Raw genomic sequence first — 122147 nt, forward strand, 5'->3', positions numbered from 1 at the left:
ACAAACCTGGCGTGATGGTGGAAGCTAAAATGACCCCACATTGTATAATATTCAAAATGTCCTCATAAAGGGGTTCGGGGTAATCGTGTGTGATGAGTGGACACACCTGTGTCCAGTTCAAACCTGGTTGGGGCCCTCTGGCGGGAGGATGCTTACCAGACCGTAACAGTGCCATTGTTTACACTGCAAATGTAAATCTAAAGCAACACCAAATTAATTAGATATTCTACAGAAAATATGTGTATCACATGCGCCACCTAGTGTAAAAAAAAAACTTCATTTATTCATAAATACAACAATACTGATTTAAGTAATAAGTAAAACTATGTGAACTATCAAGTACCGTAAATTCCGGACTATAAGCCGCTACTTTTTTCCCAAACGTTCAACCCTGCGGCTTATTCAGTGATGCGGCATATTTATGTAATTTTTCTAACGGCCGCCAGCGGCGCTCGAGTACAAAAGGTAAGATTTAGACCGGTGGAATATATGCACCAAGGAAGACTGCAACTTCTTGGCTTGACTAGCGGCGAGAAATCTTTCACTAAAACTGGCCGCATGCGAAAGGCAACTTTTTCGCAAATCTGCCAGTGGATCCTGACAGCGTGGGGCAGCATCAAAAAATCCACCATCACCAACGGACGGAGAGGAGGGCACAGAATCAGGAGTGGATGGGAGCGTGGGACGACGTCTATGTGACAACGTTTCTTTCCGACACTGAGGAAGACGACTTTGATGGCTTCAGTTCTAAGGAGGAAAATGAGGATTATTAAAGCTTGGAAAACTCTCTCGGTGTACCGTCTTTCTTTGTAAATATGTGTAACCATGTATAATGGTATTTTTGTAATGTATTTATTTTAGAGACTTATTCTGATCTGTTTTGTACGGGCGAATCAAAAAGAAGGGACGAAAACCATGGGGGCTGACGGGAAGTGGAGTAAACGTGAGACGTGTTTGTGGACGCGGTGGATATATATATTTTCCCACCCTTACCTTTGGAAATATACACTTTTTTCCTTGTATTACTTTCAACGGGACCCAGACTCGGGTATCATTTTGCGCTCATTTTGCCGGCTGTGTACTTTAATGAAGGACATTCAGTTTCAATCGTGGGACTTAAAGTCGGGTTTGGGTTTATTTTGTGTTTGTGTTACATTTTTTAATGTGGGCGCACACAGCTTATATACAGGTGCGGATTGTGTAAGTACAAAATCGGTTTTCCTCTTAAAATGTGGTGGGTGCGGCTTATAATCAGGTGCGCTCTATAGTCCGGAATTTACGGTAAATAAGCCTTTTTAGAAACACTTGTTGGTGGAGGTATTTGACATAACATGAGCCTAACCTAGTGGGAGCTGACATGATTTTATGACTTCTTGCTGCTACGGTTTCTTGATGTGTTCACTCCTGCAGAAATCATGAATCATGGGTGCCACCGCATGTCTCAAACTCCTTTAAAGGGACCATGTGTATTACGTAGCTTCCTGTTAGTGGTGAAAAACTTCATTTATTAAAGAAAAAACAAAATTGTGAGATTAGGTTACTTTAAGTTGTGGTTGTTTGCATTTTTTCTTGTTTTTTTAGCACTCGTTAGTAACACTACATAACACAGTGACATTGTGTGGTCAAATACTACACAATGTCCCTTTAGCTTGTATTTTTATGCATTGTTGTTGTAAGTGTGTATTGCATGTACATTTCATTAATACTTAGAGGATAAATACATCAAAGATCAATTTAATCTGGGCTGTTGGTGAATTACTTAAAAATCTGCTTCCAGTAAAGTGGAAACAATTCTCAATTTTATGTTGAGTTGTATAATTTTGGGCATTTCATGAAAACCATTATAAAAGTACCAGGTTTGACTTATCATTTTAATTTTTACTTTTAAAATCAGTGTAGTGTCTACAATAACTTACCGTATTTGTAAGGTATACCGCTGGGTCCTGGGGCAGATGATGACCGGGATTTTTTCACAACGTCCTGGAACCTACCGTAGGTACACCTAAAAGGCCCCATTTTTTTCAAAGCTGACCATGCGCCTTATTAAACGGTGTGCCTTATATATGGATCAATATTGAGTCGCAACAGGTCTCACAACTACGGTTAGCAGCCACTGATTCGATTTCCCCCCTTAAAAGAAGTAATGCGCAATGCATGCTGAGATACATATACCGCTGTTTCGTTTCCTAACCAATGTGCCAATGTGGCAAACAGGAAGCACAGCGCGGTGTGGACTTTTAAAGTGGTCAGCTACTGTGGCAACACTAAACACGTGAAAAAAGCTCGATATACTAAGAGCAATGAGCTGCAGCCAAAACATAAACATGTTACTGTTCCTGAATGAAAACCTGTTAATCTTTTGTCACTATGGCAGTAGATCGAAACGTGCTTTTTTCATATTGCAGAGAGCCAAAAGATGGAAATGTAGGACAATTGTCACTTTATTTGCATTAATGACTTTGTTTTCAACATTTTGTGCAATGTAAGCTACTTTAGTTGTCTTGTTGACGTTTTAATACAGCAGTTGTATTTTTGCTAGATTGCTTTTTTAGTCTGACTCTCTTGACTTGACATTTACTGAATTATTCAATAATCACACAATTTCCAAGAAAAAAAATCCTAGAATCAGTATCGACCGATACTACCCAGTATTTATTTGGATTGGACCAATACCTACATTCCCAACAATTACTGAGGCTTGGTTTTCCCTAGTGACCTCTGCAACCTCGTGTTTGCTGTCATTACTGATGGACAATGCTCCCAAATGCAAAATTAAATATGAAATGTCACTGCTGTAATGCACCTCTCATCCCACCCATCTTTGAATATCTCTTCTAGAAACAAAATAGCACTCAAAGTACAATTGCAAATTCCCCTGTGATATGGTATGGAAAAAAAGCTGACTTTTTATTCCATGGCCTTGGGGTGTCAAACTAACTGTCTAGTGACAGGACCTGCAGGACCGTTTCATTGGTTGGAAAAAGTGTAAAAGATTAATGATCTGAGTGGAAATGTAGAGACTGTCAGGACCTTCCTATTTTATTGCAGAATGCACCAAATTAGGCCATTAAATGTGGAATGTGTAAAAGTGGAGGTTTTTGTTCGGACGCTATCATTCTATTGGTGCATACTTAAGCATCATGTGATGAAATGGCAAAGCATTAAGACTCAGCTAAAGCATTAAAACATTATGTCATTTGCAGTGCTGGGTAGTATCAAGTTACATTAACCCCGTTACATTTTCTTGAGTAATTTCTGGGACCTTTTGTACTTTTAGGAGTATTTTCAAATCACTATACTTGTTAATTTTAGTTGAGTAGATTTGTTAAGAAGAAACTGTACTCTTACTCCACTACATTATTCTACATTGAACCCATTACTTAAAACCCCTCCACATAAGTCAGTCTGTTTGTCTCTGCTAAGGCACATTTCTTTTGTCAGAGACCCCGTTACCTTTAGATTTGATAAGTGACCCCAAAAAAACACCAGGTGGCAGTGGCACTTGTGAGCAGGCTTAGGAACATTTTGATTCACTGTACTGTACTGTATGCGCGGTGTATATTGATGTAGCCATATATATATATATATATATATATATATATATATATATATATATATATATATATATATATAATCTTTTTTTGTCTCTGTTTTTCTTCTCATTATTTTTTTTCACCAATTACTGTTTTACTTTTACTGAAGTAATTATTTGTATGACCACTTTTTACCACAACTTGAGTCACACAATTTTGAAGTACAATTTTTGGCCACTCTCCCCACTACTGGTCATTTGCAGTTAGGTCTTTCTAAATAAACTCACTTCATACACATGACAAAATAATTTACATCATTTTGAAATAAATCAACACATGTGCTTTCTTAAATGATTCCATTTATACAGGCACTATTGAAAATAGAATTTCACATTTCAGTATGGTTATAAAAACATTGAGCGCCCTAATAAAATATGACCGCATCATCCCTGGAAGTGCTAGTAGTAAAGTTCAGGTTTCCAAAAGCTTTGTCCAGAAAGTTTATGACTGTCGTTGTGGATTATGTCAGCTGCATATTTGACCTATTTTGCTGCTCAATGACCACTGCTTGTCTCAAGCGGTCAAATATTACATGTTGCTTTTCAATTTAAGCATAGTCCATTTGAATAGTGATTCATTTATTACTGATTGATTTATTGCCATATTAATTCTTGATGATGAATCCTGCTCGGCTATATATGGCCTATGCATATTTCTATTGTTTTCTAAGATATTGCATTTTGAAGACAGCAAAAGTGTTTCCTGCAAAGTTTTGGTAGTTTTAATGAGGAACGCCTAGGCAGGTGTATGCAGTAATAGTACAAAAAAGGGCAATCAGCCAAAGAGGAGCTAATTGTTTAAAAAAAAAAAAAAACACAGAAAGCCCCCACCAATGGCAGCCGAAGCCTCGGTGGATAAATACCAGGCAGTGAAAAGCAGGGCTAACCGGGAACCAACAACAAAAATCGGAACCGGCTATGACGACAAAGGCGAAGCCCGTCGGACATAATTACACCAATAGCAACACTGCAAAAACCATGAATAAAAAGAAACAATCGCTTACCTCCAAGCAGAAATGAGCTGTCAGCGATCGCTGTTCACCACAATCGCTGTCTGTTTTGGAGCTGGCCTCACATGCTGCGCTAATAGGATTCGCCATTTTGTGAATTTTTTTTGGTGTTACTACTATGTCACAGCTCTATAGCAAACAAGCAAGATGGGCCAACTTTAAGACTATATTTTACAACATATTTACATGATTCTTGGGAGAACCACAACAAGTTCTGTGCCTAATCTAAAAAAGATATCCGTTTGGGAATACGTTTAAGTCATTGTGTGTTTTGTTTCATGTCTGCTACTCTTTAACAGCTGAATTCCTGGCAAGGGGACATTCTGGGAATAGAACTACAACGACAGCCCTAAAGGTAGACTTTAGTTTACTTCCCTCTTGTTAACTGATAATGGATGGCAGCAGGGACTCAAAAACCCAGAGCAAATCTCAACTTATAAAACTGTTGACTTTCAAATCTCAACCTTCTTGAACTTGTTATTATTCTGACTTATTGAATGAATATCGATCAATTTTACAATTATACACATTTCTTGAAATTAATTTAATGAGCATGTTTCTTGCAGAAACCCATTGACCTGAAATTCCCAGGAATTTGGAGGGGGGCCACTGTCTCATCACACTACATGTAGCTGGCTGAGCCTACTGCCATCTTTTAGAATTTGTTCACAAGTAGGCCTTTGCAGGCTACCCGAATTATACAGCTCACCTCAAGGGCGTTGGTATGGTCTTGGCATTGGTAATGCACTTTTTCAAAGGTACAGTAGTCCCAAATTCTTAAACGTGCCACATTTGAGGAAATAGTACATGTTGTTTGCAAAAATTGTATATAATTTAGCAGTATATTCCAATTGCTTTCCGAGATAATATATTTTAAAGACAGCAGGTCTGTCCTTTGTCATCCTGACCTGTGACATCATCAGAGGAACACCAACACTCGAGCAAGCCAGTCACCATTTTGTTTTATGCATTAATTAGTCCATGAGGTAACGAGTGTTTTAAACGGGGTTTTGTATTCGTTTTAGATAAAGGGAGAGCAGCCAAAAAATGGGCAAACTGCTAAAAAAAAAACACACGAAGACCCGCCATTGGAAGGCAACCTGGACAGCTGCAACCTCATTGAATAAACGCCAGGCTAGCCGTTAATAAACCCGCAGTGGGCGACAGGCTAACCATAAGCCAACAACGAAAGCGGCAACTGCTATGGTAATAAACGCAAAGCTGGTCATGTAAAAAAAAACAAGGCACACAGCAAAACTGGCACTAATGATAGGCTATCTGACCAAACAAAACACAGTGGGCAGCTAATCTGCACTACCCAGGATTAATCAAAACAGGAAAGCCCACAGCAGCACTGACGCTAACGCAGCGCTAGCTGGACAAAATTATACCAAATGTGACAAACGCAGCGAAAAACACCAAGAAAATGCCACAATCCCCGACCTTTAGGTAGAAATGAGCCGTATGCAATCCCTGTTCACTACAATCGCTGTCTGCTTTGGAAGTCGCCGTTTTGAAAGTGTCGCTTCATTTTAGGAAAGTGTCGCTTCATTTTAGGAAACAAGTCAGATGGGTCAACTTTAAGACTAAATCTCGCAAGTGGATTATTTCGGATCATATTTGCTTGATTGGGGCAAGGATTACTCGTTGTTCTGTACCTAATTGAAAAAGAATCTGTTTCAGAATACCTTTGAAGAGATTACACAATATTGGTGGAGACAAATTAATAATTGTTCGATATTAGTGGGGACACGTCCCTTCCCTCCATGCCAAAACTACACCTTTGGCACGCCTGGAGTGTATCCACGTTTGTCACATTTTTGCCCTTCTTAGGGGCCGGTCACACAGCCGTTTGCGGCTGAATCACGGCTAAAATTTTGCGGGGTTTTTTTGCCCGTGGTTGCCCCCGATGGAAAATGCGCAAAATTGGCCAACCCGCTGTTCATCGGTGGTATGCCCGCAAAACAGACGCCGGCGACTGTTCCGCTTCCTCATTGCGTCATTTCTGCGTTATTTTCTCATGTGGACCACGGGTATAAAAGCTCCTTAGCCGGTGTTGTGCCCAAATCCAACTCCTACGCAACACCACCACCCGCCAACCCCCTCGCGTGAACGCGCATTCTGCTGCGATCGCTTTTGTTGGAAGCGTGCATTGACGTTGGTGACTTTTTCATCCGCGTTAACAAACGCATTTTGTAGAATACGATCGCACTTTATTGTTTAAATAAACGCGTTATATAGACTAGGATCTCCCAATTGTTATAATTAGCTCGCTTTATTGTTTTAATAAGCGTTTTATATAGAATACGATCGCTTTTGTTGGAAGCGCAGCAGAATGCGCGTTCACGCGAGGGGGGGAGGATTTGCCGTTCGATTACGTTCACAACAAAAACAAAGACTGAATGGTTTAAGTTGTATTACATTCCCAACAAATGCAAGACGAAGTGGTTTTGGTTATATGTTCACCATTACATTCCCTAAAAGTGAGATAAAACGAGGTAAAAGTGGTTGTAGTAGCGAGGGGATGGAAATCTCGGCAGGGATGCATTTCTCGGATAACACCGGGCTGTAGAAATCATAACCGTTCAAGACACAGTCCCGTGAAGATCAAGATTTCAAGCTATGGCATCATTTTTATTTTATTATCTTGAAAAGAAATGTCAAGAAATAAAAATGGATTAAGACGAGGTCACTACGGTGACGGGGATCCATGTCCACCCCTTGACGTCTCGAGCACAACTGACGTGTGCTCGGCAAATCGCGCTGTATATACGCGGAGAAAGGCGTTTGACCGTCACACGCGTAACACGCTAATTTCACGTAATAACACCGCGATACAGGCGCAGAGCATGCCATTACCATGCTCCACCCATGATTACCCGCTGAAATTTCCCGTCCTACCCATGTGTAACCACGCCCTGGCCGCGGCCAGAGCACGTCGTTCCGCGTCAATTCCGCGTCATTACCTCGTGTTGACCACTTGTGCGGCACGCGGTTTAACACGTGCTCAAACTTTTGAGCAGCTCAAAACTTTTTCGCGCGGCCAACCGCGTGTGAATTTCCGACCGCGAGTAAAGCACTGCTGTATCTCGTCTATATGGCGGTCTCAAAACGTCCAAAAGCGCCCAACAGCGTCTGCTTCACGGCCAGAAATTTCTGGTCGTGGTTCAGTCTCGATACGCTCGTGAAAAGCTGTGTACCCGCGCTTTGAAGAATTAAGCAGCGCAAAACTTTTTCGCGCTGCCACCCGCGCGCGAATTTCCGACCGCGTGTTAAGCACTGCTGTATCTCGTCTGTATGGCAATCTCAAAGCGTCCAATAGCGTCCGCCTCACAGGCAGAGATTTCTGACCGTGATTCAGCCGCAAATGTCTGTGTGACCGGCCCCTAAGCTTTGATTTAAGAGACACGCCACTCATAAGGTTAGAGCACAACTTGTTAAAATAAACAAACTAAACTGAACTAATTTCTTCTCACATTATAATGCTTTAACTTCCACTCATCCAATCTTGACTCAAAAATCCTGATTCAACACTAATTATTTACCAACTGAGTTTCTTAGTTTAAGTATTTCAGAAAAACAAGCAACAAGTTTCAAGAGTCACACACCATTTTACTGTGGTAACAAAACATTCTTAGCCTTTTTGCCTGTTTTTCATTACTAACACCTTGCTGTTTCTTTTTATGGACCTGTTTTACACCATGTGCTTGCGAGTGAAGGCTGCTGAATGATGGAAAATAACACATAATCACAAAATATTTGGAGATTTCACACAGCGACGGAATTTAAACATTTGACGTGGAGTGATTGCCAGCTCTGTTGAATTAACTACACATGGTGCACCAGTGAATGTTTTTATGATTGTATTTTATTCAGAGGTTCTAAGTGTCATTTTGAAAGAAATGTTATGTTGGGTTGAGACACCAGTAAGTTTGCATTTATCTACAGTATGTGAATGAACTAGTAAACCATACCTGAGCTGCACACTCAAACACACAAATGTGATAATCATGATCAATATTCCGATCATCCTGACATTCTTCTAGTCTAGAGGAATGATTTTTAGGAACCAATACCATTTTGAAAAACTCATGAAAAAACAGTGACGGCTAAATAATAATTTTAAAAGCTAAAAAAAGTCTACATTCATTTTTCTGTTATAGTTAGATAAATTACACTTTCAAGTCTAGAGATTTTGACTACAGTAGATTTATATTTTCGCAGAATTTGTAGTAGGAGAGTTACAGTTCCCAGCTTAAATGAGTGAACCCCTTTAAATGTTTGTAATATATTTTTTAAATGAAAATAGGCTGCCTTCATATTTCTTGATAATCGCAAGCATATTTTGCTTCTCCCTTTGGGATCACTGAAAGTCTTGGGTCCATAGCTAATACAGTAAATGCATTACATGTAGGTTTTAGATTAGGCGATGGTGTAATAATAAGTCTGTGGTTTGCAATAATCAGTGGTCTGAGCAGCCATTTGAGACTCTTTGTGATTAAGGGCTATACAAAAAAACATGACTTGACTACAAAAATACAATATTGTATTGCACCAACTCGCAACGTTTCATATTTTTGTAGTTTTATGGGCAAATGAAAGAAATTGTACTGGATTTTATAGTGGGAAAATGTGAAAACATGTTTAGCTAGAGACGCTGTAACCTGAGGCTCTACAGTAATCAAATTTATTAAAGCTTGAGAAATACTGCAACCCACAACAAAATCAAATAAATTCATCTCAATTTCTATTATTTCTTTTGCCTCCATTACTTAGTCTGGGTGTAGACAGTGCGGGAAAAATTTGGAATGAACCGGTTGATGTTTTTTTTTTTTCAGGGTTTAAAATGTTTTTTTATTAGATTACAGGAAAAAACACCTTTTGTGTGTTCAAAATAAGAAATTGTTTCCTTTCGATTTACTCTCATTGGAGAGGGTATATTAAGGGGCAGTATCCCAGGTAAAGTCCTGATTCTGAAAAGATATGTTGTCCTGTCTAACCTGTTCAAGTGTACTAATATACGACGAACACTGTATATCAAAGAATTTGGCACCTTTTATATATAAGAATACAACTCAGGGAAGTTTGTAATCAGAGCATTTCTCTATATCTCTATTTCTTGACTACATCAGGTTCTCTCTCTCTCTCTCTCTCTCTCTCTCTCTCTCTCTCTCTCTCTCTCTCTCTCTCTCTCTCTCTCTATCTATCTATCTATCTATCTATCTATCTATCTCTCTCTTTCTCTCTCACTCTCTCTCTCGCTTTCTCTCTCTATCTCTCTCTATCTCTCTCCCTCTCTCTCTTGCTCTTAAACTCACACAACACAAAAGCTATGGTTGAAAAGGACAAGGCAAAGACAGTCAAACCATGTGATAAAAATTGCTAATGGGAGTTTTTATAAATTTGAGAGGGATAAGGGCCACAACCACAGGGAGTGACACCATCCCCGAGAGCCCTTCCAAAATCGAATGGTTTATTACAGGGGCAGACCAATCCCTCAATTCTGCCACTCCCCAGCAAAGACTAACCAATTAACAAGCTCCTGATCTTTTTTAAGCAACATAATTTACCTTATTTATGAAGGCAATGAATTGCAAGTCCTGGATTCTCTGTTATCAATTACAAACGGAGCACAAACAGGTAGGCCACAAATTGATGATACTGTGTGTATCTGTTACATAAAACACAGAACGACTCAAACCATTTTCATTCCTGAGACCTAGTGGTAAGAATGAAGTTCAAATGTTCACTCTTTTTCTGCTTATTGACTTTTTTCAGCAACAACTTACAGACGATTAGTTATGGTTTCCTCTGTGAAAACAGTAGTCAATCAGCTGCCGGAAACCTACTCCTCAATGTCTAAAACAGAGCGAAGATTTTGCTTTGAAAGAGACCTACGTGCCCCCTTAGTTTTCAAGATTCAATTGCTTTTCCATGTGTGAAGAGAAAGTCCTCGACTGAACACAGAAAGGCAAGCCCCATGAACGCATCAGTGCCATCCTGCAGATGGCAGATTCACCTGACAACTCAAGCACTCATCTTAAACTCAAGTTGGAGTCAATTCAGTCAACTGAAGCGTGAAACATTGGCCCAAGAATATTTTCCTGGAGGGCTTTGACAAATCCAAGACAATTTTACTCAACTTCACTTTTGCTCTAAACAAGGTAGAAAAAAACAGCAGAGGTAGGATCTTAAGCATGAGCCCGACCTAATTTTCGGGCCGGTTTGGACCGAATCTGTAAATTAATATATTAAGTTTGGGCTTCTCTCTCGCTGCTATTTAATTAATTATCCACCCGTCAGTGTTCTTCTTTGGCACTCTGCCTCTCTCTCATCTGCGATACCCCTCGACCATAGGGTCCCCCCCTCACACTACTCCAGGCACCCAACCCCCAAAAGGCAGAGTGAAGTGGCCTCCAGCAAACAACAACCTTTGGTACGTTTTGGTACAGAGGAGAAGAAAGGCAGCAGTATAGCACCTGCAAAACAGTCCAACAGAAGAGAAAAAGAAATCAAGAAGTTGAGAAGGGAAATCAAGGCTCTCAACTTGCAGTACAAACATGCCAGTCCCAGAGAGAAGGAGGGCATAAAAGACTTGACCACTGGACTTCGAGGACAATTGTGCAGACTAAGAAGGGCAGAAAGGTCTCGGAGACTGAGAAAGGAAAAGGATGTCAAACGTGCTCAGTTCACTAAGAACCCGTGCAAGTTCACCCAAACCTTGTTAGGGGAAGCAAGATCTGGGAGACTGACCAGCCCTAAAGAAACGGTAGAAAGTTTCCTAAAAGAACGTCACAGCGACACCATTTGAGGCCAAGCCTTGGACATCCACCCAAGGATTGGAAGCAGCAAAACCCCGGAAGAGAAGCTCAACACTAAGGAGCCATCATGGAGAGAGTTCCAGGACGTTGTGAAAAAAGCCCGGTCATCATCTGCCCTAGGACCCAGCGGTATACCGTACAAAGTGTACAAGAGATGTCCATTACTTCTACGGAGGCTGTGGAAGCTACTGCGGAGAATTTGGATAAAGGGCATGATCCCAACATCCTGGAAGAGAGCGGATGGGTGCTTTGTGCCCAAGGAGAAAGACTCATCTGACATAAGCCAATTCCGAACCATTTTTCTACTAAGTGTTGAATGTAAGATATTTTTCTCAGTCCTGGCACAGAGGCTGACAACGTACATGGTCAAAAACAAATATATCGATACATCAATCCAGAAAGGTTGCCATACAGGGTCCTCTGGATGTCTGGAGCACAAAGGCATCATCAGCCAGTTGATCCGCGAGGCCAAGGAAAGTAAAGGAGACTTAACAGTCGTCTGGCTACACTTGGCCGATGCATATGGGTCAATTCCCCATGATATCATCAACACTGCGATAGAGCATTACCATATCCCACAGCACATAAGGGGAATGATCACCTCCTACTTCAGTGGATACAAGTTTTGGTTCCAAACCACCCAGTTTACCACCCAGTGGCAAGACTTGGAGAAGGGGATCGTCACGGGGTGCACCATCTCCCCAAACCTGTTTGTTATGGGCATGAATTTACTCATCACTGCCGCGGTGAAGGAGACCAGAGGGCCGATGACGAGGTCTGGCATATGTCAACCTCCGTTGAGATGCTTTATGGACGACCTCACTAGTACAACACTAACCCATGTGCAAGCAAGATGGATCCTGAAGGAATCTGACGAGGTAGCAACCTGGGCTCCGATGAAATACAAGCATGGTGATCAGGAGCGAGAAGGTCACAAGCAGGTTTCAAGTTCGAGTCCAAGGAGAAAACATACAATCAATCAAAGATAACCCAATAAAATGCCTCGGAAAGTGCTACGATTCATCTCTGGGAGAGAGGGGCAGCGTTCTCAGGACAGTGGAGCAGGCTAATGAGTGGCTGCAAAGGATTGAGCAATCAGGAATACCAGGCAAGTTCAAGACTTGGTTGTTCCAGTACGGTCTGCTACCAAGACTGCTGCGGCTGCTAACGATATATGAAATCTCTATGACGGCGGTCAAAGGAATTGAGAGGAGGGCAAATAAATATCTCCGCAGGTGGCTTGGGATTCCACCAAGCGTCATATCATTGGGGCTTTACATCAGGTCGGGGCAGCTGCAGTTTCCCCTGTCTTTGGTAGTGGAAGAGTTCAAGGTGGCCAAGTGTAGGGCTGTCATGATGCTCAAAGATTCTAGCAACGAGACGGTTAGGGGCGCGGGCGTAATTACAAGATCGGGGCGTAAATGGGCAGCAGACAGCCAAGTACATCAGGCAGAAGGCAGGCTGAGGTTGAAAGATCTCCTCGGAAATGCATGCATAGGGCGTCAGGGACTAGGGTCTACTCATTTCCAGCAATGGTCAAAAGCTGATCCAAGGCAGAGGAGGGACATGGTGCAGGCCGAGGTCCGTCAACTGGAGGAGGAAGCAGGTGGTCCAGGGCGGTGGAGCATGGAGTCCAAGGAGCCTGGATGAAGTGGGACCTACCAAATCGAAGGATCACCTGGCCAGAACTCTGGAGGTTGGAACCGTTCCGGATCTCTTTCTTGCTCCGGTCAGTGTACGATACTCTTCCAACACCAACCAACCTCTACAGGTAAGGGTTAAGGGAGGACCCAATGTGCAGGCTGTGTGGTGGGTGAGGGACACTGGCGCATATTCTGGCAGGATGCCAGATTGCTCTTAGCCAGGGCAGATACCGCTAGCGCCATGACAAGATCCTCGGTGAACTGGCTTACATCTTGGAGCAGGAAAGGCGGAAGAAGCACCAACCTCAACCCAGTCCAATACATTCCATCCAGTTCGTCAGGGAAGGGGAGAAACCAGCATCCTCCAAGAAGACCAAAAAGAGCCTCCTGCAAACAGCACCAGCGTGGGAGATGAAGGTAGACCTGGGAAGGAAATAACACTTTCCCCAGGTATTCAAAACTTCCTTGAGGCCAGACATCGTGATTTGGTCAGAAGAGGCTCAACAAATCATCCTGATTGAGCCATCTCTACCATGGGAAGAAGGACGCAGCGAAGCCCATGAAAGGAAAAACGCCAAATATCAAGAGCTGGTCCAACAGTGCAGGGACAAGGGATGGCAGACCTGGCTATTCACAGTGGAGGTCGGGTGCAGGGGCTTCCCAGCACAGTCTGTATGGGACACATTAACAGCTCTGGGAATAAGTGGAAGGGAGAGGAAGAGAAAGAGAGGGAGAAACTCTTGCTGGCTCTGGAGTAGGAGAGAGGAGTTTAGCTGGGGACCAGGAGAAGATGGGCAGTGACTGGCCATCACTGCCGGCCCGCCAACTCAAGGGCGTTGTGGTTAAGGGTCGAAACGCCCAGTGACGGTTGGACACCACCTGACGACATCTTCTCCTGGTTGAAGGCTACAGTCACTGTTTGAGTAACTGGAGAAGTTGCGCTGATTAGTGTATGTAATAGTTCCGTGCTAGATTCCTAAGGATATACTGCTGTTGCTGGTTGATATAACCTTTGTAAGAGTTTTTAGATGTCAACTTTTGTTAGACAAGTTTAAATTTGTTATTCTAAATTACTAATATGAAATTTGGGGTTTGCTTCAGGCTCAGTCCTGCAATTAGAGTCAATTGTTCGGGCTTCAAAACCCATGGGCTTGGGTCGAGCTGGACTTTTTAGGCCCGATCTTACCACTGAAAGAGAGACAAAAGTTGAAGGCCAAGTGCATGAAATTTGCCGACTTGAGCATATCACCATCTCAGACTGAGCCCAGAGGATGGAAAGGACTTTTTCGTGTATTATTGTTTCCCATGTTCTTCCACCCACAGTAATATTTTCCAGATCAAAGTTTTTACTTGAACGACGGCTCCTAAATTGACAGAAAAGAAAACAAGTCACTGCAAAAGCACAAAAAGGAATTGGATTTTCCACTGCGTATGAGGTAATGTATTTGGCATTCATTTTGGAACAAGTTTCGAGACTTTAAGTTCACATTTTTACCATAAACATACCATTTCAGGAGACCAATTACTGAAAAATTTACACTTTCTAAAGTGATATCTCTTAAGCACTGTAGAGTCGCGTGATTATTTTATTAACATCTTTGATTTTGAAAATTCTTTTTATCACAAGTTCCTCTGCGTGGAGGAGTCTGGCCACGGAAAATTTACTGGCATATACTTAATGTGGCTTACATGAAGCTGTGAGGAATTTCCTGGACCACATTAGACAACGAGACAAGCTTAATAACTCCACACTTTTGAACAAACACATGTGTACGTTCAGTATCCTCACATGCGCTTGGCGGCTGTCAAGAGCTTGCGTTGATCTCATCATTTGGCTGAGTGTCTGCAGGCTTTTTGCACTTTAAGGTCAGACTGCAATGGAACGCCAGATCTGCATCATTTGTCTCTGTTTAGTTTGGAGAGGTAACTGCAAGACGTTTATGGATATGTAACTCAAATCTTTAACTCCTTCAAACTTGGCGTTGTAGGCCTGATTTTGAGTGATGTAAGCCTTCAATTGGGTTTTCTTGCCCAAAGAATAAACAATAAACAAGCACAGATCCCCTAACCGCCAAGAATGTCAGGGGCACCATTTCATGTGATGTGTAAGGTACAGCCAGGCGACTGCCATCGCTCTCCAGGTTAATTTCTTTTTTCGGTAGGGGTTTACTCCCTCACATGGAATAGATAGTATTAGTTTCCATGTTTACCAGAACCGGGAGAAGCTTCCTGGTCTTGCTCAGATACAGCACTTCCATTGTCTGGTTGCATTTTTTCTTGGGTGTAAAGCATCATCCCGCTCTTCAGGGATGAGCCGGACCTCAACATTGACGGACAGCAGCGTGTGACAATACTAATAGTAGATCACAATAAGTATATTTAATTTACCTTTGATACAATTGCGATGCCTTTTCTTATCAAATCAAGTTATCACCAGGAAGATATTCAGTGGATGAAATCCACGCCTCTCCCTGCTACAGCTGTATACTGCATTAGACTCGCAAAGAATTCAAAGACCAGATAAAAACAACTCTGGCGTCTTACTGTTTGTGGTTATTTTTCAGTTACAATATGAAAACACTTTGGTCAAAAAATGGAACCAGCCGAATACTTAAATTAGTCTGACCCTTTTTTCTGGGTTCTTTTATGCAAGATGGACCTTTATTTTGGTCTACTCTAAACACCTTACACATTTTTCTTTGTGGTTATTTCAGCAAAACATCTTTGCCCCAATCTTGGGATATTTTTTTCTTAAGAATAGTTTTACAGATGTTTGACACCTTTCCTTTAAATTATGTTTTTTTAAATTGCCATCACTTTACAAATTCTAATTGTATCATAGATAGGTTTATTCTGTTTTAAAAATTGGACATCTGCAGAAGAAAATGCATCGGATTCCAGAGTTGTTGATTATTTTGAGTGTTATTCTTAATAGTCTTTTGTTGTTTGGACTGTTATGCACTGTTTATATGATTGCCACTATTGGCCAACAATTTTTTGATCTTACATACCCTTTAGGGGGGACCCGTCTTTTGTAATGGAGATTTTTTTTAAAAAGAAAGGGCTCAGGGCAGGACCTTTAGAACAGCTTGGGATTTTATTTAGTATTTTTGTAGAGTCCTCTACTGTTCTCATTGCAAGTTCAAGATTCATTGATATATTTTCTCCCTATTTTGGAGTGTTTACTAAACCATAAACTATACAGCATTGCTGAGAAATCTTATTCACTATGGATATAGAAAACATTAGTATGCGCCCAGCCTTTTTCAAGAGTTGTATTGAGTGCAGTTATTTGCTATAATTCTAACAGGGGTGTGACTGTGTTTTTATTGTATTTTAAAATGGCCAAAAACTCCAATAAATTAATCCAGCTGGATATGTCTCCTTTAAAACTCCACTTAAAGTAAAAATCCTGGTTTTCATCCATTCCCTTTTCAATACTGCCAACTAACCATCAGAAGCAAGATGTCGCATAGTCAATCATAAATAGGTTGACACTGTACTGTCACATATCCAGAAAATGATTTCCTTTCTACATTACCACCTAATGAAAAATTAAAATCTAACAGTCGTATGAGGCTGCAGTATTCACGCGAGAGACATGCAGACACTAATCTCAGGATCAACCATGAGTCATGTTGCGGAAACGAGTTGCAACCACCAACCACCAGATCCCTCAGATCAAGACTTAAGCACAAACCATTCATATAGTTAATCATAATCAATGAGTTTGGCGTGTTTTTTATCACAGGGATTTAATATTAATTGCATTTCATCCCTCTGGATTAAGACTTTGCCAGTGAAGAAGACGTCACAGGAAACCACAGTTGAAACCGAGGATTGTATTCACTGCTGAATAGCTTCTGTGCCTTTTACAGATGTGTTCAACTAATTGCCTTTTCAACACACATGTTTTCATTAAAAAAGATCATAGACCTTTGCACTTGTATGCTGTGACTAGGAAACTTAAAATGACTTCGTAAAACTAGGAGAGATCGGATCAATGTAAATGTTCATATTAGCGATACTAAGCAAGTACTTGGATGAGATCGATTGATTGATCACTACTTCACACCTTCTTCAATTTCCTCAAAGCGCCACTTCTAAATGTAGATAGTGCAGCCACTCTCTCTCACCCAGGGCCCTCAGCCTCTCTCAAACTTTATGCCCGAGATAATACTGACAGTCACAGTCATAGCACCTCTTCCTACCTGACCTACTGCTAAGTCCTCCCTGCCAGCCAGAAATGAGGGCCAAATCCATGCTGCACACCAGAAACTAAAAATGAAAGAGGCAAACAGGAACACCGTGTGGAGTGGACTTTTTTTAACTATGGAAAAGGAAAATTCTTGGTTTAATTTGTGTGGTAAAGTGGCCTAAACTGTGGTAACACCCCAATGGACATAAACACATGAAAGAGAGCAACAAGCTGCAACCAAATCTATAAACATTTGATTTTTGTCGAACAAAAATGCCACTATGAGAACAGAGTCAATGAGAAACAAATGACAATTTATTTACATTTTTGACTTTATTCTCAATATATTTTGCAATTTCTCTAGTTACCATTTTATAGAATATTTGTATATTTCTTACATTGCTGCTTTAAGGATTTGACTCTCCTGGCTTCTGCCTTGAAACAGTCTGTCCCGTAACTGTCCAGTATCGACCCCATCTGTCCGATATCTACTCTTGCAATTGGTATCGATCTCGTCGGCCTATGGCTTCCTGTCATTCCACGCCAGACCGCCGCCTTACGTCTTCCGCCCAACGATCGCCGAATCACTAGCGTTTTGGGTTAAACTGCCCCATTTCCCGTAAAATAAAGCTTATGTGAGAAACGTCACGCATCTGGGTCCTCCTATTGTTCCGGTTCTTGACACACCACTACTGACACACTTTATTTTTGTACTCATCATGATGCAACAATCACTTTTTTCCTATAAACTTGGCAGTTAGATATATTTTGTAATCGTTGAGCTCTTGGTTTATGTACATGAAAGGAAATGCATATCAATGAACAGTCCTTACAGAGGAATATTTCCCATGCTGATGGATCCAGTTCTATGGTTTGGCATTAAAGCTCATAAGGTAGCCATTTGATTGGCATCAACTCAAAACGTTTATTGTGTAACTCCCTAGTTTGATGCCTAATCATATGCACTCTCTCCTTCAATATCACATACGAGCATCCAAACTCCATTACCGCACCTCTTGTAGACAGGAAGACAAGTGTGTAATAAGTTCCTCAATTGACACAACTACGAGAACAGAATGACCTTTATCCTCAATGATGATTCAAAAATACCCCATCTGTCCAAAAAAGCAAAGGGAAAAACGGCAATTAAGATTTTAATCTGAAGTGTGAACCACAGTTACCTAATACTCAAATGGCATAACTTCCATGTAGTACAGAGCCAATGTTTGGTATTTTACCAATATTTTGCCAGCCGGCGGAACAACTCCTTTTCAAGACCAAGTGCTCCAGACAGACATGACTGGATTATATTACTTCGGTCTGTCTACTCACTATGCCCGAATGAGGTAAATCCTGGGTGGTATTGTTAGTAGTTATGTCACCACCTAATTTCAGTGTATTTTTAAGCAGTGTAATGTCCAAGGATAACTCTTGATTTCAACATTGACATTGTTCAGACCAGGAGTGACAAGCTTAGTCATACATTTTTAACACGAACAAAGACATGTCATATGCATGTGTACATTTTAATTTGATTTTCTGGTAATTTATAACACAAAGTGAACATTATACACAACGCACGTAGACATGGTACTCCAGGATAAAAATGCCATAAAATACATACAAGATAAAAAAATATGGAGAGAAACAGGCAAATATTTACTAGGTAGTGCTAGTAGACTGGCCTAAGTTGTAAGTATATGTTTATAGTTTAGTAAACACTCAAAATAAAGAGAGATGACATCAATGAATTTTAAGCATGCAATGAGAGCAAGGGAAGACCGTCCAATACGCTCAAAACGTAAAAATCCTACCTTTTCTAGGTCCTCCCCGGAGCCCTCTGTTTTAATTAAATCTCCAAGATTACAAAAAGCAGATGAACCCAAAATGGCATGAAAATCAAAGATCAGCAACATGATTGGCAAATAGTGGCAATGACCACACTGAGAAATAATAGTCAAAACAACAATACGATCTTAAACAACCTTCTTTGGAGGTGTTCAATAGACAAAATAGAACCACATTCTCCATTGTAAGCAAGCAGAATTAATACAAATATCAGAATAAACCTGTTTCAGATTCTTTTTCCTGAGCACTCTCAGGAAGTATAGTGACTGCTGGGCTGTCCCTGCCACAGCTCTGGTGTTGGCACACCAGGGGAGGTCATCATGGAGTTTGAAAGAGTGGACTGTCCCTACAGTTTCCATTGATGATGAGGGAATCTGAGTCTGTGAAGTTTAGTATGATTTTGGATTGTGTGGAGTACAGTATGAGTTCATTTTAAAAAATCAAGACGTGTTTCCAGATCCTCTCTGTACGCTGCCACACCGCATTATAGACAAGGTCGAACGAGGTAGTGTCATAGGCAAACTTTACAATTGTCTTTGTAATGTGGATCGGTGAACAGTATGAGTTGTAGAGGTTGAACAGTAGAGGGCTCTGCACACATCTTTGGGGGAGCTGGTGCTCAGTGTTGTGAGGGAAGGAGATGTGGTGGAGAAGTTTCACACAATAGAAAGAAAGTCTATTATCCAGCTGCAGATGGAGGAGGAGAGCCCCACTTGGGTGAGTTTCTCCACCAGGATCCACAGGACCATCCTGACGTAGCTCATCCCTCGCTTCAGGTGGTTGAGCGTAGTATTAAATGCAGTATTTATGGCCTCATCATGAGCTTGCAGTGACATAGCTCCCCTTTACTCCAGGTGGCTCGGTGCAGAATGAAGTGCGATGTTTATAGGATCATGAGGGTCCTGTGTAGGGAGTCGGAAGTCTACTTCTATCATTGCAAAAGGTTGATAAAATACCAGAAAAACAAGAAGAAAGAATGCTTGTTATCACAAGCATTTGAACACTTTCTAATGAACAATGCAATATTTTAGGACTGTGAATGATTTGAATTAAAGAATTAAGCATAATTCAATCATGAGAAAAGCAAAAACAAAACAAAACAAGTCAAAAACAAAAACACTGTAACATTTCCGAAAAGGAAGAGGAAGACGCATATGCTTTTTTTAATCCTACCCCTTCGACTTACTTAGGAATTTTGTCTCAGCTAGATCTTCTGTGTATTTACATATAAAAAATGCCTCACACATATACTGTACATATTTATAAAGGTTCACATTACAGGACAATAGGGAAATAAAACATATAATACTACTACTACTAATAATAATAAATACAAATGATAAAAACAACGGGAGGCACGGCAGCGCAGCGGTTAGCGCGTGGCACAGTTCTGAGGTAATCAAACCTCCTGTGTGGAGTTTGCGTGGTCTCCCCGTGCTTGCGTGGGTTTACCCCGGGTGCTCCAGTTTCTTCCCACATTCCTAAAACATGCATGTTAGGTTAATTGGCCGTTCCAAATTGTCCCTAGGTGTGATTGAGCGAGCGAATTGTCTGTCTCTGTGTGCCCTGCGACTGGCTGGCAACCAGTTCAGGGTGTCCCCTGCCCACTGCCCGAAGATAGCTGTGATGGGCTCCAGCACTCCCTACTGAGGATAAGTGGTGCAGATAATGGATGGATGGATGCTTGGATAAATACAACTAATATATTTATAAAAGTAAACCAAAAATCATCTTCTTTTATCTTTCAACCTATACAAAAAGTAGAACAAAAAATATCACAAAAAAGAAGGTAACAAAAGATAGAAAGAAAGGGGGACTGGGTAGAAGACAAGATTGTTTGCCCCCCCTCCCCTTCACTATTCAGTATTTTATTTTATGTGGATGCACATATCATCATGCTCATATCATCCTCATCATCATCATAATTGCTGTCTCCATACGTTTTCAGTGTACTATATAATTAGAGTTCAAATCCAGCTCCAGACTTCCTGTGCGGAGTTTGTATGTTCTCCCCATGCTTGCGTGGGTTTCCTCCAGGCACTCCGGTTTCCTCCCACATTCCAAAAACATGCATGTCAGGTGAATTGGCCGGTCCAAATTGTCCCTAGGTGTGATTGAGCGAGTGAGTTGTCTGTCCCCGTGTGCCCTGCGATTGGCCGGCAACCAGTTCAGGGTGTCCCCTGCCCACTGCCCGATGATTGCTGGGATGGGCTCCAGCACCCCCGCGACCCTACTGAGGATAAGCGGTGTAGCTAATGAGATGAGATGAGATGATTAAAAACAATAATTCTCATTGATTTAGGGAATAATACATATGTTTTAAATATGTTCTAATAAATGTTTTCTCATGATTACTGATGCGGGGCACCTGAGTCTGCTCTGTTGGCGCCAACAGCCACGGACCCTGATGGGCTGTTGTACTCTTTTTAAACCCCGCCTTCCTGACAACACTCGACAGATGGTTTGCGAACCTACGCTACATGCTAGGCAAGCTTTTGTGACTCCCTGACTCTATCCTGCCCTGTTTTCCGTCTGATTCCTGTTGCCGACCTCTTTTCTGGACCCGTTTATGTTTTTGCTCCTACGCCCCAGCCTTCGACCAGTTTTTTCTCGCTCTCAACACTACCTTCGCTCGACACGGAAGTGCCACTTCCGCGTTCCCAGCTATCTGCTACCCGTGACCGACGATCATCGGTTCCTGGGTGCAAGTCCTTTCCTCCTTGTAAACAAAGCTGAGTAAAATGAACGCAATTGGGTCCCGTCTCCGTTCCTGGTCTGAGACATGTTTTTAATAGATTTTGTATTACGTGCCAAGACCTTTAATAGCATAATCGATGTGGCCAAACATTAATGGCACAACAAGCCAAAACATTCTGGGCGTATTTCGGAGTTTGTGTTATGTTATTTTAATTCATTTTCTGGTGTTGGTGCCTATTTTTTTAGGAATTTTATTGTATATTTTAGATAAAGACACATGTTTGGTACCTGAAGGGATGGGCAAGTTGAATAATTGCTAATTAATTGCTGTGTATACACCCTCATTTTGTTAAATTTTGTATGATACATGTTCATCCTCAACACCCCCCACCTTCTAACTATTTGACAATGAGCATGAGGGGGGCCACCTTACACTTTTTTTTCTTTTTGCAGCCAAGGGGCTGATTGAAAAGCCACAAGTGCAAGTAATTTTATAGCTTTCCAGGCCTCTGGTCCCTGATGACATCATTTTTGAAAAATGGCCCTCAGAGAAAAGTTAAACGACATCAGAGGATTTCACATTTGGTCTCAGGTCAAACTGTTCTTACTGATTTGTGGAAAGTACATGTTCTTACCTAGAACTCAAATGTACGCTATAGTAAGATGTGAGTTTTCCTCCCTGATAGAATAAAAACAAAGTTATCTTAAACATTTACTTTGCTCGATACATTTTCAACGATTTTAAGAGTTTTATGTCCTTTCCGATAAACTCAAACATGACTATGCCGCCTATGACCATGCTTACTTTCTAATTAAATCCTGCTCTTATACATCATCGTCTTGTTAGAGGCCCAAATATGGGCGTAACCAGCCGTTTTTTTCGGGGGTGCTCATGCGCCCCCAAATTCAACCCAAGAACTTTTAAAAGTTATCGCATTTTCAAAACTCTTGTTCTTAATAATGGAGGGAATAGGCTTAAATATAAGGAAAATGCTGGATTTTAAAAACAAAATAAAAACAAAACAAAAATCTGACAACGCTGCGTCAAAAATACTCCACTGCTTTGAAATGGTTCAGTCCATTTGATTTCTAGCGCCGCTCTTTTTTTTCGTAACTTTGGTGATATTTTTGTAGTATTTCTAAAGTAGTATTTTTGTAGTATTTCCATAGTATAAGTTTTGTCGTGTATCTGTAGTATTTTTGTAGTATTATTCCGGTTGTATTGTAGTTAAATAATAGTTCTGAAGAATAAGTATTTTGTTGTTTTACATTTTGGTCCGGCTTTAAATATGTTGAGTGCATTAAGAACTAAAATTGATTTGTATTTTATCTTTTATTTTTTCTTAGATAAATGATATTTTTTGGTTTATATTTGGTGTCTTTTTCGTGGATTGCTTCCTTGTAAATGTAATGTTGTATTTCATCCCTTGTATGTTGTTGCACTGAAAAAAATCAAACATTGTCATTTACATTTTGTTTTTCAAGGATTTTGTGTGACTTGACTTCAAAGTTGCTTGGTTTAATGTTTTTAATACATAGGTTATTGCAGTGTCTGAAACTCAAAACAAAAAGTTACCGGACACCAGGGCAGACAACAATTTTTCACAACTTGAAACACAATAAGAAAACATTGTTGCAAAGTATTAAGGATTGATCATCAGAATATATGACAGAACAACACTTTAAAATTAAGTTTATTATAGATCTACTTATGACATTCATTGCATGTATATGACATCGCTGTTTTCCATCTGCCATCTGATATACCTGTATTTACTCATCTTTATTCGTGTGATGTTTGCGTTGCGTCCTCTGCTTCAAGCCACGTGAGCTCCTCTTTCCATGATGCTTTTGATGTACGTTTACGTTTTGTAGCGTCATCAATTTTATTAGCTTCTTTTGAATCTTTCTTCTGGAGCTGAGGTTTTGGCCTGATTCCGGGTAAGGATATGTCAGAGTGTGGAGTTTCCTCATGCGTGAGAAGATAAGCAGGACATTGTGGTTCAGCCTTTAAGCAGAATTATTCCTCAACACGGCTCCCTTCTATCTATCTATCTATGTCTCTCTCTCTCTCTCTCTCTCTCTCTCTCTCTCTCTCTCTCTCTCTCTCTCTCTCTATGTATCTATCTACATGGCGATCAACAATTAGCGAAACGAAAAATGATGCGTGCGTGATGACGTCACACAATGGAAAATGTCTTACCGCAATACCACTAGTAAGAGCGCTATTAAATTGACAAATCTTAACAATTCCTAACCACGTATCAATTTTCTTGTGTTCTCTGTGCGTCTACTTTGGAAAATCATATGCAAATGTGCGACCTTATAAGGCTAGGGAAAGTCCGGAAGCACAAAGTTCCTAAATATCCATAATGAACAAATATTTTGAAATTGGAACGTTAACATTTTATTAGTAAAAAAAAAATATATATATATATATTTTCTTTTCTTTTTTCCTTGAAAAAGTTGTCAGCCACCCGGGCAGAGACGTTTTGTAAGTTGTACGCCCGACGTAAGAGATGCACGCCCCGGGCGTCCAGGCAGACGTTATTTCAGACACTGGTTAAAGAAACGTAAACAACCTGAGGAGCCACTTGAGCCAAGGCGGCTCTTTTTAGTGAGCCGAGCCAAAAGAGCCGTTTCTCTAAAGAGCCGGAATTCTCGTTACTAGAGAGCATTTGTCAGGCCAATCTGTTTTAAAGAGTAAAGGGCAAGCTACATTTAAGTGTGGCTTGGATTATATTTCAAGAACAGTTCGAGAAAAAACAGAGCATGCTCTGTGGCTATGCCTCACAGCGTGCCCCGTCACTACTAACAGTGATGGATGGAAGTCAAAATCCCGGCACTACCCGTGATTGTGATTTCCTGGACAAAAGCCACCCGATCGCGGGTGGAACAACTCAAAGCATCCGTGAGACGGACGGCAAAGATGGCTGACTAATGGCAATGCAATGATAATGCTAACCAGAAGACTATTTCTCCCAAGTATTTAGTTGCCTGTTTGAAAACATGTCACTCGAGATCCAGTCACAAGACGTGTTTGAGTAGCTTTTATTGTTTTGGATTTAGGTTTCATTCTTTTGTCTTGAGCTAATAGTGTGAGGTTGCATTTACATTCATTGTGTAGACGCTGATCTCAGCTTGCAATTACTCTGCTTTCCTGTGCCTGATTCACGAACAAAACGACTCTTGGAAGCAAACGTTGGGAGCCGGCTTCCCGCCAATCAAGAAACTTTTTTTCTCTCGTGACTGGTCAATATGCATTTTTTAGGGATTCTGTGTGGTTGACTTTAATTTTTTATTTTTTATTTTTATTTTTATTTTTATTTTTATTTTTTACTTCCCAATTCTTTCTTTTCTCTTTTTTTCCTTTTATTTTTTTCATTTTTGGTTTCTTTTTTCCCCTAGCCTTTTACTTCAATTTTTAGCTTTTCTTTATTCTTGTTGTTTTTAGTTGATTTTTTCCCTTTTTCTTCTTCTTTTGTTTTTCTACCTTTTTTAAAATTATTTTTCCTCAGTTGTTCTTTTTCTTGTTTTTTTCTTGCCTTTTTCTTCATTTTTTCCTATTTCATTTTATTTTTTCCCTACCTTTTTATTAGTTTTTTCCCACTTTTTCCTTCTTTTTGTTGCTTTTTTTCTTCTTTTTTCTCTTCTATCCCTTTTTCTTTTTTACTTGTTTTTTTATCTTTCTTTTTGTCTTATTTCGTATGTCTCTTTTTTTCTTTTTTTCTTCTCTTGTTTCTGTTTTCTAATAGATGTTCACATTTTTCTCGTTTTTTATTCTTTAAGCTCTTTTTCCCTCTTTTTTGTCTTTTTTTCTAGGTTTTCCTTTTTTCTTTTTCATTTTCTCTTTCTGCTTCTTTAGTTTCTTTTTTTTCTCTTTTCTTTAAAAGAAATTCTTGCAATTTTTTCACCCCTTTATCTTTTATTTTTTTTCTTCTTAATTTTCCCCTAGCTTTATACTTTTCGCTTCAGCTTTTTTCTTTTTCATTCTCCTTTTTGGTTTCTTTTCCATCCAGCTTTATACTAATTTTTTCTTCCATTTTTTTCCCTCATTTGTATTTCTTTTTTTCCCGTCTTTTCTTTATTTTAATTTTTGTCTATTTCGTCTTTTTTGCATTTTTTGCCATTTCACGTCATTTCATGCATCATGTTACATAATAGCTGGTAATATAGGGAAAAATCAACTAAACAAATCTGAAAACCTGTTGCTGAGCTGAGCCGAAAGAGACGGTTCTCTGAAAAGAGAGCTAATGCCTAATATTCGAGAAAAAGAATCCTATAGCAGAGGTTGTACAGTGTATGGATCGTATTTACCTTCAGACAATGTCCCAGAAAGCTTCTATTTAACCACTTAAAAGGACGCCTGACCTCGGTACTTGAGTGTATCGGGCAACAAAAGTGAAATCAAACAATTCTAATTGCCATTATTTTGTTCACAATAATCTCAAATTCTAATCCCAAAGTGCTTGAAAAACTGAAATACAATCCCTGCAAGAGGGAAAAAAAACAGAATACCCCCATAACTGTATTACACAAAGCCTGAATCATTGAATTGCCTAATATATCATGTTACGATAGCAAACCTTCAGGAAGAATTTAGATGTCGAGCCAAAGTATGATTTATGAATTGATTTAGGTTCATCAAAGTATTTATTGCCTTATAGCGTTTCAAATTCACATCTGTTTAATGTCTCAAAAGTGGAAGTGAAACATACATGATGAAAATATGATGCTTGGATGAAGAATGAGGATTCGTGTTGCATCAGATTCGTATTACTCATCAAGTCGTTCAGGGTATCGTGCAAGGATTAAGACAACACCCATGTTCTTGGCCTTCCCGTCACCTTTGCATTTCCGAGTTATTTATGTCGATGGTATTTCCATTTCTGCTCTGATGCTTTGCCATTGCCGTGCCTTAGATACATCGGCGAGTATAGTGTTGCGTCTGTTGCTGTCTAGGCATTTGTGTATTAACGTCAGGTTGACACACTTTATCACGAATAGGATGAGTAACAGCTGTTAAAAACACTAAAACAACAAGCACTTGAGCTTTTCAAGGTGGTTATACAATAGGAGAGTGCTAGGGCAGCACCGAGAGGAACATATTTATATTTTAGGTTGTAAAGCCTCAGTGAGTATTAAACAGCGACCCCTAGTGGTGTAAAAAATATTTCATTAAAAAAAATACTATTGATTGAAATAAGAATCAAAATCATGGGTTCTAGCTAGGTCTTCAAACTTTTTCAAGCTGTTGGAATTAAATATCAAAATATACCGTTTACCAAAATTTTCAAATTAGTTATCAGATTCCATTAACTAAACACAACCTACATTCACCCAACAATTTATGCGCGCTCGTTTGTTGAGGTAAAAATGATCGGGAAAGCCGAAATTTCACACGGGGCAGATTTATTTTCCCTAACAATTTAACTAAGTGTACTCCATCGAAAACGGACGAATTAGCGACGTTGGCGTCTGTGGGAAGCCTTCTTCTGAAGTCCTTTAGCTTTCTCCTATTGGCCATCTTTTCCCCGCATAATGGTATGCCAGCTCCTCCCATGGGCCTGCCAAGGAAGCTTAACGTGGGCTTCACAATCTCATAGACGAGCGTCTTGATGTCTGGAACATTCTGTGTCAGCACACTCACACGTCCTGTTATCAACAGAACTAGACAAAACATTGTGTATTTAGAACAGCCTGCCCTGACCTGACCTTGTACATTGAACTAAAGCCCACTTTGAAAATCTTAATTGCATTATGAGTCAATTGTATAAAATCCTTTATAGTCAAATGTACAAAATCCTTCAAAGCGTCAAGCTACTTAGTTACTAATAAGCACAAAGGGCAACCAGTTTTATCTATATTTCAGAAATAGAAACTTAGTTAGATGGCTTGCTGAATAGCTAAAAGGTAACTTGATAGGTTGCTAGAAAGGTAGACACATTAAAAAGTAAAATGGAGCTATTCAGCTGCCTGAAAAGGAAAAACTAAATAGCTGGACAGAAAGCTAAAAAAAAAAAAAAAAAAAAAAAAAAAAAAAGGTCGAAATCTAGGGTGATAAATAGGTAAAAAGTTATAGTATGCCAAAAAAAGCTAGATAAATAGCTTGCAGAAAATCTAAAAAGGCAGGATGATAGTTAGCAACAAAGTTAAAGAGTTAGTCAGATAGCCATCTTAAAAAAACTGCACATTTTTTGCTCATTCGCCTTATAGAACCCATTAAATAGAATTTAGTTTTTTGTGTTTCCTGTACAATAAATAAAAACAAGATGAAATAATGAGTTAGTTTAATAAATAAATAGATTCTCATTCCACTCTATTAATTATTTTCTCAAAAATAATCATCAAAACTTATTTTGTCCATGAAGCCCATCAACTAGAATTTAACTTTTAATTTCTAAAGTACCAATCTATCATAATAATACTATGTTGTTACTATGCTTTTAGCAGGTTAATTGGTTAAATAGACACAGTTAACCAATAATAAATCATTGACTAGAAAATCACAAGTGAAAAAGTACTGTTGAGCTATTTTCAGAATCGGTCCGTGGTCACCTCAACTGTCCTTAGGGTGCACCACATTGTAGACCTCTGTTCCAGCTTTTAAAACTGTTGTGTTTTTTAAAGACTCAAAGGTTTAGAAGTTGGTTGTGCTTTGCCCTGGACCCGAACGCAGGAAGCAGAAAAAGTCAAGGTGTACAAAAACAGATGATATTTAATCAGAAAATCCTCAACAAAGTAAGAAACAAATGCTCAAAAATACCAATAAAACGGTCTGAACCAGAAAACAAAAAACAAACCTCAGAAAGCAGGTGAAGAGTCCGAGCTGCGCATGGGTGACACTCCAGTCGGGATGAATGGGGCCATTGCAGGACATCTGAGCGGATCCCCTGAATGGACGAAGTAGGCGTTTGGAACACCACCAGGGTCAGCCGTGGAACGAAGAGCTTCCTTGACCTGTTCCTCCACTTGCCAGAAAGCCATGGCAATTACACCGGCTGGCAGGGTGTCTGTTTCAGGGTTGATTGGAGCCGAGGCTGGTGAGAATTGCCGAGATAATGCGCCCAGCTTGGTATATCTAGACCCCATGGCCATGTTAGGGTCTGGCGCGCCTTCGTCCACCAGAGGATGCCTAATCAGTTGGTAATCACCCTAAACCTGTTCCTAACTAGCCTGATCCTTCATAAGGACATTTTGAACAGCACACATGGTCAGGTAATTTGGATTATGTTTCTGGTGGACCTGACTGCAGGAAGCAGAAAGCAGGAAGTGAGAAGGTGCTCAAAAACGGATAGAATTTAACAACGAAATCATCAACAAAGTGAAAGGTAATTGAAAAAGGTAATTGTGATCTTGACAGTGGAAAATGAATGTGGAAAAATAATTACCCGACAACGGTGCTGTTCAAAATGTCCTTATGAAGGGTCATGCCCAACAACGCACATCTGGGAGCAATCACAAACAGACCAGCTGCAGTCCATCCTCATCAAGGCAGCAGAGGATGAGAACAGCTTGAACAAGCCATTTAGCACTTAATCGTTTACCAGTATGGTCCAGGTTTATTTCTAGTTTGCTTGAGATGCGTCTTATTTTGCAATAATTCCTTGATCGTTGCTAGCGCCTGCCAGCCTGCCTTCCTGACTGATGCTCCTCCTTACACGTACCCTCTGTTAGGAATTTAATATTACAAATGTACCGTTTACCAAATTGTTTGAATTAGTCATCTGACTCCTTTAACAAAACATAACCGTCATTCACCTAACAATGCATGCTCGTTTCTTTTTTGTGAAAAGACGGACAAGAGACCGGCATTCCCACACTGGGGCAGATTTATTTTCTTAAAGTATTTAACTAAGTGAACTCCATCGAATTAGCGGAATTAGTGTCGCTCAAGTCTTCGTCGTGCCTCCCTCGTTCTCCCTCGATCTTCTGAAGTTCTCCCGGCCCACGCCTTTTTCTGCAAGCTGACGCCCCGGCTCCTCCCATGGGGGGGCCAGAGACTCCCCACGTGGGCTCCACCTCGTCTCCTCGATGTCTGGACCCAAACGTTTATCAAATCAGTGCCTGGCGTCCTGCGTCTGGCCTTCTCCGTCAGAGTCCTGTTATCAACAGAACTAAACAAAACATCCACATTCGGAACAGCGTGACCTGTCATTGACGCTAAGCCTTCTCTGTGAAAATCTTCATGCATTCAATATTTGTATTTGATCATACAAAATCCCTTATAGTCAAATGTATAAAATCCTTCACCCATGACGAATTTCCTGGCTCCTTTCTCCTGAGGTACGGACCGCAGCTCAATCCGCCGCAATGCAACTTTTCCCCCTCTTCTTTAAGGTTCCTCTTATAAATATCATTTTTGAACTGATCAGTCTCCAGTGGATCAGGGACAGGTGTGGGGTGTTGGGACACACTTGTCCCAATTATAATCTGATTAGGTGCCCTCTGGTGGACTGATGTGCGCCAGACCCTAACATTTGAAATCATACAACTGGGCCCTGCTTGTGATGGTCACCTAATCCAGTGATTCAGGCATCTTTGACATTTTTTTCCCACTATTTCCTTTACTTGCCACACATGTTAGCTTTCTTCTTCCTTTAGTGCCACTTGCTTTCTATAGCTGGTCATGCTAGTAAACATTGCTGATTCATTATTTTGGGTCCTGAAGAACCACAGTCGCTTTTTTCTCTTGTCCGTTGCGCGTACCTGTCAAACTGTACGTTTTTGCCGGACAATGTACGTTTATTATGCATTTTAAGACTTGTACAACGAACAAGAAAATCTGCACAGAAAAACGCAAATTTGTCAATTATCGGTACCATCCGGTATACACCGACTCTCACGAAACTGCAAATCAATCAAGTCAATGGCCGAACCTAAATTGAAACGCCGTAAGTCATTTTGATCTGAAAACAACAAGCGGGGTTGATTGAGTAAATTTAAAATACATGTGGTCTTAAAAAACATCGTATTTCATGTGGTAGTTGTGTAGTGAAAGGAAGCCATTTTCTTTTTAGTGAACCGGCTTTTTCAGCTCTCAAACGGCTCACTTGCTTTGATGCATTATATTACGAATAATTATGTTGTTTAAAGAAGTACAGATAAAAAGGAAGTATAAAAGGAGAAAATAAAAAAGACAGGTTTGTGGTTATCCCTTTAATCAGTATATTACCAACAATAATTTAATGCAGAAAATGAATTCATAATTTGAATAAGAAAATGTATCATTCTACTTAATCATATTTGCATGTAATTTTTCCTTTCACAGTGAATGTCCAAGCTACTTAATTTTTGAACTTTTTTTATAATCAACTTCATTCATGTCGAGCAACTCAGTATCTCACAACAAAATGTTAATTACCAATATATATGATATAACGAAGAACATGTACAATACAACATGTTAAACTACATAAATAAACACATTTGAAAGAAAAATATGGTGTAAGATTATATTGTTTTTTTTAAGGGAAAATACGACAGTTTGTAAGGGCATGGAGCCCTGGAGGCTGACATGTATCTTTGTGTGTTTGTCAAATTTCGGGTGATGTTGGTAAAACCAGAGGCTTAAGATTAAGTGCTTCTTGAGAAATTTTTGATTGCGATACAAGTGGTCGATCTGGAAATTAAAGCAGTTGTGTCCTTTTCTCATATCTTTGAGAAGTATTGCAACAGTCAACAGGAAACCACGACAACAGTCTTCTGCTTGCCATTGTTTGAACACTTCATTTGATATCAAACAATATCATCGATTTTGGTTTGCTTAATTTCTTGCTAACAGCAAAAAATTGCTTTTTTAGTTTTTCCAATTTGCACAGCCTGTTTTATCAGTAATTTGACACATTCGCCCATTGTGGCATGATCACATGACTGTGGCCACGTGGTTGGTCTGTTGTACCCTTTTGAGATGAGTAAGAACTTGTTATTTGCTTAAAAAATATATTTTTCATGCTGAACAAAAAAATATATACTTCATTTACAAAATGGTCTTCACTCCTTATTTACTTTTGAGTAGATTCGCCTGCTCACCGCTGAAGGTAACCACTTGTGGAAAATTTGAGCAACTCCAGCTATTTGCTCTTTTCAGCCCCTCTGGGTGTATCAAACTACATCAGTCTTTTATTGTCGCTCACGAGGATCAACACCAGTTGTCATGTCTGGTCCCCGGCTGAAATTCTTCCTTGCTTTAGCAAGGAGATATGGAATAATTTTGCAAAGTGGTATACTTCAGGCTTCCATAGTGCATCTTCGAGTGAACAGCCTCATTCTAAGCTACAACAACCTCTAGTGTTGAATTATTACACACTATCACTTTGAAATTTGGGAATTTAATGGGCATTTATTTCTAATATGTTATGCAATACAAGTGTATGCAGGAAAATCTGCCCTTGTACTGTATGTCCTGATTAAATATACAGTAGTCTGTAAATCGTAAAGGTAAAGCACGGAAATGCTTTGAACTGGATGTGCCCAGTCTCCACAGGATTGTTTTAGTAGCTAGCCTCAGGCGTTCCCTTCACGGCGACTTCCAGTCTTGGCATTACTTTACAAATGAACTCACACAGGTCTCTGTCTGAAAGAAATGACTGTGGCAACATTGACAATTACCTTTCTAGCATCTCATAATTAAGCAAAAAGGTTTATTTAGCCAAGACAGGTCTGGCGATAAGTGGCTTTGGTCTCATGATACAGCTAGACAAAATACCTGGAGGGGCTGTCACTTGCTTGCTATGCCAAATGTTTTGCCTGCTGGTGCCAAATATCAGAGCTGCTGTGCTCCTACGGTAATTCAGATATCTTTAGCCAACTTGTGTTACGACTGTTTTTTGGTCTGTTGGCAGCAGCATATTTATCAGTGTCCGAGCTTACTTTTTGAACTTCTATCTTGCTGGTTACACAACTAAGGGTCATCAACACAGCCCAGAGAATCGTTGGTTGGTTGGTTGCTCTCTACCCAGTCTGGAGGACATTGCCTGCTCTCGCTACCTCAGCAGAGCAGAAAACATAATCAAGGACTTTTCTCACCCTGGTCACCACCTCTTTGACCTGCTGCCTTCCGGCAGACGCTACAGGTCACACAAAACAAAAACAAACAGACTCAGAGACAGTTTCTTCCCCAGAGCCATTACCACCCTTAACACACACCGCACAAAAAACTGAAACTCTTGCAAACACACTACCTCATACAGATGTAAAATTGTATTCATGCCTATGCTCACTTTGCACAATGTTGCCTATCTTTGCACTACCGCATATTGCACTTATACGATCCCAAAACTGTATGTAACATCCTGCATGCCCACATTTCTTGTGTAAATATTGTGTAAATTGTAGCCTTTATCTTCTTTGTTCCTTTATAATGTGTAAAGTATAACCTTATCTTCTTTGTTTTCTTTCATCCTCACTGTTAAATGTGAACTGGAGTGCCACGTCCAATTTCGTTGTCACAATATGTTCAACCCAATTTGTAACAATGACAATAAAGGTATATTCTATTATATTCTATTCTATACTAATCTATTCTAAAAGGCAAATTTTTTTTCAGGTGTTGTTGATTAATTACTTTGTCTGACACGCCATTATAAAATAGCAACTCAAAAGAGCTGGCTAATGCTACTATAAACAAATTGAGTTTTTTTCTGAGTTATCACTTGTTGAGTTCAGTACTATCCGATGAAATACAAATGACTCCTAATATATTCATCTTGACAACTGTTGCAAAAGAAAAAGCCAATCGTAAGTAAAGATCTTTAGTTGCTTTATTCCAAAGTTGAGCTGTTCTCGTTAACCCAAATAGCATTGGCTTTTAGCAGCCCAAGTCCTCCGATTTCTATCAGTTTAAAGGTTTCATTGGTCTTTTTTTTGTTCTTCTGCTGGTGTTTTGTCTTTCTGTCCTGGTTTTCTTTTGCTGTTTCTTATCCCTCTTCTTTCAATACTATTTTACATTAGTTCTTTATCGACTGCTGCATATTTGTGTGCTCTTCAGCTTATACTTTATACTACATGTTTTAGTTTTTTTTCTTCTTCAACTTTAAATGCATCTTCTTCAATAGATTCTGCTGCTTCTTCTCTTTGTCTTCCCTTTTCTCATGTTTCTTCTTCCTGCACTGCCTTCTTGGCAGCATGATCTTACATTGCTGCTTCTTATACCTCTTCTTCTGCTTCTTATTCCCCTTTAACTAGTTTCCAAGAACTGAGTAAACAAAGGTTGGTATTCTGTCTTGGTCAATACATCTGGCGTTTTGATGATTGATAACGGACATAAATAAAGACCCAGGCTTGATTCCAGGTTGAAAGCTTTACTGAAATCTAGTCTTAATGAATTGTAAAACTGAAGCACAAAAGATACAGAATACAAAATGTATAATGAAATACAAGACTTACAACAAACTAGTTACAGTCTAATTTTCCTTATATTTACAAACTTTCGTTACGATTATAAACTCAAACAACGTTTTAAATCAGGTTGGGTATTCGGGTAAAAACCAAAAGAAATTAAACCGCTAGCATCTTTTAGAAGTAGAATATTTACATAGTGACAGTAAGTATGATAAAATGCATTAATTGACAACGTTTCACACAAAGCACACTAAGTATCATGCAAATGAAACTTAACTAAAGGCTAAATGCCTCAACAGTTTAGCTAATGAGCATGGTTAAATCTTCATATTTAGCATACTAAACACCTATAAACGTTATTTTTAATATTTAAACGTAGTGTTTTTATCCCCACATTTAAAACAACAACGATATAAAACAACTATAATAACAGTTTACAGCAAGAACTTACAGTTACTTCAACTTGAAGGTTAATATAACTGAAATTCAAACGGAGAACATACAGACTGCAACACGGCTGGCTACAACAGGAAGGGGTTCATTCAGAGTTATAAACCGTAGCTGCAACACCTAAAACTACTACTGGATGCACCTAACCCCATTCAATAATTGACAGGTCAGCACAGTTGGATATTGCGGTCTGCCTTATTTGCAGTGATTTTACCCCAGATAGCATTCAGCAGTTGCTAATCAATAACACAACCACTGAAACTAACTTCAATCTGTTGTAAAATTTTGAATTTGGCATATTATGTTTTTTTATATAAAGTTTGAAAATATTGTCATTCTAATCTATTCTTCAGGTAATTATATTAAAGTTTTTTAAAGCTGATGTCTGGAATTTTAAACTGTGTTATTCTTTGCTGCTGTGTTCTGGCCAAAGTCATGGTCACGATCACTGCCTCAGTCAACTCAATCATCAAGTAAACGCCTTCCGTAGATGTGCTTTATGGAGTTTTTAAAAATCTTTTTGGGGATTTGGGTTGGCGTTTTGTCTGTATTTGATACAGTCCTGTTCTTTCTTTTACCATTTTAATGCTACACTAAGAAAAAAACTGCGATGATGAGCATAAATTCGATCTCCAACCCTCTGCCCCCACCCCTTTTATACCCAATGCATTGATAACACTCAGATAAAAGCAGATAGGCGCGGTGGAAAGGTTTTTACAGTTTTTTTTAATATGGCCCTAATCACATCAGTTTTCAAAGGGCTGTATATGTCGTGATTACCTAACTGGAGCCACCTGAGGTAATCAGCTGGTGTGCTGGAACGCGATTTCCTGATTGGTGGAAGCTTTCTACATAAGCTGTCAGCGTCCAGAGATGGACGTTCGAGTGTACTCCTCGTTTCCCTGAGTGAGCCTCCAACATTCAAGGTACCACGATCCCTTTGTGTATTCCAAGTCTGATTCTCGTTGCCTGACCCTTGTCTGTTAAAAGTTTACGATCCACTCTTCCGTCCCGGCCACCGACTTACCTGCTACGTTACTCGTCACGCGTTTTCACCACGGAGTTGCCATATCGTCCAAAGAGGCTTTCTGCTACCAAGAGACGACGTCCCAAGCCTGCTCCACCGAACCTTGTCCAAATAAATCCTTTAACTGACGCTATTGGATCCGAGTGCTTGTTCTGGTCCTTGACAGAACACTCGAACCAAAAAATGGATCCAGCGTCATTTTTTCCCACCTCCGAGAAATGCGGAAATGCCGAGCAGGAATCCGCGCTACAGCGCCTACTACATACCAAAGGCGCGGTACAACAGATCGCCCATGACGTATCCACACTGGTCCGGCAAGTACAACGTCACCAACAATTTTTTGAGCAACAGTGCGAAGCTTCCCCGGCAACACGACCACAAGATCCGGTTCCGCCTCTTTCTGATCAGGTCGGCAGTGTTGAACCACGAGTAGGTTCGCCAGAGAGATTCAGTGGAGAGCCCGCCCAGATCCGCCCCTTTCTCATAAATTGCCGATTAATTTTTGATCTACAACCGCGAGCCTTTGTGAACGAAAAGACGAAGGTGGCCTATGTAATAAATCATTTGACTGGCAGAGCCCGCCTTTGGGGAACAGCAGAATACGAACGAGGGGCGACAGCATGCACCTCTTTTAGTTTGCTAAGCCAGGAAATGATTAAAGTATTTGATTCTGGTTCCTCATCAGTCGATGCTGCTCGTTCCATTTTGAACATCCGCCAGGGGAGACGCTCCATTGCCGACTATGCCATTGACTTCCGCACTCTAGCAGCCCAGAGTCACTGGAACGAAGAGGCGCTGGTCGACGCCTACCTCCATAGCTTGTCCGGTTATCTCAAAGACGAATTGGTATCCCACGCTCCTCCGGTAACTCTTGACAACGCTATCGAACTGACCGCCCGGATCGACCGTAGGGTCCAGGCAAGACGCCGAGAGAGAGAAGATCCCAGCCAATCCATCACCAGGCAAAGTCAAGACATGAGTAGGATACCGAACCCCCCAACCACTTCTACCGCACCTCATGAGATGATGGAGGTGGACCGCACCTTTCTCTCCGTCGAAGAGCGCCAGCGAAGGCGTTCCGAACGGTTATGTTTTTACTGCGGCGGCCAGGGACATAGGGTGGTCAATTGCCCGTTAAAAGCCAACGCTCGTCGGATATAGGGGACGTCTGATTGAGCTCGGCTTTAGTATCGTCCCCCAAGACTGATAGACCTGTTCTCCGGGCAAATCTCATTATTTCCGGTTCATCTCAGCCCTTCCATGCCCTGATCGATTCTGGCGCCGAAACAAATATCCTGGATTTGTCACTCGCACACAAGATGGGGATACCTGTTAAAACCCTTCCTAACCCGGTATCTGCTCGGGCTTTGGATGGTCACCTATTAGGCACCGTATCCCAAATAACTGAACCCATAGAACTACAGTTGTCTGGAAATCACAGAGAGAAGATCCGATTTCATTTACTTCACTCCCCTAACCAACCCCTTGTTCTGGGTCATCCTTGGTTGGTGCAACACAACCCCCATTTCGACTGGCGCACTGGGTCGATACTTGAATGGGGCATGGACTGTCACCAAACCTGTCTGCGAGCCGCTCCTTACCCTAATCATCCTGTTTCCACGAGGGCCCCACCCAATCTGTCCAAGGTCCCAGCCTGTTACCACCACCTACGGGAGGTCTTCAGTAAAGCTAAGGCCTCTTCCTTGCCCCCTCATAGACCTTATGACTGCGCGATTGATCTCCTGCCTGGGTCCGCTCCTCCTCGGGGCCGCCTCTACTCCCTGTCCATTCCCGAGAGGAAGGCCATGGAGGAGTACATTTCCGATGCCTTGGCGGCTGGTATCATTCGACCCTCCTCTTCTCCTGCAGGGGCGGGGTTCTTTTTTGTGGGAAAGAAGGACGGGTCACTCCGGCCCTGTATAGATTATCGGGGCCTTAATGAAATCACGGTTAAAAATCGCTATCCCTTGCCTCTGCTTGCCTCTGCATTTGAGCTTCTACAGGGGGCCATGATCTTCACTAAACTTGATCTGCGCAACGCCTACCACTTAGTCCGTATCCGGGAGGGTGATGAGTGGAAGACAGCATTCAACACACCCACCGGTCACTACGAGTACCTGGTAATGCCGTTCGGATTAACCAATGCTCCAGCCGTTTTCCAATCCTTGATAAATGACATTTTACGAGATGTGCTTAATCGTTTTGTTTTTGTGTATCTGGACGATATCTTAATTTTCTCAAAGTCCCTCGATGAACACCGAAAACATGTCCAGCTGGTTCTCCGTCGTCTCCTAGAGAACTCTTTATTTGTCAAAGCAGAGAAGTGCGAGTTTCACGCCAAGACAGTCTCGTTCCTGGGCTACATCGTGGCGGAGGGGACCCTTCAGATGGATCCTGCGAAGGTATCAGCAGTCACCTCTTGGCCTGTCCCTGAGTCTCGGAAAAAATCCAACAATTCCTTGGTTTTGCCAATTTCTACCGGAGGTTCATCAGGAACTACAGTTCGGTGGCAGCTCCTCTCACGCTTCTTACCAGCCCTAAAGAGCCATTTCGGTGGTCTTCCGAGGCTAATGCAGCTTTCAACCGTCTAAAAACTCATTTCTCTACGGCCCCCATACTCCAGGTGCCTGACCCTGCGCGCCAACTGGTGGTGGAGGTGGACGCCTCAGATGTGGGAGTGGGTGCTGTCCTGTCCCAGCGGTCTGACAAGGACCAGAAGATGCACCCGTGCGCCTTCTTTTCCCGGCGGTTGTCCCCGGCCGAACGCAACTACGACGTGGGGGATCGTGAGTTGTTGGCCGTCAAGCTAGCCCTGGAGGAATGGCGACATTGGTTGGAGGGGGTAATGGTGCCGTTCATAGTTTGGACTGACCACAAGAACTTAGAATATATTAGATCGGCCAAGCGGCTCAACCCTCGCCAGTCACGTTGGGCCCTGTTTTTCACCCGCTTTAACTTTACTCTGTCCTACAGACCCGGATCTCGTAATGTGAAGCCCGACGCGCTCTCCCGGCAATTCCAGAATTCCAATGAAACACCTCAGGATCCCGCAACGGTCCTTCCAGCTTCCCGTATGGTGGCAGCAGTTTCCTGGGATATCGAGTCCCGAGTCAGAGAGGCGTTACCCGATCAGGCGGGCCCCAGCTCCTGTCCCGAGGGTCGACTATTCGTCTCCGAACCCTTACGGTCCGAGGTCCTCCAATGGGGGCACAATTCTCACTTTTCTTGCCATCCGGGGTCGGCTCGGACTCACAGTTTCTTGTCCCGACGCTTCTGGTGGCCTACCATGGCCAAGGACGTTAGGGAATATGTCTCCGCCTGTCAAGTGTGCGCCCAGAACAAAGCATCCCACCAACGTCCGGCCGGTCTGTTACATCCACTTCCGGTTCCCCGCCGCCCATGGTCCCACATCTCCTTGGACTTTGTGACGGGGTTGCCAGTATCCGAGGGGATGACGACTGTACTAACTATCGTGGACCGGTTCAGTAAGATGGTCCATTTCGTGGCACTACCAAAGCTCCCCTCCGCCAAGGAAACTGCATTGATAGTCCAGCAACATGTGTTCCGCCTCCATGGCATCCCTCTGGACATTGTTTCTGACCGGGGTCCCCAATTCTCATCCGTGTTTTGGAAGGAGTTCTGTCGTCTGTTGGGTGCCTCAGTCAGCCTCTCATCGGGGTTCCACCCTCAATCCAATGGTCAGTCTGAGCGAGTGAACCAAGATTTGGAAACGGCACTTCGCTGTATGGTCTCTAGTGAACCGTTGTCTTGGGCTCGGCAATTGGCATGGGTGGAGTATGCTCACAACTCCTTGGTTAGCTCCTCCACTGGAATGTCCCCCTTCCAGTGCGTATATGGGTACCAACCCCCTATGTTCCCTAGTCAAGAAGAGGAAGTAAACTGCCCGTCAGCTACGGCGAACGCACGCCGTTGTCGGCGAACTTGGGCTCGTGCTCGGGCCACACTCCTTCGGGCAAGCAAGGCTCATTCCGTCGGGGCTAATCGACGGAGGAGTCCTGCTCCGAATTACCAGGTGGGCCAGAAGGTGTGGCTTGCATCAGCTGATCTTCCACTGAAGGCTGAGTCGAGGAAACTGGCTCCTCGGTATCTTGGTCCGTTTCCTATAGTAAGAATTATCAACTCCTCAGCAGTCCGTCTCCGTCTACCAAGATCTATGAGAGTGCACCCCACGTTTCATGTCTCCCGAATCAAACCCGTCAGCCAGAGCCCGTTGGCACCCATTCCACCTCCTCCCCCGGCTCCACGCTCCTTGGACGGGGAGCCTATCTATACAGTGCGCCGCCTGCTCCGCTCCCGACGCAGGGGTCGGGGCTTCCAGTACTTGGTCGATTGGGAGGGATATGGTCCGGAGGAGAGATCATGGATTCCCAGCAGGCAGATCCTGGACCGATCTCTTGTGGCAGAGTTCCATCGACTGCATCCTGACCAACCAGCGCCACGCCGTGGTCGTCGTCGTAGGTCCGGCGCTGCTACCCTTCCACCGGCGGACCCACCCGCTACCGCCCCTTCAGATGCGGACGAAGGGGTGTCTATTCACTCGGAAGAATTCTGAGGTACTGTGCTGTTTGTTCTCAGTTTACCTGTGGATATTTTTGTTTGTTTTGTGCGCTGCAAACGGATTTATTATCCGTCCCCGGGGATCGCTGGTGTGATGGTGACCTTCTGGGGTTCATCGGACGACCTCTGGGCCCTCCATTTTGGATTATTGGTGATGTATTTTGGATTATTCGTAACTGGCCTGTGACTTTTGTTCCTTGGATTACCGGTGTTTCCATGTGATGTGTTTGGATTATTTTTTTTTCCCTGGGGGACTTCTGGAGCCGTCCCTTGAGGGGGGGGTTCTGTCGTGATTACCTAACTGGAGCCACCTGAGGTAATCAGCTGGTGTGCTGGAACGCGATTTCCTGATTGGTGGAAGCTTTCTACATAAGCTGTCAGCGTCCAGAGATGGACGTTCGAGTGTACTCCTCGTTTCCCTGAGTGAGCCTCCAACATTCAAGGTACCACGATCCCTTTGTGTATTCCAAGTCTGATTCTCGTTGCCTGACCCTTGTCTGTTAAAAGTTTACGATCCACTCTTCCGTCCCGGCCACCGACTTACCTGCTACGTTACTCGTCACGCGTTTTCACCACGGAGTTGCCATATCGTCCAAAGAGGCTTTCTGCTACCAAGAGACGACGTCCCAAGCCTGCTCCACCGAACCTTGTCCAAATAAATCCTTTAACTGACGCTATTGGATCCGAGTGCTTGTTCTGGTCCTTGACAGTATAGACTACAGACTATAACAGACTACTGACTATTATTACACCATCCTCTTGTCTAAAACCTACATGAGGAGAAGAAAACACTCAAAACGGCAGCATGAGGAAAATGAAGAAAACTTGAGAAGGAACTGCACATGAGTTAATGAACAGGATGACCTGGCTGCAATGGATGTTTATCAACAAACAAAACACAGACATTGCCATCATGAAATATAGGTTATTCCTAAGATATTGAATATAAGTGTTATTTAGCCTAGATTTTGACAGTTCCTCTGAGGTAACAGATCAAATCCCAGAGGGTGTAGCATTCCACAAGGCTCTTTAAACTCAGTTGGCCATTGTAACACACAATAAAGAAAATGTTGTAACTTCAACTTTGAAGAGAACACCTCTTACGACGCACACCATCTTTAAGTACATGTCGTTTATATATTTCATGCCTCAGCAAACAACCTCAATCCAGAACAGAAGCATTGTGTCTGTTAATAGAGAGGGATTGAGACTTACGTGTGGTCTCTTAATTTTTAATCATGCGTTGGGCTCCCACCACTTTCCATCCGAAAGTCAGAAATTTGTTGGGTCCAGATACTCATTTAATTTTCCCCAGTCGGTTGCCCCTGGGGAGTAATGATAGGAAGTAGGCTTTGGCTGGTGGATTGGGAAGCAGGATGGATAGAACTTCTGTGGTCAGCATCATGGCAATGAAGTCAGAGTCTGGCCCGTATTAAAAGGAAGCAGACGTTCGCACTCAGACAGCAGGTCTGCTACAGCCAACATGTTCACAACACATGAAAGTGTTTTCCCAACAGGCTACATCTCCTGTGGGCAAATGTTCAGCAAGGGGAGCTGACTTGTTTAAGCAATATCACAACAGTGACAGGATATCTTGTATCATTCTGCAGATGATTGTTTAAATCCATCTACGGAGCTGTAAAGCTCATCCATGCGTCTTAAGCCTGTCATGTATTTAGTCAGTTGCTCCCATATGTGTGCAAGAAATACTGTCGAGCCAGCTAACGCAAGTAATGTTAAGGAATATACCGCACACTGTGCTACTTAACATTTATTGCCCCACAAGGAAGCATTGAGGGTGGGACTTCCTCAAAGTACCTTCTTCTCTGCATCATACCTGCCTATCGCCTTGCTCGCTTGTGTGAGCAATCCTCGTGAATGATGACTAAGATGCTTCAAGAGTTTCAAGTCAGTACATTAAAAAAAATGTATCTTTCATTGTACGTGATGTGTGTGTCATCTCCGCATTATTCCTCGCTTGTGTATTCTGCCACTGACCATTTTCTCAAGGTTTGTACAGCTTAGTGTTGCTACGGCAATGGGTAAATATTACCCGTCCATTCTTTTCATCTGTGCGGTATTTTTCCGACAGCTCATGTTGTTACTGCGGTTAAGAAAACCCAATCATTTATTATCTAATTATTTATTGGCCGGACAGCCATTTCAGAGCCAAATGAAATATGTCATGTGAAACCTTGCCCCACTTTTATTTATTTGCTTCCAGACTGCATTCAGTGTAGACCAAGTATGCTCTCGTTCTTATTTAACTCACTAGAGCATGTCGCTAACGTCACAGGATTTGGTCATTGCAGAGCAAAGCCTGATTTAATTGAAATTCTTGGCAAGGTTAAAGATGATCTTTCTGCGAATTCTTATGAGCAAGATGACAGCTAGCCTATGGAAGATGAGTCATAATTCAGAACCCGAACTTGCTCTTTCCCCAAAGATGCTCAATAGCTTGTCACTTTCGCATGGCCAGTCGCTTGCTGGGCCTCTACCATCATTACCATTTATAATACATCACCCTTTTACTCCATCAAGATCTAAAATAAGTTTGACAGGCTTCTGCAACCGTGGCATTACTCACAGTTGAACTGTTATTTTCCAGTGACACCACTTGCGGAGAAAAAACCCGTCTTGGACAGGCATTTGATCTTATTGGAAATAACTGACTTCATGCACTGGTTCGCTGCCATAATGTCATGTCAATAATGCATTTTTGGCTTATCTCGTTAAGTTCCATGACAACACTAACCAACCTTGTCAGTCCTTTGACTGAAACCTGACACCAACAAACCACTACACTGTACGTCACCCGTGACAGAATGACAAAATCTCATGAAATGATCTCCAGTTTGTTCGTGCAATGCATAACAACGATCTAAGGACACATATTGCGAGCATATTAAGAATGTATTAGTATTCTGCAGCCTTTTGACTTTCATTAACACAGAGGGTCAACTGTTTATGAGGCTTCCAGTCCTACACTCTGCCACATCACTAACTTTGTATACTTGCGATGCATGCTAGCATGCTTGGAATATGGCACTAACGGGGCGATATTGCATCCATTTATTCATTATATTCCGCTTATCCTGGGTCAGGTTGCTGGGGAAGCACCCTCAGCAAGGAAGCCCAGACCTTCCCATCCCCAGCTACGTACACATACAGCTGATTCGACAGAATGCTGAGGCAATCCTTGGCCAGCCTAGAGACGTAGACCCTCCAGCGTTTCGAGGGTCAGCCCTGGGGCCTCTTGCTGGTAAGAAATGTCCAAAACAACTCCCGAGGGAGGCGTGCAGGAGGCATCCTTAACAGAGGCCCAAGTTTCTTCAGCTGGTTCTTCAAAATGTAGAGTAGGAGCAGCTCTACACTAAGTCTCTACCAGATGACCTAGCTTCTGAACCTATTTAGGGGGGAGCCCAGCCTCCCTGCAGAGGAAACTGATTTCAGACGCTTGGATCCGGATTTTGTTCTTTTGGATATGAACTACAGTCTGTGACTATAGGTGAGATGGATCTACTGGTAAATCTCCTTCACCACAACGGACTGGTACAGAGTCTACATGATGGAAGATGCTTTATTCTTTCGTCTTGCGATCTAGATTTTCTGTCTTACACTCACTCGTGAACAGGACCTTGAGATACTCGAACTCCTCCACTAGGGGTCAGATCTCATCCCTAACCTGGAAATGGCATGCCATCCTTTTCCAACTAAGAACCATGGTCTCGGATCTAGAGGAGCTCTTCATCCAGGCCACATCACAATCGACTGCGAACCATTCAAGCAACAGCTGAAGATTATGGCTTGGCCCCTAAACCAGACTTTCCACGCCACGGCTCCACCTTGAAATTCTGTTCATAAAACTTATGAAAATAATCAATGACAAAGGCTTACATATAAAATGGGTGGTCTGGTGTCTTTGCAGAACAGTGTCACCTTCAGATTGTTGTCTACCGACAAGATGTAATATTTTATGATCAGGGTTGGGTAGGGTTAATTTAACTGGAATACTTTTAATTACTTTTGGATTACTCAAATACCAAATATGCAAATAAAAGACAAAAGAAACTAAATATGAATAAAATTACTAAATTTTGTGCAGGCTTGGGGAATAACGGAATACATGGAACGGCAAAAATGATGTTGGCAAGCTGTTAGGATTTTTTTTCATTTTGTTTCTGTCGCATTTTATGTGAGTTTTGCCGGAGATCAAAGAGATCAAAGCCAGGAGAGAAAGCTTACCACGTGTTGTGAGTCATAATTTTATTTACGTTTAGTTTATTTTGTCTTGTGTTAGCATATTTGGTATTGGAGTAATCCAAAAGTAATTGAATGCAATCCAGTTAAAGTAACCCTACCCGACCCTGTTTATAATATCAAAGCAAAATGACTCAGACATATCTGGAAAATAAGAGCATTGCAATTCTATAGTTATTTAGTAACAGCCACTGTGTATTAAAATCGCATTTGTAAAAAGTTTGCGATTAAAATGGCCCCCTCCTCCTAAAGGATTTAATCAGTGGCACTGAATGATTGTGCTCATTCTCAGCATCCTGACAATGTAAATGTAGTGGAAAAAATAGCATCTAACCAGATGCTATTGCACAGCATTAAATACTCACTTATTGTTTTAAACAATGTAACGGGCTCCAGTTGCCTTTAAAGCAGCACATACTTATTGTGAATCAATTTTTCGAACTGTAAAGACTCACAGGACTCTGACTTATTTGAAGCCTTCTCTTTTTCACAGGAAAATAGATTATTTTGTTGTCTGTTTTTAACTTTTTTTTGCTTTTTGATGCTTTTGATGGTTTATTTTCCATCCCAATGTGTTGTTTCAATTACCAAATGCGACCTTGGGTCTGATGGGAGTTTAACTGATAAAATCTTATTTGAACTGATTTGTGGCTAGTTAAATTAATGGTTTAGATTCAGTGAAGCATTTAAGATATGGCACACATGGTGTTAATTACTCTCATGCGTAGATTTGAGCTCATGGAACATTGTTATTGGGACGGTGTCTTGCTATTAATGTTTTACATGGAAAACTGTGCTCCTGTGTTTGCATTGTGAAATGTTTAAGTATCTAAAATCCTAGCAACCTGTTTAATTGTGATAAAACTAGTTATATTACTGCGAATGGTGTTCTATTGGGGGTTTAAAAATGGTTGCCTCCAAATCCAGTAAAGTTGTGTTCCAAGAACATGACCACATCACAAAAGCAGCAACAAGCCGAAGAACTCCAGGCAACACCAAACATTAAGTCATCAACACATACTCATGTTGCTTTAATATTTGGTTTTGCTCATTTCCTGGGAATGACAACCCAAACAAAAGGTTATTTATTTTAAATAATTAACAGTATCAACATGTATCTATGTAAGAAACTAACTAATGGGATAAAAGGGTATTTAAAAGTAATTTTGGTTTCCTGTTATTACTAAAGTGGGTACCAGACACTCTTCCTGCTGGGAGCAATCTTGTTTTTTTTTTTTTAAATCACCAACTTCCACAGTGATGACAGCAAAGAAACCCAACAATAGTCAGCACGGTCTTGCCGAAGACCCGTTGAAGCAGTGGTTCTCAGATAGTGGGCCGGGCCCCCTGGGGGCGTGGCCGGGGGGCGCAATGCGCTTTCAACTTTTTATTTTTACTGTGCTAAAATAAAGTGCATTGCACCTCCACTAGATTGGGGGGCATTAGCGCTCCTATTGGCAGAGTGTGCGCTCGGTGGTAAAGCTTCCGCGCTTTGCACATACATAAGAGTATGAGTATGAAGTGTAGACACAGGTGTTGCAAACCCTCCAGTGACCCTATGAAAACATATTTAACAAGAATGAGAAGACAGGCAAAGAGAGACGGGGGTAAAGCTGAAAATTAAAGTCTCCCGAAAATTAAAACGAGTTTAACAAAGCAAATGTACCAATCAGTTTCACCCAAAAAAATCATAACCTTTGATAAAAAAAAACGAGCTAGAAACGTCATCAGTCTCTGTATCTTTTACATGCCTACACTACACCATACAGTTACACCTAATGGTCAATTATTGCAGTGTTTCTTTAAAAATATTTTCAGGAAAAAAAAATCAAATCTGCAGAGAAGCTGAAGTATTACCCAGCCAACTTATTTTTGCACTTAAAGAATATGAAAATCATAAAAGAGGTAAAGTCTTGATTTATGCGGTGTAATATGGATTGCTCCATAGAATTTTTAAACATTTATTACAGCGTGTCGAGCAAACAGATGATGTATTTTGATGGTATTTATAAAGCTATTTGAAAAGAAGGGCGAGCAGACATTCTATTCTTGACCGATCTTGACAGATTCTTGGCTCCTTGAGTGCTGGCAATCTTTTTTCCTGACGCATTATATCTTAAAACAGTTAGGGTTGTGTGGTGCATTTTGACTACTTGGACCCGTTTCAGGTAGTGGCCAGACCAGGAAACGACAAAGCACTACTAGTAATTTGGATTTTTACTTAAAACCTTTGAGCAGCAGCTTTTTAAAACCAATACAAGCAGCGTTACTTTGATATTAGCCTCTTAAATATATATACAATTTTAAAGGCACTTAGCAAACTTAACACTTTTAAGGTTAGCTTGCAGTCATACATGTGTGAGTTTTCCAGGTCTGGCCTTTTTATTTTTTTAATCATCACAACATTATTCGAGTCAAATCAATTGTTCAGTGGTAATTGATGATTGGATTGAGATTTTGAGAATTGGGTTGGCCACTCAGCAATAATAATTCTATTCATTTGGAACCAATATTTTGTTTGTCGACTGGTGTGTCATTGTCCAATTGAAACACTCATTTCAAGGGTAAGTCCTCTTCTGCATAAGGCAACATAACCTCTTCTTGACATACAAAAACTCATCCATGCTCTCCGGTATGCGATGAATGGGCCCAACACCAAAGTAGGGGAAACATGCCACCATGCTTCTATGTCTTCAACGTGTACTAAGAATTTGTATCAGAGATTGGAGGTCCTCTCATACACGGTCTGTGGCCCCTGGACCCAAAAAGGACAATTTTACTTTAGGCCGGTTGATCTGTTCTTTGGCAAATTGTAACCTATTCTGCACATGCCTTTTTTAAAACAGAGGAACTTTGCCTGGGATTTTTAAAATAAATTTGCTTTACACAGACGTCTTATAACTGTCATGATTGCCAAACTCAAGGAATCTGGGGCAATTGTTTGGCGCTAAGGAGCGCGCTCTCTGATTGGCTGGCACTCCCCTCTTAAGCACTCAGCACCCAGAGGTGAATGTCAGACCGTACTAGTATCTCCCTGTGTGTTTCGCCAGATTACCAGTACCAAAGACTTCTCCTGCTTGATTCTTGCCTGCTTCCTGTTTCGACCTGTTTCTGCCCCACGTTTACGATCTACTCTCCTGCCCTGGCCACCGACCCGGCCGCTGAGCTATATCGATTCTGCCTATCTGTCAGGGAGTTGCCATTCCGTCCAACGCTTCTAGCGACCGACAACCATCGGCTTCCAAAGCAAGCTCTGTCAGCTCAATCTAATAAAGATTCCTTTAAAACGAACGCAATTTGGTCCGAGATTCCATTCTGGTTCGTGACACTAACTGTCACAGCACTTACAGGTCACTGCAAACTGCGTTCGATTGTCCTGGAGCTGATCATTGGCTGAGCCTTTCCCATTCTGGTTGTTCTCCAGTCCATTTGAATAGTTATCTTCCATTTTCTTCCACGTGTTTGTTTTTTCTTCCCTTTTTCAGGCATTAGAGGTATTTTCGCTGAACAGCCAAACATTTTTGCACCTCTTTACTTTCCTCTGCAATCAACTTTTTCATCAATAATTGCTGTTGTTCAATGTATGGAGAAGGCTACTTGTCAGTTATATATAAGTAAAAAGCAAGACAAGTCTGTAGGTTGACACAACTTGATTTATGTGTTAGTCGCTTCTTGCCCTTGGTAGACCCTAATCTGTTTTCCAAAAAGTGAGTAGCTCGCTGGCTAAGGCACTTGGGACAACATATGGTTTGGATGAAATCATTTTACTTTCGGTCATAACAGCACTCCATCTACGCATTCACCATTATGATCAAATTATTATTGTTTTTTGTACTATGACGATCTTTGAGGGCAATGTATTCAATGAGATATATAAAACTGGGGAGCAACGACTATAAATGACACTCTACTAAATAAGTTTCTTAGTTATTGCTCAAGAAATTCTATTCTTTGCAATCCTAAATCTTTAAAATAAACAGAAACGTTTCCCCACATGAGCACTTGCATATACAAGAGTCTTACAGAGAGCAGGCTTCCATGGAAATAGTGTTCTTATTACTTTTCCAGATAGCAGTCGTTGACCTGGATATGATGGTTGTGCTGTGGAACTTGTACGTTGTCTGGCATTGACGTCATTCGTAACTCCGTTTTGCTTTTATTGGTGGCCAGCACCGTCAGAAGCACCTTAGTGCTGGGCTCCATCGCCTAATACAAAATAAAATACAGCGCAGCTTGACACTTCATTTTTAACAAGTGTGTTATTTAGAGTTCATACACCTTTTTCAAGGCCAAGTTCAATCACTTTTTAAGGACTTTCAATGCCAATTCTCCAATGTCACTGTTACCATTCAAATAAAAAAATCGAGTGTGAATCGTGTTTTTTTGCAGAACCATAACTATATCTGCAATTAACACATGTGATTTTTAGTGTTGCGTGAGAATTTATCATGACATATGATTTTTACGTCTTGAGTAAATCGCAAATATATTTGTTTTGCGACAAATCTCTTCCCATTTAGGTGTTGGGGAAAAATTTGCTTACATTTTGAGTTACAGTTGCAAGTTCTTCCCATTTCAATTTGACACTAGGAAATGTTGTGAATGGCCCATAAAAACCTTATATAATTGATACTGAATCACTGCACTAATACACATTTTATAATGCCCTGTTCAGGGTTAGCATGCACCTGTCCCCTTGGGCGCGACACATAGGGGGCGATGACCCTAAATAGGACAATGCCGTGCAAATCAATGCCAGCTGCAGTTGATCTTGAGGGGAGGTGAAATGCAATGGCAGAGCTAAGACACCACAGAGAAATGTCAGTATAGCATACTTTTAAATGTGTTTTTGTCTAATGAGATGAGATGAGATGAGACATTTAGAGGGTGATTTTTTTTCCTTGATTTGGGTCACGGCTTGACATTAGGGTCGGATGGTGGGTTCCCGAAATCAGACCAGTTGACAACTGTTGAAAATAGATTACAGTGAAAATAACTCGATTTAAGAAAGGGTCAACATTTTATTCACTTTTTTCACAAGTATTAAAGCACAACATTCCCCAAAAAGCAGTTTTTAATGTCATGTATTCCAGCAATGTGACCTGGAACTGCACCAATCGACCTGTAAACGACAGTACACGTAGAAATTCCATTTTCTTAGAGCTCCATTTGAATCAATGCCTCATCAAAGTTCATCCAGATACATTCAGAAAGGCACTTTTAAACATATTTACATTCCCCCAAAAACATCATTGGACAATAGTTTTTCCGTTTTGTCTCTTTACAACAGGTCGCTGAAATAGTGATATGATTAATAGCATATTTAATCTACTGTATTTTCCAGTCTATAAAGCTAAAAGGATTTTAAGGCGCACCCAAAAAAATATTATTTTGCGAAAGCTTTTTTATATATACGGCGCACCTGATTATATGGCACATTAAATTAAAACTAATATACATTAAAGTTGGTGTCCGTAAATCCAAAGTATTAAAAATTGCTGACGCCATCTTCCGGATGAAATCATCATTGCAGCTTCAGTCAAGCTGCTTGTGGGAGATGTCTCTCTTAAACACTGCAATATACTCTTCGTTTTTCATCTTTTTGGGGCTTTGAGTTGTCATTTGAACTGTAATTAAAACATTCGAGTCAAGTCATGTTTATTTGTATGCCCTTAATCACAAGGGGTCTCAAAGGGCACATTGCTTTTCTTACTTTCACTATTTTCATCCAATTAAGGAAAACAACCAGCATACGCATGAAATCACTCTCCACAAAATCAGTTGATTCATTCATAAATGGTTATATTATTATTACTAGTATTTAGTTGCTATTACGGCTTCACGATTTTATTTAGCGCAATCCCAGTCTATAGGGCACACCGAGTTATAAGGCACACTTTTTGAGTATCTTTCAAATTTTGTGTTTTAGGTGCGCCTACTAGTCGTGAGAACGCAGTAACTGTAATCCATGGTCAATAAAGGTAACATATTTTAAATAAAATAGGCAAAAGATCCTGTCACTAATGCATTTTCATATAATTAGCCTCGCTAAGCATTGACATGCAAAGATTGTCACTTATAGACTTACGACTGCCATGTCTGGTCTAAAACTTAACTGCAGCGTATGTGGCAAATTCTGCCATTTTTAAAAAACTGTAAAAAATGCAGATCTGGACAAGGCTAAAATACAATAGGTACTCTCACAGTTAAAAAGAAATGAGCATTGGTGAAACAACAATCATAAACACGTTAATGTCTGCAGTAAACCTTCAATATTAAAAGATCAAAGCTTGATTGTAATTATATTTTAACCTAAACAAATGGTGTGTTTGATTGACCGGTACTAGATAAGTATGGACCTTTTACACATATCTGACTAAGCACCTTCTCATCACCCATCAAATATAATTGTGTACTGCATTTTTTGAAAGCGGATAAAGGCACCCAAGGCTCAGTTTTCTGTGGAATAGCCTTTAGTTGAGGTCCTTCGTGGGCAAAGTCTATGGCGAAGAAGCACACGCTCAGTAGGGAAAAGCCGAGATAGAGACATAGATGATAAAAATACTCTGGTACGTCATTTGGCCCTGCTGGGAAACGGTGGTGGCCCGCACTTTGAGCCGCACCAGTTCGGGTCTGTCAAGAAGCCGCAACGTGTAGATGATTCCCCGGCCGGCTTCGTCCTTGATGCCAAATGCTTTCCTCGTCAGGCCCGTCTGCGATTCTTGCTCCAGCATGCTAAACGAAGTACGTTCTTGCAGGATGCCTGACTCAGAGAAAGCGGACAGTCGTACTACGTTGTGATTGGCTGGTATGCCGGAGGGAAGCGTAAGCAGTTTGTACTGCAGTAGCAGAGGAGATCCTCCGGTAGCACATTCAAGACCACATGGTTTGTAGCATGTTCTTGTAAAGAGACGAAAGAGGCAGGTTAATTTGACACATTTTGTTGTTTTTCTATTCAAAAAACAATTCTGTGTCAGGTATTAAACCAGGGATGTCAAACTCATTTTGGCTCTTGGGCCAGATCCAGACTTTCTTTTCCCAGGAGGGCGTTTTTAGTAAAAGAATGTCTGCTCAAAATTTTAGCTTTGTTTTGAGTTTGCTTCTTCATTCAGCCTACGTTAGTAACCTAAGCTACATATTATAATCACAGTTGACTCCATAGAAATTTCAAACATTTATTATAGCATTTCGACCAAACAGATAATGTATCTTGATGGTATTTAACAAGGTATCTTTTCTAAACACCACTCGTTTATCCACAAATAAGGGGGAAAAAGATGTTGAGCATTTAATCTGTTCACCGGTTTATTTTAACAGTTGAGTGAATGCAGTTTTACACCTGAACAGACTCAGCACGCTATAAAAACTCAACACTGCCCTGTATTAGCCAGAGCAGATGCTACATTTATTCACAAAAAACTGGTGAAAAAATGTTTTCAAAGGATATCATTTAATGTGATAACTGATTTATTTTAACTGTTGAGTTAATGGAAATTTACATCTGAACCACCTCATCACAAATATCACAAACATAAACAACCTTTGCCTCAGTTGTCATACTGCTTTGAAATAAAAAATGAAACACAAAATGCATGTGTGATGTCCTGTGTATTGTTTATATTGTCCTTGTTTTATGTTTAGCTGGTGAGTCTGTGAAAACAAATTTCCCCTGGGGACGATAAAGTTGTATCTATCTGTCTAAGGGTTTTAGAAGTAAACTGCCAATAAAATCAGATCAAACTACTTGGCTGGCTCGACTGAAGCTGCGAAAATACTGCACAGCATTGTCTTGAACATGAAATTAGACTAGACACCAGCTCTTTTACACTATTACTGCCCCCTTGCAGTGGGAAGGAGCATTTGGCTTAGGTTTACTGTATTTGAAAGATTATAACTTTGATAGAAATGATACGGAGAGTGACTTCCTTTTTTGACACACTAAGAAATTTATAGCGGGTTGCATTATATCATCCAACAGGCCTGATCCGGACTGCGAGCCTTATGTTTGATAGGCCTGTATTGAACATTTTACTGCAGTTTAACTCACCCTTGGCTTCTTCCTCGTTGGTAGGATGCAGGACAGGGAGTATCTAGGCACTGGTATCCTCCTCTGGTGTTAAAACACATTTGATTGTAGCCACACTGAATGCCTTTCTCTAAACACTCATCAGTGTCTGGAATAGAAAAGAAAGTTCCCTTGATAAACTAAAAATTGTTTTTTTGCAATATTGCAACAATATTGGACCGTGATTTTTGCAAAGAATAATCTCAATTGTATCACAGTTTTTATGTTATTAGTCTAATATGCTAATATGCCATGCTAGGACTAATTTGATATTATACTGACATAAAAATTGAACTTCCAACGCAACTCCTATTTCTGAACAATGTGTTTTTTTCAGAATGAGTATAGGAAAGCATGCATTAGACATGAATCTCTTGAAATCACATATCTAACAAGATGCAAGGCACAAGAATATATTATTTTAGCATATTATTTTAATTAGGAAAGAAACAAAACATTAATATATATATATATATATATATATATATATATAGACCCAAAGTGCAGATATAAATACGTAAAACAATTGTCACCATGTTACAAAGACATTTTTCAAATTAGCATTCAAGGCGCTGGCACCTATGCTAGCATTAGTGGGTGCGGTGCTGAAATTGGCAGCTAGCGGTCGCAATGCTAGCATTTTCAGATAGTGTCAATGATTGAGTCAAATAGAATATATTTTTAAAGCACTTTTCAGGCAAAAAATTGCCACCAAAGTGCAGTATAAATGCATTGAGCGTACAACTAGAACAAACTAAAATCCCTGGTCCTCCACCTTACACCCCAAAACACATCATACACAGATACATGCAACAATCAAAAGACAATAAAAACAAAAAAAATAGTAATATAAATAAAATATGATATGGCAAGGCATAGACTGACCATGTGAGGAAAGGGACCTCGGGGAGGTTTATTCACATTTATAGGGGATGGCAGCAGATGGCCTTGGGATTTTCACCCATTGAACCACACCCTACCAGTGTGGTCCTCCCAAATGAGGAAACACAGAAATATAAAAATATATATTAAAAACAGCTGCAGAACAAAACACAAAAGTGTGAAATAAAAAAGTAAAGTATGATAAAGTAAAAGATTAAACTGATCAAAACAAATAAAAATGATCAATTAAAAGCCATATTTAAAAAATGGGTCTTGAGCCTCTTAAAAATATCACGTGTCCCTGCAGATTTGATGTCCTCTGGCAGACTGTTTCACAGGTGAGGACCAAAGTGGCTTGATGCTGCTTAACCATAAGTTTTAGTCCTCACCCTAGGAACAGTCAACAAGCCGCTGCCAGAGGCTCTCAGGGACTGCGAGGGCTGATAAAATAAAAGCATATCAGACAGACACGATTGTCTTTAACCATTAAGACATTTAAAAACTAGTAAAAGCAGCTTGAAATTGATCCTGAAACGCACAGGGAGCTAATGCTGGGATTTTAAAACACATGTAATGTGAATTAATGGGTATAGAAATTACTAGCTATAACTTGTGTTTATATTTTATTTTGAATGTATATTGTATGTCGATGCCCTTCCAATATCTATTGCAGCTTCTCAAGGTTTCTTTATTTTCTGATGCAGAGGGTTTTTTTTTTTCAGCTTTTCCTTGCCCTCGTGTAAATTTCAGATTAGGGAATGTTGAAATGGTAGTCTGTGTAGCTCTTTGAGAATCTTTGTGATCAAGGGCTATACAAATAAATTTGACTTGACTTAAGTGGCTAACATTTGCAACCTTAATAATAGCAGGCGCATAATAGCTTCTGCTATTATCATGTAAAAACAAAATAGTAATTTCGTAATTTAACATCTACATAGTGGTCATGTAGAAGCAAAAAATAGTTTTTGTGCTACCTTTACAGTTCCTGCCATTAGGTAGCAGCTGATACCCCAGAGGACACAGACACCTGAAACTTCCGATGGTGTTTCGACATTCGTGTTGGCATGGTTTCCTTAGCAGACACTCATCCACATCTGCATAAATTCAACACAGTATTGCTATGAGTTTTTGAGTGCGGAGCGAAAAACCCATCTGTGACGAGGACAAGCTCACCGACACATTTTCCGGCTCTGCTGGTGTACCCCAAGGGACAGCTCTGCCTGGTGATTCGAGATGCCCCGTGAGGGCGGGATAAAATGGGCCTACCGAGGGTTGATACGAGTTGGGGCCGGAGTCTGGCTCTGACTCTGGTGCCATTGGTGAAGAACTGTCCTCGCTCCAACCCTGCGCATGAGTGTCCATCCCCAAGGAGCAGAGTTCCAGGCGGGCAGAGGCACCTGAAGCTTCCGGGGACATTGCGGCATTGGTGAACGCAAGGGTTTGGTGTCTGCAGGCATTCATCCACATCTGAAAGGATTCAATGGAGGACTAACTACAAAGGAAGATACCTGAAATATGTCTCCGGAAAGAGAGAAAGCAAAGCCATACCCAGACATGGAAGCCCCACTCCTTGAGATCTGTACCCTCTAGGACATAAACACCCGTAACCACCGACCGTGTTCTGACAGATCTGAGAGTAGCGGCACATGTGACTTCCATCTTGACACTCATCAATATCTGAAAAAACATAATATATAGTTGATGCAAACTCCCGCCATGGCAGCTAAATCCTCCAGAGTTGTAAAAGCAAACGTAAAGTGACAAGTTAAGCTTAAGTGGACCACTTGTTTAAAATGTAGCTTTATATTTAGTGTGTTGGTACTCCCGCTGAGTATCTATCCGGGGAACCTTTGCAGCAAATTATAGCATTTAGGAAGCTATTGTTGACATTGTGGAGAAAAACCATTGACTTAGTACAGCCGCTAAACAGTGCAGCAGTTTTCTCTTGAAATCCGACTCGTTTACACCAACTAAAATGCACTGCCAACATGGGCGCCCTCACCTCTACCCACCCGAGAGATTTCCTGGAGCTTTCAACGATTATCTTACATAATCTAACCACGCTAGATTGTAAAATGGTAACGACTGTGGAAATTCTTGAAAATGAATGAAGTGAGGAAGAACAGACACAAACCAGAGCACGCTCCATTCTCCGTTTTGGTCATGCCAGACGGGCAGCTGTCGAAACATTGGTATCCTCCGTCCGTGTTCTGACACTGCTGGTGGGTCGGGCACACATTCCTAAGACATTCGTTGATGTCTGGAAAACCAGAAAGCATTCAAAATAAATCACAGTATCGAATACCTTTGGCACTGTAATTAAACTTAAAAGATTGTGTTCACTTGGCTTACCAATGCATTGTTGTCCTGACAACTGGTAGCCAGGGTGGCAGATGCAGCGGTAGGAGCCCAAAGTGTTGAGACACTGATGTTGACAGGGTGAGAGGCTCGACTCTCGGCACTCATCCACATCTAAAACACATTAGGAATACACATCATTATTCTGATCACTGATAACAAAATGTAAAATATTACAGTTCCTTAAAACACATAAGCATTTTTACTGTAAGTACTAGAAAATCCTCTATCAATCAATTTTTGCGTCTATGATCCATTAACACATCCATTCATATGAGCATATATGGATCCATTCATCTTAACATCCATTTGTGCATCCATTCATCTGAACAGCCATCCATGCACACATTTCTCTGAATATTCATCCATTCATCCAACTACCTGAACATTCATCCATCCATCCAACTATCTGAACATCCATCCATCCATCTTTCTGTCTATTCATCCATCCATCTTTCTGAACATCTGCCTGGCCATCCATTCTACTCTTTAAACATCCATTCCTCTTTCCATCTACCCATCCATCCAACTATCTGAACATCGATACATATTTTTGTCTATCCATCTTTCCATCCAACTATCCGAATTATTACTATTAATCCATTCATCCATCCAACTATATGAACAGCCATCAATATTTCTGTCTATCCATCCTTCCTTCCATCTATTATTCAACTGTAGCTATCTGAACATCCATCCAGCCGTCTTTCCATCTATCAGCCATCTAACTATGTGAAAATCCATCCAACGATCTATCCATCCATCCATCCATCCAGCCATCCATCCATCCATTATTTTACTATTGAACATCCTCCACCCATCAATCCATCCATTCATTTATCCGAACATTTATCCAACTATATGAACATCGATCGATCCATCTTTCCATTTATTTATTCATCCATCTATCTGAACACCGATCCATGATCCATTTTACTACTTGAAAATCTATCCATCCATCGACTCATATTTGTATCCGTCTATCGACCCATCTTTCTCTCCATCCAGCCATCCTTCAGTCCATCCATCCATCCATCAATCCTTCAGTCTATCCATCCATTCAACTATCTGAACATCCATCCATCTTCCTTTGGATCCTTACATCCTTCTGTCTATCATCCATCCTTCTATGACAACCATTTGAACATCCACCTTTCCATCTATTCATCTATCCATCCATCCATCATCACTTTTTAACCTTTTAATTTTGCTTAGTCATAGAGCAAACCCATCGAACCCCAAACATGGATAAATTTGCGACTCGCCTTCACAGCTGTTTCCACTAATGCTGGGCTTAAATCCTGCTCCACACTTGGCTTGGCAACGGTAAGTTCCCACAGTGTTGATACACTGCTGGTTGTAGTGGCACATGTGTGAGCTCTGGGCACACTCGTCAATGTCTGTTGATGAACAAGGGTAGCAATTTTGATGTGTGTATTATCCAAAATACCACCCATAAAGACAGTCAGTGCTTATTAAGGATATGACGCATGTATGTGCTTGTGTCACCTTGGCAAGTGTTGGTCTCCGTGGAAATGGTGAAACCAGAAGGGCAGACACAGGAAAATCCTCCCATGATGTTATTACACGAATGAGAGCAGGGAGACTGAAGGGCACATTCATCTTCATCTAATTCAATTTAAAAAATTAAAAAGCAGAATAATGTATTTTTTAAGTGAAATGTTGCCAAACCATAAAGGGAGGCGGAGTCAACCTACCAGCACAAAATGAGCCAGTGTCCAGGGCAAAACCTGTGGGACACGTTTCTTCAAGACCATCTGCAAAATAGAACCATCCACTGTGAAAACGTTTTTCCTAATCATAAAAATAAACATTCCAGCACTGAATGATTTTTTTTTCTGACCTGGTATGAGAAGGCTAGCAGTGAAGTGGAAGTCCAGTTTTAGTTCGAGCATATTATAAACACTATTCATTCCGGAAACCCTCAACAACTGGAGAAGTGGTCCCTGACGATTGTCTTCCCCCTCATAAATGATGGTGTGATTGCAACGCAGCACCATGGGGGTGCCTCCCCTCTGGTGGGTCTGAGACGACCATGAGTACATCTGCCCTCGGCCTGTCTGCACGTAGGACTCGTCAAAGTCCTACAGGACACGATATTCCATATTTCAAATTTTTGGGAAGCCAGAATACTGCTGGAAATTGTCCAGGGATAAGAAATGTTTTGAACACACCTGCAGGTTCACATGTGAGGTTGTCAATGAAGGAGGCACAAACCCATTAATAACAATGTCTAGTAGTAAAACCCCTTCGGAATCCAGTCCTCTAGCCACGTGAGTGAGACGCAGGACCTCGCCTGATTGAAGCAATGAGAAACAATACTCGAATTTCCAGCCTGCAGAGCCTCACTATCCAGTAACGTCATCTAGCGGTTACTTTGGGAATGTCCTGACTTAAAACACAGCAGAACAAACCTGTATCAAATTCCAGTTGAGATTCCTGCCTGAACTGTCCGTTTGTGAAGGAGTATCCGTTCATCGTGGACCCTCTTTGAAGCACCGTGGTCCAGTAGACAGGAGCGAAAACCGGAACCAGCACCCGCATTAATGGACCTACCACATGACAATCAAAATCTGGATTACTGAAACAGCATTCTGGTCCATTAAAATATATCTTTGTTGTTCTTTTTTCTCATCTTCCATAGTTTAGTACTATTAGAAACAACCACTAACCCACGCCATGTGGAATGTTGTCAAGACGGGCCTGCAAAGTGCTGCTGCCTTCCTCATCGTTATGTGTGATGTTTGCCTCAAGGAAGGACACACCAAATTCGCGTTCATTGACCATGCCGATTAGGCTGCCTCTGGTCTTGCGAGGGGTTTCACCTTTCATTAGAGGAAAAAAAGTGTTTAGAAGAATGGTTAATAGTTCATTTGAGGAGGAAAAAAACTAAATTTAAGTGATTTAAAAGTATTTACTAAACAATGTTATTTTTGACGAGGACTGTGAATAAAAAGAAATGTTATATTCAGAAGATTACACCACATTGCGGTCAAGATTGGTTCATTTTGCTTATAATTAAAACCAAAACTGGTAATTTTGCTAACACCACTAAATTCTGTTGTTCGTTAATAACCACCTAATGATATTGGGTTATTTTGATTTGAATTACCTCTGGAAATGGGTCATTTAGTACAAAATATCCCAACAAAGTGGATCAAAATGATCAAAGGAGTGGAACAGTCAAATTTTACCCAATTGAGTTTTTTTTTTTAACTCAAGTGTTGTGAACAGTTTCATTTATTTTCTAAAGGGGCAGTGTTTATTATTTAACACCTTCTATAGGTCTTCATTGGTCCTGGGTTAAATTAAAAAAATAATATGGATTTAAATAAAAATCAAAAATACATGAATAAATGAGTAAATAAGTTCATTAAAGGTGCATTTTTAAAAATACTCACAGATTTAAAAAATATATATATTTTACATAAGATGACACTCACCTTAAGGGAATTGACATGAGTATCCTACCCTTGCTATATGGGTACCTCAAAACCTAAAAACCTCGAGAAAGGCATTGCAAAAGAATGAGAAGAAAAACTATGCAGATTGGTGACTTTGACTCATCTCTCATCTCATTAGCTACACCGCTTATCCTCAGTAGGGTCGCGGGGACTTTGACTCATTTCAGATTATATTCTTTAGAGTGTTTTTAGCACTCATTTTTTTTGTTAGATGACACAATCCACTGACATCTAGTGGTCGAATAATACTCACTTCCCCTTTAATATCCCAAACCAAAAATGCGCTGGTTAGGGGTACCTACTTAAAGATATATTTCATTGGAGATACATCAGTAAAAAAAAAACAGTCCAACCTGACCATTGTCCCTATACCTGTATGTCCAACTAAAAATGCCATATGCATGAATCTTCTCACTTATGAACGTTTAAGTTGAATTTGACGGCCTGGTGGGGATGTATGTCCTGGACTTAAATGCTGGTAGGTGAAGGGTAAAAAAATGTAGCCGTCATGGCAACACAAGAATAGATGGGCAACGTTTAGTGAACAACCATTTCCAGCATTTCTCTTCTACTTTTTGTAATGGATTATTTAACATTTAGTGTTTAAAACGTATATTTTTTCAAATAAGTACCAATAAAACTAGCTTCCCTGAAACAATATATTTGAGACTTCCACTGTATAAACAGTAAATAAGTTAATTTATCAATTCTCTTTTTTCAACCAGAATTTTTAAGTACAATGATAATAGATTAATTGAGACTGAGTCACACCTGGACAAAGGCCGACTTGACATTTCCTGGATTCCACATTCGGCCCGCTGCACGTTTGGCCGCCATTGACTGGTTGTGGGTTGTTGCAAAGTCGACTGCGCTCTTGGATGCCTTGACCACAATCGCTGCTACACCGACCCCAGGCCTGCCAGTTGGAGTAGCCTCCATTTACTGCGACACAGGAACAGCATTATAACGTTATCATATGCATAGAGTGATTTCAAGACTTGAAAACTCACTCTGAACCGTGAGAGTGATGGTTCGTTCAGCTGATCCTGCTTCACTTTCAGCCACACATTCATAATCCCCTTCATCTGCAGCCTGGAGATTGAAATGACAGACTGTACTGTGATCAAACCAACAAGGATGTCACCAAAAGGTTTTCTACATAACAAAATAGATGTACAACAGTGACGTAGTCATAGAAATATAATTAATTAATTTGTTTTTATTAACTGTTTAGCTTTCTTTCTCACTTAATTTTATACTATTAATACTTTAATATGTGTGCTTATAGTTTTAAAAATGGACAAGTAGTTTCATTATTTGTTATGCTGACGTCATCCAAGTTGTTGTCTTTCCACTTAAATACATGAATAATTTGAACATAGATAAAATATACAAAATGCAAGGTCTGTTACCAGACAAAGAGCCTTTGATTCTTTAATATGTCTCAAAAGCAAACGACGTAACTTCATCACCACAAAGTGTGTTAAGCCAAAAGTGATGCAATGCATATTTGTACAATGTAAATATGAACAAAAGAGGCCTAGACGCCTATTCTAAATTACTGAACGAAAGCGTTCTCCCCAGTGATCTAAGATCTAGTATCAGCATTCTCACATGCCGCTGCCCAACAATTCCAAAGTCTTCTCATCTCTGAAGAGCGGGACAACAATTTAAAGAAGAAAACAACAGCGATCAGATGATGAAGATGCTGTATCTGAGTAAGAAAAGGAAGCATTTCCTGATACTGGTAACCATGGAAACTAGTACTATCTGTTTCAGGTGTGGGAGCAAACCCCTACCCAAAATATGTCCTAGAGAAGAATGGGCGCTGCCAGGCTGTACAAGACACACCACAGGGCGTGGTGCCCCTACTACCCAGGTGGACAACCCAGTCAAACCATGTTGCTAGGTATCTGCGGATGCAGACTGAGGCACTCCATTCAATGGTTTGGCTTTTGAGTAAAATCTAATTTTATATTGGACACCAGAGATTTTTTTTTTAGAGGGAAATCGGAAATTGTGCTTGTGATACCAACTCGTACTTAACATCACTAAAGAGAAATCGCAAGCACTACCATCACATCCCCGTGAGAGATTAAAGAGAAGAGAAAAAGAAGTCCACCAAACCAGGTAGAAGCTGTGTTGTCACATTTTCCAAGTAGGAAAAACCTCTTAGCTTGGTCAGGTTTTTTGAAACCCAAGGAAACCGTGCAGGTCCAGTTGCCTATGAGTATACTTGGAAGCGCCAGTCTTCTCCCTTTGATCCTTGGACATCATTTAAATTTGCTGGCGCGCCACAGATGTTGAACAAACTCTACCAGCCTTCGCCACTAGCAGTCATATGGTAAAATCGGGCCTCAAAAATCCATCTTGACCCGGCCTGGGCCCGCAGGTATCAAAGCCCAAATCAGCCCGAGCCCGACCAATTCACTTGATTTGCAGGACCGAGCCTGAAGTGAACCGAAATTTGATATTTCATTTGTAAAGACTCGGGAGGAAAGGTGATTTTGGCCGACCCCTGCTATACGTCTGGTTCTCTGGGTCCGACGCTCGGCTCGGGCTCTATTAACCCCAACTGGACTTCTCTTTGAACCATTAATGATCATCAAGTTTTCCTTATTCTATTTTGGGCCCAAAACTAGTGAGTAAATATTGTGTGTTGTTGTAAATTTTCAATGTTGTTAAAAATGTTCTATTTTTCAAAATGTATAATTCGGTTATTTGTTTCTTACATTTCCTACAAACCTAGAGATGTGTATATTCCTGAAGCCGGTTACATTTTTCTCTATGCTATATTTTATATATTGCTTTTTTGCCCTGCCGATCATATCTAGGTTCCTCATTTTGGGTACCACACCGGACACGGACATCACTACACGTCACCTATGTAGAAATATGACAGACCAAATGTGGATCAAAACTGCTCTTTTGTGACTAGCACACTGTCAGCTCAGGTAGCAAAATATTTCCCACAGTCAGCGCCGTGGGAAGAAAAGTTATCTGTCTGTGAAAGTCTCAGCTGCAAAATTACTGGAGCATTTGTGGACATAACAAGGTTAAAGTCTAAAAGAAGCAGGCCAAAGTCTGGGAGCATTCAATGATTTTTCTTCTCTTGATAAAGTTGTTAGGTTCTGACGCAAAGGCCTCCAATCCGGTTGCGCTTGAAAGCAGAATGATGCCAATACTTGAAATGGAAGGAATTTTTTTTTTTTTTTCAAAGTGGAGGTTTGATAGAAGCTGGGCTTCTAGATCATAGATCCCTATCATTGTGGACAAGCTTTCCTTAGTTCCCTTTTCCTTACATGGTAAATATAATGCCTTGCTTTGTAAATTAAATGTATTTGCAGCACCTTGAGTGGCATTTAATTGTATCGAATGTGCTATACAATAAAATGTGGCGTCGATTTGAATACAACTTGATGAGTTGATTCTGTTTTTAGTATTTGACAAATGCAAAAGAGATTGCATAGAATGCTATCCTTATTTTGACTATTATTACACAATGTTGTTCGTTGTTTTGACTATTACATCATTGTCGCTATTGTTGTTTTTTCACACCTCTTAGGGCTGATGTATTATTTGTAACCTTGACAGTTTAATTAAAAGAGGGAGCTCAGGGGAGGGATTTAGGACAGGATGGAATTATCTTAATATTCTCCTCATTGTCCTCCTTGCAAGTTCAAAATCCATTGATGTCTTCTCTCCTTATTTTGAGTGTGTACAAAACTTTAAAGTAAACTCATCTCCTTGCAGAATAATTTTTTTCTCCAGATGATTTAAAGGAGGGGTTTTAAAATGACGATTCCTCACTTACATTCACAGCAAACATGCTTTGCTTTTATCATTCTTCTTGGAGAATTCTAGGACATATTTTGCCCTACTAGCAGCACATCCTTCCATCTTGATGGCTAGGCGTGTGCAACTGTGGTTATCCTTAACCGTGAGGTTTTTTTTTCAGCCACGTTCATGATAGTGATACAATTAGCCTGTATTTAGTGAAGCTTATTTGAAAAACTTAATTGTTAAAAAGTGCTGAGATGTCAAACATTTGGAACATAACTAAAACAAACATACTGATGTGGTGGGCTGTTTGAGGTGTCCTTAAAGTGTTGAAAGTAGAACATGTTCTCTATTAAATACGTGTTAACAATGTCCAACTAAGTTGAAAGAGCCTTCATGCTCGTCCCAACAGTTCTTTGTTAGTGTATGCAAATGGTGAAAGTAAGAAAAGGCCATTTTGAAGTACTATCCAAACTCCAAACCAAACCCCGCAATGAGATGAAAAATAAGAGGTCATTCGATGAACGCACATACTTGCACTTGCATTATGAACGAGCTGACAAGAGCTGCAGTCATGATTTGGAGCCAGGAGGTGGCAGCAGAGAGTTCAAAAGTTCCAAATTATGTACATTACCTTTAAGAACCCATATTGTAGGAGCTAAAATATGCAGGTAGCTTTGATTGTTATTTTTGTTTTTTCAGTAGTTCCGTATTGTACAAAATGTTTTTAACACAGACCCTTTTTTCTTTGAATATTTGTCTCTGGTCTTTGAACACACTGCGATTCCAGCGCAATGCCAATGGTTTCTTTGAACATTGCCCTCACCAAAACAACGGTTATTTTATAAGAAAATAAATACCCATTGTGTGAAAGGACAAAAAAAAATCGTATAAATTCCTATAGTACGGAAGGCTTTAAAATCACAAGATAATCGTCGATAGGAAACACTATATATGTTAAACCTGACTAAAATGAATAGAAATAAAATTGGTGCTTACAGTGATGCTGTAAATGATCAATGATCCATTGTTAAGTGTCTGCATGCGGGAAGAGCGGTGTAAGGGTTTTCCATTTTGGAGCCAGCGAAGAACGGGTTGGGGGTCTCCACGGACTGGACAATTCAGCACAGCAGAGCCACCTTGGATGACTGTTTGAGACGTGTGCGCTTCACCCTTTAGCACAGGAGGTTCTAAAAAAGACACAAAGTATAGAATTTAGATAGATATCCAGTCGCTAAGATTCCACTTGTCAAAAATTACCTCTGATGCGAACAAAAGAGAGCGCTCGGATGGAGCCCACGGTGTTTTTGGCGATGCACACGTACGTTCCGGTATTACTCATTGTAACGTTGTCAATCATTAGGGTGTTCCGTCCTGCTTCATCTATGGTGGCACCTGCAAAAGTTGTTGTTTGTATATGTTTGATTGTTTAAAAAATGCACTTTAAACTTAATCCAGAAAAATCAAAATCTCTCGTTTTTCGGCAGAAAACAGATTTCACGTATCACTGTTTTTGACTTCATTTTTGGCAGTTTGAAGTCAAGATAAAAAAATGTGTTTCAATTGAAAAACATAACTACAATTACAATTTTTTTCTTTGTCTCACCACATTTTCACTTTTTTCAATGTGGAGTGCAAGTATTAAGAGTGTATTGAAATAATATAATAAGAACATGTTGTTTGATTAAAAAATAACACTTAAATGGAGCAAAATGAGCTGCCACTTTAGAAGAAAATGGCTCATTTTTAATTTGAGGTTTTACTGTATAGTGTATACCATAAACTGAATTTGTTTGTCTAAAGTCCTTACAATATGTATATGGAATTCTTGCTTTAGACAGCATCATTGTTAATTACATTTTCAATTTGGATCACTCGTTTCTGTGAATTTCAATAATACCTTTACATTGTTTCCTGTTCTACCTCAGCCTAACCTCGGATTTCAAGTAATTTAGGGGTCATTATCAAATGCGCTGTCAGTGCCTCATCTGTCATCATGGAAAAATAAAATCAAAAATATATTGGATTGTTATATTTATTAAGTATTATGATTCTTTCTTATTGACCTTGACAATTTTTGGATTTTTTTTAAAGTCGCTAAATTTTCACATGATATTAGAAATAATATTAATACAATTAGTAGGTAACGAATTATTCTGCAGAGAGCATCTACAGATGCGGGCTGAGTCATGCAATTGTCTTGAATTATGGCAGAGGGTGATAGTGAGACCAATGATTCTGATTAAATATAGTCAAAGTATTAGCAAGCAAACATCAAGTCAAGCCATTCGGTATTCTTTTTTCTCATTGCATCAAGGATAAATTAACTTATTTTATGGATAAATCTTTCTTTGCTGCAGTTTGTATAGTGCTTTATCGGTCTGCCAATCAAATAATGAATAATAACCATCCAATAATTATCTATACCGCTTATACTAAATAGGGTCGCAGGAGTGCAGTGGCAGTGGGCAGGGGACACCCTGAACTGGTTGCTAGCCAGTCGCAGGACACACATAGACAGACAACCATTCACTTGCTCATTCACACCTAGAGACTAATAGAAACAGCCAATTGACCTGAAACATATGTTTTTGGAATGTGAGAGGAAACCAGAGTACGCAGAGGAAACCCACGCAAGCCCGGGGAGAACATGCAAACTCAACACAGGAAGGTTTGATCCCATGACCTCAGAACTGTGCCGCGGACACGCTAACCACTCAGCTGCCATGCTGCCTAATAAATAATATGCAGGTTTATTTATTTGTAAGTTTGACCGTACCTCACCAGACACAAACCTCACTGCATGTCACTGGTCACTGTCAATTCTTTACTTGATGCATTACCCATTAATGGGAGTTCTAGAGATATACCCTTGAGAGTACCTGTGTAAGGTTTGTTGTTGACAGTCCAGGAGATGACAGGTGGAGGTGTTCCCTGAGCTTGACAGGACAAAGCTAGATCCTGCCCTGTATTCAAGGTCACATCACCGGGTAGCTCTTTAAAGGCAGGGCGCATGTTGACAGACAGATGAATATCCTGTTTTGTGGAGCCTGCTGCATTGGTCGCAACACATGTGAAAAATCCCGCATCTAAGGGCTGTGTCAAGAAAAGCAAAATCATTCAAAAACTGGACTGACCTGACACCAAAATAAGCTAACATTCTGATGCTCACCTCAGCCCGTTCAATGATAAGTTCTCCGGATCGTAGAATGGTGAATTTGCCCGGCAGGTTGAGCAAACCTTTGCCATCCTTTTCCCATGAAACTTGGGGATCAGGTGAACCCTGAGCATTACAAGGTAACAAGGCCTGGAAGCCTTGGATGACTGACATTTCCGTTTGCCCAGGAAGAATAATAGGGGGGACTGTAACACAAAAACAGATATCTTACATTAACTTAACCAGGGGACGGCAAACCCAAAATGATGAAAGAGCCACATTGGACCGAAAAAAAAAAACTTAACTAAAAAAATGTCTGGAACATTCAATGATTGAGCAGCAAAATATTGAAAACCTTATACAGTATCAGCTTCATAATGAATGCAACACATGCTGCATGTATTAGCTTTATTAGTAGACTATCAAGACAACTAAGTTGGATGCAACACTTCCTACAGAAAATGATGAAACATTCCGTTGTAGGACAGCACCTCAAATTTAATTTTATCAAAATATCAATAAATTACAGTATGTTTCATTGATTCTATGAAATGCATCAAATACAATAAAGAAAACCAATTTTTGATGGCGTTTTTATTTTAAGGATTTGAAAAAACAACAGAATAGATTGTGGATAACGTGCCTCCTTTCTGGGACACAAAAAGAGTGCACTAAAATGCAGCATGAATTTATAAAAATACATCTGCTATCTTTTGAAAAGGTGAAGTAAATAAAATCAAATTATACAGTTTAAGTTTGATTTCCGAGCAAATGTATAAATAAGTCAGTGCATGGGTAAAATGCAGCAGCATCCTCTTCTCTTTCTCTTTTAAAACCAAATCCTTCACAAAAGTGTTGAAACATTGTGACGCTTCCCCTTTTAGGAGGGAATCTTGCACCTGCACAACCCTGCTGTAACACAGAGAGCGGAGAGCAGAGAGGAAAACAAGGTCAGGCTGGGTGCACCAAATTCTCCATGCAGGAGTTCAAGCCTGATAGCCACGACATCATGTCACAAGATTTGACTTTGCTGTGTTCAAGGCGACCAAAAATATATTTCCCTCACCCATCTTTTTAGGCATCACTTAAAAGCTGCATGCAGCTGCAGGGCTGTGTATTGCCGACCTAAACCGATTTTGTGCTGTTAGCACATACGCATATGAAGAAGAAGAAGAATTTATTTTTATTGTCATTCTTTGTAACCATGCACACAGAACGAAATGTCGATACACCTGACCCGTATAGTTAAACTGTAGCGAGCCGATCCAGCCGCAGCCAAACAGCCCCTAACCCTAACCCTTTTAGACCCAACTGCTGTGTTGGGAGTCATTAGGTGACCAAACCCCCCAATTCCAACCCTTAATACCGAGCGACAAGCAGGGAGGCAATGAGTACCAATGTTGTAAGTCTTAAGTATGACTCGGCCGAGGCTTGAACCAGCGACCTCCCAGTCTCGGAGCATGCGCCCTACCATCTAGGCTATCGAGCTGGTATGGACACGCATATGTAAACCAAAAATTCGTACAAACAGTTCTTAATTTTAGATCGTTTTATAAAATTATCGATGTTTCAGAAAATCATTGGATGTTAAAAAGGTAAACTAAATGGTTAAAACGAGTGTTAAATGCTAGGTGGATTTTTTGATGAGATTGTTTTCTGCGACTACATGTTATTAATGACATAGAACACAGAAACTTTATGAATAAAGAAGTATTTTAATTTAAACAACTTTTGGACTGCGGGTATTTATCCTTTGGCCTGTTCCAGTGACTGCAGTCAGGGGAGGCACCTGAGGAAATTAAAATATATTAGATGATTTTTCTTTTTCTTTTTTTCAAAATTGCTGCATTTTCATATTTCATTGTGAATAATATTATTACATTTTGTAACCCATTATTGTGCTGATGTTTGTAGATGCAGAGTGAGGCACCCTCATAGCAGAGGGTAATAGACAGATTAAGGATTTTGATTTGGCGCACACCTCAGCCCTAATCAAAAAATCTAGTTCTTTTTTTTCTCGTTCAATGGACTTATTTCATATTGGAACATTACCTATCTATAATTTTTTTTATTTAAAATGAGCAGAGCAAAGACTTCATTCATAAGTTAAGGTAAAGCAATAAAACGCATTTTCTATGCTTCAGTTTATATACAATATTGCTTTTCATCTTTCAAATAAAGAATAAGGTGAAGTTCACAGATTAGTAAAACTTCTTTCAGACACACACCTCACCACACGTCACTGGCCAATGCTATGTGTACAAAAATCGTAGTGAAATTTTTAAAACATTGAAATGCATTGACGGATTCAAAGCTCTTCACTGTTATTTTAAGTGTTTATTAGAGGAAAAGTGATTTGATGAGTGCAGGAAACCTAATGAAAACCTTTCAACTCTCAAAACTTCAATAGCAAAACAAAGAGACATGACTTACTTTGAATGACGAGTCTTATATCATGACTGGTCCTGCCAGCAAGATTCTTGGCAGTACACGTGTACATTCCTGCATCATTGCGCTGGGTAGAAAATATCGACAGTGTCCCATTTGCATATATATGAATATGAGCACTGTCACCCAAAGGCCTTCGGTCTTTATGCCAGTTAACTTCGGGATGCGGCTGACCATCTGCCAAACACTCCAGATTGACTGATTGACCCAGCACTGCCGTGTACTCCACACGCGGCACACTCAGCACTGGTGGAACTAAGGATACATTCGGATTAGACAAGTTGTATTATAATCTCCTCCGCAAGTTTTTGAATCTATGAGCGCACAAGCACACCTTGCATGACAAGTTTCGTTCTTCCCACCGCAACACCGGCATCATTTTTTGCCAGACACTGGTACATCCCCGCATCACCAAGAGTAACACGTGCAAACTTCAGGGCGCCGTTTGAGAGCACAGCCAGTCTGTGACCTATAAACAGGTAAACGTATTATACCTACATTACCGTTCATAGGAAAGGGGTTGCTTAGAAATGTTCTTATTTATGAAGAAACATTTTTTTTCAATGAAGATAGCATCAAACTAATCAAAAATACATCCCCTACATTTTTAACGTGGTAAATGACTATTTGAGCTGCATATATCTGTTTTTAATACAATATCTACATAGATAGATAGATAGATAGATAGATAGATAGATAGATAGATAGATAGATAGATAGATAGATAGATAGATAGATAGATAGATAGATAGATAGATAGATAGATAGATAGATAGATAGATAGATAGATAGATAGATAGATAGATAGATAGATAGATAGATAGATAGATAGATAGATAGATACTTTATTCATCCCCTAAGGGAAATTCACATTTCCAGCAGCATCCCTGAGCTGAGAACAGTACAATAATAAAGCCAAAAGAATACAATATACAAATACCCAGTGTGACGTGCAAATGCCCACTGTAGCGTGTTATATAGAGTAACTAAATAGTGCTACACAGAATACATATTGCAGTAAGATTCGGTAATATCCAATGTAGGTGGTGTGGTTTAATGTGGGCCTTTACTCTGCCGGGTGGAGTTAAAGAGCCTCATGGCATGAGGAAGAAAAGATCTCTTCAGTCTGTCCGTAGTACAAGACAGTGACAGCAGTCTGTCGCTGAAACTGCTCTTCTGTCTGGAGATAATGCTGTGTAGTGGATGCGATGGATTGTCCATGATTGACCTCAGCTTTTTCAGTGCTCGTCTCTCAGCTACTGTTGTTAGGCTGTCCAGCTCTTTACCCACAACAGAGCTCGCTTTCCTAGCCAGTTTATTGAGACGAGAGGCATCCTTCTTCTTGACGCTGCCTCCCCAACACGCTGCCGCATAGAAGAGGGCGCTTGCCACTACTGTCTCATAGAATATTTTCAGGAGCTTTTTGCAGATGTTGAAGGAGGCCAGCCTTCTGAGGAAGTAAAGTCGGCTTTGCCCTTTCCTACATAGAGCTTCTGTGTTGGCAGTCCAGTCCAGTTTGTTGTCCAGCTGCACACCCAGGTATTTGTAGGTCTGGACAAATTCTACACATTCTCCCTTGATGGTTACAGGAACCGGGTGAGTTCTGATTCTCCTGAAGTCCACCACCATCTCTCTGGTCTTGGTGGTGTTTAGGTGCAGGTGGTTTGCGTCGCTCCATCGGACAAAGTCCTGAATCAATGTCCTGTACTCCTCCTCCTGCCCGTTTCTGATACATCCCACGATCGCAGTGTCGTCGGCAAACTTTTGCACATGGCAGGCCTCAGAGTTGTACTTAAAGTCCGATGTATATAGAGTGAATAGGAACGGAGAGAGAACGGTCCCCTGCGGAGATCCTGTGCTGCTAACCACAGTGTCCGATGTACAGCCCCCCTGTTTCACATACTGGGGTCTGCCGGTCAGGTAGTCAGTAATCCATTCTACAAGGTGTGAGCTAACTCCCATCTCTGTCAGTTTCCTACTCAGTAGCAGAGGCTGTATGGTATTGAAGGCACTGGAGAAGTCCAAAAATGTAATCCTCACAGCCCCCTTCGCCCTATCCAGGTGAGAGAGGGATCGGTGTAACATGTATACTATAGCATCCTCCACTCCCACCTTCTCCTGGTAAGCAAATTGCAGTGGGTCGATGGCGTGACGGACCTGTAGCCTCAGGTGGTGCAGCAGCAGCCGCTCCATGGTCTTCATCACATGTGATGTCAGGGCGACCGGCCTGAAGTCGTTGAGTTCCTCAGGTCTTGATTTCTTTGGGACTGGGATGATGCAGGATGTTTTCCACAGCTGAGGGACCCTCCCCTGTTCAAGGGTCAGGTTGAAGATGCGCTGTAGAGGGTCTCCCAGCTCATATAAAACTCAAAGAAACTGAAGATCTCTTTCAACGGTGCGTACTACTCCCTTCAGAGAACAGCAAAAACCGACCAGAGTAAAAAAAAGTGGGACACCTCACTGCACATTCAGGCAGGAGGACAAGTACATTAGAGTCTCTAGTTTGACAAATTGACATTTTACAGGTCCTCCATAGCTGCTTCATTGATAAGTACCCGTAAAACACCAGTGTCAATATCTACAGTGAAGAGGTGACTTTGAGATGCTAGTCTTTAAGGCAGGGTGGCAAAGAAAAAGCAATATCTGAGACTGGCCAACAAAATGAAGAGATTAATATTGGTAAAAGAACACAACCATTGGATAACTTATTTGATGGATAAAATAAAAGTGTGACTTATTCATGGAAAACACAACATTTCCTGGGCGACCCCAAACCTTTGAACAGTACTGTATTTTTCCTATTTAGGAATCATGATCTGTTAATACCAGCTGAAATGGGAATGCCCTCTCGCTGCCAGGTGATGGATGGTCGAGGGAATCCTTGCACCTCACAAGGTAGGATGGTCCCGTGATGCAACACAACTTGAACTTCTTCTGCCATTGGCCTGATTTCCGGGGCCTCTTTTAGATCGGGATACAGTGAGAATCCGTTTTTAATGTTGTCTCAGAGACTTGATGTTGGCAAACAGGTACCTACCTAGCACCGTAAGTGAAATGTGTTTGTGAGCCACTCCTGCTGCATTACGAGCTGAGCAAGTGTACCTGCCGGCATGACTTGGTAACACGGATGTTATCTCCAGGACACCTGCATTGAGTATCATGTTAGAAATCTTTAGAATAACATCGCTCGCCAGTATCTGAGTATAAATTTGAAATACTTACCAACAATTCTGAAAATATCCACATATGTACATACATAGAGGTGTAAAGATCCACGGATTAACAGACTAATATTTATCGGACAAAAATATGGCAAAAAATGTTGGTGTGACCAAAAAACAATATTTTAAAGGGACCAATTTTTGGACACTTGCAGCCATGCTAGATTCTCTCCAATAAGTATATTTCAGGGATGTGTGTACAACATAAACAAAAATGAAGACACACATATTGAAAGTCATATTTTGTGAGTAAACACTGCAAAGCATACATTTTTCACCGTTGCCAGAAATTTGGGCCCATTTTAAGAACGACTTTGCTCACTTATATAAATATAAATATCAATATTAATATTATATAAATACTGTAAAAATAATGATTAGGCAAAATTATTCAATATGGCAGACGGTCGATTTTTTTTCTTCCTTTGATAATTGCTTTTCTAATCCTAAAAGAAAATAATCCTTATTTTATATAGGATTTATGTTAATTATGTGTCTTGTATTTTTTTCTCGTTTTACCAGGAAAACAAGTTAAAACAATTGTGACATTGGAAAAATATAACGTCAAATAAGCAAAATGATTTAGGGTTTATTTTAAATTTTTTAGTAAAAAATAAGTTGAAAATATAATATAATAAGTAATATACAGCACTATATTATTTTTTTTATTTTATATTAATTTTATATATTATATATTTGAAATCACTTTTTTTCTAAAACGAAAAAAATATTACCCGGTATAATAGGTACTGTATGAACTTGGCTACCAGTTGAAAAAGCAGGATGTTATTTGTTATTATATCAGTAGGTAAAACATCCCTAATTTACTCACTGCTGTTTCTGTTGTCATGTTAAATATATTACTAGAAAAGAAATTATTCCGTGAATATTTTTTTCCAACTCTTTAGAGTTTCTTTCTCAGTATTTCACCTTACTAAGGGCTTAGGTTTGTTCTTGGCATTAGTGCATTGTTTTAAGTGATCACACTATATTGGTGAGGACATTGGTGGTGACACATCCCCTCCGTGCATGCCAAAACTACGCACTCGTACCCAACAATGTGATAATCCAAACAGCACAAGTAGAGAAGATATCCTACCAGTCGGAAGGATGCGATAACTTCCCCCTCTGGATCCCAGCTTTGCTCCACCTTTTGTCCAGGAGACAGAAGGCTGAGGACTGCCTTTGACGTGGCAAGGCAACTCCACAGGTGACATTTTCAATGCTGTGACTGTTGTGACGTCATCTTGAATGGATGGTGGAACTAAAAAAGAAAAGGATGGGGCCCGATTTACTCAATTTGGTTGTCTGGTTATACCAACTTGAAATACGTACCTTGAAGGTTGACCTCGATAACCCTGCGCTCCTCACCAACATCATTTACAGCTGTGCACTCAAAGTAACCTTTGTCCTCATTGGATGGTGACACAATTACCAGGGACCCAGAAGATAATAACCTTTGAAACCAAGCATTATTTTCTAAATCATTTCTGATTGTAATATCATTGATGCAGTGGCATGCAGTCAAGGGAGTCACATGGGGCTTTGCCTCACCTGTCATCATGGAAATACATACTTGACGTTTTCCTCATATTTTATACATTTTTATGATCATTTTGAAATTGTGTATTCTATATAACTATTTTTGTCTGATTTTGACCGATCTCATCTTCCCACTAAACCAGTTTATTGGTAGCAGACGACAACATCATCATAAATTGGTAATATTGTCACGGTACACTGGTAACTGTTATACTCGATCAAGCATTTCTTTTTAACGTGGTCGGCCATGGGAGATACGTACTTGACATATAGAGTATAGGAAGAAAATGGGAACTGATGCCCTTTGTTGCAAATTAAACTACGTAATTATTTGTGTATAACGTGCAATCGAGAGTAACGAGCACCCCTAATTTTTTAATTAAAAATCTGTATAAAATCTATCTAAAAAATATGTACTAGGGGATATGCTTCTGGTAGCAAAGAAAATGATAACGGTTTCCTGGCTGAAACCGCAACCTCCTGACATAAAACAATGGAGAGAAAAATTACAGCAAATGTACATTATGGAAAAAATCACTGCAAGACTTCAACTGAAACTAGATAAATTCGAGAAAAGATGTAAGCTTATCACGCAATTTTTACTTGATGTCTAAACACCTCACCTTTTATTTTATTTCTTTTATTAACATTTTTTGTTGTTGTTATTTTTTTGTTATTTATGGAAATGTCAATTGTATTAGCAAGTTAACACCAATTCAAGTGCAGCCATCCTGAATTCTTTGTCACATTGCTTGGCCTTCATCTCAGAAATAGGATTACATCACAGAATGGACTTGACTGGACTTAAAATCGAAGATTGTGTATCTTTAAAATGAAAATATGTTTTAATACTTGAGATGCTTAATAATAAAAGTACCGGTCACATGATAAAATAATATTTTTAAATGTATCCTTTCTATGCTAAAGTTTTATATTGCACAAAAGATGAATAAGCTGTTCAGAAGGTTAATGTATTTGGAGATCTTACTGTGCCTCACGGGACATGAAAATCACTGCACGTTGCTGCACTGATGTGACACAAAAATATGTACTTACCTGTATTCATTTGATTGAATGCTGCCATCGAGGGGAGAGCCGTTCCTTTTCCAAGACACTTTAGGAGGCGGTATTCCTGTCGTCTCACAGCTCAGGACAGCTCTAACGCCCGTGGTGACCGTCATGTTGAAGGGGCCCGGACTGATTGAAGGACCAACTTACAGCATACAGAAAAAATCCATCACGTTGACTACAGTCAGAAGATAATCATTTTACACTACGGTTTTATTTACCAAACACTCTGAGATCAATTCCTCGGTGGTCTGAGCCCGCTTGATTGGATACCGCACAGTGGTAGCGGCCGGCATCGTTCAACTGAACCCCAAGGACACGTAAGGAACCTTCAGCAAGCATTGTGTATCTGATGCAGAATTTTCATAAAAGGCATCCAGTGAGAGATTTGAAAAATAAATGTTTTGCTTTATATACATTACAGTCCGAGGTGGATTTTAGTCAGACCGATTCTTAAATGTCATTTAACAAAAGATTTGGAGTGATTTACTTGTAACATGAGATTCACATGTGCTATTACGGTTGGTGGTTAAGAAGATATATTTTTTTTCTTAACTTGGAAAGTGCAGGTAATGTTACATATTTTAAATATCATTTTTTGTTTTGACTATGCTTCCCTTCTTTGTCAATTCTATTTTATACTTAGATATATGTATACTTAATATATATATATATATATATATATATATATATATATATATATATATATATCCTTTACATACAGACACACACACACACACACACACACACACACACACACACAGGCACACACACAAGTTCATTATTAACATTATTGTCTTTCTGAAAAAGTCAAAGGTTAAACAATTTTAAAAAGGGGAAAAAAGGGGAAAAATATTAAAGTATACATTAAAACAAATAATCAGAAAAAAAATTCCAACCAAAATGAAATTTTACTGATTTCAGATCAATTCATATACATCCACCATTATCCTATATATATCTTTGTTACATCAAGGACATTCCATAGAATCCAACCGAGTAAAATATTTATTTCAAAACACAAGATAATGCCGACAGATAAATATAAGTTTGCCTTAAACATTTCTGCTTTGTTGGACGTTGCTTTTTGTAATCCGTTTGTTTTGACATATTATTTCCGTTTACAAATAAACAGACTCAAAAAAACATTCTCAATTTGGTATTTAGCCCTCCCCTTTCGATTGACACCTTTTCTGTGATGAGGGTCTTTTCATGCTAGTTTTATTCATGTGAAAAGCACTAAGTTACATTAAACTTGCATCTTCTTTGACACATTTGTGTGTCACTCTTACCTTTACTTCTTGGGCGCCCCTGCATAAGCCACAGGGTTGGAATCTTGGGGGGAAATTTGTGGCTTAAAATCCGAATTTTACAGTAAACGATTACTTAGAAAAAGGTTTTTTTTCAGTGTATTTTCTAGGCTGAGCCGTGATTGGCACCGTGATCTGATAACTAATCGAAACCAGAAAAAAAATGGCTGGATTTTTTTGTTTTTTTTCATCTTCCACTGATACAATATTAATCAAAATTCCTCTAAACTCTTCTGAGTACGTAGTGCATTTTTTGTTTTGGTGAACTCTCCTATTTGACCTACTTGTTGTTATCGTTGGTTATAGAAAAACCATCTTTTCTCCACATAACTGTAGGAGCCGTTCCATCCTCAACTTCACAAGGTAAAACCGCATCCTGGCCTAAATGAGCTGTAACCACTGTGCTGCTCTCCTTTATTACTGGCGGCACTGAAAGGAAAAAACATGGTTGGGTCAAAAAAAAGTAACGAACACATTAAAATATATGAGAAGAAAGTCCTTTACAAAGAATTTCCACAACGAAGAAGAGACTGGTGCTTCCTGCCATGTTTGTAACCACGCAACTGTAGTGGCCGCTGTCATCTGGTTGCACATCCTGTATTTCAAGGTACTGGCCTCCCGCTAGCTTCTGAATGCGGCCACTCAGCTAGAGCGGACAGAAATACAGCAGCAGACAAGATGATTATGCAAGTGTACTTTTATTTCAGCTGCTAGCCTGTGAATGTGTTCAGATGATGTACCTGCATCTTTTCCTCATCTTTGTACCACTCGATATCAGGAGGCGGGTCACTGTCGGCCAAGCATTCCAGGGTCAGGTGCCCATTAACAGGGACTGACATCGTCCTCACTTCTTCAGAGCCAAGCAAAGTTGGTGGGACTGAAGTAGAAAAAAATATGGTTGAATCACATCATTGCATGTCCTTCAACGAAAGATGCTTGATTCAAGAGCAAAAAACCTTGTAAATGGAGATTTGTAAATGAACTCCTCTAAATAAGGTACACAAATAACTTCAATTACCTTGAACTCGAACCCAATAGTTAATTCCATCCTCTCCAGCTGGGCTGCTGGCCAAGCAGGTGTACAAGCCTGCATCTTCAACCTTGAAAGAAGCACAGTTCTTTATCATATTGTCTCTTGCATAATGATGTTTTTCTTCTTCTGATAGATAGATAGATAGATAGATAGATAGATAGATAGATAGATAGATAGATAGATAGATAGATAGATAGATAGATAGATAGATAGATAGATAGATAGATAGATAGATAGATAGATAGATAGATAGATAGATAGATAGATAGATAGATAGATAGATAGATAGATAGATAGATAGATAGATAGATAGATAGATAGATAGATAGATAGATAGATAGATGGATAGATCCTTTGTTGTTTATTAGCAGATTAACAGGATGCCCTTGGGGTGCTTTGCTGTAGTAGTCACAGCGGAGTGGATGACGTCACGTGCCCATTTATATCCTGTGCCTTTTTAAAAAACATTTTTGCAATGTACTATATTGTATTGCGAAATCACACTGTATATCTAACGCATTGTTTTTCGAGCTTTTGGAAGCCAGGGTACATTTTTACGAGCCACAACACCCGTAGAAATAGGTTAAAAAATGAATTTTATCTTGAGTTGAATGTATTTGATTTTTAAACTGTCGTTGCCGGCTACGACGGGGTAGGTAAACTTTTTGAGTAACACATTGGACTAAACCTTTTGGGTAAATGATGCATAAATTAAACAATTTCCTGCGACACACCAGACAAGGTCTCACAACACACTAGTGTATCGCGGCACACTAGTTGAGAAACTCCTCACACGCCTTAGTTGAAATTATAATCTGTTGTTTTCTACCTGAAGTTTACTAAGACTCAGAATGTGTCCATCCTCCTGAATAATGCTGTTCCCTTCCAGCGGGCGGCTGTCCTTGAGCCAGGTAAGGGTTGGGGGTGGCACTCCTTGTGCAGAGCACTCCAACTCCAGTGGGCTGTTGACTGCAATTGTCATTTCCTCTGGAGCACCAGACCTGGATATCTTTGGAGGCTCTGGATTGGAATCAACAATTATTTTGGTTCAAATATGTTCATAGTGGAAGCCAAAAGTCAGATTGAGAGGTTGGTCTTTCTCACCCAGAATAGTGAGGTTAAAACTCTTTGTGCTGCTCCCAGCCTGGTTACTGGCAACACAACTATAGAGGCCTGCCTCTGAAGGTGTCACATCAGGAAGTTGCAGCCGGGTCTCCTGTCCATCCAGCAGAAGGTTCTGGTGGAGGGAAAGTGGCTGGCCATCCTTCATCCAGGTCAGTGTTGGAGGAGGAACGCCACGGGCCTCGCAGGTAAGTGTTACTAATGATCCTTGCACAACTGTCACTGGTTCCACTGGCTCCACGTGATCCACACCAGGGGGCACTGTGGAACAATAGTAACAAACTATTATTACAGAGAACTCTCTGTATGATGCGACTCATTTTTCAGTCATGCTACTTCATTGTTCTGCACTCAGATGGGTTAAAAAGTCTGCTTCTTTTTTAACTGCTTGCCAAATTTATGTTACATGTGTGCACATGCTCTAAAACGCACAATGTTGACAAAACGTTCTGCACCGACAAAACTGTTTAAAAGTTTAATGCAGTGATTGTAGAAAAACGATAAAAATAAAGGTTCTTTTTTTACAGTTCGCTTATTTTGAGTGCTTTTTTAAATTTAGCCCACGTTAAAAAAATGATTCACTGTATATATATATTTTTTTAAATTCAACTTATTTTACAATTGTCATAAAATAATTTGTTTTTTATGATTATCATTACATTCAATTTATCTGAAATTATTTTCTTAAAATGGGGTACAAAATAATTTTCTGTTATTGTTCTTCTAATTTAGTTGGAATGTGGGGTTCTCAAATGGTGGTGCTATTGTTATGGAACTTACATACATTTTTAACTTTTATTGTGGTAGTAGCCTTGATGCAAAATTACTGCATTTGCTCATATAAATGTTGTAAACCAAAATCATTAATTTAAATCAATAATAATATTTTTATGCACACCCATAAACTCAAGGAAATTGTCATAGTTTTACTCAGAGGAATAATACAATAAAAAGTAGTTTAAAGTACTATTTATTGGAAACAATAGAACATTCAATAATTAATATGAATACTTATAAATATATTTTTTTTCGCAATATACGTTAAAAATCAGTAAGATAAAAATATCTAAACTGCTTGCATTTGTTTATTTTGCTATATTTTGAGATTATGTTAGTTTAAAATACTAGGGAAAACAAGCAAAATCTTTCATCTTGAAAGCAAAACCTTTTGATATTAACTGGGAAAAATAATGAGCAGAAGAATACTAAAGGCATCTTAAACCAGTATGAAGGTAAGGGAAACTCCAAAAAGCCCAACATGGGGGAAAAATAAGAACATCTAAAAAAGGGACTGCCTGTGGGATAATCCCTCCCTCAGGAAATCAGGCTGCACTGGATATTTATGAACACAATTTTTTGTAATGTATTAGTTTATGTACTTTTTGCTTAGGATGCCTCCTACTTTCTCTAAGTATGTAGAATTAGTACCTTGGACCTGCACGTCATAACTAAGCTCAGCAAGACCAGCTTGACTACGAGCTATGCATGTGTAAACTCCAGCATCAGACACCTGCAAAGGCGAAATCCTAAATGAGACAAACAGGCAGTCAGCATAACTTTTAGCCATCCCTTTATAACATTTACACAAATTTAAACCGTGGACTCACCTGAGTACCGAGTCACCCGAAATCAATCGTGTATGGGGTGTCAAAAGTAAGGGTTGTCCATCCTTGAGCCAGCTGATCTGAGGTGGAGGGTTTCCATCAGCACGACACTCGAGAGTGATGGCATTGTCCTGTACAGCTTGCACCGGTTTGGGCTCTGTGGTCTCACCCAATATGGATGGCCGTACTTTTACAAAAAAAAACAAAAAAAAAATAGTAAGGAGCAATATGATCCAAATGTATGACAGCCTGATTTGAAAACTGACCAAGGACAGAGAGGGTGTAGATCCTGCTTTCTTGGCCAGCAGGACTGACGGCCAGACAGGTATACGTGCCGGAATCCTCAGGACTAAGTCTTAGTAAAGTTAACGTGCTGCCATCAGGAGTCACACTGTTTCATAAGAAAACGAAAATACCAAAACGCCATCAAGAAATAGTATAGTGCCAACTTTGGGACGGCCCAAAAACAGGTCAGAAACCATCAGCAGTGGAGAAAACGTCCAGAGTTGCATTGTCAGTGGTGTCCCGATGACCCAGGCAGTTAAGAGAACAATGAAGCGTGATTTGTCCGGTAATTCTTCCACACCAAGAAACCAGCGTCTTCCACATTGAAATAGAGCATCGTCTTTATCTAAATCAAGAGCTAGTGTCTGCATTCTATTCCACACCTAAAAGCAGCATTGTGATCTCCACTAAACACTAGCCTTTTTGTACAGAGAATATGCGCTGTTCGTACAATGAAAATTAGTTTCACTTTTCTCTACACTGATGGCCATCTTTCTTAACACCAAAAACTGGCATCATCTTTTTTTGTTCTGCAACTTTGCATAGTTTCGTACAATAATATACATATTAATGTACATATACATGTACAGGTAGATATAAAGCATTACTGTAACACCATCCACAGTATTGATCTGTGAGGAGATGTGGAAATAACTCACACAATGTGGCGAGTATCCGAGCTTTCCAAAGTCAAGCCATCTTTTATCCAGCTCAGGTGAGGTATGGGGTTTCCTGTTGCTTTGCACTCAAGAGTTACTTCTTCATCCATAGATGCACTCACTTCTGATGGATGATCGGAATCTAGAATAGTAGGCAACACTACACAGGAAAGGTAACCAATTAATACGAATATATATTTCACTTGATTAACAGCTTGCTTCACCTTTACCCTGAACTGTGAGAATGTAATCCTTCTGTTCCTGCCCTTCGCTATTCTTGGCCACACAGGTGTAGGTACCCGCATGGGACAGAGTAAGAGGCCCAAGCTCTAGCCGGTTCCCTCGAATTGACCACTGCCACTGCAGGCTACTTTCTAAAAAGTTAAGATAGAACGTTTCATTACACGGTACTGCAATATTTATTGTTTTCAATCAAAAACCTACCAATGGGTGTTCCGTCTTTCAGCCATGTGATGCTCGGCATCGGGACCCCTGATGCCTCACACCGAAGTGACACGTGAGACCCTAAGGTGAAGTTTAGGGCCTCTGGCTGAGGTTCATCAAGCACAGGTGGGACTATATAAAAAATACAATGATAACTAATGGCTCACTAATGTTATCCATAACGTAAGAGATCGTCTCACCATAAACTGCCAGTTGGAATGTTCTGTCTACCTGGCCAGCCACATTGGATACTTTGCAAGTGTAAGTGCCGCCATCTGCTATCTACGTTTTCAGTATATGGGTTTCATGAGTGAAAACAGAGAAAAAATGAGTGACAACATGACTTTGGAATTTGATGAGTTGAGTTTGAAAGCTCAAAGATGTCCTGACCTGAACTCCTGTGATCTCCAGCTGGTGGTGATCCGTTTTCAGTCGGTTGCCCGTCACTAACTGGAGTCCATTTTTATACCACGTCACCTCTGGTTTGGGGACACCACGGGCCAGGCATTGGAGGATGACTGAGGAGCCAAGCTGCGGGCTCAGGACATCTGACTCGGCTTCAAGACGAGGCTTCAGGCTGGGCAGGACTGTTGGTTTGCATTTGGAAGGCCATGATCTCATTGTGATTCATTTCTACTTGCCGTGATTCATTTTTAGTTACTGTCACAGCTGCTGTAAACACTTTTTTTTCCTGAGACAATGTGATCATTTGTGTATGGCGCTGGCGGGTGCAGATGGCTTACCATAAACACTGAGGAGAAGACTTTTCTGGTCCTGGCCAGCTGAGTTAGAGGCTGTGCACACATATTGACCTGAGTCTTCCACTCTCGCTCGGGGAAGCTGGAGCATCTGGCCACCTATAAAAATAAAAGAGGACAAACATTTGTGTATAGAGCGATAATAAATAAAATAAAAAGGAATATTTAAGATTGTTATATTGTATTAGGAACCTGCAATTAGGACAGCATCATGATTGGATTGTTGTGTTCTTAATCTTACCTGGTAATATGTGGATGCCAGTGTTGAAGCTGAGGATTTTCTCGTCTTTGGTCCATGTGATTTCTGGCGGAGGGTATGCTTGGACGTCACACAGCAATGAGATCATGTGACCCTCTGTCACACTCAGCTCCTCCTCTTTAGGTCCCAATATTTTTGGAGGCTCTGTAACAAAAGACAAGGAGAGTAAAAAGGTGATTTGAATAAAAACCTTTAAGAGTAGATCTATGTACCTTAGAAGAAAAATCCATATGAGATTAAAAACCGTGCAAAAACACACAAAATAATACAAAAACCACGCACAAGAGAAACAAAAAAACAATAAGCACAACAACAAATAATAAAACCAACCAAAATAAACAGCAAATACAAAACAAGTTAAAAAAATAGCAAATCAAAACCCACAAACACATCACACAAAAGAGAAAATTACAAAAAACTAAAATAGCTTTTTTTTTTTTTTTAAGTGTGGAACCAACAAATACACAGAACAACAAATTGTAAAAGAAAGACAGACAAACAAAGCACACAGCAAATACAAAAATATACAAAACAATCCAAAAAAATCTTATACCTAATCTAAAAAAAACACACACAGCCTATAATTTTTTGAGGCTTGGGGGTATTTGACTTTGCTTTTGTGGTAAATTACAAACTAAGCCAAGTCTCCAAGCACTACTTTGTAAATATTTTTGATTATTTATCCTGACAATATTTTCATCTTGTTTTTTTATTTTATCTTACCTTATTACGTGTTTATCCTGGAGTGCCGTGTCTAATCTCATTGTTTTTTTCTGTTGTGTTTATTCATATAAAGACATCTTTTTCGTTTTTAGTTTTTCAGTTATTTGCTAGTGCGTTTTGTGCATCAGGGCCACCTTAATTCAGAGTCCCAAAAAATAAACAATCAATACTCAATACTACATCGAGTTACACACTTATAAGTCATTAATACTTACCTTGAACAGTGAGACTGAAAAGCTTCTCAACTGAGCCAACTTTATTTTCAGCTACGCACAAATATCCAGCCATGTCCGAAACCTGTACGCTGAGTAGCTGTATGCATAAAACGAGTAGCTTTACTCTCATAATAAGGAGACAACGTTTCAATCAACTGGCTTTGTGGGCCAATGCATTTTTACCTGCAGTTGTGCTCTGTCCTCACTGATGAGATGTTGTGAGTCGGACTCAAGCTGCTGTCCGTCTCTGAGCCAGGAGATTGCTGGGGTTGGATGTCCGGTTACATCACAGTGGAGGGCCACAGTGCTATTGACCACTGCGCCGATTTCCTCCATGAACTCCTCGGACGCTCCCGTGATCACAGGCGAGACTGGTAATTCAAATATTGCCATCAGTGTGGGAACTAAAATGTTACAAAGGAACAATTACAATAATGATCTCAGTAATGAGTACTGTAATGCATGATTAATAACATTTGATAACCTTACTCTTTTTATTATGTGGTCCATTATTTTAGCTACAAAATTTTTGCAGATAATGAGTTAGTGTACCCTGATCGCTGAATGCACCTACGTCACTCAAGTTGTCACATATGGCCCTTGATCCCCAGCAACACCTGCTTTGGGGTGCGCATGTATATATCTAACCACAAAGTACAACTGAATGCCGTTAGGGCGGCACCTAGAATAACGTGCTGACATTTTACTGAATTACTTTTTAAATTAAGTAACTGTTTTTAGGTAACTCGCCCAACACTAATTGCCATGCTTCATTTTTTTGTTCATTATTAGCGCTGCAATTTGACACGCTTACCTAAAACCTCCAGTTCAAAATTCATTTGGTCCTCTCCGGCCTCATTAACAGCCTCACAAGTGTACCTCCCAGCATCCTCTTTCTGCACTCGTGCAATCTGTAACACCTGTCCACCTGAGAGGATAAAACAAGAACAGCAGTTTATGACTTTTGTGCTCAAAATAGACCCATGGTAATGATTTATCCTCTTGACCTGGGAGTAAGATTGTTCCATCAGCCCTGGAGAGCTTCTTCCCATCTTTGTACCAGTTGAGTTTGGGTGGAGGGATAGCGTTACTTTCACAGGACAAGCTGATTTGATGGCCGAGGACGACCTCCCGCTTCTCTACTATGTGCTCATTGTCTTCATCCTCTCTGTCCTCCCCACCCCAGGATGCTTCTCTGTTAGACACTCGGTGGAAGACCGGAGGAACTAAAATGTGACACCGAGTTTTTTTAGTTTTTTATTCGAATAGCGTGTGTCACTCGATGGATACAGCATAAAGCACCTTGTATGGCAATGTGGAAGTCCCTTTTGTCTTCACCAGCCGAGTTGGTGACCACGCACGTGTACTGACCTTCATGGGACATCATAACATTCTCAAGGTGAAGGAAGGCTCCACTTTCCTGGATGCCAACATTGCTACTTTCTGTCAGCAGCTGAAGAGAAAATAAAGTAATTGATTTCCAATGCATGGATTGATTGAGAGTGTACATTTCTCAAACTTGCACAGCAAATAGGACAGTTAATTATTTGTATTTTTTTTAAAGTTAAATACAAAAACAATTCACAATGTCTGATTTTACTTTTCTTTAAGCAGATAAATTTGCATGCTTTAAGTATTAGCATTCTGATTTTTTGAAAATGTTCGCTTCTCAAAATTTAATTGACCCTTTACTGCATGGTTGCAATACAAAAAGTTTTGTTATTAAACAAAAAATAAATATATTAAACCACATAAAGAATACACACACACACACAATAAACATGTACGTATATATATATATATATATATATATATATATATATATATATATATATATATATATATATATATATATATATATATATATATATATATATATATATATATATATATATATATATATATATATATATATATATATATATATATATAAGCTGCCATTAAAGAAAACAATTACAAAAAGAAAAATTGATTTTTTTTCAAATACAATGAATGATTATATTTGCTACTTCAGATTGTTTGCTCAATTTATGAGTACTATTGTTATTCCTAATATTTTAGTCTTTTTTGTGTGTAATTCTACTAGATTTTTAGAAATATTTTAGATTGACTTTTTCTTGGCCAGCAAGTACATAAAAGTCTAGTAACCATTTGAAAAAAAGGAAATGAGAAAATACATGTACTAAAAATATATTATATCGAATACAAATAATAATAAAGATGAAATCACAACAATAAGTAAATTAAGACAAGAAAAATGAATCACATGAGCAAACTAGTCTGCATACAAAACAATAAAATTGTAATTCAAATAATTTTTACTTTTACTATATCATACAAATGTTTCCTCAATTTATTAAAGGACCTTATCATAAGAAGACCTTAAAAATGTCTTATTAACCTGTCCGTCTTTGAACCAGACAACCTTCGGCTCCGGGAATCCTTTGGCCAGACAGGAGAGGATTAAACTGCCGTTGATTCGAACTTTTTCTTCCCGAGTGCCAGAAGCTGTCGCTTCCCCCTCAATTTGTGGGGGTACTTAAAGGAAAGAAAAGCAGAATAAAATGGACTGCTAATAAAACGGATTGATCTTATACACATGTTGAAATGCATCTTACCCAGAACACTAAGGGAATAATGCTTGATAGCAATGCCAGCTGGGTTGGATGCCCGGCAGCTGTAAAGGCCGGTGCTGTCTCCTTGTGCAGAGCCCACCCTCAAAGATTGCCCACCTTGAGTGTATGTAAGTTGGGTGCTCGACACAATGGGCTGGTTGTCTTTCAACCAGGTGATACTCGGCAGGGGTGAACCTTCAGCATCGCAGTGGAGGACAATCGGGAAACCCAGGACCACTGAGACGTTGGAGGTCTCACTGGGACCCTTGATTTTTGGGGGAACTGCAAGTTCATGAAGCTACTTAACGTTTACAATACCAACAAAGAGACCGAATGTCTGACTCACAAAACTGTACTGTATTTTATAAGTCGAACCTTGCACTGTTAGTCTGAACTGGCGTATCTGCGTTCCTGCATTGTTGCTGGCCATACACTGGTAAAGTCCTTGATCTCTGAGCCGGACTGATTTCACTCTCAGCACTTGGCTGTCTTCCAAAAACTCCACATGTGGATCTCCGTCACGGGACAGTACCCTGAGAATAGAGAAGACCAATAAATATATCATATGTTTGGCATTGTGGTGAACAGTCTTGAAAAGCAATGAAAACTTACTCTCCGTCACGACTCCATTCCACTCTGGGAGCTGGATGACCGCTAACTCTGCACTGAAACTCTACTTCCTGGTCTAGGATGGCCGTTATATCTTGCAAATTGGATGTTCCTGAGATCACAGGCGGAGCTGCAACAGCGAGTTACCACACAGTGAGGTTTACTGAATTCCGGCTTTTAAAAGAATGTTGAATTAAATAATTTTCTATTAGGTATTGGTCATCGCATTTTTGTTGTCATTATTTTTGTAAGTTTTACACAGTTGCTATGCTCCTTAAAATAATAATGTTTGATAGAATCAGTTTGACTTTTACGTAACGATGATGAGAATGCTGTTAGTTTCCATGCAATAACTATTTTGAATTGGAACTCACTCTTATTTTGTCGCAGTCCTTTTTTGTAGCGTACAAAATTTTGTCTTCCCTAGCTTGAGTTTGAGTGACAGTTTTGTCAGTATTTTGAAGTTCTTTCTTCAGTGTCAAAGTTTCTAAAGGTGCAAAAACCTACTATAGGTTATAAAACCAGGTTCTGCATCAAATTTAAATTCAGCCATTGTTTCTATTGCTTTGTATTTAAGTCAAAATTGCCTTCCCCTAAAAGTCCCAAAAAGTGGTAGAATGACTTAAGAAGCAATATCCACCATTTTTAAGTCATCTTTCGGGGTGGCGCTTTTAAGAATCCATGGCTCTGCTTCAGAAAGCAGGTAAACCTTAAATTGTCATTAGCTGAAGTGTTTGCAGTATTCCCAAAATAGCCGCCCCCAGAGAGGAGAAAAACACCATATTCATATAAATCAATAAATTGTTGGGCTTGACTTCCACTTTCAGTATCAATTAAAAATGTATAAAAATATTTAGCAATATAACATAAGATATATAAGTGAATCAGTTTCATATAATGCAGATAGAAACTACAAACACATTTAAACATTGGTACTTGTATTTAAACTATAAATACAATTTCAAGTATTAGTTTTATAATTTATGATACAACTCATGAATGTGTTAGATTTTCAGGTGTGCGAACGATATGAATAGACAAAGTGATATTTTTCCCCAAGGGCTGCAAATAAATCACAATGTCACAGGCAAATCAATAAGTCTACTGGTGCTAGAAAAAGAACAGGTCGGTCCCTGCATACTGAGCTTACCTTGCACCACAATATGATATTCCCTCCGTGCTTCTCCTGCTGAGTTTTGAGCAATGCAAACAAACATTCCAGCATGTTCTGGCTGCACCCTGACAATTCTGAGCAGACGTTTCCCATTTTGCAGATACAAGCCAGGGCCGTCAACCTGAAGGAACAGAAATCTAAGTGCATTGCGACTATAATCCTGTAGTTATGGGACGAACCACTTGGTGGCATTGCAGAGTAAATTATAAGAATCATCAAGAACTTACAAGGTCACCATCTTTTGTCCAGGTAATTGTAGGGGAGGGAATACCAAAGGCATCGCACCCCAGTGTGAGGGGCTGCTTTAAGGTCACAGTCAGGTTGCGTGCATGGCCATCATCTTGGATTTCTGGAGGAACTGAAATAATACAGAACAACACAAGATTGGCCATGTGCTTTGTATTTCCCTGTATTTTGTCTTAGATGAAGTCTTATCTTACCATTCACTTTCAATCGGGTCTTCCTGTCCACAGATCCTGCCTCATTGGTTGCCACACACTTGAAGTCGCCACTGTGACCAGCGGACGCTCTGTTAATCATAAGAGCTCCATCCCTCAAAACAGAAAACTCGGATTGTCCGGGATGTATTTCCAAACCGTTCTTGAACCAGCGCACCCTGGGCTGAGGAGAGCCTGCAAAATAAAAATGCATGAACAAAAAAAAGTTAAAATTGAATTACAATATATAAGATTTTCTTTAACAGCAAAAGTAGCAAATGGTGCATATTTCTTATAGCTTAATAACTACTTTCAAGCTGTAATTTAGCTTGCAACATCACAATGATAGAAATTGACTTATTACATAGAAGACCACTGAAAATATACGCGAAAAGATTCTCACATTGTCACTGTCATCTATTGAAATGAAAATGATCTGCATTTATATATGGCGCTTTTCAAGTCAAGACTTCCCAAAGCGCTTTACAGTGTTTATCACATTTCCCAATAGCGGCCATGCAGCCATGTAAGGCGCTAACCTGCTTATTATTATTGGGAACATATAACCCATGAGTTTAGCAAATGTTCCTTTTTTAAGTATACCTGTGACATTAAAAATCCAGCATCAAATTACTCGCAAAATTACTTGAGTGACACCTTACAAACTAACTTCTTTTTAAGAATCAATACTTTTATTTCGTGAATGAATTGCCTGCTCTAAAATCCATTGATCGAAACTGCGGGTCAGATGTATCGACATTTCGTTCTGTATACACGTGTACACGAATGACAATAAAGTAAATCTGAATCTGAATCTGAATAATCAGGAACTTGTTTTACTTCTGAAATCCATTTTAAAATCTGGCTAAAATCTGACCAAGATAATTTTCGTTAGGGTCTGCATGGATATCAATTTCATTCTATCAAATGTTTTGTGTCTATTATTTTATTTGTCATGTCAAGGGCCTACGGACATAAATTTTCTGTATGCTAACCTCAGGGCATTTACCAAGAATGTACTAGTGTCCATTTACATGCATTGTCCTTTTCAAATAAACAATACAATGAAAAAATACAAGATCATGGTAGAAAAAAAAGAATGCTGCACTGTTCAAACAAAAGTAACAAAGCATTAATGACAAACAGGGGTTACTTTTCTTGCTATCAAATTAAAATTTGAAAGGGACCATGAAAGAAAAACAAACACAACCTAAAAATGAAGAATTAGTGCTCAATGAAAGATTTTGTCCCCCCAAGATCAAGATTTATCACCTAAAACAGAGGAGTATAGTTTCAGAAGATACAACTGTAAAATACTGTTCCACATTTCACAAAGGTGTCATATTTGAAATTAGCACCTTTTTAACCCCTTCCTGCAAAATATAATCCTATGGTTCATGAAAAAACAACATGTGTCATCATCATCTGATGTCTTTTCCGGACACATGTTAACTGTTAGGGAGCTCTGAAACAAATTAATATCATTACTGGAAGGGGAAGAAAACAGATGTTCAGTTTTAAATGTTCGACCTCATTTAATTGACCCGAATGTGTTTGCAGTGGCCGACATGGAGTGATAGATATCCAGCATGTGTTTCTGAAGAGATTACCTCTTTTCAATACAATGCTCGTGTTGGTGGATTAAAGACAGCCCTCAGGCAGAAATTGGGTTACATCTTCCTGTTAAAGGAAGTTATCAGGAGAACAACCTTCCTTTGAATGACTGCATCAGCGTAAATCGTCACATGCTCAGGTTTGGAGTGAGTGAGCACAGCCTGCCTGTTGTAATGGTGCAGGTGTCTTTTTCTGTGCATCACGGTGCACTTCAGTACATGGCCTTTATCTCTGGCAGCAACTTGTAATTAGAATTCCTCTCCCGGTAGGCCACATCCAGACAATAGCAGATGTGTGTCACGGAGGAAGCGAGGATTTTCCAGCTGTTGTTTCACATTAGACACAACTCTCACCTTCCTCACTTGAGGGTCAGCAGGTTTACATTGACCAAAGCAAGATTACACAAATGACACGTTTTAAATAACTGTGTTAGTTATCCTGATTACATGTGCTTGTATAAAAATGTTGATCGATTTGCAAGATTTTTTTTTTATCAAAGGGAGAAAGTGGCTGATTGTTATTTGCGCTCACACCTGCTTTTAAGATGGGGTGTCCAAAATTATTTCCCTAAGTAGACTTGGGTGGATAAATGGTCACTATAAAAAAATCAATAGACTATTATGTGGACTGTAGAAGAGGCTCATGGGTCACGGAAAAACGATATCTGACAAACAACTCAGGATGTAGGAGACCTTCCAATGACACGCTTTTTCTTGGGAGGAGCTAAAGAGGTTGCTCTGTTGCTGGTGAGGTGTTTTTAGGCACATCCGACTGGGAAGAGAAACCGGGGCCCACCTAGGACACCATGAAAGTGGATGGGTGGATGAACGGAGAGGGTTGGATGGATGGATGGATGGATGAACGGAGAGGGTTGGATGGATGGATGGACGGATGGATAGATGGATGGTTGGATGAACGGAGAGGGTTGGATGGACGGACGGACGGACAGATATATTTCAACCCTTTCTATTAATTCCCCCAAAAATGCCAAAGCAATTTCGAGTTCTGATTTACGTTTGAACTTTTCATCCGTTTGACAGTTACCTTTTGCAGAGCAGGGGATGATGACCTTGCTGTTAGCTATTTTCTCCATGACTGCATCTCCTGGTTCAACGAAAAACGGGGCCTCTGTAGGAATAAGAATATGGGCATTGTAAATGTAACGTGAGAAACGGTTTCAAAAACCACTGTGGTACCAAGAAACACCAAAAGTGTCAAATAACACATTAGGTTCGTTTGCATGAACCAAACTATAAATAAAACATGAAGTTCTTGACATAGTGTTGGAATGAAGTCTGACCAATAATTTTTTCATGCAAACATGAATCAAACATGTTATTTTCCAAAGATATTAGGTTGCAGTGTGAATGACTTTGGCATTTTTTCCCTTTGACTTGTGGCCTAATTTGAAGATGGAAAATGCAGTAGTAGACATTTAATGACAAGTTTTAAATGTATGACTGATTCTGCTTTTGAAGCATTTGGTTCATATCTAATATTAATATATGCAACATGTCATCGCTGCTGTTATAGAGAGACTTTTCTCCATTCTTTATCACTTTTAATTTATTTTTTTCTTTTATATACTTTTTAATTGAGTTGTTAGAAGCTGATATTAGGCAATTCACCAAGGATCTCCAGCTTGATCTCCAAAGTCTCCTGTCCAGCGCTGTTAATTGCCACACACTTGTAAGTTCCTTTGTCATCCAGGCTGACATGCTGGATCTTTAGAGGTGTGGTGTCCTTGATCCCAACAGGAAGTCCATTGTGAAACCAATTGACCTCTGGGCTGGGCTCCCCCTGGACCACACATGGAAGTGTGACTGTTTGCCCAACAAGTGCTTTCAATAGTGGGGGTGCAGGCTGAATCTTCGGCCTGGCTGAAGACAAAGGAAAATAATTAAAATCAGTTTTCCTTGGTTCCTTTTTTAATCCACAGAATTTATGTTTTCTGGATATCTTTCTGATACTCAAACCCCGCAAAGGTACCTTGGATTTGTAAATTGTAGTTTATGGACACGTTGCCAGCTGGGTTCTCTGCAGTGCAAGTGTAGAATTTACTATCAATGAGGCGTACGTCGGATATCTTCAGAGAGCCAGAGGGCAATATTGTGAACCTGGGGAATTGTAATGAGTTAAAGGCAAAGGAGTGACAAAAAAAAAATGAACATCACATGATGAGTATATTTGAGGAAAGAAAAAAGGAGTGACATGAACTCAAAGAGCTTTATTGTGAGAACATTTGCCCGACTTGGAAAATAAATTTTGCCTCAATCTTAATTGTTTTACATGAGCATATTCTATAAAACAGTTGTCAGGAACCACCAGGCCCCGTACCTGTACGCCCCGTACGGGGTGGATTGCTTGGTACCGGCACACAGATATAAAAAAAATTGCCTTATTTTTTTAAAACCATAAATATTTATGTATACACACTTTTACCCCACAAATCCTAAACATAAAGTCAGGGTTTGAGTAATACCAGAGTTTTGCGGTGCTATATCACCATAATTGAGCAATAATTGATCAGTTGACAAATTACTAGTTCAATAGTGGGGGTACAGGCTGAATCCTGGGCTTGGCTGGAGACAAAGGAAAAACCTCAAAATCATTCATTCATTTATTTTCAATCCACAGTCTGTACAGCCCTTTGAGGCTTATATATGGATTTATGATTAACCACGACTTTACTTGACTTGACTGTGGCCCAGGCGGCAAGAATATAGTCAGACATTAAACTGGTCCGTGATAAAGAAAAGGTTGCAGACCAATGCTATAACAGAATAGTTGCAGGTTTTAAAGGTTAAAGGGGCAATATCCTTGAGGCATTGTACACACAGCTACTGAGGTGACTGTCATGGATATAATCCATAAACATATGCCGATTTTATTTCTCTTGTCTGAATGCCTTAGAATAAGAAATAATAAAACAAGTACAGTCGTCTTCAGAAGTGGTTACAATGTGATGAAGGCAAGTCCTGGAATCTGGAGAAAAAAAGCACTCAGTGGAATGCAGATTTCAACCAGGCGCTGGTGATTCCCCCTGTGACTAACTTGTTACTGTTTTTCTAAAGTAATCACGACGTACTAGGGTATCCAGAGTTTAAGTTGATGAAGTCACCCTGGAAAAGGTCACAGGGATAGCAACAGCAATTGAATTCCACAGATTGTTAAGTACATCAAAGATGGCGTCACAAGTGGTTTGATTTGAAGAAAGGCCTGGATACAAACACAACTAGGGACATCTGCTTGAGAAAAGCGATTGCAAATGCAACAATTCATTTGCCTGTTAGAGACAAACAAATATGTGCTTTGTCCCTAAAACATACCCAGCTGTTGAGCATTTAGAGCAGCCATATCCAGCCCCGGGACCAGTTCTGGCCTCTGTTATGAAATTAATAATATGTTGCCTGCTAGTAATATTGACAGCAGTATAAAATACATTTTTACAAAACAATTTCACAATTTCACCAGAAGATGGCAGTAGCCTTTTGGCCACTTTGCTCTTGGCTTTCTTTGAGAATTTTAGCCGACATGGCGAATGTAAATAAAAGAAGGAAAGTTGACTGTGAGGGCCGGCGCTTCAAGGACAACTGGAAATAGGAGTATATTTTTTACTAAAATGTGAAACAACTTCGTTTGCCTAATTTGCCGAGAGACTGTGGCTGTTCTCAAAAAATATATCAAGAAGCACTGCCAGACATAACATTCTGACTACAAAAAGCTAACTGGAAACAAACGCTGTGAGAATGTGAAAGGAAGCTGTTTTAGCGGTACAGCAGCTCTTTTTCACAAGACCTTGCGAGTTAAATGAAAAATCTACAGAGGCGAGATACTGATCACCAAGCACTGCAAAGCTTTCACGGAGGGTGAATTTATTAAAGCATGTTCAAAGAATGTCTGCCCCACACATTTTCACCTTACCAAAATCTGGCCTGCTTTCCGAAAAGTCTCGACACCCCTGATTCAGAGGAAGTAAAATGCTGCTTGCTAAATTAAAAAAAAAAAATGTCTTTATCCGAACAGCCTCAAAAAGGAGTTGTATACATGCAAAATACAAACAGAAGTCAACAGTCCTGCGAGATAAGCAATTTCTCTAGGCAGGTTAATTATAATAATGTTCTATTGAGTGGAAAAAAGCATGAAGCAAAAATTACTGTGGCTATCATTGGCCGCAAGTTATCTAATCAAGTGAAGGAAAGCAGTAACATTTAAGCCACCTTTTGCCGAGGCGGTAGATAAAGTGCAAGTCGAAGCACCCAGAACAGGAATGGTCAAATCCCAAATTCTTATTCAGAATACATGCATTATCCCATTATCATACTATGGTCCAAACCACGATGCACAAAGTCAGAATGTCATATATTTATTTTAACTTAAAAGTCAATGCAATAAACTAAGTAAATTTAAATATTTATGTCCATTGGACCAACATTACAATAATTGTTGCCGTATGGCTGTTTTGCTGATTTCTTTACACCTGTGCGTGTACTTTCAGTAGGTATCACCAGGTTAAGAGAGAAAATGTTGTTGTTTATAATATTTGGTATTTTGATATATATATTTATATCATATTATTTTTTTAATGTAAAATGACATATAAATTGGCCCAATTGTGTACTATGCCAGATTAATGTGGTTGCATTGAGTTTTTTTAGGTAGGAAACAAATACAAATCATAACACAATGTGAAATTTTTTTGACACCCCCCCCAAAAAAAATATGACTGACAATTTTAAAGATCCATATCTGTATGCCAGTTTGCAATATTCATCAAACTTTTTGTGAAGCCGGTGACAATTTGAAATGAAATTTCTGACAATAAAACAAAAATCCAGTCATATATTAATCAGCAAAGTCATTAGTACTGATATTTAATACTTAAGTATCTGTACCAAAAACAATAATCAATTATTGAAAACATTCAATTTCCTCCCACATTTCTAAAACATGCATGTCAGGGTAATTGGACGGTCTGAATTGTCCCTAGGTGTGAATAAGCGAGTGAGTTGTCTGTGCCCTGCGACTGGCTGAAGATAGCTGGGATGGGCTCCAGCACCCCCGCAACCCTACTGAGGATAAGCGGTGCAGATAATGGATGAAAACATTCAGTATCACGTTTTAGCCCAACGCCGATATTCAACTCAAGCAATTGGTGGTGAATGGGTCCAAAAACAGCTCGCCCCTTAACTTGCATAATTAATTAATAACAGTCAGCACCATTTCGCATATCTTCGCACCATGCAGCTTGCATGCATCTGTTTGCAGCACCCGGGCCTGTGTGGGGGTTGTTCACAAAGACATGTTATACTCATCAGACAGGATGAGTAGTCAGCATGTTGTTTTATTGCAAACGCACCCCAGGGATTCCTAACTTCAAGCAGACAGGGGCTTCTGTCTCTTCTCTGTCAGTTAGTTTTCTTTCCCCTTCCTGGCATCCCCCTCAAAGCACCACCCACATTTCCTTTTTCCAGGCAGCGTGCACAAAGCCGCACTACGTTCGAGTCGTCACTGCAAACCCTCAGCTTCCTTGTCATCCGCCTCTTGGCCTCGATCTGTCTTCTATCTTGTCTAGGTTTGGAGTCTGCCTGCCTGTCTACAGCCGGGGTCACCACACGAACGTGAACCGAGCAGGAACAGATGTTCCATCTCAATTCGCAGGGCAAGCAAGCCTCCTTTGCTATATTGAGCTATAATATCCATTAGGGGGGAGGCAAAGCGATCGAAATATAATTGTCTGTTGTGTGAGCTTTATTAATGTGTTTATGTCAATTAGTGGTGTTGCTGCAGTAGTAAACCACTTTACCACAAAAATTACACCTGGCATTATCCTTTTCTGTTGTCAAAAAGAAATCCACACCTTGCTGAGCTTCCAATTGCCCTCTGTTATTCTTAGCTTCTGGTAGGTGTGAGTGCATTTATTTGGCCCTCTCTTATATCTGGCAGGCAGCAGTAAGCCAGGTAGGAAGCGGTAATAAAAGTATCTGTTGGTCACCATTCAGGTGTAAACTTAGAGCTTGGCCGAGGGGTTGAGAGAGATAAGGGCTGCATTATTTACACAAAAAACAGATGCTTTAAGGAGATTGGTGGTCCCAGGACAAATGTATCGATCCGATCGAATAAATTGATTAGTATTGACAATATAAATATTTGGATGGATTCTCCCTCTCCTGGTAAGCACTTGAGTCGTCGGCGAGGAGACGTAAAGCCAGGTAAACGCCTTTGTCTCACGCTAAGACGTGACGTGGTTGCCACAGTGATGTAAAAACCTTCCACTTACCCTGCTGTGACTGGGGGGATGGGGTGGCCATTTCTTTTCCATGTAATAAGTGGAGACGGACTCCCCTGGGCCTCACAAGGTAGAACGACCTCAGTTCCCACCTCTGCAGCCATTTTTACAACGTTGTCATAGTCACTCGCGCCCACAATCCTCGGCATTGCTAGCAAAATGAAAAAGGCCGTGAGTGTCACCCCTTAGGAAAAGTGCTGCTTTTGCCTTACAGTTAACACTGAGCTGGATCTCTCGGCTGGCGTAACCCACAGGACTTGTAGCGGTACATACGTAGATTCCTGCATCGTTAGTAGTGGGATTAGGGATGTGTAAGTGGCCATTAGGGTCAGCTTGAAGCAAGGAGCTGTCCCAAGACAGAGGTCGTCTTCCCTAAGATGACAAATGGGTGTTAAATTGCAAGAGAATTAAGGCTTAATATATTTTTAATATTAAACAGGTCCAGCAAATTCACTGCTATCTGGATGTGACTTCAAAAATACATTTGTCAAGGTTGGATTCAGGGTAGAGGTCAAATCAGGCCGAGAAATTTCAGCCCGACCCGACCCGCAGGTATGGAGGCCTGAACCAGCCAAGCCTGACTGATTAACTTGATATGAGGGGCCAAGCCCGAAGTTAACCAAATTTTCACATTTTATTTGTGAGGAATAAGGGTGATTTTCGCCATCTTTGAAAATTAACTATATAATGACTTCAATATTTTAATCAAGTTATTAACTTAATGGTAATTAATGCACCTTGTGCCTATCCATATTTTGGAATGTACTTATTTACATCTTGTCTTATTTACTTTTTTCCACGATATTTCCATTTATCTAGACATTATAAAATCTCTACATTGTTGTAAGTGGTGTTGGTAGGGAGGCCTAGAGTCTTATCAGACAACCTACAGGATTCTGGATGAAGTCTGGATGAAGTATAGGTGTGAAGCTGTTGCATTGGAAATTTTTCACTAGATTGATTGTTCCGCCCTTTTGATATATCTAAAGGAGTGTCAGCCATTTTGAGAATTTGCCAAACCATTTCAGTCTCGTTTTTCACTCACATATGTGCAGAATATTCTATTCATTTATTTCATTTGTTTTATTGTAATGAATTACACAAACTGCTCAATCAAGAGCTTGTTTTTACCTCTCTTGTCTTGCAGCTCGGATGTAGTTTCAAACACGTGGAGGAAGACAAATACTGTCCTCCTTCAAAAGATTTCTCATATCAAATTATTTCTTTCCGTTTATGTTCCAGATGTTCTAACATCTTAGTAGTTATTAACTATTACTTTTTTCAAATGAAGTGTCACTTGATAAATGCGAATTGTATCACAAGACTCCCCCTCGGATGGGTCTGGCCTTGATGCGGCGAGGGGGCTTGCGTGTTCCAGTGACCCTGGAGAGCGATACCGTCGGGAGCTTGCTCCTGGTAGGGTCACCCATGGCGGGCCGGTCTCCGGGGTAGGTTCCAGACAAACAAAGACCCCAGCGTGTCGGTACGCTGTGAGGTGGCAGCCCCACCAACCGACTATCCTGCGGAGGGCTAACAACTCACCCAGGAGAACCCCCCTTTGTTACGAAACTGACCAGAGAAAGAAGCCGGACTGACCAACACGGTAACGGACCCCAGCCTGCCCCCGACCAACGAGTACGGATCGACCTTCGTCGTAAGACCCGTGTCGCCACCTGGAATGTCCAGACGCTCTGTCGCTATAACATCACCTTGGCAGGGCTCTGTGAAGTACGATGGCAAGGCAATGGTGAAACAACAGCTGGCAACCATTGCTACATCTGGAGTGGCCCCGAGAGTCGGACCGGCCATTACGGTGTGGCTCTCGCCATTCCAAAAGCCCTCCGGAGGTCCCTCATCAGCTGGACACCAATAAGCGACAGACTACTGTCTGCCCGCTTCCTCCACCATCACGGCAAGATGACAGTGATCGTCGCCTACGCCCCCACCGATGTCGCTGATGAGGATGCGAAGGACGCGTTCTTTGACCAACTCCACCAGGCTGTCGACCAAGCCCCACCACACGACATCACCATCATCCTCACTGATGCCAATGCCACTCTATCCAGCAATGATCGGTCCCCCGGCTCACCTGTCGGCACCACCTTCGTTGACAGCACAACAAACGACAATGGCAACCGCCTCCTTCTCCTCTGCCTCCAAAACAAGCTTTGTGTTGCTGACACCTGGTTTCCCCGGAAATGCATCCATCACTGGACGTGGTACAGCCCAGATGGCAGAACCAGAAAGGCATTGGACCACATCCTGATATCACAACGCTGGAAGTCATTTGTAACCAACTGCCGGGTGTTCAGAGGAGCACAGCTTGGCAACACAGACCATCGTCTGCTGGTGGCCCAGCTCAAGCTAAAGCTCCGAGCCAACCAGCACAAGACTCTGCCTCGCCCCGACTCCTCCCGACTCAGTGACCCCAACATCGCCAGAGACTTCAGTTGCTCCATCCGCCGCACTCTCGATGCCCTGGCTCCTGACAAGCTGACAGACTGGGCGGCCTTCAAGGAAAGTGTCCTCCAGTCTGCTCACAATGTCCTCGGACGCCCGCGATCCTCCCCGAGAAAGCCCTGGATATCAGAGAGGACCCTAAACATCATAGACCAGCGGCGTGAGGCCCGGCTCCGAGGCGACCTCACGGAGTATCGGAGACTGAACTGCCTGCGCAATGTGGCCATTGCTGAAGATAGGGAGAGGTTTTGGCAGGCAGAAGCCCAACAGCTTGAGTCCGCGGCCAACAACAACAACATGAGCCTCGTATTCACTCTACTACGCCAAGCCCGTAGCGGCCCACACAAAAAGACAGCGCTGGTAAAAGACTCAGACGGCAACCTCATCATGACAGAAGCCAACTGTCTCGCGCGCTGGAAGGAGCACTTTAGCCTCCTCTTGCAGCACAGCACCATCCCGGCTGATCCCACCCTCCTAGTGGCTGCACAGCACCTCCTAGCGACGCCTGCTGCACAGACCCTGTAACACCCGAGGAAGTGAGAGCTGCTCTGAAGAAGCTGAACACAAAGAAAGCCCCCGGCATCTGTGCCATTACCGGCGAGATGCTCAAGGCCGGCGGTGATGGCATGGTGGAGTGGCTAACCTGCCTATTCAACCAGGTGTGGGAATCGGAGCAGCTGCCCACCGACTGGACCAGAGGAGTCATCATGCCCTTCTGGAAATGCAAGGGTGACAGGCTTGTCTGTGGAAATCACAGAGGTATAACCTTACTCTCTATCCCGGGCAAGGTCTTTACCAGGATCTTGCTCAGCCGTGCCCTTCCAGCAATCAGAAGCTGCCGCCGTCCCCAGCAGGCTGGCTTTATGCCCAACCGCTCCACAACGGACCACATCTCTGCCGTCCGTTTGCTGATAGAGAAGACCCGTGAATTCCGTAAAGATCACCATCTATATATCGGATTCATTGATCTGAAGGCCGCCTTTGACACCGTCTGCCACTCTTCACTGTGGAACATCCTCCAAGCTCTCGGAGCACAACCCAAGATAATAGCCCTGTTCAAGCTACTCTACAGCAACGCAGAGAGCTGTGTCCGTATCAACGGCATTGACTCCGACTGGTTTACTATCTCCAGCGGCGTTCGTCAAGGCTGCGTGGCTGCTCCCGACCTTTTTAATTGCATCATCGACCATCTGATGTTCAGGGTTAGTGAGCGCATCCCCGGAGTGTCTTTCGGCAACTACCACCTGACTGACCTGGAGTATGCTGACGACACAATCATGCTCAGCACTTCCTACAGCCAGCTGAGAGACGCTCTGGGCATTTACTGCGAAGAGGCAGCGCAGCTTGGCCTCCAAGTGAGTTGGACAAAAACCAAGTTCATGTATGTCGGTGATGGACCAGATCCACCTCCCATCCAAATTGGTAGCGACATCGTAGAGCCTGTCAAGAGCTTTGTGTATCTGGGGTCCATGGTGACACACAATGGGGACCTAAAACCAGAGATTCTCCGCAGAAGAGCCCTGGCAGCATCTGCTCTGCAGTCTCTCTGGAAACCACTCTGGCGGCACCAGACCATCGCACGCAAGACGAAGCTCCGCATTTATAACCTCGCCGTACTCTCTATCCTGCTTTATGGCTCAGAAACATGGCCCCTGAACGACACCCTGGCCACAAGAATCGACGGTTTTGATAGCAGGGCTCTCAGAACCGTCGAGAACATCAGGTGGCCCCAGCGAGTCTCCAATAAAGAGCTCAGAGCCCGCACGTGCCAGCCCCGAGCATCTTCCTTGGTCGCACAACGCCGCACCCGCTGGTTTGGCCATGTCCTTCGTCTACCACCAGACCATCCGACACGAGCCATTCTCCAGTTTGACCCAAAGGCAGCAGGCTGGAGACGACCACGAGGGAAACCCCGCACTCGATGGCTCGACGTCGTTGCGGGCGACCTCCAACAACACGGAGTTGCTGTAGAGGATGCAGAACAGCTGGCACAAGACCGCCAGCATTGGAAAAACCTGGTTCATCTGGTCGGCTCAACGCACAGGGACGGGACCCCCCGACCTTCGCTGGAGCAATAATCAATCAATCAAATCAATCACAAGACTGCTAGCATGAGTAAACAAAACAACAGAATGTCTTCACATTGGGACGCACACAAGTAAATAGTATATAAACTACTGAGAAGGGACACGGAGCGGTTTGCAGTGTATTAATGAGCTGAAATTCTCACAGAGAGGTGATCGGAGGAAAGCACCCCTCTTCAGGGAAGAATTGGCATTTTGAGATGATCAAAAGCTTCAAAAAATAAATGTAAGGTCTTTTAGCAATATGAAAGCACATAAATATGTTCTATTTCAAAATTGTTTTGGTCTGCGATGGTAATAGAATGTGTTTTTTTCTACACATCAGCAATAACGTGAGTAATCTACAGTGTTTATAGCCCTTTATATTCAGGCACTTGTTATTGAAAGCAAACATACCGTTTTCCCTGTAAGAAATGTATAAATTCAGAAGCCTTTTAAGCTTTTTTTCACTTTACATTTAACGTAAGTTTTTAGTACAGAAGGACTTGAAGGAGCTGGAATTGGAAATTTGAAAATAAACTTTGACGGGAGTTGGTATCACTAGGCATGATTGCTGGTGAAATAGGACTAACAAAATGTAACAAACAATTGTAGTGTTTACTTTTTTACTGTATTTTATTCCAGCTCTGATCTTGCCAGCCCAGCTAAAAAAAATTGGACTTTATTGCTTAAATATATTGTGAGAAATAACAGCATATCAGAGACCTATATCGGAGAGAACACGTAATATTTTTTCATAAATGTCCATATTCTGAGACTCAGACTCCGACTATGCTGACATGAAACTGGCAAAAAATAAGCAATAGGATATGTTGGGAATATGTGCTTTATATTGTTCTGAATGGATTTTCCTGTCCAAGGTCAGTAGCTGGATTAACTCTTGCAGACTTCAAGCCTGTACCGATCCCCGGTCAACTATAGGGAGTTTGTGAAGACTGATCCTCAACAGTCATGCTGTGAAACATGGCCAGGCAATTACCAAAATGCTGTCAATGTTTTCAAAGCAAAATTGATGAATTCGCTGAACTGCATTGCAAAATGCTGCAAAACACTTAACAGAAAAATACTACAAAAATGATTCTGGCAGTTCCACAATGTTTCATTGAAGAGGTTGTTTTAATATGTCAGCACTCAATCAGTCAAGTAGTTAATGCAACTGTAAAAAAAAACCCTCCTACCTTGGACCAGACCACAGCTGGTTTAGGAACACCAGTCGTCTCACATGACAGTGTGATGGCTACACCCTCGTTGGCAATGTAGCGGTAGGGCCCAGCGTTGATCTCTGGCGGCACTGCAAAGAAAGTAGGCCGTAAAACACAGCTGACTATTCGCTCGCTAGTCTGACTGACCTTAAAAGGCCTTCGGGCATTTGTTCATTACAAAGTGATGAACTCTAATCTGCCCTGTCTGTCATTATCTTCTTATAAGCAAAATGACCCCACTGCAAATTGAAGGCTCTCACGACCACGGTAGCAGGTGGTCGGGGCCCTCAAGGACAGATTGTTGACTAACCTTCAATATACAGTATATCTGCGAGAACAGTGTTTTTCAACTTTGTTTTATTCATGTACACCTGGTGAAGTTTTTTCAACCAATGACACCTCTAATGAGTGATTCGCTGAAGATGTTTGACGTTGTATACTCAACGACAAAGATTAGACAAAAGAAAGACAGAAACTAACAATTTTATTCATTTAAAGTATTCTTTTTTTCTTTTTTTTCTCGATTTCTTTACATTTATTGCCATTGTAACATAAGCAAAAAAAAAAAAGAATAAATGAGCAAACAGATTATTAGCTGATGGTTTGGCTACTTCTTTTTTCTTATTTTATTTCAAATACATTGTTAAATATCTAATTGAATGTTTTCAATTTAAAAATAAAATAAAATATTTTTCCACTGTCCTCAAATGTAGTACATTATTTAAATAATACCAATTGTTCTCCTTCTACATACCCTCCGTTTGTTTACCATTGGCAGAACATTTTTCATATTTTTTTATTCGTTATTATATGAAATTTTTCACAATATTAAGGTTTTTCTTTTCATTTTACAACATTTTACTGTTTTAATTGCAATAATAACATTATATTTAAAAATATTAAATTTGCAACTTGTTTTTCATTTTACAATAAGAAAGAAAATACTTAAAATGAGGAAAATTATCTGTGTTTTTAATTTCATAATAATAATAATAATAATAATTTCCTTGTATTGTCATTCTGTGTAACAATGTACACAGAACGAAATGTCGATTGCATCTGACCCGATGCAGCCGCAGCCAAGAGAGGGCGCCGCCGACCACTTTTTGAGTCTTAGGAATGACTCGGTCGGGGCGCGAACCCGAACCTCCCAGTCTCAAAGCGGGCGCCTTACCATCTAGGCTACTGAGGCACTTAAAATGAAATTTGTCATTAAAAATAATTATTTATTATTTTCCTTGCTTTGCAACATTTTTGTACATTTCTTATTAGAAAATAATAAAACAAAATAAATGATATACAAATGACTACATTTTTTTGTTGTGCAAAATTAAAAAAATACCTCCAAATGGCAAAATGATCTGTACATATTATTTTCTCATTTTATCACGTTTGACTTAAAATTTGTAGTTAAAAAAGTATCATTTTTCTCACTTTACATCATTTATAGCATAGTTTTCAAGTAAAACAGTAGAAATGGTGAAAACATTGATATGGAAATTTACTACATTTGTAACTTATAATAAATAACAGAATGACCAAAATTATATGCAAGTATTTTTTTTCTTATTTTACCAAATTGATTCAAGTAAAATAGGAAAAATAATAAAATGAAATATCAAATGGCTACTGTTGTATCGTATTTTCCGTAAAAAATTAAAAGACTTACAATGAGCAAAAGTCTACTGTATTTTAAAATTCGAGGAACCCCTTGAAGTGCAATTTGAGAAATACTTGTGTTGTGAATATTAAGGGTGCGAAAGCACAAGCCTACTTACCATGCACCTCCAAGGTGACTGTAATGTTCATCGAGCCTGCTACATTCACTGCCGTGCAGACATATTCCCCAGCATCCTCTGGGACAGCTCTTTCGATGTACAAACGTCCATCGCTCCTCACAAACGTTCTTCCATTTAACTGAACCTTTACAGAGAAAAAAACAAGTAGGTTTAATGGATGCTGCAATTACAGTTTCATATTTAAAAATTCTGTCTTACACGTTTCCCATTTAGCGACCAGTGTCTTTCTGGGAGAGGGATTCCGTCCAGCAGCATGCACGGGATACTCAAGGACTGTCCGAGGCCAGTGGTAACAATAGGGGAACCTTGCGCTAACAAAGGCGGCTCTGCAAATGCCCATTGTTAAATTAAAATGATTTTAGTCAGTCCAAGTGACAGTCAAACAAACCTACCCAGCCCGGTGACGCTAACTCTGGCCTCAGCTTTGATGCTTCCAAGCCGATTCTTGGCCTCACAGGTGTAAAGCCCTTCATCTTCCATCCAGACACCTGAAATACAATTGAAGATACCAGTAAGCAGTGTTGGGAGTAACGGTTTCCTGGAACTTAATTATTTCTCCCGGTAACCAGTACTGTAATGCGTTCTTGATAAAAATTTTGTAACTCAACTGTTGTTAGAGCATGGTGCGTTACTATGCTACTTTTTAAAGGCAGATCGTTTAATTACATCATCTGTTTAAAATCGGCAGTCACATCCAACCCTCCTTCCGCCAGCAACACCACGCTTGATACAACTAATGTTTAAGCCTGGGATTTTTATTCATTCATTTATGCATTCATTATCTGCACCGCTTATTCTCAGTAGGGTCACGGGGGTGCTGGAGCCCATCCTAGCTATCTTCGGGCAGTGGGCAGGGGACACCCCAAACTGGTTGCCAGCCAGTCACAGGGACAGACAACTCACTCACTCATTCACTCCTAGGAGACAATTTGGACCGGTCAATTAACCTGATATGCATGTTTTTGTAACGTGGGAGGAAACCGGAGTGCCCGGAGGAAACCCACGCAAGCATAGGGAGAACATGCAAACTCCACACAGGAAGGTTCGATCTCATGACCTCAGAATTGTTCCACAGACATGCTAACCACTGCGCCACCGTGCTGCCTGGGATGTTTATATCTACCTATAGAATACAACTGTATCGGTTCAGTGGGACTATTTCAAGCACAGAGTACAAAAACATATAATTTCTCCCTACAAAAAACCCAATGGTAAATCAATAGGGAAAGCATGAGTAAATAAGTTACTGTATGTGTGCTGAATTTTGTATTCTTATTTGTCAAATTATTTTCGTAATACACCACTCCTCAAGAAAAGAAAAATCTTGGACCGTACCCAGGAATAGAAAACATCTTCAATTGGTTTGAAGACAAAATTAATCGAGTGTCTCAGCTAAGGTTTTATCATTTCAAGCTCCCAAGATTGCACAAGCCTAGGAATATGAAGGATTCACTACTTCTATACGTTAGTGATAACAATTTATTTCATTATGTGGGTATCTTAAGCAGTTTTAGGGGGTCGGCATCTATGTGAGTACATATGGTTATGTGGAACTAGTTAAGACACTCCTGGAGTAACGCGTACATTTTTGGTGCCAATAGTGTGGGGGTTAACTGAATTACTTTTTAAATCAAGTCAAGTCAAGTCACATTTATTTGTATAGCCCTTAATCAATAAATGTCTCAACGGACTGCACAGGTTACAATTACACAATCCCCTGATCTTAAAATAACATGCGGGCAAGAAAAAACTTAAAAGATCAGCATGGGGAAAATAAGAAACCTTGAGAAGGCGCCACACAAGGTGCAATATATTTAGCATTGGGTATCATTACAAAAAACATAGTGAACATCACGTCACAAATGAGGTACGGTAACTAGTAAGTGTAACTGATTACTGTTTTTAAGTAATACGCCCAACACTCTTTGACATGCAAGTCAGGCAGGATTTTTAAAGATGGATTGTCTGTGGTTGTGCCGCGTCTGCACCGCAGTTCTGAAGTCATGGGTTCAAATACAGCTACCAGCCTTCCTGTGTGGAGATTGAAAGTTCTCCCTGTGCTTGTGTGGGTTCCCTCCGGGCTATCCGGTTTCCACCCACATTCCAAAAACATGCATATCAGGTTAATTGGCTGGTCCAAATTATCCCTAGGTGTGAATGAGTGATTGAGTGTCTCTGTGTGCCCTGCAACTGGCTGGCCACCCCGGTGTCTTCTGCCCACTGCCCGAAGAAAACTGGGATGGGCTACCGCACCTCCGTGACCTTATTGGGGAAAAGCGGTGCAGATAATGGATGGATGGATGGATGTCTGTGGTTGAGCCACCAAAAATGACTGACTTGTTTTTACTTCAGTTCAAAACAATGCTTAATTTTTTGGGAACCAGAGGGGTGTACGTATTGCACAAACTTGTGACAGAGACTGCAGTTACATGTTATGCCACAAGTAGCAGTAATGAGAATAAAAGTAGAAATCTGCAATGAATCTTTGAATTCAAAACAAAAACTCACTCTGAATAAAGAGGAATCCATTCTCCAGCTGAGTTTTTCTACTGTGGTTCTCCCTCCTTGGGAGAATTGGTCTGCCATCTTGAGTGTACCATGATACGGCAGGTTGTGGGAAACCTCGAGCTGTGCAGGGAAGGGTGATGTTTTCCCCTACATTAACCGCCGTGTCAACAGGCGCCTCTGAGAACAAAGGTCCCACTGTGGCGCGGAACGCAGTAAGTGATCTGATTCGACTTAATTGACTTCGCTCAAGATACTGTCTGGTCTTACCTCCAACTTCCAGGCTCACTGTGCCTGTGGATGTCCCAGCTGGGCTGCTGGCCACGCAGCTGTATTGACCACCATCTACCTCCTGAACCCCTCGGATGTGAAGGGTACCTTGGTGGACGTTCTGTTTGGCAAATGGGGCAGAGCCCACCTCAAGTTCCCCTGGAAATCCAAGATGAAACTAAGCTACTCTTCTGTGTATTTGTTTTTCAGCAAATCAGGGTTCATATATTACCTTTAAACCAATGGACAAGAGGAGGAGGGGTCCCACTGGCTTGGCACTCCAGAGTAGCATCACCACCGACAGCTACAAGAAGGACTGGCTGCACCACTGTTATGATAGGCACCTCTAAAGGAAAACAAATATATTCAAATGTTGTTAAATTTTAGAATTAAGGAATTGAGAAGTAATAATTTAAATAATGAAATAATAAACTTACTAAAATAACATACCAACAAGAAATACACCTAGCTCAGAAACATTCCGGATGATTTGGAGGCTCATACAACAAATATTTAATAAACGTATTTAAAAGTAGAAAAGTACCCTCCATCAGCTTCTGCTAGGCTCACTTTTCTCTTATTGCTGGGATATTGTTGGTGCTTTAATATATTTTCTAATTATCAAGATTTTTTTAACTTTTTCCTCATAAATAAAGATACTTAATACTCAAAATAACTAACATTTTCATATCTACTGGGTAATAAATCACTTTACTAAAACCATGTTTGTAATAATCTGTGGTCTGTGCAGCCCTTTAAGACTCTTTATGATTAAGGGCTATACAAATAAATATAACTTGACTTGACTATTTGATGAGTAAAGTATTTTACAGATCATATTGCGCCCCTAATCTGGCCAGAAATTTGGTAAGTGTGCCTTACAGTATATATTGCAAAATAATAGTGAATACAATTGAAAATGTACTCAGTATTTATTGATGTGCGTTACTACACAGGTTTTAGGGCTTATGACCGATTCCAAATACATCGCTGACCAATATCCCGAAACAATGTATGCGATCGGGATCAAACAACGATCCCGAAACAATGTATGCGATCGGGATCAAACAACGGGAATCGAAACAGGGTTGTGGAGCATGAGAATTGAAACCTCACCACTAGACCACCAGTGATACAGGCAACATACAAAAAAAGTATATTTTTTTGTGATTAAGAGCTATACAAATAAACATGACTTGACACATGATTACACTATTTTAGTAAGGGTGCTAGTATGGAAAGAACACAACGTCGTCCTGAAAGATTTAAATAACTGCAAAGTCCGATTTATTATCAGATACACCCAAGACTTGATTCCCTCGGGGGCTGTTTGTGTTTCTTTATATCTTTCAGGACACTTTACTGCTTTCTCCATTCTCTAACATTTTTTTCTGACACCATGAGTAAAAATGGTGTCATGATGAGATAAAATATAATGCCTTTTCATGGGTCATATGTAACACTAGTGATCTAGTGTAGTAGTTCTTAACTGGTTTGATTTGACGACACACAATTGCATCCTTATGACAAGCAGTGACCCAAATTGAGAAAAAAAGTTCACTTCTCAAATGGATTAAATGAAATAAATGTGCAGCTTAAAGCGCTAAGAGAGATAGTAGAATGAATTAAACTTTTTCTTTTTCTTGTTTTCAAAAAACGTAATGACCAGCAAAAACAAAACAACTTCAAGTATCGTATATGCTCTCATGTACAGTATGCCTACATCGCATATGAGAGATCCCCTCAAATTGCTTGAAAAGAGCCACATACTAAAAAAGGTTCGTCCCTAGAATATTTTAAACAATTGTGTACCTAAACAACGATAATTGTGGAACTGTGTAAATGAAAAAAATAAATTAAAAAAACTAAAGTATTAATAAACATTCTAAGCCATTCACTATACTTTAACGGCAGACACTCGTACAATATTTTCGTATGTGTAATAATTTCCTTCTGGACTCAAACGTTGTTGTCACTGTTTTCCACTTGTTCTTCCCCTCTTGGGACCCACTATTGTGAGTAAAAACTCAGAGATGAAATAGGGACAGCACCAGTGTGTGAACAGGAAGAATAGGTCGAGCAGGGCATTATCACCATCTACTGTGTAATTGACCGTCCCTATTTTTATGCTTTAAAGACGCTTTACTTTCTTCTTTTGAATTCATCTCACACTTGAATTGATTCTTAGCAATAAACACAAAATAAATAAGTGAACTACCTGCATATGTAAGTGAGACAGACTGCGATGCGGTCCCAGCAGTGTTGCTTGCCAGACATGTGTAGTTCCCAGCATCCTCGGAGACAGCCTCTGTTATGGTCAAAACTCCGCGCTGGTGTAGACGCAACCTACATCAGATAGTTGGCAGAATTCACAATTTTGTCGAACACTGATGACATGTGCAGATGTACTGAAAAACGGAACATAAGCACAGAGATTTCTTTTTCCCTCTTGTGTGCCTAGACAATCTATTTTTGCCTCAACACGCACATAAACAATCTTTGGCAAAACAATCTTGACACCACAACAATGATTCCAACAGGATGTGCCAATTTTGTTTGTAACAAGAGTGGAATGTAATGAGTCCTTTGTGCCGGAGGTGTTGAGTGTGTTGAGAGTGCTCTTACCTTGGCCGATTAGCGAGGAGCGTGTTTCCATGACTCCAGGAGAGCAGAGGAGGAGGGGAGCCGGATGCTGAACAGACAAGGCGAATTTTGTCCCCTCGGGAAAATACTTGGTTCTGGGGGTGAAGTACCACAGAAGGTGCCTCTGCGGTCAAAAGGAGACGCTGACAGTTACCGGTGGCCTTGTTAACACTTTGTCATTTAATATTGAAAACAGGGACACTGTTTGTGAAACTCATCAGGGAAGTCTGGGGCCATGCCACATTAGAAAGTGCAAATTTTCATGAGAAACAATTTCTGAGAGTTCATCTAATCGTTATGTGTAGTTCGTGGATGAAACGCTTTTATGAGCAGGCTCTTTGAAGAGAGCAACAGGAGTCGGCTACCTTTGAAACGCTATCTCTCTGTCTACCTCTTTCTCTCTCTCTCTCACTTTTTCTCTCTCTCTTTTCTCTCTTAATCTCTCTTAATTTCACTCTTTTCTCTTTCTTTCACTCTCTTTCTCTTGCTTTTGCATTTCCTCTCTTTTTGCCCTTTCTTTCTCTCGCTATGTCTTCTGTTTATCTCTCTCTTTCTCTTTATCTTTCTCTCTCGCTATTGTATTTCTCTATCTCTATCCAGATCTCTCGTTTTCTTTCTCTATTTCTCTATCTCTTGCTATCTATTTCTCTCTATTTTTCTTTCTTGCTATCTATCTCTTTCTTTTGCTCTCCCTCTCTCTCCCTTTTCCGCTCACTTTCTTTTTCTTTTCATCCTCTCATTCTCTATCTTTCTTTAACTTTTTCTTTATCTCTATTTCTATCTCTCTCTCTTGAAGGCGCTTGTGACTGGTCAATATAAGTGGCGTCATCTATGTGTTGTCTGTTTAGTACAAACAATTTGAGAATTTAAATTAGGTAAAAAAAAAATGTAAATTGAAACACTAAAGGATATCATAATATAGCCGCATAATACAACTTCAAAATGAAATAATTTGGTTCACGGTGTTTCTTTACTATTGGTAACATATCAAGAGCTGGCTCTTTAAAGTGAGCCAAGCTGAGCCAGTACTCCAAAAAGAGGCAGAATTCCCATCAGTAGTAGCTAAAACTGACTGCAGGATTACAGCTCAACCTGTAATAGAAACCAGACGGTGCGTCCGGACAGGAACCAGGAGGCCCAGTGCGTTGAGTATTTGAACAGATGCCTGACAGAGAGTGATCGCGCCTTACCTGGGACGACAAGCCACACAGCAATGCTGGCGTCTCCATAAACGTTGGAAGCCATGCAGTGGTACTCTCCTGCGTCCTGACTTTTCACTCCGCTAATCTGTAGGGACGAGTTGGACAGAAGTCTCACCCTCCCAGATCGAGCTTGGATGAAACGACCCGCTCGATGCCAGCTCAAGTTATAGCGCACAGAGCCCTCCACCTGACAGGACAGCACCGCCACACTTCCCACTAAGGATGTTACATTGACTGCTGGCTTGAGTACAGGAGCAGGCTCTGTTTCAGGAGATTAAGAGAAAAAACAAGACCTTAAGCAAAAGAAATATGGATCGCATTAAAAACATCCATTCTGTGTCTGAATTTTAAGTTTGCTTGAATAATTGTTTTTATTTCTGTTTTTTTGCACAGTGCATGAATGTAAAAATGCTAATCTCAGGTAAACAAAGTCAACAAGATCATCAATAAATACACTGTTTTCATGAGCACTAAATTGGGATCTTATTAAGACTTACAGTATATGTTTATAATAAATTGATTTGAAATGCACAGTTTGACAAAAAGAGAGATATACAAAACATCATCCTTTACGGATAAATTTAAACATTGGTATTGTTTTATTTCATGATTGCAGGTTATTTTATCTAGTGAAATCTTAGGACCGCTTGTCTAAAATGTGTATATCGACATCACAGATGCGCACAGTACATGGTTTGTTCCGAAAAATTGTTCTTGGTGTGCACAAATAGTATTATTAATCAACATAAACCGCTCGTTATGCACCATAAAAAGCTCAATTGAAACTAAATATTCTGAAATGAAAACAATCATTAAAAAAATATCAAAATACGAAAAAAAAAGACAATATAAGATGATGAATAACTGACTGGAATGTTACCGATGTTAAGTGTAATTTCTTAAATTAAATTTTCTTAAAATACAAAATGTTATGAATTATTCTTTTAAAAATCATAGAGAACCACCAAGCGCAAAATATTGAGTCAAACTGCTGATATATCAAATATGCACATAGCATATTTTTTTCTACTACCCAAAGTCATGATCAAAAGTTGCTTTTGCTTGTAAGTGCTTCACTAAACAGTCACCTTTTTCTTTTTAGTATACATATATAGAAATGTATATTTTGGACCTTTTAGCTTTTTATTGGACAGTGACAGAGAATGATAAGTGACAAAAAATGGGAGCGCAATTAATAAATGCTTTACACAGGTGTTTGAGGTACATTGTATTTTATAAAAATTCTATACAAATCATTTGATTTGATTTAGTCTTGTTTCCAATGACAACCAATGAGAAAGCTTGGGTCGTTTTTAAAAGAAAAAGCTCAGTTTATCATTAACTCAAAGTGTTGTATTCTACCTCTGACAGTCAGCTGGGTTAAGGCATGTCCTTGTCCTGCATCGCTCTGCACTAAGCACTCATAGAGACCCTCGTCCTTTGCTGAAACATGGTCAATCTCCCATGATGCAATGGCAGATTTCCTGACAAAAACACAAGCTTTGTTTAGTGACAGAGTAGTAACAGTAGCACCCAGATCTTGTTTCACGTCACAATCAGTTAGGATCTCAGACGCACGCAAGTATATGTGGGATAATTCAACCCAGATCAGTGTACTAAATACACATGGACACATTATTAGGTGATCAAGACATATTCTATATTCACTATGATTTTGAGTGTGAAATGTGAGCTAATAAAGCTATCCAACTCCAATTGTTTTCAATGCCAATAGTAGGTTTTGAGGATAGAAATATCTAATTACAACTGCAGAAAGATCTAAAGTCAGAGTAAAAGAAATTCTCAGAAGTTGTAAAAGAAAAGTTACTGGAAGATCTTTTCCTCCCCCAGAGTCCTTCCACTTCTGGTAAATCTTAGCCTGTACGGCAAGTCGCTCTCCACCGAACAGTGAATCTTAGCAGGCTCCATGTAGACACCCTTCACTTCATTGGGCATGTTCACAGCTGGAGGAGCTGCACAAAGAGGGAAATGTGTCACAAAATGACAGAGACATGTAAGGTTCTGGACATTTTAATCAAACCCATGAATATATATTTGAAACCTGTAACTATGTTGGTGTATGAGACGGTTGATAGCCGCTGGAAACGGTAGCCATCCTTGTCTCTGCCTGTTGCCTTGATGAAGAAACTCTGAGCAGGGGTCCGCATCTCTGGGACACTCCACAGTCCTTGTTGGCCAAGGTCAGAGGGCAAAGGAACCTGGATGGTGCGCAGGGACCGTCCTGAGCCAGATATGAGCTCGACTTGACTCACATGACCAGGAGGTGTCAAGCCAGAACATTTCAGCAAAACATATGCTGGCAGTCCTGAAGAGTATACGCATCAATCATACAGTCATTGTCTTGAGGGGTCTTGGGCAGACGAATAGCTATTAGGAAACCTAGCAGAACCTTTTATAGGCCTCTCCCTGGTTTGGTTGAACTCTTTAACTGGTACACTTGAAAAGCCGGCCCGGAAGTCCAGATTGCTGACTCCTGTGACCCTCAGGGTATGACGTCCACTGCAGCTTACCTGCAAATCACAAGCCAATTTTCAGAAGATGAGAAGTTACTCATGATTCTATGTGTGGTGCCTTAACCACACCACAAAGACATTATCAAGTCTTGTGAGAAATAAAATAGAGCAAGACCTAGACAGACTTCCCTAAAAAGTAGACTATTGAATGATGTTCAAACTAAGGACAATTTCCAGAACCGCAACGCTAAGAAAAGTACCTTCAGGTTCCAAGTTCCTGGTCTGGGAAACTTCAGATTGACAACACGAGCGGAGTTGGGAATGTTCAGTAACTCTTTAAGACCCTGATCAACACCGACAACACGGCCTGGAAAAAAGGAAAATAATTGGTTTGTATTCATTCCTTAATTTGGAAAATACTGATTATTGAAGTGAAACTGCATTATTGTATACCAAGCGGATCTCTGAGCTCAATTTGTGGAGCAGGCCCGCTGAGTGACACAGTGACTTCACGCAGGCTGGGGTCAAAAGGCACTTCCCACAAGTTTTCCTGGGCATTGTCATGATTTGAAGACAGTAAATGGACCTTCATCGCCTGAACGGTCTCCTCGACCCACAATAAAACCTAGCCAAAACAGAAAAAAGAAACCAAGAAGAATATGACATTTTATAATGACGCTGTTGTCAGTCAAACTTTACCTGCAAAGGTTCCCCTCTCCATGGGATAAAGGGAGGAGAAGGGAGACTGTAACCTTTCTGTGTGAATCTCTTCTGTACCCAAGTCCTAGACTGATCTCTATCTTGGACTTTTTTTCATCACCACCACAAGTCTATTCCTCAGATGTGTCTTTTTAACCGCTTTGCTATCAGACTGATAACCTTACACTTTCAAGTGAGTACTTGAGAGTGTGCCTGCATAACGTCTCTCATAAAATCTGACAGTTATACAAAAGAAAAGAAAGTGGTCGTATAATGGTCGTGTCACAAAATCAACCATATTTATTTAATCAGTTCAGGCATTTTCCATTTGTCTGCACATGAGGTTATTACTAATTCCATCCAAACCGGTTTAAAAAGATCTAAAACTCTGTCTGGTGGCTTCATTACATTCAACAGCAAAAGCAGTCATCAGAAGCCGCCTATAGCCTCTATTCTGCAGCTCCCCACAAGAAGAAAAACATCTTGCAGTATAGAATAACAGTTTGGACAGGTGCTAGACTGCACTTTCTTTTTGTTGTATGCTAAATGAAAACACTGAGATTTCCCAGTCTCATTCTGTTGGTCACAACGGACCCACCGTCCTCCACTTTTGAACTGCTTAACCAGCAGCAACTGCTGCGTAGTGTTTGTTTTGAACTTGTACACTGAGGTATTGTGGGCATGCTGCATTTGTAGCAATAGAAAAACCTGCACAGGGCCTTTAGACAGGCTGCCAAATGTAACACATTGTTCAGCCTTTTTAGAAAATCCATTACAAAGAAACCCTTGATAATAAAATTATTAGTCCTACACGGTGATGTCTACGAAGTCTACCTAGCGCTGACAGCAGCTGGTTCCTTTTGACATTTTACAACTGGAAACAGCTGTAATGTCTGCCATGTGTGCATTAATTACCTGCAAAACAAGACACTGCTAAAAGAGGACCAACATCTCGCACTGATTTGTGTCTGTTTCCGCCACAATACTGCACGGGAAGAGCATGTATAAGTTTACCCTTACATCAGTGATGAAAACAAGTGGAGAACAGACGAGGGAGTACGTCCGTTCATGCTACAGTGCTCACCTGAAGCATGCAGCTACGCCCTACTTCAGCTAGTGCGAATCAAAGGATCAAAGGTCATTTGAAACATCATCCGAAGTGTCTCAGTTGAACAAGTTTGCAAGGCTCTCGAAAAGACTGCATTTGCTATGCATGGAAGCATGACAGATGGGTTAAATTTACTGTTGGGACTCCATTGTAATCAATTGGCCTGACCCCACTTAAAATATTCAGCTGTCTTGAGTAAATTTGCAGTGCAGGTGTTTAACAACCACTGCTTGACTGCGGACCCCTTATTTGGCAAGGGTCACTTTTGTATACAAACTCAATGAGTATTAGAAAGAAGCATCCCCCACTTTAATTTAGGACTATTAGAGCAAATCAATCCCAGATGGACCCCAGAATAATTGAGGTGCACAATACCTGCCAAGATCGCATTTGTAAATTCACCTGCTGCCCAGCCATTGTTTACATTCAGAAAAGAATCCAAGGATCAATATTAGCTCAATTTAATTATTCTAAAACAATCACAAGGAAACAAATTCCCATAGCAAAGGAAAATATCATGAGGGAATGACATCAATTGTGTGTATATGTCAACACAACAAAAACATACATCTAACTTATGTTAACACTCTAAGGGGAATGTTTTTCAACTGATTTTATAATGAACCCCGTTTTAATTTTATTTGCAAAAAAAAAAAAATACTTCCCTTACAAATGAAAAATAATTTTGGGTTTGAGATATTTAAAACAATTTAAACTTAAAATGGCCTTATTTTTTTTAGAAAATAAGAAAACTGAGGACTGATCCATTGCATGTGTGGTTTATTATTTTCTTGTGTTGTTACAAATAAAAACACCCACTTGTGAGGTCGGTTAAAAATGTACACTATATTTTTGTTTTAAACAAACAACACAATTATTGTAAACAAAATAAACTATTTGAGAAGATGGTAGAAGACCTCTTATTTTACATTGTTGGCAAATTTACCCAAGTATTGGATAGGTCCATTCTTAACCCAAACTGGCTTATTCTTTTAACACAACTGTTTTTTAAAGTGTAGCCTTCTCAATATAACATGTACAATTTACAATGTACAATCTCCTGAGAGGATTGTAACATTCATTTATTTCATATAAATAAAAATATGGATGATTCTGTTTAAGTACATTTAAAAATATAATTAGAATTTGAATTGTCCTTATTGTTTTTGATTAACATTTACAAGGTTAGACATAGCACTCCAGGTTAAACATGTAATATTTAAAAAGAGTAAAATTAAATTTATTTTAAAAAGTGCATCATAACAATAGTGCAATGAAACATAGCGCAATAACATTTAGCAGCAGCAAAATTCCCCAGAGAGTTGATAAATAAGATATGAATACCCATTTTTCTCTACATAGGCAATATACCAGTAAATGTTTTTTTTGTCATGCTCCTCATATCATGTACATTTTGGAGTGCCTTTGAGTACCCCAAGGGGTTCATGTACCTCCGTTTGAGAACTGGTAGCTCTGTGCTTCTTCTGATTTCATAGTTTTACCATTTAAAAGTGTACCATACAGTGTTAATATACTATCTGAGCAGCATTCTAAGAAGCACTTTAAATCATTTATAATCAATCAAATTGCAGAATGTAAGGAATGCAAAACTGTAAAAGTGACAATGAGTTCTTGTGTGAAAAGCGAACCCAAATGGCTTATTCAGGCAGCTGTTGGACTGAGCCATATCCTGACAGATCGTATCCTGGGATTAGAGTAATATAATCTTGTTTTCTGTACATGTTCATTCCATTTTGACCATAAACTGAGACCTGGCAGAGAATATTTGATTTGATTAAGGATTATTAAAATGATCTCTAGAGTCCTTAGGTCTGACATGTTAACCATAGTTTAGGGCTTAAATAATTGACATTGGTTTAAACCACTTTCCAACAAGACACCTGATAAAGAACTCTGGAAATTAAATGTGAGAAAACCCGCGGATTTAAATGATGACAAGCTCCAGTAAACGTCAAATAAATTTGAGTTGTTTTAGCTAAACTGAGTTTTTACTTCTATTCCTCCATAAGAGACACAACATTTTAAACATCAAAGATACGTACAATGCTGGGAAATGCACAATAAAGCATTTCATCTTTTCAAAGAGTTATTGAGTGAGGATAAAATGCCCCACCTAGGCACGCATGATTACTAACTTGCATGCACAACTTGACGGAAACCAGAACTACCTAACCCTACCACAAAACACCCCACCCACCCTAACACACATATAGGCATGTTTGAGTTCACAGGTTCAGGAGGCCACCAAAACACAGAACTCAGGTTCTGCCCTGCCCTGACTGCTGCTGTGTTGATAGGCAGAATTCCAGTGTCGGTCTTCGACAGATAGCTCATAGAAAGCATTAAAAGTACTTGGCATTGGTCGGATTCCCTCAAAATGCTTAAAATAATCAATCATTTTGATGGTATCAATCGGGATTGAACTCTCGTATACTATGATCAGGTGTCTGATACCGGAACAATACCAGTTTGAGCACCATATCCTTGGTCCTGCCAGATTTTGCCAGCCCCCATGTTTCGACCCACCCCAGTATCCCGTTGTTTTATTGCCCAATCAACAAGGCTAATTTTCTGGTCTGTGTGTATGTAGCTTTGTCATGTTCTCACCTCGTTGACCTGCTGCTTGTCCAGGTGAAAAATCTGTCCTGAAGATGTGGCTGCAATCTCCTCGTAGACCTTGTAGCCGGGCTGTGAGCGGTCACCACAGTCCCCAGTCAGAACAAAAACCACCTGGCAACAAGATAAAAACAAAAGCACTTACTGTTGACCCGAGCTAACATTCTGACACCTTTAGGGTGCCACCAATGCCTTTTGTCATGCGGAGACCTAAAAAATCCTATTCATTGGAATGTATGTCTTTGTCATGCCTTTCTATTCATGTCCTTTTATTCTCGGCATTAGAATGATTCAGGCAATTTAGTTTAATCAACTAATTATTAGGTGAGTAAATACTCTCAGATAGAAAAGAGTGAGATTATATACATAATGAAGATACTGTACAGCAACAGTTTATCTTGTGCCATTGGCAGATCGTTTTCCTCATTTAAAGCAGTGGTTGGCAAACACAAGGCCATGCACCGGTACTGGCGTGTTTTGAGTGGTACTGGGCCACACAGAACAAATACAAATCGCCTTAATTATTCCTTTACCGTACTTATTCATGATTACACGCATTTTATTCAATAAAAAAAAACAACCAAGGTTTTACACCAGTATATTACCATAATCAGTCAATAAATACAGCTGATTTCATTTAATCAGTATTGGATGCAGCGGGAATCAAACCCAGATCGCCGCAGTGACAGCGCAGATCCTTAGCCATTACACCACTGGTGTTTGAGATGACACTGGAAAAGAAACTGGATTTTATCTTATTATCACTATCACTATTTTCACGGGGGCAGCACGGTGGGGCAGTGATTAGCGCATGTGCGGCAAAGTTCTGAGGTCTTGGGAACCTCCTCTGTGGGTTCAAATCCAGCTACCAGCCTACTGTGCGGAGTTGGTATGTTCTCCCCGTGCTTGCGTAGGTTTCCTCCGGGCACTCCGGTTTCCTCCCACATTCCAAAGACATGCATTTCAGGTGGATTGGCCGGTCCAAATTGTCCCTAGGTGTGAATGAGCGAGCGAGTTGTCTGTCCCTGTGTGCCCTGCAATTGGGTGGCAACCAGTTCAGGGTGTCCCCTGCCCACTGCCAGATGATTGCTGGGATGGGCTCCAGCACCCCCGCGATCCTACTGAGGATAAGCGGTGCAGCTAATGAGATGAGATGAGATGAGACTATTTTCACGGCGTCACATTGTACAACGTTGTAATGGAGCAATGTAAAAATGAAGTCAGCCAAAACAATCTTGTATAAAGTTGTACCATGAATAGAAATAGTGTGACGAAGAGATACAATTAAAAGCCTTTCCTATGGCATCTAGATCCCTAATTGTCGAGTGATTGCACAACTGATTTGGGATTGTTATTGTTATTACTATTAACAATATTGTTATTATTACAGAAAAAAATTAGCTGATTTAAAATGTATTTTCTTGTTTTGTTGGAAAAACAAGTTTGTAGCAAAATAAAAATGGTCACACAATTTTACAGTGAAAAAGAAAAATAATGGTAAAACTAAACAGTAATCATCCAATTATTTTTCTTTGGCCCTTTGTTGAGTTTGAATTTCTAATGTTAAAGTCCAGTTTAAAATTGCTCAAAGTACATACCAAACAGCAATCTGCTGCAACTTACTCATGGAATTATTCAGACAATCACAGGAAGACCGCACAAATACTATTAATTACTAATAAAAATGGTGGGCTTTTTGCAAATATTTATAAAATTGTTGTCATTTTCTTGTGGCACACCAATACGATTGTGCTGCGACTGTACACAGTCTCTGAATTTATCTCATAAACCCAAAAGCTCACATCACATCCCTTTTGTGCCTTGTTGAAAATCCAAAGTAATGATATAAACTTTGAGAATCTGAGCAGCTGATTTGCTCACAATGAAAGGTTCTTATTATTTACCTGTGACTGTCGGAGTTGCACCAGCTGCAGAACATCTCTTTTGAGGCGATAATCTTTTGCTCTGGCGTCGGTGAAGACATAGATGAAGGATCCAGGAAGAGAAACCTCCAGGGCTTTCTTAATGGCTCCAACACTCATCTCAGGGCAGTCACCTCCACCCTGTTTAGGTTGTAACCACAAAATTCTCTTTCCCCAAAACAACTGAACAATATGAAGTTTTCTACTTCCACAGTTGTTCAAGTGGCCAATTCTAAATTAAAGAAAATTACTACTTGAAATTGACATTACTTTAGGGATCAAACTATTGTTTGCACTGAATTAAACTGCCCCTATCCCAACACCGTACACTAGCATGAGGCCCGAGACAATATTGTGGTGCATTAACGGTGCAATAATCGCAGCATGTCTTCTGCTCCCACCTGAACAAACAGCTCTCGAAGATCCTGCTGAAACTTTTTAGGGTCAGTAGTGACGTACACTGGACCGATATCTGCAAGGATGAAAAGAAAGCAAATATTGCACGGAAATGTGCTTATTGTTTTGTAGTTAGAACATAATTTACTGTTTATCCCTAAGGAAGGAGACAGGGATCCTTAAGAACTCAACCAAGCGTTTATTTAAAGATTTGTCATATGTGGTGAAGAAACAGACCAGATAGAACCGAAAAGGGCCTCACCAAACAATTTTCATATAAAATGCTTTAACTTTGGGGAACAATGATAAATCAACAATTTAAGTTACGTATTGTGCATTGTCACATTTTATGGTCATTTGTATACTCTATTTTCAACTTTTGTTCCAGACCCAGGACAAATGTCCACATCGTTAAGTATCAACCTAGCAGCTTGCATCCTGATATTCTGATATTCCTCCTTTTTAATGACAACACAAGCCAACATTTCCTTGAGCTGGGTCAGCAGCACTGAATGTGGCAGCGCACCCTTATGACCGAAGTGCAAGGAAATGCCGATTTGAGGAGTATTGTTGTTAAAACATTGCAGTCTCCCTTTTGCAGCTGCCTCCAGATATACACTCAGACCATTAAGAAACTTAAAAGGCTTTTTGAGGTGGTCCCACAAATGTTAACAGAGAGGATCTTTACAGCCATGATGCATTGTATTTGACCTATTCCTTGAAGTTTCAAATCGCTTTAGCGTTTGCTTGTTTGTTGGATTGTTTATTTTTTTTAAAATGGCTAATTAAAGTCTTGGAGACAGAGTAACAAAAAAGCAAAAACAATTATTTATGTAGCGAAACAGCACCTGTTTGTATTTGCAATCAAGTTAGCGAATTTTTGCAAAATGTTTGTCAATCAAGGGGGGGCGGCATTAGCTCAGGAGGTAGAGCGCTCGTCTTGGGATCAAGAGATCGCAGGTTCGATTCCCGATGTTAAAGTGTCCTTGGGGGGGAACACTGAACCCCTAATGCCCCCAATAAGCAGGTTGGCGCCTTGCATGGCTGCACGGCCGCTATTGGTGTGTGAGTATGTGTGAATGGGTAAATGTGAAGCACATTGTAAAGCGCTTTGGGATGTCTTCATTGACTTAAAAAGCGCTATATAAATGCAGATCATTTCAAGACCTGAGCATTTAACACAGCACTTGCAGCTGTGCATCCAGCCAGGGAAGCAAGTTCCCCATTTTTGTTTAGTTACTTAACAGTAGAACTGGACTCCTTGAATGTTCCCGTAAATGTCTGACAAACCCATAGCACCTCTTTGTCAGCTACTACAGCTTCTTAGCGACTCTGGATTTTTACAAGGTCCTCAAGGGTTGGCCACATTCATGTTTGAGGTTTAGACAAACCACCAGAACATTCCATGCTCCCAACACCAGTACCACCTCATGCTGGCTCCTGCAATTTTTTGTGGAGGATAGCGATTGGTGAAGGGGGTATACATGGGAGGGTGATTGGGGTAATTACGCACAGGCAGACAGCATATGCTTCTCATCAGGCCCAAATACCCTCCCCCATAAGAGTACTCATTTCTTTAAACTCCGGAATTTTCAATATAATAGGGAAGGCGTGCGCAGACTTACCTGGACCTATTTTTGGTCCATTTGACAATTCAAAATGCCTCTTACAACAGGAACCTCAAAGAGTAACTTACAAGAGCTCAAATACATAGTTTGACAGGGCACCTTTCCCAAGACTGGAAGGTCGCTGGTTCGAGCCTAAGCTAAGACATACTTAAGATTTACAACATTGATACCCATTGCCTCCCTGCTTGGCGCCCAGCATTAGGGGGTTGGAATTGGCGGGTTTGGTCACCTAATAGTGTTGAGACACATCGGTTGAACAGAACTATCGTCACTTTCCGTGCAGTTGTATGGATGTGTATTGGAACTGACCCCTGATTTATCAGGGATAAAGAGGAAATTGAATGGAAATACATTGTTTAACAGCTACACTACTGCAGTGTGAATTTTGGGCTAGACCAAATCATCAATGTCAAAGTTGATGGGTAGATAGGAAGTTAGGTAGGTAGGTAGGTAGGTAGGTAGGTAGGTAGGTAGGTAGGTAGGTAGGTAGGTAGGTAGGTAGGTAGGTAGGTAGGTAGGTAGGTAGGTAGGTAGGTAGGTAGGTAGGTAGGTAGGTAGGTAGGTCACAGAAAACGAGATCGACAGAGAGGGAGGGAGAGAGAATGAGTGAGAGAGAATTGGAGAGTCAGAGAGAGATAGGAGGGAATGTGTGAGTATTAGTTAGAATGAGAGAAAAAAGAATAAGAGGTAGACAGACAGACAGACAGACAGTCAGACAGACAGACAGACTTCAAATCTAATGGCAGGAATAGTACCTGGGTCGTGGAAAGGAACCAGAACAAAGTTTTTAATGGGTCTGGTCCTTCGGCTGAGACTCTTTTCCAGGATCCGCGAGGCGCCATCAATCACCTGTTTCAGGTCGTCGTACATGGAGCCGGTCACATCGAACACAAAGGCCAGGGTCGAGGCGCTGTCATCCGACCCATTGTTGCCCTCCGCGAATGCAGGGGATGCCCGGAGCCTATGCACGCTGCTACATAGCGCCAGCAGCAGGCATGTTATCAGGTCGTTCATCTTTTCTTTTTCTATGAATTATTCTGCATCCGTCGGCTCTAATAAACAAAAATCACCAGGAAAACGGTGTATACAACGTTTACAAAAATGCAAGCGTGTATTGAAGTTTAAATGAACAATAAAGGCTGAAAGAAAAAGTATCCAATTCCGTTGGCAAGCACATCCGATGGAGCACATGCGTGCGTAAAGTTTGGAGCAAAGTGTTCATCTGTTGACTTGCAACTTGTGGAGCACCCCTGGAGAGCTGGTGCTCTGACGCTCCAAATGGGGGCGGGGGTCGCTATTAAAAAGTTCCCGCAGAGTTCCAACCTGAATTAGATGCGTGAGTGTGTGTAACTTGACCCCGCCGTGATTTGAAGCCTTTTGCCCGATTTAACATGCCCCTTTAACTCATTTTACTATCATAGACAGGATAAATCTAGATATGCACCTCAAGGTGGAAAGTAAACACTGTACTAAGTCTGGCTAATGTTAACAGTCAT

General features: G+C 40.4%; 1 protein-coding gene across 1 annotated transcript; it reads right to left on the reverse strand.

Moving 5' to 3' along the window:
• Window positions 1-49483: 49483 nt before the first annotated feature.
• On the reverse strand, window positions 49484-121665 carry hmcn2 (hemicentin 2). The gene is made up of 81 exons (XM_088335423.1): window positions 121407-121665; window positions 119029-119099; window positions 118610-118768; window positions 116697-116819; window positions 112715-112886; window positions 112522-112628; window positions 112198-112318; window positions 111850-112113; window positions 111616-111760; window positions 111150-111271; window positions 109776-110048; window positions 108568-108709; window positions 108161-108288; window positions 106175-106288; window positions 105943-106101; window positions 105676-105870; window positions 103560-103655; window positions 103366-103493; window positions 103147-103291; window positions 101345-101457; window positions 95835-95994; window positions 95614-95773; window positions 91323-91450; window positions 90962-91213; window positions 90378-90461; window positions 87723-87914; window positions 87510-87640; window positions 87259-87403; window positions 86112-86238; window positions 85875-86032; window positions 85503-85781; window positions 85286-85422; window positions 84187-84337; window positions 83892-84110; window positions 83699-83812; window positions 83068-83255; window positions 82885-82981; window positions 81929-82090; window positions 81673-81786; window positions 81320-81516; window positions 81130-81211; window positions 80930-81061; window positions 80716-80859; window positions 80486-80645; window positions 79808-79932; window positions 79545-79728; window positions 79366-79463; window positions 77920-78198; window positions 77645-77835; window positions 76801-76882; window positions 76523-76659; window positions 76287-76428; window positions 76067-76211; window positions 74694-74821; window positions 74461-74617; window positions 73198-73319; window positions 72962-73126; window positions 71679-71786; window positions 71468-71602; window positions 68976-69110; window positions 68627-68896; window positions 66209-66399; window positions 65919-66132; window positions 64297-64431; window positions 64036-64226; window positions 60267-60348; window positions 60028-60198; window positions 58465-58617; window positions 58207-58344; window positions 57967-58088; window positions 57636-57876; window positions 57490-57549; window positions 57281-57400; window positions 57037-57171; window positions 55766-55885; window positions 55548-55673; window positions 54962-55090; window positions 54587-54880; window positions 54388-54507; window positions 52514-52640; window positions 49484-51366 (listed from the first exon to the last, which is right to left on the reverse strand). The coding sequence occupies exons 1-81, from the start codon at window positions 121663-121665 to the stop codon at window positions 50988-50990; spliced, it is 12600 nt and encodes a 4199-aa protein (XP_088191549.1). The 3' UTR covers window positions 49484-50987.
• Window positions 121666-122147: the final 482 nt, after the last annotated feature.

Source organism: Urocampus carinirostris, chromosome 5 (assembly GCF_059441175.1).
Source record: "Urocampus carinirostris isolate Australia breed hairy pipefish chromosome 5, RoL_Ucar_1.0, whole genome shotgun sequence".
Taxonomy (NCBI): domain Eukaryota; kingdom Metazoa; phylum Chordata; class Actinopteri; order Syngnathiformes; family Syngnathidae; genus Urocampus; species Urocampus carinirostris.

Excerpts from the sequence above, each read along its gene's own strand:
- hmcn2 (XM_088335423.1), bottom strand. The coding sequence starts at position 121,665 with ATGAACGACCTGATAACATGCCTGCTGCTGGCGCTATGTAGCAGCGTG. Across the intron at positions 106,102-106,174 it reads TCTTGTCCATTGGTTTAAAG|GGGAACTTGAGGTGGGCTCT; the intron begins GTAATATATGAA and ends TTGGATTTCCAG. Across the intron at positions 79,729-79,807 it reads CTACACCCTCTCTGTCCTTG|TACGGCCATCCATATTGGGT; the intron begins GTCAGTTTTCAA and ends TTTTTGTAAAAG.